Source organism: Canis lupus, chromosome 11 (genome assembly GCF_003254725.2).
Source record: "Canis lupus dingo isolate Sandy chromosome 11, ASM325472v2, whole genome shotgun sequence".
Lineage (NCBI taxonomy): Eukaryota > Metazoa > Chordata > Mammalia > Carnivora > Canidae > Canis > Canis lupus.
This window is the reverse complement of record NC_064253.1, coordinates 66,703,671-66,830,019: the sequence shown is the minus strand read 5'-3', so window position 1 is coordinate 66,830,019 and position 126,349 is coordinate 66,703,671. Positions and strand designations below refer to the sequence as shown.

Genomic DNA, 126,349 nt, shown 5'->3' with positions numbered 1-126,349 from the left:
CTCCTGCTCAGCTTTGTGTCAACCCCAGATGCGAATCGCAGCTTCTTTACCAATTTCCATGAAAAAAATTGCACCCACACAAAACACTCACAAGGAGACTTTTCTAAAGAACTGAGGAGGCAGGAAGCTGTCTCAGGAAGGCTTCACATACGACACAGGGGACAGCGAGCTGCTTTAAACCCTTATTAGACATTTCTATTCTTCTGAAGGTCCTCTGCCCACCCTGACATGGGGGTTGGGTCTTGGCCTGGCCCAGCCCACCACCAATCCCAGTCTCACACCCCCCTTCTCTCCCCCGCCCACTTCTCTCCTGTCCTGAGAGAGAGAGAGAGAGAGAGAGCAGAGCAAGTGTCATACAAGTTCCTCTCCTTGACTTACTCACACAGCTTCCACCCCTCCCTGGAGCCTCCCCCACAGCTGAAACCCAGGTCTAGGGATCTCACCTTCTAACTGACCCAAGGTATTTTCCCCACAAACACTGTTCCTCTCTCAAATGAATTTTGGAGCCATCCGTTAAGAAAATAAAAGTATTTCCTACTTGATTGTAAAGGGCCCAGGATATACACCCGGTAAAGAAACTTCCACCCCCTCCTTTGTTGCTCTCCCCTTGTGTAAGACACTGTTGGTCAACAATAATTACATCGTGATCAGAGCGTCTCCAGGCCTCTCCACATTCCTGTGCTGGTTGAGAGGGCGCCCTCAAAAACACTTCCTGTTGCTGGCATTTTCCCTGTAGCCACAGACTTGCAAAGATCAGTGCCAAATACTGTCCCGCCCCGCTCCCCCCGCTTCCAACTTACTGGCTGTGTAGCTGTGTGGTCTTGTGCAAATCACCTAACCTCTCTGGGCCCAGTTCCTCCAACCATAAAATGGGGTGAGAGACTAGCTGATGGACCTCTTGGGAGGACTGCATACATTCATTCCTGCAAAGCACTCAGGAATGTGAGCTGCTCCTTTTTCTTTTTTAAAGTCCTCTCCTCAAATAGTATGACTTTGTCAATGTAAAAGACAAGTGAGTTTAACTTTTGCACTTTAACAAAGCCAACCTTGAGCTAGAGACTAAAGTGGCAGGGTTGGGGTTCGATTTTGCTTCAAGGACCATCCCCTGCCGGTGGCCAAGGCCAAGAAGCTGACCAGGCACTAACTAGGCTAGAGCCTACAGATTTGGCAGGGGTGGGGGGGGCAGGAACATGAGGAAAATCCATCCAAGGCAGAGTAGGCCCCAAGAATCAGTGGGAGAGATTCCAAGTGCCCTGGGTCTAGTTCATTTCTGGGCCAGAGGATTCGTATCCTAGGCCGGAGGGTCCCAGAGCTGGCTAGTGTCATGATGACCTAGATCCCACTAGACCTGTCCTAGATCTCATGGGAATCTCAGAGAGACTCCTCAAATTTCTCTAGTTTCACAAGAGGATGGGAAGAACTGAGCCCACATGGCCGCTCCCAGGGTGGATAAAGTCACCCCTCTAGTGTCTGCAACTCCAAGAATAAACAGACCCCCTGAATTAAATGGCCCAGATGGTCCATACAGTTCAGGCTGTCATTCTCATGGCCACATCTGATCACCGAATCCCATCTTCCCCCCAGACCTACCCATACCCTGGAGCCTCGGCACCTCACAAGAACAGACTGGTTGAACTGCCTTGTTCCAGCCTCTGAAAAAACAGGGTTAAGAATGGAGTGGGAGAGCCAAGCATGGGCAGAGTGAAACCAATCCCTCCCAAGGTGGGCCTAGGTGAGAGGGAGGAAGAAGGAAGCGGGGGAGTTTGGAGGGGACGACCAGGCCAGTTCCACAGGGCACATCTTAAAGGGAGAAACCAGGTGGGTCTTTCTCTCTGCAGAAGGCAGAGGTGTCTGGGTTGGACCACGGGGCTGAGCAGTGACAGGGAGGGGGACAGAAGATTACAGCTCACCTAAAGGGCACATATCTACACAAAGTCACTGCGAGTTTAGTCCCTCCTCCCATGAACACATTATCTGTTTGGCTTTATAAATTCTCCCGGTGCAGGTGAGTCTCTCTTGTGTGGCTTCAGGGTCCTGCTCATTCATGCTGCCATGGCTATGTTGGGGTCGAGCTGACAAGGAAGAGAGGTGGTGTGTTTTGACTCTCCATCCCTGGGGGCGACCCCGAAAAAAACAGCTTTCTTCTTGGTTCCTGCACCACCCATCAGCCTGGTCCTCTTTGCAGAAGTGTGTACTTAAATGAGGAAGCCAGGCAGCCAGTGTAGCTGAGGGCTCAGGCCAATCCGGGACAGTGAACCCATGAGACGGAAGAACAATCACAAAGAAACAGAAAGGGCCCTGGGGACTTTACTCAGAAGCAAATGACCTGGTGACTGTCTTGTTTCTGGTGGGATCTGCCCCCTGCCAGAGTTTTATCTTCTGGAGGGACACCTAGGGCTGCAGAGCCTCCCTGTCTCCCCCTCGGCCCTGGAGTTTGAGGCTGGACCTCGAAGGCTGGGCCCCCCCTGGGGCTCATACTAGCTCCAGGCCCACCAGGGCAGGTGCTCAAAGCTGGACTCTTCTCCCAGAGGCCTTTGGCTTGGTGAAAGGGTTGAGCCTAGCTTCTCCTGAGGTTTTGTTTGGATTTTTTGTTTGTTAATTGTGGTAAGAACACCTAACATGAGAGTTTTAACAAAGTTTTAAGTATGCAACATATTATTATCATACAAGGTTGTGCAGAAGACCTCTGGAGCTGATTTGTTTGCTTAACTGAAACTTTATGCCATTGATTCCTCAGCCTCTGGCAACCACCATTCCACTCTTGGATTCTATGAACTTGACTATTTTAGATACTTCATATAAGTGAATCACGCAGTATTTGTCTATGACTTGCTTATTTCACTTAGCATAATGTCCTCCAGGTTCGTCCATGTTGTCACCAGTTGTAGGATTTCCTACTTTTAAAAGGCTGAATAGTATTCAACTGTATGTATATATATCATTGTTTGTCCATTCACTTATCAAAGGGCATTTGGGGTATTTCCACATCTTGGCTATTGTGACTAATACTATACTGCAGTGAACATAGGAGCACTGACATGTTGTCAAGATCCTGAGAACAAATAAGTGGGGACTGCATCAAACTATAAAGCTTCTTCATGGCGAAGGAAACAACAGAGTGAAAGAGCAACTTCCAAAATAGGAGAAACTATTGCACACCTTGCATCTGATAAGGGGTTAATCTCCAAAATATAGAAGGAACTCCTACAACTTAATCCTAAGGACAAAAACCACAAACACGCACAAGCCCGATTGGAAAATGGGCTAAAGACGTGAAGAGCTATTTCTCCAAAGACCTACAGGTGGCCCACACGCCTGAAAAGATGCTCAACGTCACCTGTCATCAGAGAAATGCCAAGCCAGAACCACACTGTCACTGACACCTGTCCGGATGGCTGTCCTATGAGTCAAAAAGAAAGAGATAGCAAAGATAACAAGTGTGGGTGTGGGTGCGAGAAATCGGAGCCCCGGGTGCACCGATGGTGGGAATGCAACACGGGGCAGCGTCGGTGGAAAACAGTACAGGACGTTCCTCAAGAAATCCCAACTAGGGGTCCCATCCAGCGACCCCCCTGCTGGGTCGACGTCTAAGGAGCCCTTAGCACTGCTCTCCGAGCCTCTGCCTGTCAGCTCCCCGCAGCAGCGCCTGGCTCCCTGTTCAACGACGGCGGCACCCACCCCAGGCCCCATCCTGGGCTCTGCGCCCTCCCCGCGCCCCCGCCCCGCCCCCCGCGCGGACCTGCCCCCCACGGATAATGGAATTGGGCTCCCTGCGGGGGAGGGACGGGGCGGGGGTGGCCGGGCCAAACCGGCTGGGGGCCCGCGGGCCGTGGTCAGGCGGCCGCGCTAGCCGGAGCAGCGTGACGCGGCGACCGAGGGTGGCGACGCGGGGGCCCGGGGCGGGGCGGGGGCGTGGCCCGAGGCGTGGCGGGGGCGTGGCGGGGGCGTGGCGGGGGCGTGGCGAGGCCCTTTAAGGCCGGAGGAGGGGCCGGGCCGGGGGCCACCCGCGCGCTGCGCCGGCCGCCGCCACGCGCGCCCCGAGCCCCGGGTCGCCCCGTCCCCGCGCGCACCGGGGCGCACGGCGCACACTCGCGCTCCGGGACCGAGTCCCGGCCCGTCACCCCGCATGGGCCCCGAGGCCGCCGGCCCGGGGAGGGGCGCCGCGCCTCGCCTGCAGGTGAGGACCTGGATCGAGCCCGTGGTGGCCGCCACGCAGGTGGCCTCCTCCCTGTACGAGGCGGGGCTGCTCCTCGTGGTGAAGGCGTCCTTCGGGGCCGGGGCCGGGGCCGGGGCCGGCGCGGCCTCCAACCACAGCGCCGGCCCGCCGCGGGGCGCCCCGGAGGACCAGCAGCAGCGGGCCATCTCCAACTTCTACATCGTCTACAACCTGGTGGTGGGCCTGACGCCGCTGCTGTCGGCCTACGCGCTGGGCTGGCTCAGCGACCGGCGCCACCGCAAGGTCGCCATCTGCGTGGCCCTGCTGGGCTTCCTGCTGTCGCGCGTCGGGCTGCTGCTCAAGGTGCTGCTGGACTGGCCCGTGGAGGTGCTGTACGGGGCGGCGGCGCTGAACGGGCTGTGCGGCGGCTTCTCGGCCTTCTGGGCCGGCGTCATGGCCCTGGGCTCCCTGGGCTCGTCCGAGGGCCGCCGCTCCGTGCGCCTGGTCCTCATCGACCTGATCCTGGGCCTGGCGGGCTTCTGCGGGAGCATGGCCTCGGGGCACCTCTTCAAGCAGGTGGCTGGGCACTCGGGCCAGGGCCTGGTGCTCACGGCCTGCAGCGTCAGCTGTGCCACTTTCGCGCTCCTCTACAGCCTCTTGGTCCTGAAGGTCCCCGAGGCGGCGGCCGGCTCCGGCCAGGCACTCTCCGCGGGCGACTCGGTGGCCGGCACGGTTGGCACCTATCGTACCCTGGATCCTGACCACTCAGACAAGCAGAGCGTGCAGGGGCTGCATCCCCCATCTCCCGGGAAAGCCAAGCCCCGGAGAACGATCATCGCCCTGCTCTTTCTGGGTGCCATCGTATATGACCTGGCAGTAGTGGGCACAGTGGACGTGATGCCCCTTTTCGTGCTAAGGGAGCCTCTCAGTTGGAACCAAGTGCAGGTGGGCTATGGCATGGCTGCAGGGTACACCATCTTCATCACCAGCTTCCTGGGCGTCCTGGTCTTCTCCCGCTGCTTCCAGGACACCACCATGATCATGATCGGTATGGTCTCTTTTGGGTCAGGAGCCCTCCTCTTGGCTTTTGTGAAAGAGACATACATGTTCTACATTGGTGAGTCTGGCATCCTTGGGGAGGCAGGATGAGGACACTGCTGGCCCCTAGAGTCATGGGGCTGACATCAGGCATGGTGTGCTCTAGGTGTCCCAGCTCAGCACCAGGGATTGTACCTACTGCCTAGGAAGTACAAGAGAGACGGGATTATGTGCGGCTGAGCTCATCTGGGTTGCACTGTCTATTGTGTAACCTGTGTTGCCCCTGAAATGTTCTTGGAGTGGTGCCCATGGCTCTAGGAGGTCTGGGGAGGGTTGGTCAGTGGTGCCTGCAGTCAGTAGGGAAGGTTTCAGGTTGGCCTTGGGAGAAGAGGTTGGATTTCTTCTCTCCAATTTTAAAGGGATAAAGCATTAAGGTAATCAAGCTGAAAAGGTCCCTTAATTAAAATCATTTCGGGCCATGCATGCGCTATCTAAAAATGCATACAAACCCTCCTTAAATGCCTTCCACAACCAATGTAATACATTCTCCCAAGGACGTAGAATGGAGTTTCCATCTGAGGACACAGGTCGGACAACCACGAGCAGAGAGCTCTAGACCAAGGCTCCAACAGAACTCCTACAATGATAGAAAAGTTCTAAATCTGTGCAGTCCAACACAGTAGCCACTAACCAGGTGTGGCTGTTGAGCACTTGAAAAGTGGCCAGTACACCCAAAGGACAGAATTTCTTTATTTGATTTGATTGTAATTAATTTAAATAGTCACATGTGGCTAATGGCTAACATATCATAAAAAAATATATATCACTGGACAGATGCCAGAGGCTGTCCCTTGACTGAAGTCACACATCTCAGAAAACACCTGACAGAGTGGCAACTTAGGTTTGGCCAATTCCCAGTTAGGCCACGTGCAAAGGCCAAGGTACCCCTCTCCCCTTCCTACCACCTCTGTCGCTACTCTCTCTCTCTCTCTCTCTCTCTCTCCACACACACACACACACACACACACACACGCTTAAACACACCCTACATTGGGATTATGAATAAGGCTTGAGGGAAGGGAGGGTGTGTGTGGCACACATTCCTGGATGCAGTTTGCCAAGGCTCTTGGCACTGCCTCCCGGAGGGGTTCGTGGATGGTGACAGAAGACACCTCTGTCCCAGCAACAAGGAGAAGAGGCTTGAGTCACTTCAGTGACATCAGCTCCACTTCCCTAAATGCCACTTACCTCTGCCAGGGAAGATGCCCTTCAGTTTCCATCACCATGCCAGCTGTGCCCCGCCACCGTGCAGATGGGTCTGTGGCATCTGTGGCACCATCAGAGCTCAGGGACTCAGGCTGCCCCAGGGAGGGCGTTAGGCTGCCCGCAGAGCAACCGCTTTCAGAGCAAGACCATGAGGATTGTGGGGAGAGGGAGGTTCCTGGCGAGGCTTTTGCTTTTTGTCTGCTTTACTCCTTGGCCAGGGCTGGGCACACTGAGGGGTGTCCTTTTGTGATTTCCTTCCAGCTCGAGCCGTCATGCTGTTCGCTCTCATCCCTATCACAACCATCCGGTCAGCAATGTCCAAACTCATAAAGGGCTCCTCTTATGGTAAGTAAAAGAAATCTCTCTGAAGTTCTCTGCCCGGCCCGTTTTAGAGCTGCTTGGCTTGTGGCCTAGGGTTCGGACTTGCAGAAGGCACAGGAGAGAGTTCCAGAAGCAGCTTTGAATATACTGGGAATGCTCTGGTGTCCATCTAGGGCAGAGGGGGTGAAAACAGGAAGGTGGGAAAGACTCAGAAAGTCAGTCCCTGAAAAGCCACAGTCAGGGGAGGATGGTATGCTCCACAGGCCACAGGAAGACCCAGCTGGATAGAGGCAGGAGTCCCCAGTGGAGTGAGCCAAGACCGGGTGGCAGAGAGTGCTGGGAAGGACGCAGAGCCTCCTGAGAGCTCCCTGGAGATTCAGCTAGTGGAAGGGACAGCAGCACATCTTGGTAACCCCTGTCCCTTCTACAGGAAAGGTGTTCGTCATCCTGCAGCTGTCCCTGACTCTGACGGGGGTGGTGACATCCACGGTGTACAACAAGATCTATCAGGTCACCATGGAAAAGTTCATCGGCACCTGTTTTGCTCTCTCCTCCTTCCTCTCCTTCCTGGCAATCATCCCAATTGGGTAAGACAGGAGCAGGGTCTGTGGTTGGGGCTGGGGCCCGGGCCATACGTCAGGGCCTGTTGGACCACCTCCAGCCTGTGAGCATAAAGAATTATTGACTTGCAGCATTTATGCAGTGCCTTCTGAGCAGGCTCTCCCACAAAGAAAAAGTCCTCCTGTTCCCCCCCCCCCACCAAGCTAATAATCTAGCAATACCGGAAACCCCCAAAGTCATAAATAATGAACAGAGGGCCACCACCAGCTGGCATACTTCCTGGCAATTTTGCAATACAATTTGTTTCTAAGAGCGTCATACACTTCCTTATAATCGGAGGCTGGGATGAGAAGCCCTCTGGAGCCACTTCCACCTCTTTTGTTTCGGCCCTTTTAGATGAGAACCATCCTGCCTCGCTTCTGAGTACTCTCGCCAGGGCCTCCAAGGCCTTGACACCTGGCAGCCTCTGCTCGGTGCCCCCCACTCTCACACGCCGTGGGTACCGTGTGAGCTCCCCGGAGGACTTGTTAAGAGGCTGTAGGGCACCCGAAGGAGGTGGGCCGCTCTGGACGTCTCACCCCAGTGCACGGCGTAACATGCGCTTGGATTTGGTCATACGTGTCACGCACAGAGTCTAACTTAGGTCCTTCCGGGTCTTGGTGATCTTCACAGATGCAGGGACAGAATCTTGAATCAATCAAGTAAGGACTTGAGTGCTTATGTGAATGAGGCCCTGCAGCAGTTGATAATTATTTCTGTCTTGTAGCCATTTAGTGGTAAAGAGACACGTGCAAATAAAGCCTCGTTCACTGTATGCTGCAGTCACCTAGAAAGATTTAAGAATCACCAAGGTCTGGATCCCACCCCCAGAGAGTCTGGCTCAATTGACCTGGAGTGCAGCCTGCGCACAGGACTTTAAAGAGCACTCCAGATGATTCGAATATACAACCAAGACTGAGAACTCTGGGATACCGGGAGTGTTTCCATTACCTTTCCCTTCCGGGAAATCACTACATGAACAAGATCTGGAAAAATTCTTACAGCTAGAAGAGGCCAAAGCTGTACCGTCAATCAAGTGAGAGCAACAGGGAAAACCAGTAGAGCTTTCCAACCGCAGAAAGAAAAGCTACATTCCAACAGCATACTAGCCCAGGAAGGCACATCAGGGCAGGGAATGGAAGGGGCAGTGGAGGGCAGGAGGCTGGGAGGAGAGGCCCCTGGGCCAGAGCTGCCAACAGCCTGTTGGCAAGAAGGGACTGTGCCCCCAGCCCTTCCTGGTGCAGAAAGGAGGCCAATTTCATGTTACTGTGAGGACCTGCCCTCTCCTGCTTGCCCTTCTTACCTGCAACTGGGAGAAGCCAAAGGAATAACTGGCCCTGCCCATCTGCAACCTACCTGCCACTCTATTCTCCTCCTCCCTCCCCACCTCTTTAAAAATAATAACAACAAACATGTAAAAAGCCCTTATCACGTGCCAGCTACTACTTAAAATATAGTGTATATATAAATGAATTTAATCTTTCCCAAAAGTCCTCTGACATAATTCCTATTATAATTTTGCAAATAAGGAAACGGAGACTCTACGGTATTATGTAACTTGCCAAAGTTTCCCCAGCCAGTAAGTGGCCAAGACGAGATGTGAATGCAGGCAGTGTCCGACCCACTCCCGTGCTTCTTAGAAGGGCCACCGGGCGTCTGGGTGCCACTTGTCCCATCCCTAGAGAGCTCACTGCACAAGCTCCCAGCTCTCTCCTGAATGCTTACCGAGCTGACACGTGGCCTATCACCTTCTCTCCCCTCAACCTCACATCCCCTTCTACGAAGGCTGGTGTGCACCTGCTGCCTGCGTCCTCACCTTCCACTCACTCCCCTCCCCACCCCTGTCGGAGGTCCCCCCTCGACCTCCAGAGCTCTTCTCACTGAGGCCACTAACCACTCTTCAGGGCTGAATCCAGTGGACTCCCTGCAGTCCTCATCCCACAGGATTTCTTGTCCCCCATGCCAGTGGTCACTCTTCGCCGTCACTATGCTTTCTCAGCACCTCATCGCTTCTTCTCTACAAACCTCCAAATGGAAGATTTGTCTGGGGCTCTGCTCGGGGTTCTTACTTCGCATTCTCTAAGCAACCTAATATACTTTCAAAACTTCAAATTGCCATCTAGGTCTCCAAAATTGGGTGCCCTCCTACGCCTTCCCCCTCTCCAGTCTGTGCCACCTCACTAGATGGCACCACCACTCACTCAGGAGAGAAATCTGAGTCACCAATGTTCTCCTTCTTCTCCATCTCCCCTTATCTCCAGTCCCTCAGGCCTCATTGATTCTATCTGCTAAACCGCCCTTGATTTCATACTTTAAAAAAAAAATTTTTTTAAGATTTTTTTATTCATGAGAGACACCGAGAGAGAGGCAGAGACACGGGCAGAAGGAGAAGCAGGCTCCCCCCAGGGGCAGCCTGATGTGGGACTCGATCCCAGGACCCCAGGATCATGACCTGAGCCAAAGGCAAATGCTCAACCACTGAGCCATCCAGGCGTCCCACATATCTTTCTTTTAATTGCTACTGCTACCACCCCGAGGCCAGAGCACTTGAACGACTGGATTAGCCTCTGAACCATTCCCCTCCTGTCCACCCTTGCTCCCCTCCCATCCTCCTCCCTCCACCAGGTGCCCAGAGCAATCTCCCTCAAGTGCTTAAACAGATCATGTCCTCTCCTGCTCAAAGCTCTGTACTGAGCTTTCAGAGCTCTTAGGATACAACCCGAATGTCTTCCCATGGATCACACGGGCCTGGGTAGTCTGGGCTTCCCAACCTCCCTAGTGCTCATCTCTGCTGTAACCACCCTCCCCGACTCTGTCAACCTCAGGAGTCGCCCTCGTGCTCTTCCCCTTTCCGCACCCATGCCTCCTTCTTAACCAACTAGTTATGGTCTTTTTTTTTTTTTTTAAAGATTTTATTTATTCACAAGAGACACAGAGAGAGAGGCAGAGACACAGGCAGAGGGAGAAGCAGGCTCCCCATTGGGGAGCCTGATTCAGGACCTGATCCCAGGACCCTGGGATCATGGCCTGAGCCAAAGGCAGACGCTCAACCACTGAGGCACCCAGGTGCCCCCTAGTTATGGTCTTAAACATGATTTTCTCAAAAAGGATTTTCCTTCTCTCATGTGCTCCCAGAGTTTCCTATACTTTCCTTCACAACATGACAGTTGATAGTTAGGGATTATTTTTCCATGTGCCTGCCCACCAGACTGTAGGCTCCCCGAGGGCAGGAACCATGGCTTCTTAGCTCAGCACGTATCCTCTGTGTCCAGCAGAGAGCCTGGCATGTAAGAAGTACTCAAAAAGTATTTAATGAACGACCTGTTAGAAAGGCGTGGCACCTACCCACCAGCACTGCTGACCCTCCACAGCCCAGAGCTGCCTGTTGGCTCACCCCGAAGGCCGGGCTGCCCATCACCACCTCGCCTGGCTTTCCTGCCAGCTTTGTAATACAATGAGTTTTCTTTCAAGTACAGTAAATGCTTCTCCCCGTAGAGCCCTGGGGCTAATGGGAGATGGGAAGTCAGGGTTTTTGTAAATTCTCACAAAGCTTTCCCTTAGGTTTGGATTTAAGCTTGGACCCCATCCTCTAGCTCCAAAAATTGGCCATCAGCCAGGAAGAGCTGCACAAGAGCTTAGAAACTGAGGTTCCCAGAGCTCAAGCATGAGAAAACCAAGGACCCTGGAGGTAGAAGCACATGACAGAGGGCACACAGATCCAAGACTTCAGCTCGGAGCTCCTAATTTCTATGCATCCCCTTATCTACAAATATTTGAAACCAATGTGAGGAGGATGTATGGAAGAGATAAAGGAGAAGATGAAGTAGCTAATTCTGCTTGGGATTAGCCAGTCTTGATCTTGAAATGCACATGGGAGGTCATCATCAGGCCGAAGTGAGATGGAGAGCGATTCCGGGGAAAAGGAAAATGTAGACACAAAGGGCTTGAGATGTTATAGGACTGGCCTGGGCTGCAGTGGGAGAAGTTCCCTCGGGCCATCTCTCCACTCAGAACAGAGTTCTGGGCCTAACGGACAGAGCCTCTCAGTCTGCAGGTGGTCCAGAGGGGGCTGCTGGTGAGAAGGGAAAGGCACCCCCTTGCCCCATACCAACTGCCGTCTCGTAATCCTGTATTGTAAATTCTTACAGCATCGTGGCCTACAAACAAGCCTCGTGGTTGCAATATGGAGACGTCAGGGAGACGTGAAGGTTCTGGCCTACAGGAGCTGCGAACACCAGCAACGGTGGAGCCCCTTTGAAGGCAAAGGAAGGGACTGGGTGCTGGCGACCGGAGCCACCCACGGCCCCCCGAAGCCCCAAGTTCCAGCCAGAGTTGGCCTCGGAATGACCTGCTCTGGCTCAGGGCTCCCTGGTGGGTGGGGAACAGCACTTTCTTGGTGATAGAAGAATTTTCTCAGCTTTTGGATGTCCCTGCTAGACAGAGGTTGGGTTCTGGGGACAGTAAAGTATGGCCTTTCAGGGGTTATACACCGGCTGCATACACAGTCATGCCAGACACACAAAGGGCTTCAGACGGCAGCCCCCTTTCTTGCGGGAGTTGTCCCCAGGGCTCCAAGACACGACTAGTCATCTGGGTGCTGCGCTGGGAGCCCCACAATGAAAACTCAAACCAAAGCACACATTTTCAACAGCCTAAGGGGAACCCAGAGGGGGTGTTTTATAAGAACTCCCAATGTTTTGGAAGATTTTGGGGCTCGGGCTCTTGGATTCAGGGTACTTTTATTGCTCTTGTTACTGTTGCTTATAAGAGGCAAATATCAAAAGACTTTCTTCAGTGGAATAGAATATTGAGTATTTTCAGCCAATGATACTTTCAAAGTGGGTGGTGTGAAAGGAGAGAGGAGATATGCCAAGAGCCATTTTATTTGGAGGTCCCTATTTTTATAGCCTATTTTACTTACATCTAGAAAAGCAGACTCACTTCCAAATAAAATCGACATTTATTGTATGTGTGTGAATCATTCTTCACCTGTCAGACTCCCTCTGTCACTACGGGCAGGGCATGGCATTCTTATGTTGGGGTAAAACTTAAAGCTACACATTTTTTTAAAAAGATTTTATTCATTCATTCATGAGATACACACACACACACACACACAGAGAGAGAGAGAGAGAGAGAGAGAGAGAGAGAGAGGCACAGACACAGGCAGAGGGAGAAGCAGGCTCCATGCAGGGAGCCCGACGTGGGACTTGATCCCGGGTCTCCAGGATCAGGCCCTGGGCTGAAGGCGGCGCTAAACCACTGAGCCACCAGGCTGCCCTACAGAATGCATTTAGAGCTCCAAGGATTTGGGCTCAGAGAGTCTGCATCTCCCATCCCTTGATGAACAAAACTTCCTGGCAGGTCTCCAAAGGTCCCAGGTGCTGAGATACGGCAAGAATGTGACTGCTCCTGCCCTGACAGGGTGCACTGTGTAGCAGCTGGAGCCAGCAACCATGTATCCTCTGATAAGGGACCATGCCATCCAGGCTTAGGGGAGAGGGAAGGCTTCTCAGAAGGAGTGGCACAGGGTAAGACTGGAAGGAGCGACGAAGGCCAGAAATTAAGGGACAGTCCAGGCAGAAGGAATAACAAGCTGGAAGGCCCAAAAGTGAAAATATCTCAAGATAGAGGAATTTAACATAAGGGGAGGGAAGGGAGGGGCAGGTATAAAAGGGACAGGATCAAGACACGAGACTGGAAAGGAGGAACAACATACAAATAGAGCCTTAAGAAAAGTTTCTCTTTAAAGTAATGGGGATAGCTGGTGGAAGATTTGGGGCAGGAGCACGGAATGCACTCGCATCCCTGAGAACTGACGGGGGGAGGAAGGCGCAGAGGGAGCAAGCGACACTTGCAGAAAGGAGACAAGAGCAGAGGCTCTTGCAGCCATCCAGGTGACAGATGACGGAGGACTGACATTGGATAAGTAGCTACAAGGCCAGAGAAAAGCAGAGGGACTGACCTAGAGAAATCCCTGGCAGTTGGCGGTCAGTGGGAGTCGGGGACAAGTGAACGGCAGAGGGTGAGGCAGAGAGGGGCAAGAATGCTCAGATTTGGGGTGCAGGCAACTTGGAAGAAGGCACAGCCCCTCACAGAGACAGGCCACGTGGACGGAGTGGGGATGGGAAGAGTTCAAGGCCACGCTCACCGCCCTAGACTCGGCAGGTACGCTCCTTCCTCCTGACTCCTTGCCTGCTGCCCCCGCCCCCGATGAGCTCCCCAACCTGCAGGAATCTTCTCCTTGGCTGCTCCATTCCTGCTCCTTGCAATGTCCAGGAACATTCCCTTCTTGCCCACGCTCACCCTGCCATGAGCTCATGGGTTTTAACCTGAGCTGGGCTCTCAAAGGCCCAGCACTGGCTCCTTTCCGACCCCGTGCCTGTCACCAGGGCAGCAGTCGTGACACTGGCCTCTGCTCCCCAATGCTTCTAACCATGTTCTAACCCCTTTGATGCTCTCAAAGTGTGGTTTCTGGACCAGCAGCAACAGCATCCCTGAGGAACCTGTTAGAGATGCAAAAATCTTCGGGTCTACCCAAGTCAAACTCTAGAGGTGGGGCCGAACAACTGGTGTTTTCACAAGCCCTCAAGCTTAGGAACCCATGTTATCTCTGGGCCTTTTCCTCCTTAAGAGCGATCTCCCCCGTCCCCCTCCTCCTCTCCCCTCTCCTCTCCCTAATTCCTGAGGCCCAGAGAGCCCTGTCCTTGGTACTCTCCCCAAGTAAGCTAGTCTACCCCCAGGGATCCCAGAACGTTCTTGCCAACAATCTGACCGACACCTCCACCAATCGGATTTTCTCAAACAAAACTCCAAACCAAATTCTTCTCCTACTCCACCACCTAAGCCTACTCCAACCTTTATATTTTTCTCCTGATTGTTTTCACACATCAGTGAATGGCGTCATCTCCCAGCTCCCGGGCTGGAAGCTTCCATGTCATCTTTGACCCCCTTCTTCTCACCACAGAAATCCATTAAATCCACCTCCACTCCTATCACCTCTTGCCATGACTTTTATGACCTATCCCCATCTGTTCCTCAGGGCTTCAGTCTGACCAAGTCCTCCAGCATGCTATCTCTGTCACCTTCTTAAAGCAATTACGAGAAACATATCCCCCCCCTTCTAATCTCCGATTGACAAAGCGAGTGGGAAGGATTGTTACGGGAGTACTTGATATTTCAGTTGGCTGTATTTACACAAGTAACAGAAGGGTCTTCGTGTAAGAGCTGTCACATAGTAAGTGCCGGCAGACACTTCAGTGCCTTGAGACTTTATTGCTAGTCCTCTCGGCAGCCCTTCTGGGAAAGCATGTCTTCATTTCAAAGATCAAAATACTGAAGTTCAGAGAGATGGGACCTGCCTAAAGCCACAGAACCAGCAAGCGGGAAAGCTGAGAGATCTGACCCAAATCTCTCTTTATCCCACCTTGCTGCCTCATCTTGTATAACTAACTGTAGGCTTGTATTAGCGATGTCTACTGTCAGTAAGTTCAAGTCCATCTCTGGTGTACTGTGGTCATTAGGTACAAGCTTAACTGGGCATCCTGGTCTCTATTCAAAACACACTCTAACATTAATAAGCCATTAATTAATAAGCCAGGACATTTCTTCTTGCCCTGCAGATTTTTAAAAAACATCATGGCAGGGGCGCCTGGTTCACTCAGATTAAACGTGTGACTTTAATTTTTTTATTTATTTTTTATTTTTAAAAATTTTTTTTATTATTATTTATTTATGATAGGCAGACAGTGAGAGAGAGAGGCAGAGACACAGGCAGAGGGAGAAGCAGGCTCCATGCACCAGGAGCCCGACGTGGGATTCGATCCTGGGTCTCCAGGATCGCGCCCTGGGCCAAAGGCAGGCGCTAAACCACTGCGCCACCCAGGGATCCCACGTGTGACTTTTAAAAAAAAATGTTATTTATTTGTGAGAGAGACACAGAGAGAGGCAGAGACATAGGACATAGCAGAGGGAGAAGCAGGCTCGCTGTGGGGAGCCCAAGGCAGGACTCGATCCCAGGACCTGGGATCATGACCTGAGCTGAAGGCAGATGCTCAACCACTGAGCCACCCAGGTGCCCCTAAACATGTGACTCAGGTCACAGGATTGAGCCAGCCCTGCTGGCCTGCCCGCCAATCACGATGGTTACATACAGACACTAGGTGGTTTCTTCATCTCCCCAAATTGGTGCCGGCCGGTAAGATGTAGGAGAAAGTAAACTGAGGATAAATCTACAGAGAAGTGAAGAAGAATAAAAATAGTTCAATGATATTTTTTTCCTAGTGTACCCTGATTCCTGCAGGCACACTCATACCTCCTCCGAGAAAACACAAAAACACAATACAAGGCACGCACGTTTTCCTGTCATATAAAGTGGTACAAATGACAACAGGACTCGAGGTAAAGAAAGCATCTTTCATAGGTTTATTGGTCCATTACTTTAAGTTAATTGAGGAAAAGAAACCTTTTAAATTTACAAGCTAACAGTTTGTCAAGCAATACAAATTCTTTTGTTTACCTCAAAATGTAATACTAATTTCATAGTAAACAATGGACAGAATTCTTTAATACACAGATATACGAAAAAAAGTGGACAAAAGCCTCGTGCCAGCATCAAAAATGCAACAAAAACTTTTTTTTCTTTTTACAATCTCTGGGTTCCGTAACAAAGACAAAGAAAAAGTGACATTCTTTTTTTTAAAGTTTGGTAGCTTCATGAAACAGAGACTTTGACCTGGAAATAAATCCCTTTTTTTGTCTACACACATTCTTGAGCACATTTTAATTTTTTTTCACAGCTTTTAATTTGGCTTATTGGCAGCATGGATTGAAGAGAACACATCTACACAGAGGACTTTATCAATACCTCAGAGTTGGGGGTGGGGGAAGATTCTTCTGTTAAAATTTTAGATGTAAAGAATGGTTTCTAAAAATAAGAAGTACAGTCCATGCTTTGGACATAACCTAAGCAAAAGTTCTGAATCTCTTTTTCAACAGTTAAAATACAAGTTAGAAAGTTTGCTGGCAGTTTATTTGATAGGAAGAAATCAGAGGTACATCATCTCTCAGTGCATTCCCAACGCACAGACACCAAGGCGTCAGGCACACGGACGTACGACGGACAGGGCGTCTACGGGACCGGACCACAATCTCAGGAGTGTCCAGGTGAATGGTGCTGGCTGTTAGGAGCTGCTGGTTTGTGGTTCCACGAAGGCCCAGCTGACACAGCTGTCATTTTATCACACCGATTCACGTTTTGTTTGCAACCTACTTGCCCCTCCCTGTTTCCACGCTGGGGAAAAAGCCATCTTCCCTTTTCTTCTTCCAGTACCGTTGGGACTGCAGGGCTGGTCTGAGACTACGAACAACCTGTCAAGCAGGCTCACTGGCTTTGATAGGAAAAGCTCTGTCAGAACGGACTGATGGATGTGAGTCAACACAATAGGTTTCAGGTTTTTGGCATTTCGACCTATGGAGAATTTCTATCTGAAACATGCTGCTCTGACGGCCTCCCCCCACCCGCCTGCGCGCCGGTGACCTTTTAAAAAGCTATTCTGCAGAATCAGGGTAAACCATGAATATTGTCATAATCTGGAGTTCTTTGTATCTCTATGATTTGTCGATGCTGATAACCACATATCCTCTACAATCAAGAGTGTGCCGAAAGGCACTAAAGTTAATCTTTTACACTTTAAAACAAACAAACAAACAAATAAACGAACAAAAACGGCTTAGTGGTCCCTGTGTTTCCTTACATTATCAAAAATATCATTTGGCAATAGCAACACTTAGCTTTCTCCTCCCAAAAGGCAGCCCTAGTTATGAACCTCACTTTCCTGTTTCCTTAAGAGGGCCGACGATGGTAGATCTCTAGTATTATTAGGCTGAACAACCAATTACATTTCTAAAAACTCTTTCTATCCAGAATCTAAAACACACTAGTTGAAGAATAAGGCATATGAATAGGTGTTGACAATGCTCAAAAAGCAGAGTTAGGCTTTCAATAGTCTTGTGGCATTTTTAAAAGTCTGGGTTTGTGGATCTTCAAGTGCTAAATACGCAGAGTGTTTCTACATGACACGGATACCTTATTGGTTTTGTTAAAGTTCTTTTTTTTTCCAAAGCACTTATTTACAGGCTACCTAGAGTAGTAAAAACTACCTGGAAAACGTATTTCTGCTGCCGCACAGGAAGGGTTGGACAGCCGTGCCCGGAATGCATTTCAAACACGTGTGATTGAGGAACAGTCGAGCTCCCTGTGACAAAGGCCCCCTCCTCCGCCTTCTCTAATGCAGACAGCCCTGGGCATGCTCTCGTCTGGGCCACTGTGGGGGAGGCCAGCCATCCGTACCAACAGAAAGCTAACCCCCACTTGGATGGACTCCTGAGAAAAACCAGGCTTCTGGTTTATTCGCTAAATCACAAAACCACGAGGAAGCAGAGAACAAGTCCGACACGCCCGGCTCGGCGTGCCAGTTGGGCCCAGGAGATGACAGCTTCCTGAAATTTACTGGTAAATGCCACCTGCCACCTGAACGGAGAAAACCTAAGGGGGCACGTCCAATCTGCCGCATCTTGAGGGCTCCGGAGAGCGAGAAGGCAAACCCAAATTCCCAAAAATGTCTCGTGAACGGGCATCGCCAAAGCAAGCGCTCCTGCAGCCCAACAGCTCGATGGCTCGGTTTCCACCGTGGGCGTCCGGGCGGCGGGGTGCAGGCCTGCTGTGCCCTGCCCGACCCCGGCCGGCGCCTTCCGTGCCGAAGCCTTCTAATGGGGGCAGCCAGAGGGGAAGGGCTTCGGACCCTCCCCGAGACCCAAACACACCTGGGGCTGGTGGCGGATCGCACTCCTGTGCTCTCGGGACGGAGCAGAAGGAACAACTACTTTCGGTCCAACGGATGGCGTCAAACCAAAGCCCGGGATCTTGGGGCCGCGGCTGGCAGGCCAAGGCGTGGGGACCCCGGGTGTGTCCCCGGCTCCCACCCTGTCCCGGGAGAGGACAGTGCCCCTCGGAAGCGGGCCACCCTGTTGGTTCAAAACGAAGGTGGCCCCACAAGGGCATTTAAACCCCCCGTGCGGATGGGGACCCACAGAACACGGAGTTCAGCGACACGCAGGACACGCTCCAGCTGTGGCTGAAATGCGGCCTGAAGACAAACTTACATTCACCACCGTCCCCAGAGTCGTGTTCGTTATTGTTATTTCACCTAAAGGCAGGAGTCTGGGGAGTTCAGCGAGCAGCACAGTGAAACACGAGCCCATCACCTCCATAATTGCACTTATCTGAGGTCACCTGGAGTCAGTATTAAGTCTTATTAAAGGACAAAGGCCAACCCCAAACCTGGCTGCATAACGTGTTCCCTCCTTGTTCAGGAAGGACAGTGGTTCTTCGCTTTGGGCAGAGTAGCCTAGAATCTTCTGGCGGTTCCAGCACATGAGAAGAAAAGCAGTGTCCCTATCGACTACTCTCTTTAGCATCGGCATCTCTAAAACCAACTGGGTTTCTAAGGAATTCTTTCTTCTGCCTCCGCCTGGGTTTTTAACCTGGGGGAATGAACCTTTCACCCCCACCCCTACCCGAGGGACAGTTGACAGGAGATCACTTTCCGTTCCATGGCCATGAGCCCAGGACTCAAAACCCGTCTGAGTCGGTGTGCCTCAGGTCAAGCGTGTCCTCAAGCCAACGCCCCCGGGCTATAAATCCCAGAGAGGAGGCAGCGATCCTGATTTTGTGGGGCCAAGGAGGGTGGGGCGAGGAAGCCCCTACGAGGCCGTCTTTGGCACAGAAGTCTCCGAGTCACTTCTCACAGGGCAATCACCTCTGTGCCCACTGAGGTGAAGGGGCAAATGCCCGGGGACTGGCGGCCCTCGGGGCTGAGGGAGCCGGCCTCACTGTCCGCCTGCCATCCCTTCTTCCTGGGCCGCCAGCCTGAAGAGTTAAAGGGGCAAGGGTCCCTTCTTGGGATACACCATCACTGGCTCTCCCAGCTCCGCTCTCCGTGCTCCAGAAACATCCCAAAATAGACAAACCCCAAGATGCCTGAACCCCCTCTGAGCTTGTCTTCTGCCTCCAATAACATAAAGAATGACTGCATTCCCCCCACACACACTCCCTTTCTGATCATCCCAAAGAGGAACCCCATGGCTTTTTGGAAGGGTTGCCTCTTTCCCAACTAACCTCTACACAGGAACGCTCTCGGGCTTTGGCAACTAGCAGCGGATGAGGTTCTGGTCTTCCCGTAACTCTTTCCATGGTTCTTTCCAAGCACTCATTACACTGGACAATATTTTTAAAGCACACATTCCACAAGGCAAGGCTTCGCACGTTCCTGCAGATGGGCACTTGCTGCGAGGCCAGTCTAGTGCCTTCCACGAAATATCAATAGAGGGCCATCGACCCATTATTAGATACACAACCCTGTTCTACCAGCAAACTGTCAGGCCGGACCCAGACATCCAGACCCGCACCAACGTGATGGTTTAGAGGTAGCATGAAACACTGACTCACCACTCAGGGTACATGGGCCGTCTTTACCCTTCTGCTTCAGTGGATCATTTCTAAGTGTACCAAACTGAAAAATCGCGTGGCAGGAATTTAGAATGGCATGAGTGGGTCTGACGGCGTGGGCCAAGTACCAAATTATAAAAAAAAAAAAAAAAATTTCAAATTTCAATTGTGACTCATTCAAACAAGATGAAACAGAACCCAGTGGCTCTGGGCTGTCCTCCTGCCGTGCCCCTGACATCACAGCAGTGGCTGCCCAAGGTCAACTCTGCAGGTGGAAGTGGGATGGAGCGATTTCGACACGCTGCGTGTTGCCCGGTATCTGCGGGTTGACGTGTGTATGCAGCAGCGTTTTGGCACAGCTGCTTTGCTACAAAAATACTCCCGCCTCTTTGAGGCTCAGATTTATAATTTTAGAGGGATGAGCCATAGATGAAAGAACACATTGTGACATAGGTAGCTTCGTTTCAGGAGGAAACAAAACGAGTTGCAAGATAGATCCTCTTTGTTTCGTGTTGATTTGAAGAGCAAGCTTGGTCAGAGTTTGAAGACTTGGGATGCAGCCAGCAGTCCCCAGGAATCTGGCTGCAGACTGAGGAGATTTTAGCTTATCTAGAAGCAAAGAAGTTCTCTGTTACACCTGTCATCTTCGAGGCCCAGCCAGTTACTGACTTTTCCTGCCTGATCGGGGAATACCGAGGGTTAAAGCACTTCATATAGAACATTCGCGTTGAGTTTACAAAATCTCGACTGTGTCACAACAGCATACCAGCCTCTCACCGAAAGTTTTGCCCAAACATTCGGTGGACATGGTAGGAGACATTAAATTAGGAGTTTGGGGTGAGGTAAAGGCAAGCTGCACAGAGCAAATGTGGAGATGGGGCTTGGTGCATGATGCCCACCGAACCCAGACACTGGAGAGCTACTCTGACTCCGAGACAACACAGATTCTCCACGCCAGGCCTAATCTCTACTCTGACGGCGTTTAACTAGCAAAAGACAAAACACTGAAGAACTTCACAGAGAAAAAAATGCACCTTTTTTTTTTTTCCATTTTACGCAAAAACAGTTTCCAATCTACTGCATTCTAGTGTCAGAAACGAGTCTGGGGAGCACTGCCCCCCTCGGCTTCCCGAGGTATCGCGTGAGGACAAGGACGCTGGTGCTCTCCGTCTAGCACAGATGCCTACAGACGCAGACAGAAATGGTCCTGAACGAACCAGAAGCCACAAAACAGGTGCCACTCATCACAAGCAGGCAGCAGGCCACACTCACGGCTATAGGCCACTGTACATTAAGGACTTTTCACGGAGGTGCTGACGCCTCCTCCTAGGCTGAGATGAGTCAATGCCCACAGAGGTCAATTCCAGAGTTACCATGTGTCCATGGAAAATAAGAGCTGCCCTCGATTCACGCCTTCCTCAAGCCCTTGAAAGGCAAGACCGGGCTCTCTTCCGCCACAGGCAACTCTGCTGTCCCCCAAACAGGAAACTGTAATGAGATGTCAGAATGTCAGCTGAGTTGTCTCGTTCCTCAGCTGCAAATCTCTTTAGTGTTCCATTGAAGAGGTTCCTTCACACCACGGAGGTATGCTTCTTTCGCTGAGAGATGATTATAGCCATATAGACTCCACCAAGGAATAAATACTCATGGAAAACCACTGTCGGACATGGGGTGGGGGTGGAGGGGTGGGAGGGGAAAGAAATACACCAAGGAGAGATGCTTCTGTGGCTGTTTTCTCGGTGCCACCTCTCTGGCACTACAGGGAACGTTCTGGTATGGGGTGCCATGCCCTGTGTCGGTAGAAGAGTCTCTGTCCCAAGAAGGAACTTACTTGGCCTCTTGTTTCTCTTGCAGTAGTGGAATAATCGACTCCCACGCCATGAGGCACTGAAATGACAACACACACACATACACACACACACACACAGGATCAACATCAGGTTTCAGGAGCAGGCTCTTAATTCTTCTCTGATCTACCCTCTCATTGTTAATCCCCAGGTTACTCTGTCTTATTTGCCATCTATGTAATGCACGTACGTCATGTCCAACGTCTACCCGTATTATTTGTTCTTAGACATGGGGGAGGTAACAGGTGTTCTGCTTTGAATACATCATCCCCGTCTCCACGAGAAAGACAGCAGGGTCTCTAAATGCACTGTCCCTAGAGCTCATAGCTGGTGAGTGGAAATGTATTCACTGAAAGAAATTCTTTCTCATCAAAAAGCTGAAAAGAGGGCCATGAGCCCTCAACGGCCCCACCTCCTCAGGCAGGTTGAAGACACTGTTCTAGGTGTGGGTATGATGTGCTAAGGATGCAAATCATATTGGCATTGGCCAGCCACCTGACTCAGAGGGGACGGAAACCCCGTGGACCCCAGATTTGCTTGGATGGGCCACTCTTGGCCCTCCCTAAAGGGTGGGGAGGGAGGGAACTCTATTTATTGAGTGTCGTTGGGCCAACTACCGTCATGTATTTTACATTCACTATTGCTCATCCCTTATAATTCTATGAAGTAGAATTATTACACATACACACACACACATACACACACACACACACACACACTTCATAGATGGAGAAAAATGAGCCCCAGAGAGGTTACCTTGCCCAAGACACGCAGCTAGTAAGCAGCAGAGCTAGTAAACGGCCCAGACAGATATTCTTTATACTACACTAATCTCCTTTCATTCTAGATCCTTGCAAAGGGCCAAGGACTTAGAGGGACACTCTCCTGTAGGAGCACTCGACTTGGTGAAATGATCTTCCCTTTGAGCATCTCTTGCACAGAGGCAAGAACCACACTGTCTTGCCTCTTGGTGAAATGATCTTCCCTTTGAGCATCTCTTGCACAGAGGCAAGAACCTAAGGTCTTCCTTAGGAGCAGCTCGGGGTGAAGGGGGACTTTGTGCTGAATCATCTGGGAAGGAGTTCCAAGCAGGCAGGAGGCCTGCTGTTTCATTTAACAACAACATATCCCCAGTCCCTGGTGCATGACAAGGACATGGCAGGCGTCCGTTAAATGTACGTGGCAGCAGAGGGACGGTGAGGGAATGAGGGAAGGCGGTACCACTTACTGGTATGTTCTAGGCACTGAGGTATGCATTATTTCACCATGTCTTCACAATTGTCCCATTTTACAGGTGAAGAGCCAGGCACAGAGCGGCACCCTGCCTAAGGCACAGCCAGCAGAGGAATGAAGCCCTGACTTGACATGGATCCTTCTAGGCTGGGGTGAGGACATGTTTCCAGAATTGTGCTGGGAATGACCGAGTTAATGCTTGTCCACCTGATTTCAGGGTTACGGGTGCTTGTGGAATTGTGATTGGGCCATTCTTCGTTGCTGATTCTAAGCTTTCAAGGAACATTAGCATTTCTTAGCAGAAATGATCTGGGTTTAGACATGCCAGGAGCAAACTTTGACTGAGGAGACTTTGCTGTAGCTTGATGAGAGCCCTGCGTGTGTGTGTGTGTGTATGTGAGAGAGAGAGAGAGAGAGAGAAGGGTGCAGAGTCCACATCAAGGGGATTCGTGAAAAAGACCGTTCTTAATAGTTTTCCTTTGTAATCCTTTTTTGGAGGATTATTTACAAACAGTATCTTGATAAGGATTCAGGAAACGGCTAAAGGGGTCTATGGCACCGTGAAAGTGAAGAACCCCTGCGTGCAGAACCACGAAGCAGCTCAGACCACCCCCAAAGCCTTCCCTCCCTGGACCAGGCCCGCACTCCAGGCCTTCTGACGCGGGGGTGCAGCTGACCGCCAGGCCCTGGGGCACGGCCTGTGGGTACCCGGATGGGCCCTGCTCCCCATCCCAGCGCCTCATCCCGTGCGGGGCCACCAAGACCAGACACAGAGGAAGGGGGGAGGCGGGGCTGCCAGGGTCTCAGCTCCTGGGTGTCTGGCTGGGCCTCCCAAAAGGCTCTGGCTGTTCCAAGTGCTCCCCTAACGAGAGGGCTGGGGTCTCGCCGGTGCACCCGTTACCTTCTCGTAATATTGGATGTTCTTGTCAGCCATTCCCATGAGCAGCTGCCGGAAGTCCTGCCTCTTATTGCTCTGCCACCTTTCCATGTCGGCTTTCAGATCCGCGTTGAAACACTCCATCCGATCCTGACATTTCTCAACGTCTGCGGGCACCTGGAGGGGGACATATACATGGGTACTCTGCACGCGCAACTGGGGACTCCGTGCCCTGGCTCCCCACCATGAACGCACCCCCTCCTCGGGGGGGGGGGGCATGTATTTGACGGCAGAGCCTTGGGTTTTCAGGTCTAAGAAGGAATTCGGAAAAGCCCACTCCTGACCCCAATCTTCAAACCCAGCCCAGCACCACAGGGACTCTTGGGGGAAATACCCACTCTTTACAAACAGGAAGAAGAAACACCGCAATTCAGAGTCCTAGATCTTTGGCTGTTGCATTTTTTTTTTTTAACATCTTAACGTAAAACTGTGTGCAGGTTTCACAAATATCCAGCAGCATTTGGCGCTGCCCCGCTATTCTCCGCAGTCCTATAAGTGAAACAGGGAGAGGCTTCCCCATAACCACAGGAACTATTCCATTACCTGTGACGTCTGACAACGCCTACCCTCATTCACCACACAATTCACTGCAATCACAAGACTATCAGCTCACTTCTTCCTCCGAGCCCCAAGAAAACTAAAGGCCTGTCTATGCTTCCCCCCATCCCACCCCCAAAATAGCAGATAATCAAAAATGATGAGTTTCGGTTAGGGAATTCTGAAGAAATGGGAGGAAAATCATTTATGTGTGTCAAAAGAATCTGAAACATGAAGAAGAAATGTACAGCAGGCTGGCTCAAGTTTTTCTCAAAGAAGTCTAGAAGGCCTTCTCGAAATGGAACAGTTGGAGAGCCTCGTGGCTACCCAGGTCCCCAGAGCACAAAGCTGGCTCCCCTCCTCACACAAGAGCTCCACGGGGCCCTAGGGTGGCCCAGGCGGCCCACCTGCCAGATGCTCTGCGACAGCAAATGAGGTCCTGTGCGCTGAGTGTCGGGGCCTGTGATCCCCAAAACTCTCCGAGCCACGGGTGGCCATCAGGGGTCAATCTCTACCCCGCAGGGCAGTTTTCTACCCAGGCCCGATGGGCAAGGAGAGGACCCAGAAAAACCAATAAAGGGAGGGCCAAGGCCGAGGGAGCCGGCCACGTTGGGGGCAGGGCTTCCAGAAGTGCCGAGGGCCACCCGGAGCCGGGGCGGCCGGGTTCACACAGGCCGGGCCTGGGAGCCGACGCGGGGCGCGGGAGGAGTCGGAGAGAAGGCAGCGGGAGGCCGCCTGGGCTCCTTGCTCAGCGCAGAGTCTGCTTGAATTTCTCTCTCCCCTCTCCCTCTGCCCCTCCCCATGCTAGTGTGCGCGCTCTGTCTCTCAAATAAATAAATAAATAAGTAAATAAATAAATAAATAAATAAATAAAATAAATAAATAAATAAATAAATAAATAAATAAATAAATATTTTTCATTATTTATTTGAGAGAGAGAGAGTGAGCATGAGTAAGAGAGAGCACAGCCCAGGGGAGAGGCGGAGGGAGAGGGAGAGGGAGAAGCAGACTCCCCGTGGAGCAGGGAGCCTGGGGTAGGGCTCCATCCCAGGATGCTGGGATCGTGACCTGAGCTGAAGGCAGACTGAGCCACCCAAGCACCCTGCTAAATAAATCTTCGAGAAGAAAAGAGAAAAATGACCGAGGCAACAGTAGGAAGAAGGTAGTGACAGGAAATGCAAGTGAGTCGGTAGACTGTATCTGGACCCGCCTCAGGAATCGCTCACAGGCCACGGCACCCACAAATGGGAGAACTCCAGCTGGCAAGACGGTGGAGGGCAGTAAGGAGAGGAGAAGCCTGGGTTCCCGAGTCCAGGTTTTCTCAGTTTCACTTCACATGTACCCCCTTTTTAGAAAACAGCAAAGCCTGTGCTTCCTCTAACTATGCAGAAAGTTCTAGAACCAGACTTCCGGAGTTGGAATAGCATGTCTACCACTTCCTACATGAGTGACGTGGGGCCTCTCCAGACCTCAGCTTCTGTTTCTGGATAATACCAAACCACCCTGTAACGTTCCTAGGAGGTTAAACAAGATAATGTGCATAAAATACTTGGTGCCTGGCATAGATTAAATGCTCCACAAATACTTTGTAGCTCTGATCGGTGTCCGTGTTGTAAAATTGTTCATAAGAAGATAATCTGCCCTGTGCATAGCCCCCCCTCCCGCCGACCGAGAATGGATGTCATATGAAAAGGTTTTTCTGTTTTCCAAAAATAAATATTATTAAATACGTTCTTTCAAACCCTACACCACCCTTCACCTGTACCACCTCACCTCGAGGTTTCGCCAGAGATCAGGGATGAGTCAACACCAAAATACGTTGGCGTGAGATCATCCTGGGTGCCCTGGAACCAGGGTGGTGGCTCTACCACCACAAGGGAGAGGACAAATGAGACCAACTTGGCAGAGACAGAACGACACGTGTGGCAACCAACTGCATGTGAGAAATAAGATACCGGAAGTCAGGAGGGAACCAGCAGCTCGTAGCCTGGGTGGCAAGGGTGGCAGCAGAGCAGCATAGGGCTTGGGATAAAGGGCAGGTACATGGATCACGGAAAGGAGGCAGTGTACCTCCTCCACAGGAGGGGCTGAGACAACTCAACAACAGCAACAACAACAACCTGATTTTAATATGAGCTAAGGACTTAAATAGACATTTATGCAAAGAAGATCTACCAGTGACCAACGGGCATAGGAAAGGGTGCTCCACGGCCCCAGTCAGCAGGGAAATGCAAACCAAAACCTCAGTGAGGACCATCTCACATCCATTAAGATGGCTACTAACAACAACGACAAAATAACAATTGTTGGCCAGGATGGAGAAAACTGGAACCCCCACACATGTGTAAAACAGTATGGCACTTCCTCAAAAAAATAAAGAAAGAAAAGGAAAAAAAGAAGAAAAAGAAAAAGAAAAAAAGAATTGCCCTACAACCCAGCAACTCCATTCTGGGTGTGTGCCCACAGGACTGGAAGCGGAGTCTCACAGAGGTATCTGTGCACTCACACTCACCGCAGCATTATTCCCAACAGACAAAGGTAGAGACACCGAGTGCCTGCCCAGAGATGGATGGATAAACAAAAAGGGGTACGTGTGCATAGAGTGGAGCGTTAGTCAGCCTTAAAGAGAACGGAAATTCTGACGCTTGCTACAACATGGATGAACCCTGAGGACATCATGCTGAGGGAAATAAGTCAGTTGCCAAAAAACAAAGAGTATACGATTCTACTTACAAGAGGTGCTGAGCAGTCAATGTCACAGAGACAGAGACAACAGTGGTGGCCAGGGGGAGGGGAAACAGACGATTTAATGGGGAGAGTTCCAGTTCCCCCAAAATGACAAGAGTTTTGGAGACCCATTACACAACACTGGATTTACTTAACACTGAATTGTACATTTAAAAATGGTTCAGATGGTATTTTTGGTGGTGTGTGTTTTGCCATGATTCAAAAGTTTTTAATATATGGGGAAATCAAAGAGGAGATTGGGGGCAGTGGTTGAAGGATAGAATTCATGGGGAAGCCTAAGAATGTGCAGGGTTAGTAAAGGGGATCAGCCAGGATTACTAGGAAAGATGAGCAGAGAAGCAGGAAGTGAGTCACGGTGGGCAGAGCCATAGAGGCACAAGGATGGAGGGCTGAGGAGGAGGAGGAGAGGGAGGAAGGGCTGAAGAGAAGAGACTATGAGGAAGTGGGAATTGGGATGACCTGTCCAGACCAGCTGAAGGTGCCCAACTTGACGGAGACGAAGGCAGCTGGCGTTCTCCTCACTTTGTCTCTCTCTAGATGGTGTTCTCGTGACAATCAGTTCACTGACCAGGAACATCTCGCATCGCTTATCTCCATGTTTTCATTTTTTGACTGAGGTGCCGTTAGAGTTGTGCTATCCTGTGTCTGAAGGATGTTGAGACAGAACTATTCAATGCTACTGGTTGGCTATCGCTTATCACAAGACACCAACAAGAAGAGAAATTACCAGGTAAGACCTCAAGAGACAACGCTTCTAAATAGAGACAAGGCTCCATTTTTCACAACGGTTCCCTTCTCTCGCAGGAGAATTTCCAGTACAGAATAAGTGTAGGTGGAGCAATGGGAGAAGGGAAATGTGGGATGAGCTTAAGCATTTTTTGTGTGTTGGGGGGGTGGGGGGGGAAGCAAATTCACTCAACACTCATTTAAACAATGAGCTCTCCCAGGTACCAGGCATTTCCAGGCCCTATAATATAAATCTCTAATAAGTTTCCTCCTCGGAATGAGGCTGCAGATGTCAGGTTATCTACTCCCTTGATGACAGTAGGTTAGTAAAGTCCCTAAAGATTATATGAGGCAGACACAATCCCAAGACTTAGGGGAGAGAGTCTAAGTCTCTCTCATGGCTGCTTCAGGACACGTCCCAGGACCAATGATGGAACCAATTCAAGATGGCAGTTTCTCGGCCACACGCTGCCATGTGGGGCGGAGCTTCCTCACTGGTGCTGTGTGAAATTAGCAGTATTGATCCCCCAGTCCCCTGGGAAGCCAGAGTCCCAGGCTGGTCACCTCATTTCAAGCAACCTGGACTGTCTGTCCCAATGCACTATACAAATATTTTCATTTTCTACATGAGTCAGAGATGAAAAAAAGTTGAGAAAACACTGAGATGGGGTAAAGATCGATAAGAGGCTACTACTGAACTGGGCAAAGAGGAAGTCACCGGTGCCCTGAAAGAATGCTTTAAACACACACACACACACACACACACACACACACACACACACACTTCAGAGAGCGGCCAGTAAGGCGGAAGAAGTGAGTGCCCAAGATGGGGTAGAGAGCAGATGCACTGGCAACAGGAGCCCTGAGCTCACCTGCATGAGGACTGGAAGGAACTCCCAGGCCCAGAGGTGAAGACCCAAGAGAAGGTCTACAATCCCTCCTCCAGCCCCGCTACTGTGCACCTACATGTGCAACCTCTACCTCAGGGGACCAAGGCTTGCTGGGAGCCCCCGAGTGGGGTAGAGGCCTCCAGCTCTGGAGCCACGCACATCTGAGGGCCAATTCTAGGCCCGTCCCTCATTAGCTTCGGTGCGTATATGATGTAATTCCCCGAGCCCTGGTTCCTCATCTGTACAATGGGAACAACCGTATTACAGGACGTGTTGTAGGAATCACATGGGAAGGTGACCGAGTCCTGCCTTTCTTTTTGTTTTTTATTTTTTATTTACTCTTGAGAAACACAGAGAGAGGCAGAGGGAGAAGCAGGCTCCCTGTGAGGAGCCTGATGCAGGACTCCATCGCGGGACCCGGGATCACGCCCTGAACTGAAGGCAGGCGCCCAACCACTGAGCCACCCAGGTGTCCCCCATCCTCCCCTTCCTTGGCTGACGGTGCCTCCGGCTTTCTAAGCCAGGCTGGGATCGCAGCCTCTGTGGAGAGGATGGGGAGACACCAGGCATGTCTCTCCTCGCTCATCCGAAGCGTCTGAAGATGACAGATGCTCTTGCAAAACTCTCGGGTCTGTACAAGCTCCACGGGAACAAGTCTCCCTGCCCCCATCTTGCTGTGGAACTAGAGCTCTTGCTCCCTGCCTCGGTGCATAGCCCAGGACGCTCGCCATGCCAGGGGTTCTGAAAGCTCTGAAAGGCTCGTGGTCTTTAAGAGGTTTGGCCAAGTGATCCCGAGCTCCACTTCCCTTCTCTACTTCTGCTCACCCTGAGGAGCAACAGCTCAGTACACTCTCTTCTCTGCTCCTGCTCACCTCCCCATAGCGTTAACCTTCTCATCTCCAAGACCTACCTGTTTCCAGCAGCTTCTTCACCTGCCCCGGGACCCACTACAAGGCCACTTGTGGGGCAGGGCTTACAATAGCATCCTTCTCTGTATCCACCAACCCCTATCTTTTTTTTTTTAATCTTTTGAAGATAACTGTAAGATTTTTATAAAGCATTCTCTCTTGCGTCCCTCCTTTATTCTTTTTGGAATCACATGAATAGATCAGCATTGAAAAGAGTCCATAGCAGAATGGAGTAGAACGCGCATGTCCCTCCATGGTTTACGCCTATTGTTCATGCTAGTATGTGAGCCTCCTGTTCGGTTTCTAAAGCAATTCTCCTTGGCTTCTCTTTGTGTCTAGTAACAGCTCTGATACTCCCTTCTGGCTTCTAGAGAGGATTACAGTTGAAGATGTACGCAAGTCTGCCGTCCTAACAAGTACATCAGAAGGCAGCCCACCAAGTGCCCATAATTTCTCTGGCCTCAAAGTTCAAATGAGGAAGCCAAGTCTACACAATCCAAAGGTCCACTTGCCAGAGAAGAAACCACCTCGGGGTCTGCTGAGTTTTCTCAACCCTAAAAACAAAGCAAGACTCTCAATTCTGTGGTACTAACATTTGCCCTCAGCTCTAGACCTCATCCCTGCACACCGCCAAGCCTCTCCTTCCTCCTCACACAGCTGCTCTAGTGTGAAATTCACAGGGAGGGCCGTGGAGACCCACAAGGCCATTTCTTTCTTCTGGGTTTTGGAGAAGTGGTCAGCTGCTGGTACCACTTCATGGCTTCACAAAAATCAACTTTCCCTCTCTCTTTAGAGAAACTTCAAGATTTCAACCTCAAAACAAGGCTAAGTCCCCAGGCTCGCTGAGTCTCTCAGATGTTGTTAACATACCCAGGCCCCTGTGAAAATTGCCTGTCTTTGGGCAAGAATCCTCTCCTCCTTGGCATCCCCATGACCAACCTGTGAACAATCTTGCTCCCGCTCTAGTCACAGATAGCACAGTCCACAGGGTCCTGGGGGTAAGAGTCTGCCCTGACCCACTTCTTGACATCATGGCTTCCTCTCACCACCAGCAGCTCTGGGAAACCACACAAAACAAGACACAGCAAAACGTTCAGCTACTCAGACGTCTGAGAAGGACGTCTCTCTACCTGTGAAAGGGCTGTTAGGGAGGACAGGCATTTGGGAGGGCTGGGAATGCAGGGGAGACTTTAGGACACAAGGTAACCATGCGCAAAACCGTGCAGTCCAAAAAAATTAATTAATTAAGCAAAATTAAAAAAAAAAAAGCCACAAGGGCAACAAACCAGGAAAACAAAGTTTGCAGTTGACATTCCTCCTGGAGGTGAGTGAAGCTAGCCTTTTTCTTTTTCTTTTTTTTTTTTTTTTATGGGAAGCTAGTCTGTTCCTGCACACACAGTGGTGACCTTCGCAACAATCACATGTATGAAGTCCACAAGGGCTACTGAGCAAACCAATCCAAGGTGGAGAACAGAGCGGGGATTTGAACCCAGAGCCATCAGAGTCTAAATCCTGTGCTCTTTGGACCAAAGCCTATCCGAATGGGGAGGCCACCAACGGAGCCCTCTGCTGTCCACCAAAGGAGCTGCTGCCCCAGATTCAAAACCAGTGGCACAATTTCTGCTGTGAGATCACACTCACTGGTATGTCACCATCACGACAGGGCCTGTTTTGTGAACTACCACAATTTGTTAATTGCTACAATTGTTAAGTAAGGGACAATATTAATTGTCCCTTAAGACCAGGCTGCCTACCCATGTGTGCTCAGAGAAGGCAGCACGTCCAGAGCCTGGCTGGAAAGAAACCCTTCCCTGCCTTCTGCGAACTCCTGCGGGTCAAGAGAATGAGCTGTATGGCGGATGCTCCCAGAAGGGACAGCAGCAGCAAGAAGAAAGTCCTTGGCTCCATCTGCCGCAAGGCAGCGTGACCTTCAGGCAGCCGGCAGGCCAGGGCACAGCCAGCGTTCAATGTGGCGCACTATTCACCACCTTCGGCTCCTGTCTGTACAAAGGAACGGTTCCCTACAGAGCTGAATATGTATCAAATGACAAAGCAGCCTCCGAGAAAGTTCCTAGTCAGTGCTGAGCGGGGACGAATGCTGACAGAAAGTCTTTTAGATACGGGATCTTCGAGCTTCCAAACTAGGGCAGCAGCAGAACTTGCTGCCAGTCTCTCCCTCCCTAGCCAGGAAAAGCGACTTCTAGGTTTATACTGGAAAGCTAAGTTGTTAGAGTGACATTTCGAGGGGCGCCTGGCTGGCTCAGTCGGTTAAGCATCTGACTCTTGATCTCAGCCCTGGTCTTGATCTTAGGGTTGGGAGTTCAAGCCCAGCGTGGAGCCTACCTGAAAAAAAAAAAAAAAGGAAAAGAAAAATAAAAAGAAAGAAAAAAGAAATTTTGAAGCACAGGAACACAATATTTCATGTCACTCCTTTAAATGGCACCATGCTCCAGAATATGGCTAGGAACTAGTCAAGGGAACAAGTAGCTGGAAGCAGAGGGCTCTGTGCACAGAGCTGCATTCCCATCATGGTCCCCCTGGTGACACACAGGACAGAAGCAGGCCTGTGGCCGGAGGAATGGAAGAGAGGTGCCTAGCATCCTGGCCACGTCCCAGCTGCACACACGGGGCCGATGACAAGAGTCCCCAATCCTTATCTCCTGGGTTTCCATCAGATATATGCAACCTTCAGTCTGTATAGATCCCTATGGGTGACACAGGGAGCAAGGCCAAAACGTGTATTGTGCACCTGCTGCGTCCCGCACACTGGGACACCAGGCAGCCGCAGAGCTAGGCAATTCATTGCACTGCTTTGTGGCTCATTCCTCACCCGTGAAACAGGGAAAGAACAATGCCTTCCCCCTGGGCCTCAGATGACTGCTGTGGTGATCATGTGAGGCAATTCATAAAAAGAAAGAAAAAAAAAAGTACCATATGGAGTCAAGGCGTGCCATTTCTGAGGTGTGGGTTTCCAATTTCCAAAGCTGGTTCCTTTCCAGCGGCATCTTGGCTCGGCTGCAGCAGCAGCAAGAACCAAGGCAGAGGGAGACAAACGGTTCCGATGTCAAACGACTTCCCCGAACCTTGGGCCCCTGAGATTTATCTTTTGAATAACATTCCCTACCCCTACCCCTTGTTTTGAAAACAGACCACCCAACTACAGACAAAAAGGAGCACAGGTGCACAGTGGTGACTGGCAAGGTTCTAAAGTCAGAGGCAGTAACATTTGCTAGCTTTCAGATCCTGGGCCTTGGTTTGCTCATCCCTCAAATGGGAACAGTAATGGTACCCAAACTACACGACTGTTGCAGGGACTCCACAAGACATTGTAAAGAGCTTAGCACACTGTTAGCACTTGCACATTGGCTGTTATTAATCTTGTTGTTTTTTTTTTTTTAATCTCGTTTTAGCCTGGGGAGAAAAAGGCAACAAATGGCAGTGGGTAATACAACAGAAGCATGTTTACACTATGATCCTCTGTCTAGACCCAGAGCTCGTAAATAAGCTCAATCAGTGCTTCTCAAACTTTGTGGCAAAGGACCACTATTCGTTGGGTGTTTTCCTCAGGGTGACAAAGTCGCAGACCTACTATGTGTAACTAGTCCGCGGTGTGCTCCATGGGAGCTAGCTGGACAGCAGGCCTGTTGACTGCTCAGCAAATATCAGATTGCTATAAAACTGCTGATTCTCTGCTTCTACACCTTTCTTGTCATGGACTGGCAACAGCTTGTGGATGAGTTAGCAAGCCATACTTTTGAGAACGCTGACCTAGACTGTTCTTCCCGCTTTCCCACTCAATTCCATTTTACAGAGAGAGAAAAACCGCCCTTGAGTGGCAAAGCTGAGAGTTAAAAAAAAAAAAAGAATGCTCAGAAAACAGCAGAAAACTCAACCCCATGAGCATGTTAGGAATTTCCAGAAATAAGATATGGAAAGCAGCAAATAGAGGAAAATAACAGCATGAAGAGTCCAGCTGGGGCTGACCACCACAGCTGTATGGATCTAGGGACAAGACTTCAGTTAGCACAACAGGGCAGCCCCGGCTGCCGCCCTGAGGAGCCCATCCCTCCCGGGGTGGCTTCTCTGACCTTGGGGCGGTCTTCCTTTCTCAGAGCCACAGCTTCCAGTTTGGCTTCGTACTCTGCTTGCACTTGGTCCCTCTTCTTCAGAACGCTCTGTGGGAGGAGAGAGGAGAAGCATGTAACACGGAGTTCACAAAGGAGCCTCCAAGCCCCAGACAGTTGCTTCTTTACCCCATTCCTCCCCAAGTCATGGCACACCCAGGCCCAGCCACATGCTCCCAGGACAGGCTGGCTGTGGTGTGGCACGTGACATGGACTCTGCAGGAAGCAGGGGTGGAAGAGGGCTGGAACCACTCTCAGAGCTGATCCTGAAGGTGACAAGGAGCTCTGGGCAAGGACAAGTAGGGGCAACAGTGCCCATCCTCAGCCACACTGACAAGACGACTCAGCTGTGCTCAAATGTGGAGCATGGTAGGTGACAATGCAGGACGTTCTCTGAACTGTTTCTGGAAAAGTCTAAGTCAGGAGAGTGCTTGACTGAATCCAGTTGATTCCTGGTGGACGGACTTGCTCAAGGATCCATTAGCTGCTCACGTGTCCCCCAGTCTGGACCAGGCATACAAAGAGCAAAGAGATAACAGCCCCTACCTGAGGGGTTCCAGATAGGGAAGAGGTGCAGACATAGTACAAAGCCGCATCTACATACAAGTCCAGAATCCCTACAACCACACAGTGAGGCCACCAGGGTGAGTGGGAAAAGAGCTGGAACAGAGCCAGCCTACAGAGGGCAGAAGCAAGCCAGGTGCCTAGGACTCAACATTTGAGGAGACAATCGCTGGTGGGTCCCTGTAAGTACAAGCTCAGCACCTGAGCATGAGTGCCTCCCTTGCCCTGCCTGGTTCTGGCTCTGCCACAAGGACCCTACTAGGTAGGATGGAAAAGGATGCGAGACACAGTCTAGGTAGGAAAGCATTTGTCTCATCCAAGGGCTTCTTTTCTCTCTCTCTCTCTCTCTTTTTTTTTTTTTTTTTGGTATAAGGGGCCTGGAAGGCAAATCAAGAGCAATAGGAATTTTCTTTTCTTTCCCACTAACTCAGAAGTCACAAAGTGCTGTGAAAGTTTCTAGTCTCATGCTTTTCCCATAAGCACCTTCCAGCAGAGTACAGAGTCGGGCAGGAAGGAGCCTTCCTTGGCTACACAGTGGGCACCGTGGGTCCCTGATAATGTGCTAAAATGTGAGGAGTGCTTGAAGAGTTGAGTGCACTTTGGGGGAAACCTTCTAACGAAATGCATCAACACGGGGAACCTCTTCCCCTGAAGTAAGTATTTCCTTTGAGAGGTGTTTTACCCTGTGGAGAACATAAGGAAAAGATTTGCAATAGCCTATCTTTTGTTGGCCACTCTTCTCTTTCCTGAATGCTCTGAAGTTCCCTCTCTGGGCTCATCGAGCTGTGAGAAGGGACATTTGCTGTTCCACAGAACTCTCTGCCCCAGAGGTAACTTCCCATAATCTGCACTTCGATGCAGCGGCCATGAGCTCCACGTGCTCTTTGAACTCTTGAAATTGGCTGGTGCGACTGAGCAGCTGGATTCAGGATTGTGGTTCACTAATTTCAATTTAAACTTTAATAGCTAACCTGTGGCTAGTGGCTGCCCCATCGGACAGCACGTAGATAGATAAAGTGAAAACAAAAAAGTTAGGGGTCCTTTGTGGATTTCAGAGAACCCAGAAAATATTCCAAATCTCCTAGCCTGGTACTAGTAGATCATGAAATCATCATCTCTACCCAAAACACACAATGCTATCCATGGAGACACAAATGTGGTTTCTCTAGGACACAATGGAACAACGGGGAGGGGCTGACTGGAATCCTCACCACTGCCGTGGAGTCCCACCATGGGACACCTCATATCTTACTGGAAAAAGCACAGACTAGGAGTGGGCTGGGCTGGGCTGTTGCAGTAATACACGCTCAGTCAGTGTGGCAAGAACCCCCAACCAAAGCTAGAAATGCTGTCAAAGCAATGCCTCGGAACCCAGTCAGTACAGTGCGGGCCTTCTGTCCCTCGTTCTGCTTGAGAACTCTCTTTGTTCTGCATCCCTAGGAGGGGAGGGATGGCAGGAGCTCCACACAGCTAGCACAGAGAAAATGCATCCCCTCTAAAGCCAGTGAGGGGGCCCCCAAGATCCAGCCATACTCCCTCCCCTAGTTAGCCAGGGCCCTCTCTGGCCCAGGGGAGGGGAGGTCAGCCTCTGACTCCTCAGCCCCTCCATCACCCCAAGTGACCAGAATGCCGCCTCCTCGTGCACACAGCTGGAGGATTTGCACTAACATCCCCCACGTCACTAGACAGCAGAAAAGACTCACAATGAGCCTGCACAAGCGAAAGGATGTTATCTCCATTTTATAGACAAGAACACCAAGGTAGAGCGAAAGGATCTGGCTGCGGCCATGCTGCTAACAGTACAAGTGGTGACTCAGGGTATTGCTCGTCGCATTCCAGGACAGCGTGTAATTTCCCAGTGTGACCGTGAGCCCAACCACGCTACGGGCTGGGAAATGTGTTTGAATGAGCTAAGCTGAGACTACCGTCCTTGTTGAAAGCATCTTTGCGCACAGCTGGTGGTTATCTGAGAGGACCAGCCTTGGACCCCCAAACACCACAGGCTTTGTTGATAGAGCTGGTCAAACCAGCCCATGGTTGACAGGGCCTGAGCTTGAGACCACAAAGGGGTCCAGACAGCAGCCACGGAGAGGCCCCTCCATCACTAAGAGACAAGCAAAAGCTAGTCATCACCTGAGCTGCTCACAGAACTCTGTCAGGGTCTTTGATGCTGGTGGATAACGTGAATCAAAAGTTGACGTGCATGGGAATACCTTCCTTGCTGCCTTGTGTCCCTCTGCCCCTTCCTCCATCCCGCCCTCCTCACCCGGTCAGCCTCTGACCATCCCACATTCGGCCCTGCCTTTATGTGTCTTCATTCATGATTCAGTTGCTGGGGATACGGCTTGCCTCCATGGAGCTTACATTCTAGAAAGGAGGTAGATCGCACAGTAAAAGATATTAATAGATAGTAGATATGGTAGTGCTGAGTGGAGGAAAAAAAAAGAAAATAGGACAGGAAGATACGAAGTGCCAAGGGTCCGGGGAATGGTGGAGTTGTACACAGAGTAGCCAGCAAGGGCCTCAGTGAGAAGTTGCCTTTTAATTAGACATGAGATATATTTTTCTCATATGCTGTGGTTGCTTTTTTTTTTTTAACGTAGGACATTTCATCATGATTTTGAGATGGCCCTAGTAATCTGGTCCTTCACCACCCTGCTTTTCAAATGTAGAGAGGGAAAATGACTTCTTTTCTTTAACAAATAACAAGTTCCTCTTGGCAAGGAACAAGAGATGGGGAGGGATTTTTTTTTTTTTTTAAATACTTAAGGAACAGATAGAGCAAAGTATGGATTTTATTTGGATCACGATCTCGAAAAACATCTACAGAAACAGCATCTGAGACAACTGAGGAAAGAGATGCTAACTGGAAATTTGAGGAAATCTTAAGAGCAAAACTTCAGGTGTGATAATAATGTGATTCTTTTTTTAAAAAGAACACTTGCATTTTAGAGATAAGTACTAAACATTTTTGTACAAAGCAATCTGATGCCTGGGATTTGCTTTAAAATAATCTGGGGTCCCCAGATTATGCTGAAGGGGGTGGCAGGTGGGAGCAGAGTTAGAACACCGTGGATCATGAATGCGCGGCTGCTTAGCTGGCTGTCGGCTAATGGGTAGGGCTAATGGGTACATGGAGGTTTGTTATCCTTCCCCCCCTTCTACTTTTGGACGCCTCAATTTTTCCATAATAAAAGAGTTAAAACAATGGAAACATACTACCAGTCATCCAAACTGTTAATAACAAGCTAATAATAACCCCTGAACTACAATGACAACAGTGTTTGGAAGTTAAAGCACAGATTCAGTCTGTGGTTTGTTTGGCTTCCAATTTCTGTACTGGATTCTTTTCCAAGAAAATACCACAACGGTCAGCATCAACTGGAAGGTTCAACATTCCCTCTCCACACCCAGAGCTCATGCTCACGTCTTCTGCCAGTGAGACGGTGAGCTCACAAACTTAGAGGATGAGGAAGAGGTAGCACCAAAAGAGCCTCCAGTGCAAAAGGCCAGCAAGCTACCAAAGTCACCTGGAGTCCCAAAGGTTTTTAAGCAATTCAAACTTCATTGTAAGAGTGACATTAGGATTCAGGGTTGGGGAAGCAGATAAAAGCAGCAGGAACAGCTCAGCCACGCACGGAGAACTACAGAACAGAATGGTTCATATTCTGGGATGCCAGGGGCTGAGGAGACCCAAGGGGGATTCATGCAGAATAATGAGTGTTCAGTAATAAAGAAATATGCTCAAATGGGAATAAAAGATCAAATACCCAACATAGTACTGCGGTTTGTGTTGGGGTGTCCCTCTAGGACAGTATTTTCCTGCAGACGGGAACATGAGTCTAACCCTGGTCCTGGTGACAGAACTGATTGGATGAACTTAGGTTGCCCCTTTTGACATGCTCTTTTTACATATTCATTCTATCGCAAATGGACCACCTATGAGTTAAATTTTCTAGGGCAAGGTGGGTAATATTAAAATCACACATTTCCCTCTAGTTTTGAAAGATACTTGTTACAGAAAATTTGGAAAATAAAAACATACAAGAGGGGGGAAATCTCATCTCCTAGGCATAGCCAGTAACACCTCATGTCTTTACTTCTAGTTTTTTCCCTCGAATGACTTCTTTGATGTCTCCCATTTCTGTGTTTTCTCTTCCTGGCAGTCTGTTAATTTTATTGGATACTGAGGCCTGGTCCTCTAATTTACCTATTTTTTTCCCCTCTCAAATTCTCTTTTTGTTTCCCTTTACATGTGATTTTACTTTTTCTCCTAACTCTTCTATTTTTTCCCATTTCTATCATGATTTTAATACTCATTTCTTTGTTCACTAGATACTAAAAAAAAAAAAAAAAAAAAGTCTTGTTTTATGCTTGTGACATCTCTTTTTGAAGATATTAATGAGTTTTTTTTTCCTGGAAATTTTCTTTTCCTTCAATGATGTTTCAGGAAATATATATTTTTTTCTTTCTTTTTATTTCATATACATGTTAGAATCTTCTCTTAAATATTCAGGGACCTTCTCTGCCCACTCATCCAAGGGGGAGACACTATAAAACTGAAAGCTCTCTGCACATAGAGGGCTTGTTGACAATTCTCTACAGGGACTCTGCTGGGTCATTTCATTGTGGATCCTTCCCGATTACCAGTATCTTCAAATCTCTTCTTGCCCTGTTTGGATTTTTATAGAAAAGGCTCTTCTAATCCCTGCAGGGAAGATAGAACGCTAAGAGCCAAGCACAGGAAGAAGACTAAGAGTCAACATTTTGTAATCTTTTACTTTACATCCTGATTTAGGGATTTTAAGCCCCAATCTCAACTGTGCTTGGGATCCCTGGATCCAGAGATTGTTCTGATTGTTCATTTTTATATATTTTTCCATCTTTTTAAAACATTTGAGATCATGTACATTTCTACATCCTGTTCATTTTTTTTTTTCAAGAAATCACGCCTTCGATACATAATTATTTTTGTTTAGGACAAAGGAACTCCCCCACACTGCCCCCCCCCCCCCCAATCTTCCAAAATGTCTGTTTTTTGGTTTCAAAGGCAGTGGAAGTGGCCAACCTGAAGCCTAGTTGCTTGACTCATTAGCTCCACCTTGTGGCTCATACTGGAAAAGGTGAGCAAGCTGAAAAAAACCACAATGAAAAAACCACATTTGGAAAAAGCTATCTATTCGAGAACATTGTTCAAAGTATCTCCAATTCAGATATATTTTTTAAAGGTTTTACTTATTTATTCATGAGACACAGAGAGAGAGAGAGAGAGAGAGAGAGAGAGAGAGAGAGAGGCAGAGACACAAGCAGAGGGAGAAGCAGGCCCCACACAGGGAGCCCAACGTGGGACTTGATCCCAGGACTCCAGGATCACACCCTGGGCCGAAGGCAGCGCTAAACCACTGAGCCACCCAGGGATCCCCAGTATGTCCGATTCAAAGACGAACTATGTCTTTAAAACCAAACGTCTGCATCCACATCTCACATCCCTAACCACAATCGCCAATGACCTCCATATTATTAAATATAATGGTTACTGTGGATCATGCTCCTTCTAAAAACATTTCTCTTGGCTTCCTCTACTTTTTTTCTCCTACTACATTACCAATCCTTCTGAGTCTCCTTTTCTACTTGTTCCTCCTCCTAATTAGGTACTAGGCCACTAAATACTGTCATGCCTCAGAGTCAGGCCCAGACTAGTTACCTGGATCTCATCTCACTAGATGGTCTACTGCCTTCCCATGGAGTTAAATGCCTATATGCAAACAACTCCCAAATTTCTATTTCCACTCTGAACTAAACTCATAATCAATTGCCATGACATCTCTAATGACTATTAGGCATTTTTGAACTCAATTTGATTCCCAACTGCCCAATCTTGCTCTACCCTGAACCTCCCCATCCTAATGAACTGTAACCACAGTCCAAAAGCCCAGGAATCCCCTCCTTTTCTGACTTCACATTAATACAGCAGCAAGTCTGGTTGGCCTTTCATCCAAAACCTACCCAAATCCAGCACTGTAGCCCAAGCTCTACCACCATAGTTACTGGCCGCATGGCTCCCTGTGATAATTTTCCTAAATGTCTCCCTGACTCCACTCTCATTTCCTTCAACCCACTTTCCACATTGTTGTAGCACTAGGTGTCTTCTTAAAGTGAAAACTGTATCCGGTCAATCCCCCACATTAACCCGAATACCTTCCCTTTTGTTCCTAAGACTAAAATCCAGACTCTTACCAACCATGGCCTTTAAGATGCTACTACTATGCATGTCCTGGTCTCTATCTCTTTGAGTTCACCTCTTTCTACTTGCTCCCTTGCTCGTTGGATTCCTCTCACATCTGCCTTTCTAATCTGCAAAGAAACCAAAAAAAGCGCATTTCTGCTTTAGAACCTTTGCACCAGCTATTCATTTTGCCTATAACGCCCAATCCTCTGATCCTTGCACAGACAACTCCTACATGTTATTCGAGTCTCCAGCCAAAGCCACCTCTTCTGTGTGGCTTTTCCTCACCAACCTCTTCTGGCTCTCAATCCACCCTAGTCATTCAGCAAGATAAGCATGCTCCTTGACTTGTAGGTAAACCCATCTCTTAAAAATAACAAGATATAGGTCATGCAGTAGTTACATATCTGTTAATGTTTCTAATTGACCACAATGTCACATTCAATTAAACAGTTGCTAACCACCTTCTATGAATAAGGCAGTATGGGAAATAAGATGGTTCTACTCCAATCTTCTTAAAGCTTCTCCTACTTGTGTCCTGGTCATAAGAATACCAATACTCAAAAGGCACTGCCTAAAATTTGTAAGGACTCTAGGATGTTCTCTCCCAGCCCATCACTATCTTAATAATTATGTTTTCCCCACACATAGTCTATAGGATGTAAGATCCCATTTAAGGGCTTACCTGCACATGTCTTCGGAGTGTTTAACTGGAGTCCCGGGCCTGAGGGTCACTTTGGTACCCCTCCCTCTCACACACTGTTCATTATCTCTCCTTGGCATCCTTGAAATACATGACCTCAGCCATCTTTTTAGGACAAGCTGTCCTCGTTGTTCACTGAACATTGTCCATGTGTTCCACGTGCCTGATAACAATCCTACTTTTTCTGTCCTTTCTTTCTACCTTCAAAGGGAACAGAATGTATCCAGCCACAGGTGCATTTCAACAGACACAATTTGAGTGAGACTCAGCCTCAAAAAACAGGAAATGATCTGGTTTGCTTCTTGGCCAAGAGTAAAGACACAGATACAAGGTGACTTCTCATTAGAACTGTGGCCATGGAATAAAGAAAAGATTTGCCGATGGGGCTCTATCTCCTCATCTAGCAAATGAGAAAGATAGACAAGATGATCTAGATCTAGGACATGAAGTCACTCGAGAGACCTTTTCAAATCCAGAGAGGAACCCCAACCTTAGCCCCTAATGGGAGAGGGCTTCAATGATCTCCAGCATTTTCTCCATGCAGGACTCAGCTTAGACCCACAACTACTTCAAACTCCTATGTCACAGGCCTCTCATTCCAAACGATGAGGATGTATACTCACTTTGGTCCACTCGGGGCCATCATAAGACCTCCCCACCAAAACAAAACTGGAAGGACTGGCTCGGGCCTGAAGACCATATGGTAGTGGATACTGAATGTGACACAACCAGGCCTTCGACAAGCTCTCAACTCTATGTTGAGTTTTCATGCTGAATAGCAAAATCTATCTCACTTATCCCACAAATCAGAAAGCTATTTTTGAAATGAGACTGTATGACTCTCTCAGAGGAGTAAATTTCAGCTAAGAATTCTTAGAGAGGAGCAATATCTACAAGGCAAAGGCAGGGGAGCCACTCAAGACATCTATCCCCCTCTCCCGGTGTCTTTAGACCTGGCCACACAGACCTTGGCAAACATTAGGAATTTGAAATAGTTGAACGTCAGTCTGGTCTTGCATGGAGAAAATGCTGGAGATCATGGACCCACGTAGTCGTGGCTCTGTCATCAAGTCACTCTGTCTTACCCAGACGGCTCTGCAGAGACATTTTCCTGTTGGAAAGCATGGAAGTGGGTAGATGGTATTTCCTTCTAACCAGGCTTAGCTCAGCTCACCAATGAGGCAGAGCAAGGGTTTCAGAGACCACCAGTCAACACTTCCTCCTTCCTATGCCCTTTCCAGAAAACACCTCATACACTCCCATTCTCCCAGCCTAATTAACCTGATTAATGTTTATTGAGGCTTAGTGAATGAGAAACTCTATATGCCTCACACAGGGGGTGAAGAAAGCGAGAAAACAAACAAGTGTTTCTTTGATGTAGAACTTCAATTACTCACATAAGCTTATGTCTCACTGTCTAATAATATTTTAATAAAGATGCCAGATAAACCTGAGCTAAATGACAATTTAAAATCCTGCTCCAAGTACACAAATATATTAAGTACTAATAAACCTGCCACATGCAAGAACAAAGTAATTTGTATTGTAATATCCCAGGACTGTGTATGCATCAGATTTTCTGTCTGGCAAGGTTAAGGGAGCATTTTGGATGAAGGTTGTGTCTATTTAAGAGACAAATTCAAAGACTACCCAGGGATTGTAGAAATTTACTTTTGTTCACAAAAACAGAGGCTATTAACTTTATAAGGAAAGCAAAATATTCTGGCTCATTTTAAGCAAGTCAGGGTGCCTTTTGGTTTTTTGTTTGTTTGTTTCAGTGGAAATAGGCTTTTATTTTTTTTGTAATAAATTTATTTTTTATTGGTGTTCAATTTGCCAACATACAGAATAACACCCAGTGCTCATCCCGTCAAGTGCTCCCCTCAGTGCCCGTCACCCATTCACCCCCACCCCCCGCCCTCCTCCCCTTCCACCACCCCTAGTTCATTTCCCAGAGTTAGGAGTCTTTATGTTCTGTCTCCCTTTCTGATATTTCCCACACATTTCTTCTCCCTTCCCTTATATTCTCTTTCACTATTGTTTATATTCCCCAAATGAATGAGACCATATAATGTTTGTCCTTCCCTGATTGACTTATTTCACTCAGCATAATACCCTCCAGTTCCATCCACGTTGAAGCAAATGGTGGGTATTTGTCATTTCTAATGGCTGAGTAATATTCCATTCAGTATACATAAACTACAAACAGTATATTCCATTGTATACATAAACCACATCTTCTTTATCCATTCATCTTTCGATGGACATCGAGGCTCCTTCCACAGTTTGGCTATTGTGGACATTGCTGCTAGAAACATCGGGGTGCAGGTGTCCTGGCGTTTCATTGCATCTGTATCTTTAGGGTAAATCCCCAACAGTGCAATTGCTGGGTCGTAGGGCAGATCTAGTTTTAACTCTTTGAGGAACCTCCACACAGTCTTCCAGAGCGGCTGCACCATTTCACATTCCCACCAACAGTGCAGGAGGGTTCCCTTTTCTCCGCATCCCCTCCAACATTTGTGGTTTCCTGCCTTGTTAATTTTCCCCATTCTCACTGGTGTGAGGTGGTATCTCATTGTGGTTTTGATTTGTATTTCCCTGATGGCAAGTGATGCGGAGCATTTTCTCGTGTGCGTGTTGGCCATGTCTATGTCTTCCTCTGTGAGATTTCTCTTCATGTCTTTTGCCCATTTCATGATTGGATTGTTTGTTTCTTTGATGTTGAGTTTAATAAGTTCTTTATAGATCTTGGAAACTAGCCCTTTATCTGATACGTCATTTGCAAATATCTTCTCCCATTCTGTAGGTTGTCTTTTAGTTTTGCTGACTGTATCCTTTGCTGTGCAAAAGCTTCTTATCTTGATGAAGTCCCAATAGTTCATTTTTGCTTTTGTTTCTTTTGCCTTCGTGGATGTATCTTGCAAGAAGTTACTGTGGCCAAGTTCAGAAAGGGTGTTGCCTGTGTTCTCCTCTAGGATTTTGATGGAATCTTGTCTCACATTTACATCTTTCATCCATTTTGAGTTTATCTTTGTGTATGGTGCAAGAGAGTGGTCTAGTTTCATTCTTCTGCATGTGGATGTCCAATTTTCCCAGCACCATTTATTGAAGAGACTGTCTTTCTTCCAATGGATAGTCTTTCCTCCTTTATCAAATATTAGTTGACCATAAAGTTCAGGGTCCACTTCTGGGTTCTCTATTCTGTTCCACTGATCTATGTGTCTGTTTTTGTGCCAGTACCACACTGTCTTGATGACCACAGCTTTGTAGTACAACCTGAAATCTGGCATTGTGATGCCCCCAGATATGGTTTCTTTTTTAAAATTCCCCTGGCTATTTGGGGTCTTTTCTGATTCCACACAAATCTTAAAATAATTTGTTCTAACTCTCTGAACAAAGTCCATGGCATTTTGATAGGGATTGCATTAAACGTGTAAATTGCCCTGGGTAACATTGACATTTTCACAATATTAATTCTGCCAATCCATGAGCATGGATTTTAGGGCATAAATCCTTTACCTCTTTGGTTAGGTTTATTCCTAGGTATCTTATGCTTTTGGGGGCAATTGTAAATGGGATTGACTCCTTAATTTCTCTTTCTTCAGTCTCATTGTTAGTGTATAGAAATGCCACTGATTTCTGGGCATTGATTTTGTGTCTTGCTACACTACCGAATTGCTGTATGAGTCCTAGAAATCTTGGAGTGTTTGTTTGTTTTTGAGATATAACCGACATACATTATATTAGTTTCAGGTATACAACACAATGATTTGATATTTGTATATATTGTGACATGATCACCATGGTAAGATTAGTTAACATCCATCACCACACATGGCTATAAATTTTTCTTTGATAAGGACTTTAAACTTATGGATAAAGAAGATGTGGTCTATGTGTACAATGGAATATTCCTCAGCCATTAGATATGACGAATACCCACCATTTGCTTCAACATGGATAGAACTGGAGGGTATTATGCTGAGTGAGGTTAAGTCAATCGGACAAGGACAAACATTATATGGTCTCATTCATTTGGGGAATATAAAAAATAGTGGAAGGGAATAGAAGGGAAGGGAAAGAAAATGAATGGGAAATATGTCTCTGAGGGAGACAGAACATGATAGAATCCTAACTCTGGGAAACAAACAAGGGGTAGTGGAAGGGGAGGTGGGCAGGGGGACAGAGTGACTGGGTGACAGGCACTGAGGGGGGGCGCTTGGCAGGATGAGCACTGGGTGTTATGCTATATGTTGGCAAATCGAACTCCAATAAAAAAAAATACAAAAAATTTTTGAAAATCATATAAATAAAAATTTTTAAAAAAGAACTTAAGCTCTACTCTATTATCAAGTTTCAAATATACAATACAGTATTACCTATAGTCACCACGCTGTGCGTGATATCCCGTGACTTATTACTTATAACTGGACATTTGTACCTTTTGACTATCCTCACCCATTCCACACACCCCCAACGCCAAAATGTCTTTCTACATTTGTTTCAGCCACAGAATTAAATATGCCATGTGTACGTCTCATTAAAAAACAAAACAAAAAAACAATGTAATAGAGGAAAATGAGTGAGAGATTTATGGAATCAGGAACCATGGTTTTCAGCCTCAGTTCCAGTAATTACCAACAAAACTGCCTCAGGCTACTGATCTCACATCTGAGTTTTATCCTTATCTTCACCATCACTACCATCATTTTCACCTTACAGATAAGGAAATTCATACCATCTCCCTGCCTACTGTGAGATCCAGACCCAATCCTGTCTTTGAAAGTGTTTTATTATCAGCTTCATAGAGTACACATCAGACACTGATTCATTCTATCTAGCAGGAACATTTTCCATTGTCCACAAATTAATACGTATCAAGAGCCTTAAAAGGTTCATACCCGGTAAAACAAAATGGAACACAGGTAATGGGTATACGGAAGTTTATCATACTATTCTCTTTGCTTCTATTGTATGCTTGAAGTTTTCCATAAGGGTTTCTTTTTAAGTTTTTATAACTAGTTGATTCATTACTTTTTATTTCCCTTAAGGTGTAGAATATTTTCAAATTGCTATGATTTTTCTGGTTTTCCATGTGTACAATCCAAAGTTATCTGATGAGTTGCTCTCAAGAGGTTCCTGTCAATTCTTACCGAGATCCTTCTTAAAGGGGTGCCCTAGATATGCCCCCAAAAACAGATCAATAAACCAGAGGTCTCCTTTGGGAAGCAGGAAGAGGAGCTACCTTGGAAAGCCTGACTTTTCTCTAGCTGGTATCACATCATAGGAGCCTCTATAGCTGTGCTCTCAAACTAGTCAAAGTGTAGGCTAGGGTAGTTTCTAGTGTGGGCATTAAAGCATCCGACCCCATCCTTATTCTGCATTTAAAATTTGAGGTTGCAAATCATTGGTCCTCACGGCTCTTGTCTTTTCTCGTCCGTTGCTGCTAAACCAAAACCATTCTGATTCTTATCCCATTTGCACATCACCTCCCTCCCCCTCTTTCTTTAAAAGTTTTCAAAATCCTGTAAGTTTTGTTCTAAAATTTTACAGTGATATGCTGTGGGTTGGATCTCTCTTCTTCATTCCTTTGGCAATCAGCATGTCCTTTTAATCTAAAAACTCACATCATCAGCTTTGGAAGATTTTCTTGTATTATTTTTGTAAGTTCCTGCCATCAGTCTTTGTTCTCTCGGTTAGGAACTCTTATCAGACAGATGCTGAACCTTTGAGAGTAATCTTCGCTGTCTCCTATCATTCTTTCACATTCTCAGTATTTTTGCTTTTTTGTTCTACTTTCCAACTACTTGGTTTCCTTCTTTTACTTCCCAAGATTTCCTCAACCCCATCTTTCGATTTTACTCTTCAATTTTCATCTCAGCAAATCGGATTTTAACTCCCAGGAGCTCTAATTAACCAATTGTTCTTCTCCCACAGCATGTTGTTCTTGTTGAGTAGATGTCATATCCGTGAAATCTCAGAGAACATTAAGAGTTTCTTCTACGCTGTTTTCCTTCATTCAATTCACACACCTGATTTGCCATGTGTTCTATTTACATGCCTATGCGTCAGTCCGTCTATGTGATCCTGCCCACCCAGGAAGAAATAGTAAGTTACTTTCTGAAAGTGATTGAAACAAGGAACGTACTCAAGCGTATTGAAGTGAGCCAGCTCACCTTCATAGAGTCGGAGTATAAAATATATTCCCTGAGCACAGGTAGGAAGTCTTCCGTCATGTCATCTGTTAGCTCCTCCAAGGCTGTTGAGCAGTTGCCAATGCAAGCAGACACGCCCTCCAGGGGCTCTGAGAGCTCCCCCTCCAACGCGCTCCACGTGGAGTACACAGGCCCATACTCTCTCAGCTCCACGAGGTACTCTAAAGGGAGAAGGCAACTAATTAAGACTTGGTGGATAATTAAGAACACCAACAGTATTACAGACTCAGTAACAACTGCAGCCAAGAGCTCTCTGCAGTAAGATGTGTTTCCTTGGCCATTCACCCACCAAGGCATGCTCTCTTTTAAACACAACATTGTGTATGATTTTTTTTAAAGCTCTATAAACCCATTTTATAGCTGACATCATAACGTCACCAGACTTCACCCCATAATGGGGATGCCATGCTTCTGGATGATGGGGACCGCCATGCCTCTGGGGGAAGTGGGCGGAGCTACATCCACCAAATATCTTCAGAAATAACCCCTCGCCTACTCATACAGTGAAGCAGTATTTATGCTGAGTGAAATAAGTCAGTCGGAGAAGGACAATCATCATATGGTTTCACTCATACAGGGAATGTAAGAAATAGTAGAAGGGACTATAAGGGAAAGGAGGGGAACTGAGTGGGAAAAATTAGAAGGAGACAAACCATGAGAGACTCCTAACTCTGGGGAACAAAGGGTTGTGGAAGGGGAGGTGGGTGGGGGGATGGGGTAGCTGGGTGACGGGCACTGAGGGGGGCACTTGATGGGATGAGCACTGCGTGTTATACTATAGGTTGGCAAATCGAACTTAAGTAAAAACAAATGGGGAAAAAAGGCAGTATTTTAGCAGCAGCGGGGGGTAGAGTTTCACATAGGTTTAGGGGGATCTTTTTAAGGGAAAGAAAAAATTCAGTTGCAATGGAAAAATAACAGGATTTTAGGAAATATTTTGATATGGATATGGTCTTACGTGGGCAGAATCACTCCCATTCTGAGGTCACCCCCAGCACCTTGGTGTCATCCGAATTTATTCCACATGTTCCTTAGATGTGGATGGTACTGAAAGCTATCTCTAGCACCTGCAGGCCCCATATAATACCATCAGTGGGTAGAGGAGAATGAAAGCACAGGGAACAAGGGCAAGTGTTGATTTATTTCCCTTTGAAAGAAAATCTAGCCCATCATTTGTCACCAGGATTCTTGCTATTACAATAAAATGTTGCCATTTTACCAAAATTTGCTTTTTTAAATTATCATTCCTATGAATGAAGGGAAGTTGAATCAGTGTCTTCACTTTTAAAGCTAACGTTGAGAGAGAGAGAGACAGAGAGAGACAGAGAGAGAGAGAAGTGGCAAAGCATCGGGGGTGAGAAGTGGCTGTTTTTCTGGGGGAAGCAAACAGAAGGGCCAAGGAGCAGGGCAAAAGAAGGAGCACAAAATTATACTTTGGTCACAATGACCTCCTCCCCTCCTTGTATTTATTTATTAGTGTTTTAAGTGTGGTTTCATTCTGTCATGCCCGTATTTCTGCAGTTTGGTTCTCCTGAGCACACACGAATGTCATTTCTGCACACTGCTCCCTGGGCAAGATCAAGATCTTGACAAAGGGCTCACCTATTTCTTCTTTGATGATCCGCTGGGCTATTCGATCAATGGTTCCCAGCTTGAGTGCAAACGTATCTAAGTAGTCACCTATGGCTGCAAACTCAAGAGGTCGACTCCTCAGCTTGTAGCCTCCGGTGACATGCTTGACGGACTCGCCCACTCTGGTCAGCAGCGCCATCCCTTGCTTCTTGTAGGCGTTCAGGTCCTAAAGGGTGACACATGAACAAGCAAACTCAAGGGGTCACTCGCTCCCACAGCCAGGACTCGGTAAGCCAACTCCTTCAGGTGGTTTCCTCTTGCAAGTAGAAGACTCCAAAAACCAGGTGCTGAGTTAGAGGACTGACCACCTACACAACAGTCCCCTCCCCTCGCCATCAGAAACATCTAACACACCCACCTGTGTGTTTATGGCCCAGACCCCTTTCACCAGAGCTGGACTCCTACCTTTCTAATCAAGTTCACTCACCTGAGCACCCTCTCCTTCAAACCCAACACTATTTCTAACATGATTTCTTGATGTCTCTGAGAAAAAAAAAAAAAAAGTCCCTTTCTCTCATACAAAATACCCTAAGTTATCTTTAGGAGCAAAATTCTAGAGTTGAAATTCATTCCATTCATTTATTTATATCCCAACCAAAGCCATATAAAGAAAGGAGGGAGAAGAGGGTGGGAAGCAGGAAACAGTGACAGAAAAAGCAGTGCAAGAAAACCCAAGCCAACGATGTGGTAAACAACAAAACACTTCATCCTGAATTTCTTGGTCAGGGCATACATGGGAAATATTTTGAGCTACAGAATCCATTATACCTAAATTTAAAATGCATATTAGTCTGCCAGTCAAATAAACTTCTTGTCATTAAACTCTAAGAGGAATCTACAGCATCTTCAGGTTGTCTTATATCACCTACTTGAATGGTGCCTTCAAAAGTGGTTCTACAGAAGATCGGGTGTCTGCTCCTTCTATCCACCCTCAATACAAACAGAATACTAACTCCTGGTCCTAGTAGTGCATGTCTACAGAGACATAAGGGTACACGGCACAAGGCCACTGCCTCCTGGTCACCTTGTCTGATTTAGGGATGGAGCAGAGAACAGGACCCATACCTAACACGGAGGTCGACAGCCCCCTCCCATTTGACAACCACAATCACAGGCTCCGTTCTCCACAGTGTCTGAAGTGTAGACTGTTCCTGATTTCACTTTTTTCTTGTTTCTGCATCCAAGGCCTCCACTTTGGCTCTCTCTTTTTTTAAAAAAAGATTTTATTTATTTACTCATGAGAGAGAGAGAAACAGAGAGCGAGAGAGAGGCAGAGACACAGGCAGAGAGAGAGAAGCAGACTCCACGTGGGGAGCCACGATGCAGGGCTCTATCCCAGGACCCCAGGATCACGACCTGAGCTGAAGGCAGATGCTCAACCCCTGAGCCACCCACACGTCCCTTCACTTTGGCTCTTGGTTCCACTCTTTCCTGGCTACACCTCGCTTCCAAGCAAGGCCCCAGCCCCATTAACCATTCCCTCTCCTGTCTGTATCTTCAACTTCTAATCCTTCAGTGTGTAATGCTCGCCCATCTCCAAAAGAGCAGCAATTTCCTCCAGCTCTGCTCCTCTGTTTCTCTACTTCCTTTCAAAATCAGACTACCTGAGAGAATGTTCTGAAGATTCCATCTTCCCCTCTAGCCTCATATACCCTAGATAAAAAACATCCCGGCAGACACCTGGCTTTCACAGGATGGTAACTGGAGCCTTGCCATTCTTGGCATTGCTTCCACAGACATTTTTTGGAGTAGGGCTAGATCCAAATGGGCTCGTTGGACTGCAGGGAATCTATTTCAAGTAGAGGCTCAGAAGACAACCCCCAGTTAACCAAGTCAATGTACCGAATGAGGTTATTTAGTAGTGCTTATCTGACTGCTGCACTGCGTTGCGCCAAAGCTAAAAATATTGATCTGAACACAGGTGATACTGAGCATCCCCCCACCTCTCCCAGCATTACTGGCTTCTTCTAAAAGACACTTCTGGTTGGTGATAAGATCAGACTATCACGAGAAAGAGGAATGCTTCTGCCTTCACTGTGATAGAACACATAAAGGGCTCACTTAAGAACAAAACCAAATTACTCAAGGTGTGTTAAAAGAGGGGGAATGAGGTGGAGGGAGATAGGGAGTTCTTGTGATATCACACAGCACACGAGATGAAAAAGTTCGGGAGATTAGTTGTGAATATACTTGATGCTACTGAAATGTACGTTTTAAAATGGTTAAGATGATAAATTTTCTGTGTATTTTGCCATAATCTAAAGAAAAAGAGAAAAACAGGGTCATTTAGCACATTTAGTTCCGCAAGGAAAAGTGAAGTAGGGCTAGAATTTATTCTGTTTTAGAGTCAACACCCCAGCACTCACTCACGTGAAGTTGGATTGTGGTTAGGACACTGAAGGACTTTTTTTTTTTTTAATTGTTTATCTGGTCCACATATAAATATCCGCCCCCACGCACACACTTCCTTTTTAATGTCTCCATAGATTCCTTTTGTTTCCCTTGCCTTCATAGATGTATCTTGCAAGAAGTTGCTGTGGCCAATCTCCATAGATTCTTTATGACCAAGGGCTCACATGTTCTCTCCCTGTGTCTCTCTGCTCAGTGAGGAGGACCCAGATGGAGCCACACCAGGACAACAACCAGAAAAGTGTGTGAGGCAGTGAGTTGCACAGCTGGAGAATCGGACAGATTTCACTCTGCTTAAGAACTGTATCTGAGGATCTGTTCCCCAGCAAATACTTATTTTGAAACAGAATAGGAGTCTGATGTGTGGGAGGATGGGCCACTGGGAAAAAAAGAAGATGAATGGGAATGTCCTCAAAGGGGCTAAAAAACATGCCAATGGTGGTTAAAAAAAAATACTAAAGGACTTTGCCATGAGATTTCCATTGTGTAGAGAATGGCACCTTTCTAAAATCTTTAACGTCAATTGATGTTATCTGAAATATTTTTCAATTATGCCATTTTGAAAAAGGAAACTGGGAAGTCCCTGAGCCTTACCACCCTTGCCAACATAGAACCAACCACCTGTGGCCTGAGTATGGAAATGTGATTCACAAAGGTAAACAGACATGGCTACAAGGAACTGGCATGAGAGTCTGAGATCCCATTTCTGCATTTAGGAGAGAGTGCCTCAGACTTCCTGCCAGTTCTGCCAAAAGGGAAGTGCACGCAGAAGCCACTGAATGACCAGCCTGGGTGTGAGCACACAGAATCTGGCAAGTGTGTGGGGCCCAAATATTTCCCTAGCAAATGCTTGGAAAATGCCCACCCAATAGGAATGTGGCTGTGGGCAAGTAACACTGAACTAGTCATGGTCAGGCAGTCTGATACAGAGGGGGACGTGTGGCCTCCAGAGCCAGAGACCCAAGCTCAAATCTTAGTGATGCTACTTGAACACATACCAACTCCTTGAACTTCAGTTTCCTCATCTGTAAAATGAGGTTATGAGTAATCCCTCACAGGGCTCTTGCGAAGAGCATCCTTACCAAACACTCACCAGATGTTCCTCTGCTCTGGGCCCATTGTAGGTCAAAATGGCCTCACCTAGTAATAATATGCTATGTCTTCACATTCTACTCCCAGTTCCAGGAAGTAAAAGAACTTGGTGAATGTAGACATAGGTACATTAGTTGCAAGGTACATAGCTGCAAGGGGGTGTTTCTCCTGAATTCTAACATGGAAATCATGCTGATGCAAATGGACACCAAAAAAAATAGAGCAATTTGATGACATCTACTATATCAGGCCATTCATGAAGGTAGTTCGTGAGAGATCAAAGCAGCTTTTTTTTTTTTTAAAGATTTTATTTATTTCTTCATGAGAGACACAGAGAGAGGGAGAGAGAGAGAGAGAGAGAGAGAGAGAGAGAGAGAGAGGCAGAGACACAGGCAGAGGGAGAAGCAGGCTCCATACAGGGAGACCAATGTGGAACTCGATCCCGGGTTTCCAGGATCATACCCTGGGCTGAAGGCAGTGCTAAACCGCTGAGCCACCCGGACTGCCCCAAAGCAGCTTTTAAGAAAGAGCCCAAAGGGGACACCTGGGTGGCTCAGGGGTTGAGTGTCTGCTTTCTGCTCAGGGTGTGATCCGGGGTCCTGGGATCGAGTCCCACATTGGGCTCCCCATGGGGAGCTTGCTTCTCCCTCTTCCTATATCTCTGCCTCTCTTTCTGTTTCTCTCATGAATAAATAGATATTTTTTTAAAAATGAAAGAAAGAGGGACAGCCTGGGTGGCTCAGCGGTTTAGTGCCACTTTCAGCCCAGGGTGTGATCCTGGAGTCCCAGGATCAAGTCCCACATTGAGCTCCCTGCATAGAGCCTGCTTCTCCCTCTGCCTGTGTCTCTGCCTCTCTCTCTCTCTCTCTCTCTCTCTCTGGGTCTCTCATGAATAAAAAATTAAAAATCTTTAAAAAAAAGAAAGAAGAGAAGAGAAAAAAAGAAAAGAAAGAAAAAAGAAAAGAAAAGGAAAGGAAAGGAAAGGAAAGGAAAGGAAAGGAAAGGAAAGGAAAGGAAAGGAAAGGAAAGGAAAAGGAAAAGGAAAAGGAAAAGGAAAGGAAAGGAAAGGAAAGGAAAGGAAAGGAAAGGAAAGGAAAGGAAAGGAAAGAAAAGAAAAGAAAAGAAAAAAAAGAAAAGAGCGAGCCAGCCCAAAGAATGCTAATTTGGGGGAGGGAGAAGAAAAATTCTGTTCTTACCTTAGCAGTAAGGAAAACATTAAAGTGTTCATTGAAAGAGAGCACAGGATGATCTGTAATTCTTTTTAGGAATTTATCCAAAGCTTTTCTTCTGGTCTCCACAAACTCTTCTGAAAACCGATCTACAACACCTTTCACCACAAACTTCTCAGGAAGCGGCTATGAAGACAGGAAGAAAAAATACTCAGAGTAATTGATAAGATAGTGGAAAGAAAAACCACAGATTAGCAAATAATTCCTATGACTCATGTGCCCAAGAACATACTCCTTGCTCAGTTGTGTCTTTACGTAGTCATCAGTATATGCCTTTCAGAAACATATAGATGGATTTACTCCATTTAAATCTGTCTATATGTTTCTTAGTTTTATAATGCAAGAAATAAAATGCTAGAGACTAGCCCCTGGATACAGAAAATAATCAGTCAATATTTATCTAGTAAATCCAACATTGATCCCTTTGGCAGCACATATACTAAAACTGGAACAACAGCATGACCCCTGCATAAAATGATGGTCAATCCAATAGTATATCCAATAGTATAGCTATCTGTACATTGCTTAATGCATAGGTGGTATATCGAGGAAGTCAGGACCAGAAAGACAGTCTAAGGATAGAAGGCAGACAACATCGACCAACAAAAATTTATTTATTCACATTCTACCCCTGGTTCCAGGAGTAAAAGGACCTGGTGAATGTAGACAAAAATACATAGGCAAATCCATGTATCTAAAAAAAAAACCTTTCCAAGCCAACCTTTTGTGTAGGTTTACACTCAAAAGTTCTTTAAAAATGTAATTTCCTTTGCTCCTCTTACTCAAACAAATTTCTCTGTAATATTTGCTTCAAGCCAATATTGTGGGCAATTTAAAACTACCTGGCTGCTAAGGGATCTTTGAGCTTTGATCTATTTCTGTAGTAGCTTGATTAAATGCTTGATTAAAAGGCCTTCCTTGTAACTACCACCACACACAGAGAGAGTATCTGCTATAGAGCATAATTTGAAATGTTTGAGTCATGAAATATTAAAAGAACATTTACATTAAAAATTGGGCAAATGACTGGTAGATGTTTTTCTAAAGAAGATCTACAAGTGGCCAACAAGCATGTGAAAGGAAATACAAATCAAAACCACATGAGATACCACTTCGTGCCCAAGAGGATGGTCATAATAAGGGAGGAAGGAAAAAAAAAAAAAAAGGAAAACAAAGAAAAGAACAAGTAGTGGTGATGATGTGAAAAAAACAGAATAAACATTTAAGTCCACAACTTCCTTCGGCCCCATACTCGGGTAATAATGAGGTTTATTTCCTTTAAATTTTAAACCCTCAAGAGCATGCATGCACACACAAAAACAGACACAAGGACTTCGCCAACCCCAAAAAGTGGAATCCTAAGGTGTCTCGAGTGGGGAAATCAAGAAGCAATCCCAACTTTGAGCCCTTTCAAAGACTTGAAAAGTGGCAATATCAACAGCCCTGGAATGAAGCACTTGGAAGAGCTTTGGAAAGTCGGTATATTTTCCATCTCCAGAATAGAGACCATGGCTCCATGCCTCCAGGGTTTATCTTCCACTTCTTCCAAGCTGTCTACTTTGGTCAAGTTCTAAAATCTCCTGGTGCCACAGTTCCTTCATGTGTAAAAAAAATAGGTAACAATAGTGCCAGCCCCATAGGGTTGTTACGAGGATTAAATTAGCTACTAGGCTGAATGTGCTTCACACGATTCCTGCCACTGAGTAAGAACCAACAAAAGTCTGGGGGGTTCTTTGTTGTAGAAGGGGCAGCAGCTTCAGGGAAAGCCACGTTTGGTTAAATGTTGAAATGGTGGTAGTGTGCAGAGAAGAGGCGAAGAGCTAATGGGTTTTTGTTTTGTTTTCACCAGATCAGGAATTCTAGAGGGCATGGTGGAAAGGCTTGGAAATGCAGAAAGAGAGGGGAGCAGAGTCAGGAATAAAATTACAGAGGCACATGGAGATAAAACGTCCAACTTAGACGCCCAATGGAGCTTATGTCAAGGTGGAATATTGGAAATGCAGGACTGGGTCAGATGCATAGGGCCATCCAGGCCAATGTTCCAGCCCAGTCAAAAGAACCAGGGAATCTATCTTAATAGGGTATGGTTGTTCTTTGGGATAACTTCTTTATTCCGATCAGTTCTTTTCCTGTTCCCTTAGGCAGCCATTCTTCTATAACCCTACACGCAAACAAACCCCCACCTTTCATGCCAAGCAGATTACCATCTCTCTAAAGTAGGAACCAGGTGTTAGGGAATCACATTAGTATTTCCTAACCATTCTGCTCCCTCCACAGAAATCCATCTCCCTTCCACTTCTCAGGCTCCTGTGGGCAACTACCTCCCCAACATACCAGAAAGCTGACTATCCTGTGTCTTTGACCCCTGAGTTCACTATCATGCATGTTTTGCCATCAACGATACCTTCTCTTCTCTGTACCTTCAATATTTCCTCCTCACCTGGTTCTCTGTTCCTGAGTCTGCAAAAATATGGTTGGTTCTCTTTCTACCCTAAAATAATAAACCCAACTGTCCCTTGATCTTATATCTTCTCCACTCTCCTCTGGGGCTCATTCAATCTTTTTGAAAGAATCATTGATCTTAACTTCCATTCCTTCCACTGACTTCTCAACCCCCAACCTTCCTCCACCCCAAAATAAAGTTGTCTTCAGTTCTGCCTTCAGTGCTTCATTTCTCCACCTTATCCATGCCCAGTACAGACCACTCTTTTAAGGATGATCGATGACTTCCTAATGACCAGATCCAGTGGATATTTTCTTGTTCTTATTTCACGAGTCCTGGTGAGCATGCTCTGGTTTGCTTATGCTGAATAGGTCTTGGGAGGAAAGCCTAATGAGCAAATAAGTGACTAGGTATGCCTCATTTAACATAACAGATAATCTCCTGCAATAGTTATGCATTCTTCAGGTTTAGTACATTGAACTTTACGTTTAATGAATCAGGGAAGCTTGCTATTTAAAGGAACCCTGGAGTGAATCTTTCTGCAAACAGAATTTCCTTCTAAGCATTATTATTCCCAAATGTACATGGCTTCGGAAATTTGTTTCTTCCTATTCCAAGCCTTAAAGGGGACACACCTACTGCCAGCATCACCTTTATAATTGCCTTCTGGTTTCTTTATGCAGAGGAATCTGGGTTGCTGATAAAATCAAGTGCCTCTTTGGACTGTAACTGAGCTATTGCAAGTGAAGAGATCAACACAGCTCCAAGCACATGGTGGATGTCACATACGTGCCATTTTTATTACCTTGTAAACACTGGGAACAGAAGGCAACAGAGTAGTGGACCAAAGGCTAGAATTTCCATACATCGTTTAGGCCAAAATGTTTTTTAAAAACCCTCTGGAATAAATACCATTTCACAACCACTAGGACAGCTATAAAAGAAAAAAAAAAAAGGAAGCAAGTATTTGGAGAAATTGGAACCCTTATACACGGCTGCTGAGAATGTAAAATGGTGCGGCCTCTGTGGAAAACAGCTTGGCAGCTCCTCAAAAAATTAAATGTAAAATTAGAATGTGGTCCAGGATTTCATTCCTTGGGATGCAGCCCAAATAATTGAAAGCAAGTGTTCAAACAAAAACTTGTACAATCAATGCTCAAGTAGCATTATTTATAATAGTTGGGTTGGGGAAAAGGGGAATGAGAAGTGACTGCTTAATGGGTATGCGATTCTTCTGTGGAGAATGAAAATATTCTGGAATTACATAGTTGTGGTGATTGTAAAACACTGTGAATCCACTAAAAGCCACTGAGCTGTACACTTCTTAAAATGATGAATTTTTGTGTTATACAAATTTTACATCAATTAAAAAAAAAAGCTGTGGTGATGGAAGCAAATGCCATAGAGGAGAGGAGACGCTGTGTTGCTGGCTTTGAAGATGGCAAAGGGGCCATGAGCCAAGGGATACGGGCAGCCTCTAGAAGCTGTAAAAGTCAAGGAACCAACTCCTCCCTGCAGCTTCTATAAGGAATACAGCCCTGCCACCTTGATATTAATCCACTGATACCAATTCTGGACTTTTCACCTCCAGAACTATAAGGTAAAAGTGTGTTGTTTAAATCACTTTCTAAAAAACAAACAAAAAAACATTCACCTGGCACGGGGGTGAGGGAATGATAAGGATAGAGATGAAATAAGACAGGCCACTGGGGATAAGTGTTGAAACTGGGAGGTGAGTACATGAGGGTTCATTGCACTGAATCACTCTACTTTAGTATATTTGACATTTTCCATGATGAAAACGTTTTTTAAAAACCATACATGCATGTATATGTCGGAACCTACAAAAAAATCCTATTTGCAAAGCATTACAATAACCCATGAAATATTTTAAGGTTTAACCTTATAAAACATTTACTTTTGCATAGCACTTGATACTTTGGTACATACTTTTCATATGTATTCCATTTCACAATTGTTTCTAAGAAAATATCTTATAATCTGTGGAACAAAAGCATACTTCCTGCAGGTTGTCATACAAAGCTATTATTCCGGAGTGCAAAATCTGCACAAAGATTCCAATTGCTCAATCTTGGAATGATCCAACTTCCTCTTGTCCGTATTTAAATTGCTTCAATAAATATTAACCACAAATTACAATTAAACAAATATCCAGCAACACACCCACTACATGACAGAAAACAATTTTTCCTCTCCTTATCAAACAAACAGAAAATGTTGCTCCTACAGAAAAATAACTAAAGAGCATTAAGATTAAAAACCCTCTCTCCGGGGGATCCCTGGGTGGCGCAGCGGTTTGGCGCCTGCCTTTGGCCCAGGGCGCGATCCTGGAGTCCTGGGATCGAGTCCCGCATTGGGCTCCTGGCATGGAGCCTGCTTCTCCCTCCTCCTGTGTCTCTACCTCTGTGTGTGTGTGTGTGTGTGTGTGTGTGTGTGTCTATCATAAATAAATAAATAAATCTAAAAAAAAAAAAAACCCTCTCTCCATAAAACCACCATCAAGCCTGGTTTAATTCAAAGTACTTTGAAAGTTCAACCAATGTTCAACCACTTATTAATTTACCTATGAGGTAAACTTTTTTTTAACAATACAAAAAAAAAAAAGAAGAGGAACCAACTAGAAAGTGAAGTTAGATTTTTTTACTGATTATTTTATATTAGTAAAAACAGCTGTTGCATTACAACTTTCTTATTAATTCCTATGAGTTTACCACTATCCAAAACAAACTGGGTATATAACAATACAAATGCATCCTTCCAACAAAGCTTCCTTCACAAAAATTGAAGCAAACTGTAATTTTCCAAGTGTAATCAAATACTACAAGAATTTAATAAATGTATTTACTTTATCTCCGAAATCTATCTGTGCCCATCAAATCATGAAATATATATATTTTGTAAGTAGGCATGCCCCAGTAAAAGAAGTCATTTTAAAACTGACCTCTGGGCAAAAAAATAAAAAACAAGAACCATGTCATAATGAAGACTTTCTTGTGGCTCCAACTATTAGATGATAAAGTGAGTTGTCACTATGAGATGACAAATAAACACATCCAGCACACTTCTCATTGTAAGATGGCATTTTAAGAATATACGAGTAGTTCTGCTTTTCAAATTACAGAGTAATAGAGCAATATAAAAAGAAAAATATATATGCTGAGCATCAGGGAATATCAAAGTACTATTAACAGGCCAAAATCTGTTAAAGACACAAAGCAGAAAAGACTGAACTGAGAGTAAAGCCAAGCCATATTGACCATCTTGTGATTCTATCCAGGCAAAGGAAAGGTTGGCCTAGGAAGTAAAGGGCTGGGTTTCCCGAATACAGCCCCAGAAGCTGCCAAGTTCAGAGTCACAGGGACTGGAAACAGGCCCCAGGACAGCCAATGGGGAGAGGAAAATGAGAGAATCTTGGTCCCTTCCCGGAACCACAGGCTGGCTGGCTGTTCACCTACAATTTCACAGGGTTGCAAAGCAGCCCAGGTCAACGGAGCACTTAATCCCCACGTTCCTAACACAAGCAGCAGAATCTGAAAGCTCAGGAATGCTCACACATTTTTAACCACACCTGACTTAAGTTGGCAACGAACAAACAAAACAAAATAGGAACTCATTCTTCCAAACTTCCCAACAAATTCAGAAGACTCTAAAGTTCATTTTGAAAAATGAAACATGTGCCAACAGCTAGAGAAGCTGTGAAAACAGAGCATATTGACAGGTGGAGACAGAGATGGGAACCTGTGTGACCAGATGTTAAAATGTTCTGTAAAGTTACAGTAATTCAAATAGTGAAGGAGGGGCACCAGACCACAAAGAGTGATGAGCCAAAGGTTCGGAAGCAGTCCACAAATACTCAAGTCTAATGCATGATTTTTTCAGTCTGATGCACAAATGATGATTAAGATGATTGATGACTTTTAAGTGATTCTGGAACATCAACAGTTTACCACCTGAAAAAAGTATGGTCCTCCCATCTCACATCAAAACAAACGCTAGATTTAAATATGAAAGATAGAGACACCTGGGTGGCTCAGTGGTTGAACATCTGCCTTCGGCTCAGGTGGTGATCCCACGGTCCTGGGATGGAATCCCACATCAGTCTCCCCACAGAGAGCCTGCTTATCCCTCTGCCTGTGTTTCTGCCTCTCTGTGTCTCTCATGAATAAATAAATAAAATCTTAAATAAATTAATAAATATAAAAGATAGAAGTCAACTTCTTTTACAGATACGGAGTTTTACAAACAAAAAAACATAAACAAGAGAAAATAAAGAGGTAAGTCATAAAAGAATTGCCAATGTTCAATAAGGTCAGGGGAAGGTATTCAGCCTCACGGGTTAAGGAAAGGAAAATTCACTGTACAAATATGAACTCAAAATGGATGAAAGACCAGAATGTGTGGGCTAAAACCGTATAAGAATTTTAGAAGAGGGGCACCTAGCTGGCTCAGTAAGTGAAGCAAGCAACTCTTGATCTTGAGGTTGTGAGTTTAAGCCTCACATCAGGTGCAGAAATTATTTGAAAATAAAATCTTTTTTAAAAAAGTTTTTTTCAGAAGAAAACACAGGTGTAAATCTTCATGACAGGTGATGATTTCTTAGATAAGACATCCTTAAGAACAAGCAGTGAAAGAAAAAAACAGTTTATGGACTTCATCAAAACTGAAAACCTTTGTACTTCCAAGAGCTGCCATCAAGAGAGACAACTCATTAACTAGGAGCGCATTTTTTGCAAGTCGTATCTCTAACAAGGGATTTGCGTTTAGATTATATAAGGGACTAATAACAAAAAGGCAACCCAGGGGAAAGGATGTGAAGAGATATTTCTCCAAGGAAGATGACAGATGGCCAACAAGCACATAAAAAAAAAATGTTCAATATCATTAGCTGTCAGGGAAATGCAAATCGCAACCACGATGAGATACCCACTCCACACCCACAAGGATGGTTATAATCAAAGAGGCGGATAATAACAGTGTTGATGAGGACGTGGAGAGACTGGAATCCTCACACACTGCTAATGAGAATGTAAAATGATGCAGCCACTTTGGAAAACAGCCTGGCACTTTCTCACAAGGTTAAATATACAGAATGTGTGTGTATTCATACACATAAATCATATATATATGATTATAAATATATATATACATGATTATATATCATAAATATATCATAAATATATATATATATGATTTGTCAGTGATGCTCCTAGGTATACACCCAAGAAAAATGAGAACATAGGACCACACAAAAATTTGCACATGGATGTTTACAGTCACATTGCTCGTAACAGCCAATAGGTGAAAACAACTCAAATGTCCATTAAATGTGAGCAGATACACCTAAAGGTGGTACACCCATACGATGTAATATTACTTGACAAGAAAAAGAAATGAAAGTGCTGACACATGCTACAACACGGATTAACCCTGAAAACATTATGCCAAGCGAAAAAAATCCAGACACAAAAGACCAAATAGGCAAATTTTATAAAGACAGAAAGGTTAGTGGTTGCCAGGGGCTGGAAAAGATAGAAGGTTTGGAAGTGACAAACAGGGAGTGGGAGCTTTCTTTTGGGGATGAGAAAAGATTCTAAGATTGATTGTGCTGATGGCTGCACAACTCTATCTACTAAATAAAATATTTATATACTAAATATCCATACTGAATCATATATACTAATATACTAAATATTGATACTAAATTACTAAAAACCCCTTGACTTGTATATCTTAAATAGGTAAATGGTATGGTGAAAGAATCATATCTTTAACAAAGCTGTTTTTTAAATAAAGAAATGCAAATGTAAACAATAATTATGTTGCACGTCTACTAGATCTCCATCTGACAATAAACTTCCCAGGCAGGGGTCCCTTGTCCATCCTATAACCCCTGACCTCCCTGACAATATTCACCAGTCCTAATAAAAAGACTAACACAAAGTCAATGCTTAATAACAGAGAGACACTGCCCAGCCAAGCTGCCATAGAATAACTTCTGAAAGGGAAAAAAGAGTTTGTTTCCAGTATGACTTTCATGCTTGAGTTAGAGATGTTCTCCTATATTGTCTCTCTCCACCCCAGACATGTAGCAAGAATTTATCGAATAAAGTTACATCTCCACTTGCCTGTAGAGCACCTTTCTACTCACTGCTTCTACCCTGACCAGAGGAAACCATAGTTAGAGATACTCTGGGTCATTCCCCAATGTTCTGAAGACGTCCTATCCAGCCTCGTTCGGGTCTCGCCTCAGTGTCCATGCGTGAGTACAACCAGCAGGTGTCGCTGTCTAACCAAACTTCAAATATGCTAGCTGCCAGCAAGTGGAGCATAGCTCCCCCTTTATGCACAGTGTGGGCTAAAAGCATAAAGAACTTCCTTCCGAGCAGTACAACATGGAACAGGAGAGAAAAAAGAGTAATTGTAGAGTGGAAAAACCCGACCAGCACTATGTCAAATAAGGTGATCAAGGTTAACATCAACAGTGATAAATACTGTTGATAAGGAATGTCTTTCATATGATGTGATAAGAATGGCACCTTTCCTCCCAAAACATATTACCCCAGTTTAATCATGAGGAAAAACGTCAGAACTGAAAAAAAAAAAAAAATCTCAACTGAGGGGTATAAAATGCCTGAACGAGTACTCCTCAGGACAGCCAACAGTCATCGAAAACAAGGAATCGCAATCAAGAAGAGCCTAAGGAGACATGGGTGGTGGCGTCCAGGATGGGACTCTGGAACAGAAAAAGGACCTTAGGCAAAACTGAGGAAATCTGAGTAAGGGACTTTCAGTCAATAATAATGAATCATTAAGTGTGACAAGTGGGCCACTCCCATGTAAAACGTTAGGCAAAACCAAGTGTGGGGTAGATGAGAATTCACTGCACTACCTTCACAGTAACTCTAGAAATCTAAAACTGTTCTCAAGTAAAAAGTCTATTTAAAAAATAATAATAATTCATTAGCTGCCAATTTCACCAAACTGGGATTCTAAACAGTTCCAACTGTTTAAAGATTAATTTCTTCCCCCAGGAAAGAGTGTAGTCCCAGGCAAGTCCCATCATTTCTGCCACAGCATATTCAGCTTCTTCTAACGAAGAGAAGCACTGGAAGATGTATTCTTAACATGAAGACTGGCAGTGCTAAGAAGTTATTCAACCAAGGTTTTTACTGAAAGATAAAGCCCTTCGAAAATGTTTTATGATCCAAACTACACCAATGCCCCCAAAGCTCAAAGAAACATCTGGGGTCTTAAATATTTATTATTTCCACCGGGGGGAAAAAAAAGTAGTCAGAAAAGCACTCAATATATACACTGGTTTAAGGAGTCTTTTAAATTTTATTTTTAAAACACACAGGAGCAATAGAGAAATATTATGCTGCTTCAATAAATGGAGGTAGGTGGCTTTTGGTTTTTTAAATGAAAAACGGGTTGAGGGGCACCTGGGTGGCTCAGTGGTTGAGCGTCTGCCTGGGGCTCAGGGCATTATCCGGGGGTCCTGTGATCAAGTCCCACATCGGGCTCCCTGTGAGGAGCCTGCTTCTCCCCCTGCCTGTGTCTCTACCTCTGTCTCTGTGTGTCTCATGAATAAATAAATAAAAATTTTTTAAAAAAAAAGAAAAAGAAAAACTGGGATTGAGTGGCTCATGTGCTAGATTCCTGCTCCCCAAATTACTCATGTCTAAAGAAAGCCCACCCAGCTATAATCCAAGGTGTCGTTCTTCACCTGCTGGCAGCCACCCAAACCTCAAGAACAGTGTCTAGAAGGGTGAAACAGTCTTTAAAGAGGCAGCAAATAAGAATTAGGACTCTCCATACCTCATAAAAACGGTTATAATGAAAGTGAAAATCTACCCCACGTCACTCAAGAAACCAGCAGGATAACAGCAAACCAGAAACCCAAACCCCAAGGGTGAAATACATTGGACAGTACCCATGAGAATGTTTTACATCTGATGGGAAAATGTGGCATAAAACAATCGCAGAATTTGCCCCCAACGTAAGGGGTTAGAGCTGAGCAAACACCCCCAGGAAACACAATGCAGGATGGAGAGAAACAAGCTGTAAGGACTTAGTACCTACGGGAATGAGATGAGTGGGCTGGGACTCTTCCAGCTTGTTCCTCAGCCAGTCAAAATCCTGGTACCTCCGACGGACCGAATACTCCGGCAGGTCAAACTCCACCCGTGTACTCTGCAAAGGAGAAGAACAGAACAAAATACACGTGAGGGAACAGTAGCACATCTTGGCAGAAAGGAGGGGAAAAGCTCTCTTTGAGTAACCAAGCTGAGCACGAACACACTTTCCACGGAAGGATCAGCCAAAAGGTGACGAGTCCAGGCCCCCGGGACCCAGCTCTTTTGTCAAGGATCTAAAATGGAAATGTTGAGGTTTTGTTTGGTTTTGTTTTCTCTAGCCTTAGGAAATGGAACTCAACTGTCCCGCAGAATGTGTTTAGAAACATTTGATTCATTTCCTCCAGGCTTAACTTGGAGGATTTCTTTTAGCAGAATAATTCCACAGAGGATATTGCTACTGATCCTTTAAAAGAAATTAAGTCTCCACCTCCTGCTACATATGCTGACAGGTTTTACCTAAGGCAGGTGAGAGACAAATGAAAAGACCTAATAGAGCACTTGCTCATTTAGGAGCTGGACTGGATGAAAACAGAAAAAGTTTTGCCTCATCTTCCATTTTCCTCCAGAAGCATAACCTTGGAACCAGACTGTATTTTCGGTGATTAAAAAAAAAAATCTAGAAGGAAATAACAAAATGTCATTGTACTGGAGAAAAACCTAAATCTCATCCCTTTTCTTTTCTCCCCCCCATTTTTCAGGCGTTTAATGTTTTACATCAGCCATCGCTTTTCTTGAAGTCTTCTGAAATGTGATTGCAGCACTTTGATATGAAAACCAGTACTAAACAAAAAATTAATTCATGGCAAAGCAAGATTTTTACACATTAATTTGCCCAAACTAAAACTGTGTCTCAGCTAACCCATTTTTTTTCCCTATAAGGGCACAGACTATATGAAAATTATAGCTCTTGGAAATGAAAGATCAAAATTTTAAAAATGGTCCAAGTTACATTTTATGAATTTACTCTTTCAGGCCAGAAGTCTGTTTTAATCCAAGACACCAAGAAAATCTTAAAAACATATGAACAAGAATCATCCAACAAAGAAAAAGCTGTGAACAGCTTTGGCATTGAGAATTACGATTTCATCCTCCCCAGAACCTGTGCTCACACACAGTCTAAGCAGAATTTTGAAGTCAAAGGACTTGGTCTTGGACTGAACCTCAATTAACTCTTTCTGCATCTCTTTTCCTTTTCAAAGTCCCATGCACAGCCTTTCCCTGTGATGGAGGGTAATCAGTGGGAAGAGGTGAGGAGATTCACTCAACCTAAGTATTTGTGGTTTATTAGAAGACTCCTAATAAACAAGACCCTATTAGAATTAGCATTATAGAATAGGGAGTGGGGGGGGGGGGAAGAATGCCTAAATTCAAAGAACAAATCACTGCTGATGAATTTTCATGCATAAGGGCGATGGAAATTCAAAGGGCAGGGAGCCTGACACTCCTCCAGAGGCTGGGCGAGGAGAAGCCTGTGCATGAGCAGTCCTAGCATCTGCTTTGTTTCTGCTGTAAACAATTTTAGTTTTGGCAGAATTGATTTTTTTTTTTCCCCTTCTACATATTCAGGCTAGACATACTTATTTTAAAACTTCAGGAAAGGGGGACCTGGGGGGGCTCAGTCAGTTAAATGTCTGACTCTTGGTTTCAGCTCAGGTCATGATCTCAAGGTCATGCTCTCAGGGTCATGGGATCAAGCCCTGCATGGGGCTCCATGTGTAGTGCAGAGTCGGCTTGGGATTCTCCCTCTCCCCCTCCCTATTCCCCTCCCTCCCACCAGTGCATGCATGTGTGTGAGCGCTCTTTCTCTCTCTCAAATAAATAAATAAATAAATAAAATCTTTTTTTAAAACACAGCTTCAGGGGGTATGCCGGGTGGCTCAGCGGTTCAGGGTGTGATCCCGGGTCTGGGGATGGAGTCCCGCATTGGGCTCCCTGCATGGAGCCTGCTTCTCCCTCTGCCTGTGTCTCTGCCTCTCTCTCTCTCTATCTCAATCTCTCTGTGTGTGTCTCTCATGGATAAATAAATAAAATCTTTAAAAAAAATAAATTGAAAGCTTCAGGAAAAATAATGGATTAAAAAAAATAAAGATCAGTTCATAATACCTCTAAATAGAGAAAAACACTATTATGGTTTATATCTTTCTGTATTTTTTCTAGGCATATCCATTCATTCACTCATATTTTCCAAATCTCTAACAGCTCTTAAGTATCCTTCTGTCAGTTCAAATCTACATGATCATTTTTAACACATATATAGCACTCCACTGGACAGATATACCACAACAAAACCAAATCCTCACTTAAGTTGTTGCCGATCTTTCAATCAATAAACAATGCTGTAGTAAACATCATCGGGCATCTGTTTGTTAAGGCTTAAATTCCTTAAGATAGAATTACTGGATAGGAGAGAGTGTTTGTATATGTATTTTATAAAATGCCCAATCTTTCTTTTTTAATTTCAAATATTTATTTATTTGAGAGACAGCAGAGCAAGCAAGAAGAGAAGTAGGGAGGAGGGGCAAAGGGAGAGGGAGAAGCAGGCTCTCCACTGAACAGGGTGCCCAATGGGGGCTCGATTCCAAGACTCTGGGATCATGACCTGAGCCAAAGGCAGGTGCTTAATTGACTGAACCATTTAAGTGCCCTGCAAAATGCCCAATCTTTAAAATTTATTAGTGGCTTTCTTTTTTTCTGAGAGAGAAAGTACATGTACATGAGTGTGGATTGGGAGGAGGGTTGTAGGGGAGGGGACGAGGGAGAGAGAGAGAGAATCCCAAGAAAGCTCCATGCCCAGCATAGAACTCAACAGGTTGGGGCTCCAACCCATGACTCTGAGATCATAACCCTCGCTAAAATCAAAAGTTGGATGCTTGGGCAGCCCGGGTGGCTCAGCGGTTTAGCACCGCCTTCAGCCCAGGGCCTGACCCTAGGGTCCCGGGATCAGGTCCCACGTGGGGCTCCCTGTATGGAGCCTGCTTCTCCCTCTGCCTCTGTCTCTGCCTGCCTCTCTCTCATGAACAAATAAATAAAATCTTTTTTTAAAAAAAAGCAAAAAAAGGTTGGATGTTTAACCGACTGAGCCACCCAGGTGTATTTTTAATTACATTAAAATTTAACTTAATTTGCTTCAAGAAATATAACAACTTATAGTCTTACCACATTTTCTCATCACCAGTGGTTATCTTTGATGGACTTATAACTGAAAAATAATATGTCATCTTTGTTTTGTTTCTTTAATGACTACTGGAGTTGAACATCCATTGAAATATTTGTTGGCTATAGATTTTTCTTTTGTGAGGGATCTCTTTTATAAATTGTCATTTCAATGTCTTTAAGTCTTTTTCATTTGTGGAAGTTCTTCATAGCCATTTATCATAATTTCCAAAGGATTTTTCTAATACAGAATTTCTTTTTTTTAAATATTTATTTATTTATTTATGATACACAGAGAGAGAGAGAGGCAGAGACACAGGCAGAGGGAGAAGCAGGCTCCATGCCGGGAGCCTGACATGGGACTCGATCCTGGGACTCCAGAATTGCGCCCCGGGCCAAAGGCAGGCACCAAACCGCTGAGCCACCCAGGGATCCCCCCTAATACAGAATTTCTAATTCAGTCATTTTTTCCCTTTATGGTTGCTATTTTTTTTTAAAAATATCTTATTTATTTATTCATGAGACACAGAGAGAGGTAGAGACATAAGCAGAGGAAGAAATGGGCTCCCTGTGGGGAGCCCAATGCGGGACTCAATCCCAGGACCCTGGGATCACAACCTGAGCCAAAGGCAGACGCTCAACTGCTGAGCCACCCAGGCATCCCTCATTGCAAACTTTTTAAAAATTCACCTGTATTCTCTCTTTTATTTATCATTTGTTTGTTTCTATCTTTAATTACTGCTATTCTACTTCTAGGGATCAGCCATTAGAAAATACTTTTTAAACTAGCAAAGATATTTGTATAATGATGTTCACTGCAATACTATTTAAAATAGCAAAGGAATCAAAGCAATCTAAATGCTTAACAATAAATACAGTTAAATTATGGCATATTTATTCTATGGTTATCAGTAACCATGTTATAAGACATCTTTAGTAACAAATACGCTTCAATATGCTTTTATGAGAAAACAGCAAGATTCAAAATTAATTGTACATACGTTATGATTTCATTAGTGTTAAAAATGTGGATATAAAAGGTTAGAAAAAAATCTAGAATTCATAATGACAGCTGTCCTCTTTATACTCATCCTTATTTTCAAATTCTCTACCATTCTCATATAATTCTTTGATAGTCACACCAAAATAATTGTTTATTTTTAAAAGCTTCTTTATGAACATATGGATTAAATAAAAATTTGTTTGATGCTTTGGAAAGCAATAAGGTTTAAAAAAAATCATCCTGAAGCAGAAGGATGCTCACACTCTCTGACTGAATATTTGTTTTACTTACTTTTACCACAATTTGTTCTAGAAAAGACACGGAGATACATACGAAATATGATTAAATGACATTAATTAGAAGTAGGAGAAAGATCAAGAAAGAACAAGGACAGAGAGAAAAAGTAGAGCCAGGAATGAGGCTAGTAAAATACACTCACTATGGAATTCTGCTCACTTGCTAGAACTGGGCCAGAGACAGTACTATGAATTTCTGAAGAGAAACCCAGTCAGCTGTAAGACTCACAGTACTCATAAAAATATGCAGGCCTATAAAATCCCAACTATGAGTCTGTAGTAAATTTTTCCTCTGTGAAATTCAAGGTCTAACTTAGTAAGGAAAATAAAGTAAAAAGAGTTTGGTTCTATTTTTCTAGTAACAACAAAAAGAGAAAAGTGCACACCTACAGTTCCATAATTAGAGACAACCACTACACTGTTTTGTTCTGGGTCCTTCCACACCATGATCCATAATCTAGAATGTCCCATGAGGTCACACAGTCATGGGTACACACCTAAAGTCAGATTCACAAACAGGTAACTGAGCACAAGGGTTGTAACGAAGAATATTCATTTTTGCCATCACTCCATATGAGTATCTCCAGACACATCACAGAATTTAAATTTTTTATTTTATTTTATTGATCGATTGAAAATTCAATTCTTTAGAAGACCTCACACAAAGCCACAGGGCAATCAATCACCTGGCAGGGCACCTGTGCGTTGAGCCTCACCTTAACCACAGAAGAACTCTTATTCCCCAGGAGCTGATGTGCCTAACTACTGTGGCTTGGAGCCCTTCCAAAGAATTTCCATTCAATCTAAAATTTACAACCAGTTCACTCTAGAGAGATTTGGTCTTCATCAGAAATGCCATTTGTTCAGGCCACAACTGAAACCTGTGAAGTCTGAGTGACCGTCCCCTTTCCCACAAAGGGACCTATTCCCTTGTCAAATATTAGCCAGCTAATCTCATTCTGCTTCAAAACACTGCTACCCTAACAGAACACCTGAGAATGATGACCAGACAGGCTTCTGGTCTCCTCATGCTCCACGGAGCTTCATTTCTCAGAGCTTTATACCAAGCCTTCTAGAACACCCCTTCCATAATAAACAAATTTCTGTGGTTCTTCCACCTATTTAGATTTGGAAAGCTAGCTCTCCCTGGAGACCACAGCCTCCCTGCTGTCCCAGCAGGTGGAAAGTCGCTTGTTTTCTCACATCTCACAAACTCTGCCCTCACCCCCAACACCAACAGTTGCTATTGATAACCCCCTCATTCCACACTGCTCCTCACCTCCACTGCTCCACGGCCCCGTGAAAATCCTCTTGAGGCTCATGCCATCAAGATATCTACATCTCTGTCCCCCTCACACCTGTCTTCTACTGACACTCTATCAATTCTCCTGATTCCCAGAGAATTCTAGTGCCAAAGGGGCTTCCTCTCCAAAGCCCCTACACAACCGGGGGTGCCCTGGAGATCCAGGTGTTTTGCACACACAACACCCACCTTTGAGCAAATGATATCTCCTCCTTCCACTCCCCCGCTTCCCCACAGACTTTGTCATCTGGCATAAATTCAGACCCCCCCTCTCTCTAACCAGCACCTCCTGGATTTCAGACTTCGTTTCCCAAGACCCCTGGTGTTTCAGCCTCTTGGGACCTACAGTCCCTTGGCATTCTGTCCAATTCTATCTTGACTTCCTTATTCAGCATCAACTCCATAACCTGTCACTTCTCTTATTTGCCACCATCCTAAATGTCCCTTCCCCTACTGTCCATTCACACAACTCTGGCCAAAATGCAACCACGCCCTTCCTGCTCTGCGACACCCGGGGTGTGAGCACGCTCCTGGAGGAAAGACCACAGCAGGCCGACACGCGAACGGACACGATAAAATCTACCACCGGACCCTCGACGCTGCCAGGTGGCCCTTTCACACTTCCGAGGTCAACTCTCCCTCGTTCTCCACGTTGGTTTATGCAAAGCCCGCAGTTTTGAAAACTTCCCAGCCTTCCCTCCCGCTGGCTCTTAGCAGAAGATCATCACTATTCCTAACGAAAACTGCAGCTAGAAGCACAGAACCCTCAACTTCCTGCCACAAAACAAAACAAAGCAAAACAGAAACTTCCCTTCTTCCTCTAGAAACAAGGGAAAGAGTAGACCTCCCCCATCGGATCCCCCATCGGAGGCCACATGCTCCCTCCACGTCGGCTCAGGCTTCTGTCCATCCCCACTCGGCAGCTTCCACCTTCCCCTCCCGGCTCACCTTAATGCTCCCTTCTCCCGCCACGCTGGCCCCTGGCACTCACACAAGTCCTGTCCATCCTTAGACAGAAGAAGTGACCCCGTCCACCCAAACCCACACTCCTTCCAGCCCCTGTTCTCACTTCACTGCCAAACCACCAACACTCTCTCTTCTCGCTCACTCAAACCCAGGGCACGCGTGCTGGCCGCTTCTGGCCCACCTCCCCCCCAGGGGCAGTGTGGCCCCCAGAGTCATCAGGAACCCTCTTGCCACCAGATCTAACTTGGCTTTGTAATCCTTGTGTCCTTGACCTCTGAGTGCTATTTAGATGCCTCTGTGGACCACGGAGGCTTCTAAAACAAGCAGCTAGTTGGGTGCAAGACTTAGGATTACTAAGGAGATGGGTGAGAGACAGAGGAGGATGGCTCCCAGAGGAGGGCAGCTGGCCGCGCACAGTGCTGGGAGGGGGGCAGAGCTGTCCCTCTCTTGAAAATCGTGCCTGTGGAAGCACAGCACAGACCGATCTAGATTCCAGCCCAAGCTCCACCACGTATCAGTTGCAGGTCTTCGAGTAACTTTCTTAATATGTCTGTGTCTCAGTTTCCTCATCCACAAAGGAAAAATACCACCAGTACCTGCCTCATTGAGTGTGAGGATTAGCTGACAATATATTTAGGGCAGGTAGCACAAAATAAACGATGGCTCCTCCAGATAGCGGAACACACACAGTCTTAGAAATGATTGAATAGTCAGGCTTTGCCCTCAGTGGGGTGTCTGTTTGAGGTTCTCTCTTTCCCCTTGCCTCTCCCCACCCTCCCCCCAACTCCCTCTCAAATAAATCGATGGATGGATGGATGGATGGATGGAAGGAAGGAAGGAAGGAAGGAAGGAAGGAAGGAAGGAAGGAAGGAAGGAAATGATAGCATAAGGTGTGCTAACTGGCATTTACTAGCACAGAAAGATACCCAACACATGAAATGAATGGGCAGCATGCAAAATACTCATTTTTGTCAATGGCTAGAGACAAACAGTTCAGAAATTTATAAATGATTATTTCTGGCTGGTGAGCTTATAGGTGTTCTTTCATTGTTTCAGCTTCCTTGAGTTTTCTAGTTTCTCTACGATAAGCACACTTCTATAAAATAAAAGGTTTCTATGACCAAAAAGTACAGCACACAGTAAGTGCTCAGTAATTGGCTATTATGATGATGATACTTTCTAGGAGCTTGCAGAGAAAAGACCCAGGATCCGCCTGCTCTCAGAAGGCCGGGCTGGCTCCCCAGAAAAGAAAGGCACCCATCACTTAGATTTGGGTGCTTAGATTAGACACTGCTTTGCCTAGGCTGGCTCTCAGCCCTAGGCTTGTTTTAGCTCAGGCAAAAGCAGCTCTTTGTCCGGCTTTGGTCATTAGGAATCTGAATCAGGGCAGGAGAGTCAAAGCTCAAAGTAATGAAGTAAGTAATTGTACAACTTCGTCCTGTGATCATTAACTCTGCTAGCGAACCACAGAAGAGTGGGGGTCCCAGGGCAAGATCAGTGTGTGAGGCCCTGTGCTCCTGCTTGTCCTCTTCCCCTCAGCCCTGCACACCACAGGGTGTGGGGCTACGTCGGGGTGTGTAGACATGCTTTAATGCGATGTTTGGCAAGAAGGTTCCATGTGCACCACCAAGATATTAAACCTGGTGTCACCACCTGCACAGGGAAGAGCAAAGGACTCAGCTTTGAGATAGAATGGAGAGTAAGAAATGAGACGTAATCCCGCAACGGGGTTCACCAATCCTGAGGCATCACAGCCAGGTGAAAATGTGGAATGGGGGGCACCTGGGTGGCTGAGTGGTCTAGCATCTGCCTTCGGCTCAGGGTGTAATCCTGGGGTCCCTGGATCAAGTCCCACATCAGGCTCCCTACATGGAACCTGCTTCTCCCTCTGCCTGTGTCTCTGCCTCTCTCTCTCTCTCTGTCTCTCATGAATAAATAAAATCAAGAAAGAAAGAAGAGAAAAGAGAAAATATGGAAAGGGAATGAGAAAAATTCTGACTTCTAGGATATCAACCCCAGGGAGAAGACAGAGAGATAAGAACACCAAGGAAAAAGAGGAAGGAAGGAAAGAGAAGGGGCACGGGAGTGCGAGGTGGCTTATGACTTGGGTAACGGATGTCCTGTAGGTTTAAAACTGCGGGAGGTCTTTAGAGAGGGAGACAAAACATGAGAGACTCCTAACTCTGGGAAATGAACAAGGGGTAGTATAAGGGGATGCAGGCGGGGGCACGGGGTGACTGGGTGAGGGGCACTGAGGGGGGCACTTGACAGGATGAGCACTGGGTGTTACACTCTATGTTGGCAAATCGAATTTCAATAAAAAAAATATTTAAAATAAATAAATAAATAAAACTGCAGGAGGTCGACAGTGTGGCAGAGGAACCAAGCAGGGTGGCCAAATGTGAAGGTAGGCAAGCACTGCTGTGCCAGCAAGGCAGTCACCTTGTCCTTCTGCTGTTTAGAGCATAAATTCAAGAAAAACAGGTTTTGCATTTTGCTGACTACAGGGTAAAAAATAAGTTGACCCTGGGGGTGGGAGGGGGCAGAGGTGGAAATAAGTCATGGGAATACGTTTATCAACCTAGAACCTCTAAGGATTGGGGAAGATTGTGTGCATGCATGTAGGTGTGCACATATTCACAGACAAGTTCTCAAATGTGAACCAGGTACAGAAACGACAGAGCAAGAAAACCAGAGAAATATCTGAGAAGGACTTAAATGTCCATAGAGAAAAGATACTGTATAATCATTGCATAAAAATTTAGGCAGAGATTGAAAAACTAAACTCTCTGTTTGAATATACAAACACAGAAAGGTCTTCAAAAATACTATGGGGGGGATACCTGGGGGACTCAGTGGTTGAGCATCTACCTTCAGCTCAGTTCATGATCCCGGGGTCCTGGGATCGAGTCCTGCATCAGGCTCCTTACGAGGAGCCTGCTTCTCCCTCTGCCTATGTCTCTGCCTTTCTCTTTGTGTCTGTCTCTCATGAATAAATAAAATCGTTAAAAAAAAATACTGTAGAGGAGAAGGTTAGAAAACTATTACAGTGAAATCTGAATTATATATATTTTAACTCTATCTGTGCATGTGTAAACACACACACAAAAAAGAATGGGGGATGCCTAGGTGGCTCAGTGGTTGAGCACCTACCTTCAGCCCACGGCGTGATCCTAGAGTCCTGGGATCGAGTCCCACATTAGGCTCCCTGCAGGGAGCCTGCTTCTCCCTCTGCCTATGTCTCTGCATCTTTCTCTGTGTCTCTTTTGAATAAATAAAATCTTAAAAAAAAAAAAGAGAGAGTGGAAATGATATATACCAAATTTTAGCAATGGTTGCTTTTGGCAAGTAAGTGTGTAGCGCTAAGGAAGATTTGTATTTGGTCTTTATAATCATTTCCTCATTCACAATAAAGTATTTATAATACTTGCATAATTTTTCAAATATAGCATTGTCATCCAACAAAAGATGAAGAAACAAAATTTGAGTGTATTTTATTCTCTGCCCATCTCCCTCAAAGACTTTAGACAAGTATAGAACCCACTAAACTTTGACAGTAAAAAATTAATTTATCTTCTACAATGGAAAAGAGAAAAGGCACAGTAGAAGAGAGAGATGTTCATAAATGCTTCTCTTAATACCATCCACAAAGGTGCCCTCAATCTAGTAAAACTTCTAAAAATATGTAAATCCTTCTTTATCATGTGGCCTGTGATGGAGGGGGGAATGCCAACAAACAGGATGGTTTCCTGAATAAAACACTTTCTCTATTCAAAAATATGAAGTGATGACTCCTAGGATAGGTTGAAAGTATAATTCAGTTGTGGCTTGCTATAGTGGGAGGCAAATGACTCCATTTTGGGCCTCTTTTTTAACATGTCTTTTTATAATAAATTCAGAATCAAGTAATACAAGTTAGAAGTATACATATGTGTACATATATGTGTGTGTATATATATATGTGTATATATATACATATATATACATATATATATATACATATATATATATATATATATATATAAAGTGATCATGTGTATTTTCTCCTAAGAGTGTAAATATTGTTACTCTTCTTCTGAATCAGTGATTCTCAACCAGGAATAATGTCCCCCAGGAAATATTTGGCAATTTCTGGAGACATTTTTGGTTGTCTCCATTGACGGTTGGGGAAAGGTACTACTGGCATCTAATGGGTAGAGACCAAAGGTGCTGGGAAACATCCTACAATGCATAGGACCACTCCCCCTATAAAAGAATTATTCAGTCCAAAAAGTCAATCCTGCCATAGATGAGAAACCCTGCTTAAAACTGTAGTGCTATTTAAAATATTGAAAAAATAATTTTCAAAAGTAAAAAATAACACATTATTCTTTTATAAGTAGAATTAGGTTAAAGAATATGGGTTTGAAAATTAAAATGTGAGGTTAACAGTCCTAAACATTCAAGTTAGATTCGTGATTACCAACTTTGTAACCATGAGTGAGTTACTTAAAGTTTCTGTTTCAGTTTTCTTATCACTAACATTTTAACTAGAAGATCTACCTTTGAGGGTCACTGTGAACATGAAACCAGTCAATCCCAGCACCCTGCCCACTACCCTCGTGGCACATAGCAAGCAGAAAGGCAATAAATCTTCATTCCCAGCCTCCTCTTACTCCCCTCCGCTATGATCTGTTCCAATTATGCCAAATTATAACCATGGTCTTACCAGAGCTCATCCAGAGCTTCAGGATGATACAATGATTCATAAATTTCAAGAGTAAGGTGATATTAACATGCCAAACAGTATCATGACCCAAAATAAGTGAAAATAGAGGGATTAAAGGTTTCATTTCAAAGACTATAGTTATAATTTCTCCTTCATTTTAAAGTCAAACAAATTCACAGAGAATCCTTTTGCTGTGAATACATTTACTCTCTCAAAAAGCCACACACGCCTTTCAGATGAAGGTGAGGAGTCCTACCAAAAGGTTGGGAGAAAGCAAGGTGGGAATCATGATGGCAGGTCTCTAATTCATCAAGACCCTTCTACAGGGACAGAAAACAATGAAGGGACCTACTTTGGTGGTGATCCTATAGGTAATGTAGGTCTCCATCGTACACACATGCTTCTTGGGATCATCAACTGTGACGAAGAGATCTCTGGTCTCCCCGTCAATGTCATCATCAAGCTGGAGTCTGTTGAGAAGGGAAGATGAAGAAGCTGGACTCGAAGTACCCGCTGGAGTGCCACCGTTGGGCAAAATGAGATCCTGAAAGAAGAAAAGAGTCACCTTACAAATTGGATGAAAACATATTATCTGGAAACATCCGCAGAAATTGCTCATGTAGCCAAACCAAGAAATACTGCTGAATACAAAGGTACCATTCAAAGGAACCGAGCCTCTCCCTACTAAGTGCTGCTTAAGTGAACAGGTCTCCTGAGACCAAAAGACACAAACTATGGCAAGTGCTCTACACCAAATTCGTGCCGACTCCTCTTGCAGCAAGCATGGGAGAAATGCCCAGAAGCAAACGGTTCAGGGACAGAGAACCTAACAGCCCCCACCACCGTCAGACTTGGACAAAGAATGCCATGAGCACACTACAAGAGCATTCTCCCTCTCTCTCTCTCTCTCTCTCTGTCTCTTTCTCTCTCTCTCGGCCTTTCTAAGACCACCACCTGGGCCCAGGTAAACATTAACAGACTGAACCCTCTTAAATACTTGGTATATTTAGAAACCCAATCAACCATCACAAAGAGACAAGTAAACATTACTTGTGCCTCCTGAAAGAAGTTCACACTAGCCGCCTAGAAAATATGTTTGCCAAAAAAACTGGATCTGAATCCTGAACAAATCTCTAGACACGACACCAATTTATAGGAAATACAGAGGCGTGAGGGAGATGCTCAACCATGCTCTAAGGAAGCAATTGACAGAACCCACAGCGTGAAATTAAAGAGAACCAAAGACCCAGTTTCATCAATAAATAAACTGCGAGGAAAAAAAAAAAAAAAGATGGAAGGAGAGTCCAGAGATGCAAAGCTAACTGATAAACCTATCAACAACTGCAGCGGATCCTTGATTAAAACAAAGTGTTAACAGATTTTGTGATATTCAGAGAAATGTGAATATTGATCAGTTATTTGACGATATTAAGGCATTATTAGGCAAGATAATAGAAGTATTATGATTTTACAGTCTTCATCTCTTAGGAATATACGCTAGAACATTCATGGATGAAATGATAGGATGTGTGGTATCTGCTTCAAAATAATTAAGGATGGGTAGACGGGGATATAGACGAGACAAGATATGCCCCAAAGTTGATAACTGTTGAAGCCGGTACTTGCAGGTTCATTATACAGTTCCCTTTTTGGTGTGTGTATCTGTAAATCTGTCCATAATATACAAATTATAAAAGTGAGGGAGGGGTGCAAATGCCAGAAAAGGAAGAGAAGGGAAACTTTTAAAATGATGGACCCCTTCCTCTTTAGGCCTTAAGAGGAAGTCAGTTGATTATGTTCCTACAATATCCTGCAATATCCAATGCAGTCTTAACTTTTTTGTTTTTTTTTTAGGCATAGTAACAGGCAAAGCCCTTGCCTTGCAGAAGATGTGAAGGCATCTGAATATCACCCTGGAGTCATCAGGAGGCAAACACGGGGGAACGGCAAGAAAGCGACAGGGCACCGTGGGAAAGGCCCTGGAAACATTCTCAACCCATGGGTCATCGGATCACAGGCCGGGAGCGCGGAGATGCTTTCCCTGAATCCTCTCTTCTTGTGTATGGGCTGGATTTGACTTAGCCCCCGGAGAAGAGAACGCGGAGGAAGCGAGGGGTCAACCTAGCAGTCGCATCTGTGAGCTGGGAAGTCGCATCCCGGGACATCTGGGAAGAGGGCTGCGACCAGGCAGAGGCGAGTATGACCTGCAGTCAAGGGCCGTGTCACCTCGGGATGATGGAAAATAAACAGGGCACCTTCCTTCGTCTTTTCTACTGACTGCAGATAATTTAATCCCATAGCATGTTCATGCAATGTCAAAAATATTTTTGTAATTACTGAACAAATGCCGTTTTTGCAGAAGATACTCGTGGGCACAGACCCCCCCGCCCCCAACTTCTCCTCAGCCCAGGGCTCAGCTGGGAGGCAAACCCCACGGCAGCTCCTCGTGTGGACACGCCGGCAGGGGCCCACCCGCCTGCTCTGTCAGCACGCAGACACCACAGGCGGTGCAGTGTCCTAGCCCGGTGGCTGCGCAGCTGAAAGGACATCTCTGGAGCTCTGTGACAACCATTGTGTCTCCCTCATTTCGGTGACTGTTTAAACACTGACCTCAGGCAAGACACCGCGCTAGGCATTGCAGGGACCCACCCTCACTGACATTTCAGCAACACTGGCACACTGGGCCTCAGAGGGGCTCAACCGATGGCTAAACACTGCACAAGAAAGAACGAACTCAGAATCCTTAGGCAGATAAGCCAACACGGGCTCTGACAGCAGCTTTCCACCATCTGGCCTAGAAGGATCTTACCAGCCCTGTTTCTCATGGCATCAGTTCCAGAACCCACCATGCTGGTTTGTAATCCCTCACCTTTGCTTGTAAAGCCACCTCTCCAAGCATCTTACTGGAATTTGCTCAAATGCTCCCTCCTCTGTGAATCCTTCCTTGATCGGCCCCTTGACAGAATTAGTCCATCTTTTCTCCATACTTTGAAGATACTTCCACGAAAAAAAAAAAAAATGAAGATACTTCCACGGAAGCAGTTTTCACAGTTTTAATCATTGATTTATATATGTAACATCTACAAACACTGCAAGTCCCTGACAACTATGACTGTGCCTTGTTCACCTGTGTGTATCTGTGTATGTGTGTGTGCGCGCGCGTGTGTGTTTGCAGGTCTCCCAATAACTCCAAGCCAACTCACCTGACCTTTGCTCTGAGGATCTCTGCCAACAACCCTCCAAAAACAGCCCACACAGAGGTCTGAGATGTCCTGGCCAGACAGGAGGAAGTTAACTTGTTCTCATGTCAGTTCATGGCAGCAGGAGAGGGGAGGGGAGAGTCAGTCAATCAGATCTTATCTCCCCAAAGATTCTTTCCTCCTGGACTTTGTAGCCAGGAAAACACTCGCACCCTTACTATCAGGTGTTTCACGGGGTGTTCTGTAAGCACAAATAGCCAATGATCTGCAAATGTCTATAATTTCCTAAATCTGGGCCCCGCCAGCTCGGCTTTCCACGGCACGTGGGTACGCAATGCTTCCACATTCTTACTTCATCGCAGCTCAGGGCAGCCTTGTGAGGTCAGCAGGACAGATGCTGTCTCTACCGAGCAGGAGGCAGACTCCAAAAGGTCAGGTGTCAGGTGCAAATGAAGCTAATCATTGCAATGCTAAGCGCTCAATCCAGGTTTCAAATTCGGAGTTCAAGGTTCTTATCGAGTGCCTTTTGTGTGACTTTTCCCAACCCAACAAAGACCTGTATCTCCATTATCTGGCCAAAAATCAAAGGATGCCACTCTTGCTCAAAACTCTCAAAGACCTCCAATAGCATTCACAATGAAATCCCATAACCCATAAGGGTCAGGGTGACTTCATCATTCTCCCTGACCTCATCCTTGACATTTGCCCGCTAGCTCATCCTGCTCCAGATGCACAGGTCTTGGCTCACTTAGACCTTAGGGCTTCCATACTTGCTGTCCACTCCACCTGGGTCACTCCTCGCCCCTCACATGCCCATGTGGCTGGCTCCTCTCTTCAAATGGGCTTCTGTTCAAATGACTCCTACTCAGAAAGGCCTCCTCAGCCCACAAAATCTAAAAATATCCCTGCACCCCTCTATCACTTTCCCGACCCTTCCCTGGCTTTATTTTAGTCACAGACTGTCACTATCTGAAAATGTATTATATATTGACTGATTGTCTGGCAAGAGCAGAGACTGTGTCTTATTCACTCCTCTATCCTCTGGCACATAGTAGGTATTCAATAAGTATATGATAAATGAATGAGTCTTAGAAAATGATCCAACTCAACCCCTTGCCAATAGAAGTTACTCAATAAATGTCTGTTGAATGACAAGGAAACTGAGCCTAGCAATGACTGGGCAGTTCTAAAGCCCAGTTTCACTATTTACAAGCAGTGTGACTTCAGCAAGTTTCTTAATCTCTCCACACCTAGTTTATTTATAAAATGGGTATAATGGGATTGAATTAGTATATGGAAGCAATTGGAACAGTGCCTGGAATAGAGTGGGTGCTACACCACTATTAACAGACTCAAAAAAAAAAAAAAAAAAAGGTGAAATCAACTCATCTGCAACTATTCTTGCATCCCCCTAGAGACTATGATGGGGCTGGGTTCACAGCAGATACTTAATATATGCTGCTGAAGATAAAAACTGTAATAAGAGTCATAGTCTGGTGCTTCAAATACACTTGCCTTAACAATTTTACTGTGGCTACAGTGCCCCTTGGGAAAATCACAACTACACAGTTAATAAATAAATGAAAACTCCTCATTGTTTCAAAATATCAATTCTCACTTATGCAGGCTTCAGTTATAAGTGAATTTCTTCTCTATCCTCACCCCCACGCCTTTCTACTTAGGAATAGAAACACATACATAAGCTGCTTCAGAAACCCCTCTGGTTCAAAGAATTTCAGTTATAAGACCTACCATTGTAGTCAACCAGCCACGAGATAGATTATTAAATTAACATAAGTCACTGGTGAAACTCTGTATTACATTATACATAAGGTTTATGAAAAGAAAGTGGTATACATTAGGAGGCAATATGGATTTAATTTTTTAAGTCATGCTTAGGGAAAAAAAAAGACAAATCAAGAAACAGACTCTCGACTATAGAGAACAAACTGATGCTCACCAGAGGGGAGGGGAGTGGGGGGATGGGTGAAATAGATGATGAGGATTAAGGAAGGCACTTATGATGAGCACTGGGTGACTAAAATAAAAACTTAAAAAAAAAAAAGGTCATGCTTAAATACCCTAACTTCTCTTTTCGATACTATTAGAGGAATATAGGGGCAGCCCGGGTGGCTTAGCGGTTTAGCATCGCCTTCAGCCCAGGTCATGGTCCTGGAGACCCGGGATCGGGTCCCACGTCAGGCACCCTGCATGGAGCCTACTTCTCCCTCTGCCTGTGTCTCTACCTCTCTCTCTCTCTCTCTCTCTCTCTCTCTCTCTCTCTGTGTGTGTCTCTCATGAATAAATAAATGAAATTTAAAAAAAAAGAAAGAAGAGGAATATGGGCAACATGATCTAGTTTCAAAAGAGCTTGACATAAGGCATCCTTATACTGAAGGGGAGGAGGCGCATACTGTACCTGACTTGCGTCCATTTACCTCCCTCCTGCCAAGCACACAGGAGATGCATGAAGAATGACTATGTCCTACACAAACTGAACAGAACACTCTTGATTGCTGACTTTGTTGTAAGGTTGAATTTAAGCCTACTTTAGAGAACACATTCAAAGGGAAAATCCCAAAAATGTTCTGTTCAAAGATGCTTCATAACAGAGCAAAGAACGCAGAGTGAACCCTGGAAAAATCCCAAGGGCTCAATAACCAGGAAATGATCATGTTTACAGTAATAGGTATGTTACACACTCATTTAAACATTACAAATCTAGACTCCTAGATAAACTCCATGAACTGGGCACACACACCTTTGCTTTCTCCTTCTTTCCATTCTCAAATACTAACTTAACAACCTAGAGAATGGAAAAGAAAGAGCAATGGGGAAAAAAAGAAAAAGCCAAGCAGTGACCGGAATCGGACCAGATTGGAAATCAGGCAAGAATGCCATCCAAATGCCAACACCCAACACTTCCAAAAGTTTTCTACTGGATATAATTGGGACACAAGTGAGGAAAGAACTAGGAGGTACCTTTAACCCATGTCCCTGAGGTCACTTAAGGTTATCAAGGTTACCAAAGAAGTAGGAAAGGCCCTGAAGCCCTCATATGTATACTCTAATATAAGAGTGAAATCTTCTGGGAAGATGAGGGAGTGAAGGACAAAGAAGGACCATTAGAGTGGCTGGGTGCTGTGGGCAAAGGGAGGCCATGCACAGACATATAGGCCATGTGAAGATCACCAGTAGAGGGGGGGTCTGCCCACATGGCCTCCTCTCGCTATGAGGGGTAGAGATGCAAAAGCAAGACGTAGGTCAAAGGAACCTGAAGGCAACTGGTCAGCTACCCTGGGAAGGTCCACTGAGCACAAGGCAGGCAAGACAGCAAACTGAAGGAGCTAGGCTCTACTGAGATGGGGAGAAAACCCAAAACAAGAAGGAAGCCAGGCTATGCTGAGAGAAAGCCAACTACCAGAGAGAAATAAAGCCAAGTTTTCCTGAGCAACTAACCAGGACCCTGGATTTCTTCCTTCTGACTCTTTTTCCCACTGACAGATCACTCAACTCATCTATCAACTGATTATTCAATTCAATTAAGATCCAAGAAGACAATTCTAACATCATGGAGAAACAGAGGGGATCCAATAATTCACTTGTTCTGATCGGAGGCAAATGGTAGGCCTGCATTACGTCATCAGACACAAGAACACCTAAAATATACGTAACCTATGTTAGCATCTTCATTCAGATTCAAGAAGACCAAAACATGAAGAAAGTAGCACAGTCCTCAAGAGCAGATAAATATATTTGAAAAAGATTTATTCCATGAAATAGAACACTTTAGGCCACATCTACTTTGTGCTCCGTTTTAAAAAGAAAATGTCAAAACTGCAAGAGGGAATACAAAAGTTAAAGTATAAACTGAAAATGGAAAAGAGTAAAAATTACAAGCCAAACCAGAATATATTTCTTCTAAAAGATGTATCAGATAAAGCAAAACTTAGGAAACCTGATCAATACAGAAGGGGATGGAGGGAGAGGAGAGTAGGTAATAACTATTTAAATCTTACTTCTATACATGATTATGAAATAAGGATATGCTATGAATATGCCATTAAATTTGTAAGTAAGTCTGTATGAGATGAATGCCTTTCTAGGAAAATACACAGCCAAAATGAAATTTAGTTGGGGTGGAAAATCTAAATAAATAACCACAGAACTGTTGTCAGAGAACTTTTACTGAAAGGTAAGCTAAGCCCCATGGTTGTACAGCTGAGTTCCACTGAATCTCAAGGATGAAGTTCTGTTTTATTCAAATACTCTAAGACATATACTTTTAAAAAACGGAGAAACCTTTTAAGCCAAGTATAGGTATTAACTATATCTGATATCAAAATATTAGGACAGAAAAGGAAATTAGATATAAGCATAAACACTGTCAATAAATTAACATCAAGTGGTACGTTAAACGAATTTTTAAAAAGAAGAATATACCAGGATCAAGTCAAATATGTTCAAGGAAATCAAGAATAATTTAATGTTAGGAAATGTATTAACACAATTCATTACATTAACTGACTATATAATTATTGTTGGATATAATCATGTCATGTACAATACCAAAATGCTTTTTGGTATTCATTGGTAATGAATTATTATCAGCCATTCCATTAAAATCTCTAAGTAAAATTAAGAAATAAAAGTGAAGTTCCTAAGGGGCGCCTAGGTGGCTCAATTGGTTGAGCATCCGACTCTTGGTTTTGACTCAGGTTATGATCTCAGGGTCATGAGATTGAGCCCTGTGTCAGGCTCCACTCCCAGCACAGCATCTGCCTGAGATTCTCTCCCTCTTCCCCTGCCTCTCCTCCTCCTTTTTTCAAATAAATTAATTTTTTTAAATCTTAAAAAAAGAGTAAAGTTCCTAAGAAGTAAAACTTCTTTGCAGTTGCATTTCTATACACTGATAATGCAGTAGCAGAAAGAAAAACTAAGGAAACAATCCCATTTACAATTGCACCAAAAATAATAAAATAACCTAGGAATAAACTTAATCAAGGAGGTAAAAAAGATTTGTACTCTGAAAACTATAAAACATTGATGAAAGAAATTGAAGATGACACAAATGGAAAAATATTCCATGCTCACGGATCGGGAGAACAAATATTGTCAAAATGCTCATACTATCCAAAGCAACCTACAGATTTAATACAATTCCTATCAAAATACCAGCAGTATTTTCGGACAACTAGAATGAATAATCCTGAAATTTGCATGGAACCACAAAGACCCCAAATAGTCAAATCATTCTCGAAGAAGAACAAAACTGGAGGTATAATAATCCCAAATTTCAAGATGTATAACAAAGCCATAGTCATCAAAACAGTATGGTACTGGTAACAAAAATATACACATCAATGGATCAGAATAAAGAACCCAGAAATAAACCCACAATTATATAGTCAATTTATCTACAACAAAGGAGGCAAGAATATGCAATGGGGAAAAAGTCTCTTCAACAAATGGTGTTGGAAAAACTGGACAGCTACATGCAAAAAGAACAAAACTGGACCACTTTCTTACACCATACATGAAAATAAACTCAAAGTGGTTTAATTTGAGACCCCAAACCATAAATTTCCTAGAAGAAAACAGACAGTATTCTCTTTGACATCAGTCATAGAACCATTTTTCTAGATATGTCTCCTTTGTCAAGGGAACCAAAAGTGAAATTAAACTATTGGGACTACACCAAAATAAAAAACTTTTGCACAGCAAAAGACACCAAGAAAAGAAAAAGACAACCCACCAAATGGGAGAAGATATTTGGAAATGATATATCGGATAAGGTGTTAATATCCAAAATATACAACAAACCTATACAAATCAACACCAAAAATAATAATGACAGCAATAATCCAACTTAAAAATAGGCAGAAGACATGAACAGACATAGCTCCAGAGAAGACATCCAGATGGCCAAAAGACACCTGAAAAGATGTTCAACATCACTCATCATCAGGGAAATGAAATATTTTAGAGTTTATATCAGAAAACATCAACCATGAACCTTGAAAACATTATGTGTAAGAAGCCAGACATCAAAGGCCACATGTATCACTCCAATCATAGGAAATGTCCAGAACAGGCAAATTTATAGAGACAGAAAACAGATTTTTGGTTGCCAGGGGCTTGAGGGGAGGGAGAACAGGGAGTGAATGCTTATGGAATGTGGGGCTTCTTTTGGGGAGTGACAAAAACATTCTGGAATTGGACAGTAATGATATGTGCACAGTGCTGTGAACATACTAAAAACCACTCAACTGTCTCCTTTCAAATGGTAATTTTAGGATTTGTGATTAGATCTTAATTTTTTTTTTTTAAAGCAGCAAACAATGTGAAACATTAAAGGCCTGTCTACCAAACTCAGAAACAAGATCCTGATACCTAATATCACTCCCTTATCCAAATTGTTCCGGAAGATTCTAGCTAATGCAATGATGTACTTACAGTAGAGCTCCATGCACTGGGGAGTCAAGAATAATACTGGAAGCCATGCAGTGACCCACATCACTCCCTGGCAAGAGGTCCATCCCCACCCCCCCCCCAAGATTATCTCAAACTGTAATAATACACATCATAGGGAGAAAACATATTTAAAACATTTTAAAATGGTCAATCCAATCTGAATTGATGTAAAGTACTTAACTAAATAATGTTCAGTGACAAAGGACACAAACTACACGGAGGACGGCATTGTCATCTGCAGTTATTGACTTCCTTCAAGAGGATTATACATTCTCATCACTGTCAAGTGACTCCCCACTGAAGGGCACATTCCCCTCACATCCCCTGCCTTTTGGCTTGGCCATGTGACTTGCCCTGGCCAGTGGCACATGAGCGAATGTGACACACACACCAGATGGAGCAGACAGTGTTAGAACCACTGCAGGTTTTCACCAGCTCTCTTGTTCTCTCGCTCCTCTGCCTGGAAACTGGCACGTCCCAACGGGGGCTGCTCCTTCAGAATGGAGTACTTGTGGACAGGAGCCATAGGGACTGACTCATAGCCGCTGACACACACCATGACCTAGAAATTAATGTTTGCTTCAAACCTTTGAATTTTTTGGAGTTCTTACCACAGCAAGGCTGGCTAATACATATAATTATTAAAATACCTATATAATTTTTTAAATTTAGATAGGAAACAGTGATATAAACAATACGAAACTTTAAGCTAGAGAAATTTATCTTTTTTTTTTTTCTGGTAGAGTTATTCAAATGCATCTTAACTATATTTCCTAGGTTCAGGACTCTACCTGCTTATTAGTAGGAAGCTCAATCCTCCTTCTTTCCTACTTCTGCCCTGGAAACCCTATCACAAATATTCTCCAAAGCCTCCAAGGTTGCTTGCACGAGTATCTCCATGTCCCCAAGACCCACCAGCCTGTGGTTTCTAGGTTAGTATCTTCCCTGAACATCTTACCTTCTCGTACTTTGGATTCTGGACTATTTCTTATGAGGTAGACTCTTCTTTGACATGAGTTAAGAACCCACTTGTTTCAAAGTTTTAGTTGTAGTCTAATAAAGTTGTTTAGAAACTGAAACTATTTCCCTATTTTCTCTTGGAAAACCTGTCATTCGAGTAAAATCCACCTACTGGCTTGATGCAAAAGAAGACCTCACAAGAGCACAAACCAAGTCAAAATGAAGGGGCCTAAGTCTACATTCTTTGGCTAAGATTCCAATGTCTGTTACTGGCTTTTCCTAAGAATCTCCAGACTAGCAGCCCCTTCACCAGACATTCTTGTGATTCTTGGGAGCAAAGATTTTTCCTCCTGTTCTCAGATGAATTTAAACATGATCTCTTTTCCTTCCTTCTAAAGGAGGCTATTCTGTTTCAGCCACATACTGAGCACCTAATACACATTAGCCCAGATGCTACTGGGAGCTACCAAACAGAAACAAAAGAGCTACCAAACCAAAGTGCTACCAATTGCTTTAAAACAGTGTTCAGGGATCCCTGGGTGGCGCAGTGGTTTAGCACCTGCCTTTGGCCCAGGGCGCGATCCTGGAGACCCGGGATCGAATCCCACGTCGGGCTCCCGGTGCTTGGAGCCTGCTTCTCCCTCTGCCTCTCTCTCTCGCTCTCTCTCTCTCTCTCTCTCTGTGACTATCATAAATAAATAAAAAATTAAAAAAAATAAAACAGTGTTCAAGGAAGGCAACCTCGCTGGGCACATGGGCATAAAAACCTCTACAATGCAATGCAATATGGGTTGTGATGGAGCTCCACGCAAAGTGAAGGAAGGGAGCAAAGGATGCTGGAGCAAAGGATGCTGGGACAACTTGGGAACAACGACTGAATCTGCCAATGGGAAAAACAAGGCTGTGGGAGAGCTTGGCATGGACGCTCCAGGCTGAGAAATTATAAGGAGAGGTACTTACAGAAGCTCGTCCCTAACTAATGATCATTAAGACTCATGGCACAGAGACTCTGCCCCAAGACTGGTCAGGTGTGTGCAGGCCATCTGGAGGACTCAGAAGCCCAGGCAGACAGCTTTCCAAAAACACAGATTAAACCTCCCTCAAAGAGTGCATATTCAAAGAAAATGTGACTCTACCTTAAAAACAAAAACAAAAACAAAAAAAACTGTTTCCCCCCACCTGTCAATGGAAAGCTAAGTGATGGCATGCCTCCACTGACATTTTTACACGAAAATCACACAAGGGTCCGGGGCATTAAAGCCCCTCAGAGACCACCCAAGTGGTTCTGTGTCAGAAAGAAGGCTTAGAAGTGACATGCATAAGTCGAGCAGAAATGTGAGGAATTCAGGTCTTTGGTCGCTATTCTAAAGCTGAGCTACATTACTTCGATGCTCCTCCGCAGAGGTGAGTGATGTAGAAGATAAGCAGAAAACAGACCAATTGAGAAAATCTTACATCATGATTGGTAATCAACAGAGGGTAAGTGAAGTTTCATAAAGATCAGAAAGTTAACCTAGTGTGGAAACTCCATCTAAGGTCCTCCGCTCTATGCTCTTCCTACCCTAACCCACTCCATCCACTCTGATCTGTAACAAAAGAAGCAAAGAAGGGAGATGCAGGCTTAAGAGTCCAAGTGCCTGGGCTTGAAGTCTGGCTTTGCCCCTCGCCGGGCCTAGGGTAGGGCACCCAATCTCTCTGAGCCCCCATTTTTCCATCGAGGACATGGAGGGTATACGGATTAATTAAAACACATAATGTGCCTATTAGAATCTCTTAATAAATGTTAGTTCTTTCCCACCCTTCACCTAATACCTCGTAACTGTACCATTCATTCATCTTACAAAGCCTGGTTCTGGGGCACCCGGCTGGCTCAGTCAGTGGAGCATTGGGACTCTTGATTCTCAAGGTCTTGGGTTCAAGTCCCACACTGTATGTAGAGATTACTTAAAAATAAAATCTTAAAAAAAATAGGTTCTAAATTTCATGTTTTTGTGCTATCATCTGACACAGTACTAAGTATATGGAATGTACCTCCATATTCAATAAAAACAAGTTTAAAGAAGGGGCATTTCTGGTTTTCAGAACAAGGACCTGGATGAAACAGTATACTATACAAAGTGGAATATGTACTAAGTGACTTGTTGATTAATCATCATCTCAGACCAAATATTTTCAAGGGCAACAATCATTCAAATGAGAACAGAATAAGGCAGGACTCAACTACCAATAGCAAGTGCCAAGGGGCTACTGTGGAGTCCAGGCCTAAGGCCTACATCACTTGTCTATGCTTAGAAAACCTTGCACCTTGGGGCACCTGGCTGGCTCAGTTGATGGAACATGTAACTCTTGATCTTGGGGTTGTGGGTTCAAGCTCCACGTCGGGTGTAGAGATTACTTAAAAAATACAATCCTTAGGGGTACCTCGTCAGTTAAGCATCCAACTCTTGATTTTGGCTCGGGTCATAACCTCATGGGTTGTGAGATCAAGCCCCATACTGGGCTCCACCCTGAGCATGGAGCCTGCTTAAGAGTCTCTTGCTTCCCTCTCCCTTCCTCCACCCCACTCCCTCTCTCCCTCCCTAAAAAATAAACAATTAAAATAAAATCTTTTAAAAAAACGCCTTACACATTTAGTAAGACTATAAGTGTCCTTGCCTTAAAAATTAAAGTTCACCATTCCTCTATAGCAGGGACTCTTTTGCAGGAATCCAGAAGCCCCTCATGCCAAAAATTATGTGCAAATTTCGTGTGTGCATGTGAGGATTTGAATCTTCCTTCAGAGAGAAACTACCATTTTTAGAGTCCCCAAAATACCCATGGGGAAATAAGTGAAGCACTGTAGGTTCTAAACTCTCTAAATTAAAAAGAGGAAATAGAAGTACATTTCCACTTCTATGAGCTCCCGGAGTTCAAACTGTCCTTTTACAGGGTCCTGTGACATATACACCCTACCTGTGAAGGGAAGAATGTTCTTAAACCCTGAACCCAAACCTAAAACCAACCGGAGATGAGAATTTGTTGAATTAGGAAGAAATATGTGACTATATTCAAATAGGTCACACTTGGTCAAAAAAAGTTTTTACATTTTTTTTCCTCCTTGTACAGGATGCATACACAGTGTTCTCCCAATAACACTCTTGCTGGCATTAAGCACTGTTGTGTTGATTCAAGAATCTGCATCTTACCACAAAGGAGCTAAAAAATGTTTTTCCTCCTCCCTGCCCCCCAAAAAGAAAATTTTCTGTGGAACTCTTCAAAGCCCGAGACAAAGCTTCCCCCACAGCGTCCTTGTGAGAAGCCTGAAGTGTGCCCGGCTCTCTCCCCAAAGTGCAAATGCATTTCCAGGCTTGAGATCCGCCTGGCTACCTGGTTGCTCCAGATCTAATTCCCACATTCCTACAGACGTGACTCAGACTGGATGTGGGGGATTTCTTTTTATTCTCAAGGCTAACTGATTCACCGGCAAAGACAAAGGCAGCTGACGACCAAGAGTCTGACCATAGTCCAAACAGTAAAAGAAGCAGCAGGAATAGGACATTCTAAAGCAAAACAGCCCAAACAAGTTTTTGCAACTAAGTAGCCAGACGAGGAAAGTAGAAAAAAAGACCAGAAGGAGGGACACACAAGAAAGGGGCTCTAACCCTGGTCAGTCTGGCCCTCGGGACATTCTGAGCGCAGAGGCAGAAATAAGCCCTGCGAACGCAGGCAAGTGGAAGGATTTCAGATCAGACCCAGGCAGCAGAGGGACAGAAACAAAGGAAGGGAAAAAAGTCAAGGAATGAAAAAAAAAATCTTACAACCTTATCTGCCTATAAACTAGGAGGTGGCTCCCCCGTGGCAGCGTGGCAGTGGCTATGGGATACCCACCTGTGGGAAGGATCCGAGGCTTGTCATGAAGCCTACATACGAGAGATCGATAAACAGCAAGGATTTCTCAAGATGTCTTTATTTACCCTTCACAGATGCTAGAGAAGAACATCAACTGTCCAAAGTGAAGATTATTATGTTGTTGTTGTTGTTGTTGTTGTTGTTGTTAAGACTGCTGGCCGGGGAAGCGGCTGGGGTAAGGGAGAGCTATCTTCGAAGTAGGTAGAGCTGCTGTTTGACAAAACCTACCTAAAGACTATATTCCTCTCACATACATAATTAAATGTTTTAAGCATCTTCAAGTGGTAAAAAACAAAAACAAAAAAGTGATTGTCTCTATGAGACAGACGGTGGAGGGAATGGGACAAAATAATTATTACTTTCTATTTATTCTATCGACCAAAAGAGAGATGTTTTCCAACACAGGGCCGAGTGAAGTAGCCTAATTACCAGGGTGCTCGACTCCTCCAAACCGCGAATTAGAGGCGCGGGAAGAAAAGCCGCTCATTCGTGCATCTGGCCCAACACACTCGGGGCCTCGCGGGCGCCAGGGGCTCTTCTGGGGGCGGGGGGGGCGGCAAGGGATTCACACGCGGAGTCGGGGTGCACAGGGACCAGGACGGTCGGCCCCAGGGGACGAGGTGGTGGACGCGGGGGCCAGGGGCGAGGGCACAGCGGCGAGGGGCACAGCGGCGAGGGGACAATGGCGAGGGGCACAGGGCAAGGGGGCCAGGGGCGAGGGGACAGCGGCGAGGGGCACAGGGGCGAGGGGCACAGGGGCGAGGGGGACAGGGGCGAGGGGGTCAGGGGCGAGGGGGTCAGGGGCGAGGGGACAGCGGCTAGGGGGACGGGGCGAGGGGGCCAGGGGCGAGGGCACAGCGATGAGGGGGACAGGGGCGAGGGGACAGCGGCGAGGGGACAGCGGCGAGGGGCACAGCGGTGAGGGGCACAGGGGCGAGGGGGACAGGGGCGAGGGGCACAGGGGCAAGGGGACAGCAGCGAGGGGCACAGGGCAAGGGGGCCAGGGGTGAGGGGCACAGGGGCGAGGGGCACAGGGGGGAGGGGCACAGGGGGGTGGGGGCCAGCAGCGAGGGGCACAGGGGCAAGGGACAGCGGCGAGGGGCACAGGGGTGATGGGGCCAGGGGCAAGGGGGCCAGGGGCGAGGGGCCAGGGGCGAGGGGGCCGGGGTGAGGGGCACAGGGGCAAGGGGGCCAGAGGCGAGGGGCACAGGGGCGATGGGGCCAGGGACAAGGAGGACAGGGGCGAGGGGGACAGAGGCGAGGGGAACAGCGGCGAGGGGACAGCAGTGAGGGGCACAGGGGCGAGGGGGAGAGGGGCACAGCAGCGAGGGGCACAGGAGCGAGGGGAACAGGGGCAAGGGGCACAGGGGCGAGGGGACAGCGGCAAGGGGGCCAGGGGCACAGGGGCGAGGGGCACAGAGGCGAGGGCACAGCAGCGAGGGGGGGCAGGGGCGAGGGGCACAGGGGCGAGGGGGTCAGGGGCGAGGGGCAAGGGGTACAGGGGTGAGGGGGACAGAGGCGAGGGGCACAGCGGGGAGGGGACAGCGGCAAGGGGCACAGGGGCTAGGGCCACAGGGGCAAAGGGGACAGCGGCGAGGGGACAGCGGCAAGGGGCACAGGGGCTAGGGCCACAGGGGCGAGGGGGACAGCGGCGAGGGGGCCAGGGGCGAGGGGCACAGGGGCGAGGGGCACAGTGGCTGCAGCGCCTGGAGAGCGTGGGCGACGCGGCCGCTCAGGAGGGCCTGGGAGGGGACAGTTGCCACCCCAACCCCCGCTCTCCCAAGGGCTCTGCGGCCGCAGAAAACCGCTCTACTTCAGCCACACTCGGCCAAGTGGGACGACGCCCCGTGCAGGTGGGACCGTGTGTGCTCGGGCAGCTGCAGGGGGAGCCCCTTGGTGGGAGAGCAGCTGCCCTGGCAGGGAGCACTGCACGGGCGACACTGCGCGGGTGGCTGCACAGACACACAGCTGGGGCCACCGCCCGGAGGGGTGGGGACGATGGGAGCCGTGGGGGGGGGGGGGCGGACGGCAGGAAATGGGGCCTGCAAGGCAGGGGGGTCCGGACTCTGAGGGCTCTTAAGTAACAGGCTTAAGCACTTGTGTGTGCTGTAGGCTGAGGCCCAGCTCTTCAGCAGGAAAGTGGGCCACGGAGTGTTTTTAAAAAAAAAAAAAAAAAAAAAAAACCTCAGAAAAAGCACACAGGGCAGACAAGAAGGGAAAGAATTAACAGGTCAGGAGTTCAGGGGCTACACTCATTGTCCAGACACACTCCCTTCTGAATAGCACCTGAAGCAGGCGGCAGATGCCAAGGAAAGGGAAGGGAAGGACAGGGGAGGAGTGTCACCAACACCAAGGTCAGATGGCCTGAGACACTCTGAGGGATGTGTTTCCCAGGCAGAAGAAACAATGTTGCCACACCGGGTCATGTTTCAAACACAGCGAAATTACAGAAGATCAGAAATTGCTGCAGTTCTAGCAAAATCAAGTAAACCCAAGTTCAACAGCCCCATGCGCTGCCCGTAAGTCCACGGAGCCCATCCTTAGGACAAGAAGGCGGGTCCCATCCAAACGACTGTGTTCAGCAAAGACTTCGACCAAGGTCACCAGGTACCTGACATTCTTACCCATGTGGGAGCTGCTTCCCTGGGTGGATTCCCACCCAGGTCACCTTCAGTCACTTGCTTCGGTGATACCAGACCCAAGGCCGTTTGCCTCTGTCACAAGCCAGCACCTCTCACTGCAGGGACTCCCCTGGGGAACCTTATACCACAGTCCATTTAAGGAGGCCAGAAGGACAAACAGCCCACAAGCTGTCTTGCCTGGCTCAGACACCTGGCCAGAGGGTGCTTCTTGGGTCACCTGAACCCACTCTAGGCAAAGAGCAAAAGATGGCCAGTTGAGCACCCTGCAAGCCTGGGCTAGGAGGTGACTGAGAAACATAACACAACCCCCAAACAGAAACCCAGTTCTTAGGGCTAAGAAAGATTCCAGGACTTGGAGACAAAATCCATACTCTTCTCAGCCATCCTCACATACACCTATAAGTCAAGGGGAGGGAAGGTAAAGAAATGAAATGTCTTAAGCTCATACTCTCCACCAGGCACTCTGCAAGCTTTAGACATTATATCTTATTTAGCCCCTAAAATAACTCAGGGATGAGGCGGAAGGAGAGGGAGGTGAGCTTTACTAACCCTGTTTTCCTACTAAGAGAACAGGCCCAGGGAGGTTAGAGGGTGGGCCCAAGGTCACTCAGCCAGGAACAAGCAGAGGTACAGCCCCCGCAAGAGTCCAGAGCAGAGGCTAACAGCCCTCCACTACCTGTCCCCTCGTCACAGATTTCATTCAACAGGCACCTCCGGGACCAGAGACCCCCACTACCACCACACACATCTCTGCATCTGTACCAGCACCGGGCGGTAAGCTATCCTTCAGAAGTGTTTCTTAAAAATATAATTCCTGATCCACCAGCGTCAGAGAAATAAATGAAGCCACTTCTCTCAAAGGATTTTAAGAGCCAGCCAGCTCCAGAGAGATCCAACATAAAGGACCAAAGCCCATTAACAAACAGCTCCATCTGGCTGTCAGCAATCCCCACGGGCTCCAGAAAAATAAAACAGGACCCTACCATAGTGTCTGCACTTAGAACTAGACCTGGGCGATTAGATACCATTGTGCACGGACACGTCTGGCTTGAACACCGAGTGCTAATGCAGAGAGAAAGGGCTTCTCATCCCCAGAGAACTCCCGGGGAACATATATCCTGCCCAAAGGGCTTGATGATTCACCGTCATTCCTGAAACTGACCGAACAGATCTGACTTAACACACGGCAGCTACAGAACACAGGTTGTTCAATTAATGCTGGTGGAGAAGTTAGTTAACCATGTAGAAAACAATTAAGTTATGTCCTTCGCTCATACCACCTGCAAAAATAAATATCAAGAATAAACATCAAAAAAGCAATAATACAGGACGATTTATATCAGCCTCAGAAAATATTTTTTTATAAAGGACAAGAGAGTAAATATTTCCAGCTTTGCAAGCCATAGTCTCTGTTGCTGTCTCTCGAGTCTGCTATTGCAGTGCAAAAGCAGCCATAGGCAGGAGCTACATTCTGGTAAAATTTTATTTGGATGTGGAAATTTGAATTTCAGTTTTCAGGTCTCATGAAATATATAAATCTTCTCTTTCCCCCCAGCCATTTAAAAATGTAAAAACAGGGGTGCCTGGGTGGCTTAGTCGGTTAAGCATCTTCTTTTGGCTCAGGTCATGATCCCAGGGATCAAGCCCCACACTGGGCTCCCTGCTCAGCAGGTGTCTGCTTCTTGCTCTCCTTCTGCCCCTCCCCCCTCAAATAAATAAGTAAAATCTTTATTTAAAATGTAAAAACAGGGATCCCTGGGTGGCGCAGCGGTTTGGCGCCTGCCTTTGGCCCAGGGCGCAATCCTGGAGACCGGGGATCGAATCCCACGTCGGGCTCCAGGTACATGGAGCCTGCTTCTCCCTCTGCCTGTGTCTCTGCCTCTCTCTCTTTGTGACTATCATAAATTAAAAAAATAATTTAAAAAATTTAAAAAAATGTAAAAACAACTTTTAAGACCACTGGTGTCAGGGGTGAGAGTTGGGGGGGAGGGGGAGGGTGGGCGTGGCTATAAAAGGAGAGCAGGGCGGAGCCTCCTAGTAATGAACCAGTCTGTATCCTGACTGTGGCCGTGCTGAAACTCCGGGACACCTGCACCCCGATGTTGATAGCAGCAATGTCCACAATAGCCAAACTGTGGAAGGAGCCTCAGTGTCCATCAAAAGATGGATAAAGAAGCTGTGGTCTATGTATACAGTGGGATATTACTCAGCCATTAGAGACGAAAAATATCCACCATTTGCTTCGATGGAACTGGAGGGTATCATGCTGAGTGAAATAAGTCAATCAGAGAAGGACAAACATTATATGGTCTCATTCAATTGGGGAATATAAAAAATAGTGAAAGGGAATAAAGGGGAAAGGAGAGAAAATGAGTGGGAAATATCAGAGAGGGAGACAGAACAGGAGAGACTCTTAACTCTGGGAAATGAACAAGGGATGGTGGAAAGGGAGGTGGGCGGGGGGTGGGGGTGACTGGGTGACAGGCACTGAGGGGGGCACTCGATGGGATGAGCACTGGGTGTTATGCTGTATGTTGGCAAACTGAACGCCAGTAAAAAAAAAAAAAATCTACACATGTGACAGAAGTGCACAGAACTAAATGCCCACAGGCACCCACACACGAACGAGTGCATGTAAAAGTGATGAAATCTGAATGAGTTCTGTGGGTTACATCAATTTCAATTTCCTGGTATTTCTAAGATATTATACCATTGGAGGAAACTGGGTAAAGGGCACCTGGGACCTCCTTACGCATTTTTAGTAATTTTCCATGAGTCTATAATTACTTCAAAATAAAAAGTAAAAAAAAAATCTTAGTTCATGGACTGTACAAAAACAGATGGCTGGTCAGATTTTACCTCTTGGCCTTAGTTTGAGGATTCCTGATTTACATGAAGAGTACATATAATCCTGCACTTGGGAAGAGCTTTCTAAACCCAAAACCAAAGCAGAATCCATAAAGGAAAAGACTAAAAGATTTCACATTTTTTTTCTATATGCCAAAAACACACAATTAGTAAAAGTGAAAACATAACAGCAAACTGGAAAAAGATTTTGAACATAAATGACCACAAGTTGTTTGCTTTAGTATATTAAGGGTTTTAAGAATCAACTTTTTAAAACATTAAAACAGCCTGATACAAAAATGGACAAAGGATATAAATATACCCAGTAACAGTAATTGTTCCATATCAACAGCAAACAAAATGAAAATGAAAACAAGGTATTCTTCCCATCAGATTGGCAAAGATTAAAAAATGTTTACCTCTGGAAAAAAAAACAAGTAATCTGATTAAAAAATGGACAGAAGATCTAAATTGACATTTTTCCAAAGAAGACATACAGATGGCCCACAGACACATGAAAAGATGCTCAACGTCACTCATCATCAGGAAAATTAAAATCAAAGCCACAATGAGATATCATCTTACAGATGTCAGAATGGCTAGAAACAAAAAGACAGTAACAAGTGCTGGCAGGGATGTAGCAAAAAAGGAACCCTTAGGTATTGTGGGAGGGAATGTGAACTGGTGCAGCCTCTGTACAAAACACTGTGGAGGTTCCTTGAACAATTGAAAATAGAAATACCATATGATCCAGTAATTTCATGACTGGGTATTTACCCAAAGAATACGAAAACACTAATTCAAAAAGATACATGCACCCCTATGTTTATTGCAACATCATTTACAATAGCCGAGATATAAAAGCAACCCAAATGCCCATCCATAGATGAATGGATAAAGAAGATGTGGTACGTACACACACACACACACACACACACACACACACACAGAGGAATATTACTCAGCCATAGAAAAGGATGAGATCTTGTTGTTTGTGACAACGTGGGTGGACCTAGAGATTATTATGCTAAGTGTGACAAGTCAGACAAAGACAAATACCATCTGATTTCTCTTACATGTGGTATCTGAAAAGCAAAACTAAACAAAAAGCAGAAACAGATCCAGAAATACAGAGAACAAATTGATAGTTACCAGAGGGGAGGGGTGGGAGACAGGCAAAATGAGTGAAGGGGATTGGGAGGTACAGGCTTCCAGTTAAGGGATGAGTAAGTCAGGGGGAGGAAGGGTACAGTGTAGGAAATATAGTCAATGGTACTGTAATGGTGTTGTGTGGTGACACATGGTAGCTACTACGCTTGTGGTGAGCAGAGCATAATGTATAAACTTTCAGTAAAACACGTGTGTGTGTGTGTGTGTGTGTGTGTGTGTACAATAGCATATATATATACATATATATCCTCTAAAGCCACACTGTTTCTCCTGTACTACACTAAAAATTACTTAGGCCAACTACAAAATAAAATGTCTTTTCAAAGCTCTGTTCAGAGTCAAAAGAGCAAGGAAGGACTTTGTAAATAAGAAGAGAGAATATGGGCTGGATGACAATCCTCTGTTTAGAGGGTTTTGTGACCAGCTGAACTACCTCAGCTGAAGAGAAAATGTTGACAACAGAACCGATGTCTCCTCCTTTAATCTTCAGCCATCCCTAAGTGTCACTGATGCCCGTGCCAGGAATAAAAATGCAGGAGACACCACCCACGTCCATTTACCTTCAGTGACCCAAGTGCTTTTCCTCCGGCAGTTGTGAGCCTGGGCAGATGGTAATCTTTATAGCCAGTGAATTTCAGCTCACTATGAAATTCAAGCCCGAGGAAAGCAGTCCTCAAAATCACCCAAGGAAGCAAAGGACACAAACAGCAGTCAGCCAAATGCCATGCTGAAAAGTGTAAAAAATAGTTTTAATTCTGTGCACATCTCAGACAGAGACATGGTGTAGACACACCCTGGGATGCCTTCCTCCTTCTTGTTCATCTAGCCAATGCCCGCGTGTGCCTCGAGACTCAGATCCAAAAATACCCCTGGTAAGATGCCTTCTTTCTCAACCAACCTCTCCATCCCCAGCCCAGCAGCACACGCCCAGGATGGGTTAGATTCCCCCACAATGCTGTCATCAGGGCCCTGTATGTGGCCCTTTCATGACACTTATCGTTTGCATTATCACTGCCTACTTACCTATCTGCTTCTGCCCCTGCTCCGTAAGGGGTAAGGAACTATGGTATCGGCTATCTTTGTACCTCAGCACTGGGCCTGGGGCAATCATATCCCACAGGCTTATCTGCAACGTAACTTGGCTACTTCCTCATCAAGAGCTGGAGTCTATCAATCCACCCTGTTGAATCAAGGTGGTTCTCTGTTGCTTCTCTGACCAAAAGAACAATGCAGAAGTGATGCGACATTTCCTGTCTCAGAATATCTGTTCTTGGGAACGTGTCCTTCAGGAACCCATCAACCGTGCTTTGAGCAGCCCAAGCCACAGAGAGGTACCACTCTAGCCAACTGCCAGCCGCAAATGTGTTATCTTAGGAGCCCAGCCTGGTTGAACCCTCAGATGACCACATGAGAGACTTCAAGCAAGAACCACATAGCTGAGGACAGGCAACTCACAGAACAGCAAGAGCTAGGAATAAATTTGTGTTTTGACCTACTTCATTTTGGGGTGGTTTGTTAAGCAGCAGTGCATAACCAGAATGATACCTGCCTGGTACACAGGAGGTACAAAAACAAAAACAAAACCACAATTAAATCCACTCTGATGCAATACATGGCACCCAGCAAACAATCTAGTAGCTGCTGCTATTATTAAAATTTTGTGGATGGAGAACAAACAAGGAGAGAAACTCGTTAAAGAGGCTATTAGATCCCTGCCAGGGAAAAGTAATGAGGAGCACTAAGTCCACAATGGTGGAGAGCCAAGCCCCCGTATTTGATGCCCTTGCCACTCAAATCACATGAAAATGACAAAAGAAACATAAACATGAGAATGAACCCATTTAACAAGCCATAAAACAGGGATGGATGCCATCGGTCAAACAAATTTTGAGAAATTTCTGGAAGAGGTACAGCAGACAGGATCAAGTCTACATAAAAAAATCAAATTTAGCCAGAGTTGAGAAACTAAAACCAAAGTGGGCCACAGTGGGCAACGGTGGATGTGGTAGGAGATGGGACAAGCTACATTGGCCTGGGGAGGAAAACCCAATCCAGAAATGACAGTACTGAGAGCAGAAGCAGGCCCTGAGACGGTTATGATGATTAACTGCAACTTGAATAAAGAAATGAGGAAGCGTATTTCGGGATCAGCTGTGAAATTCTCCATCTGTAGGGCAACTCTCTTCCCACTTCCTCAATTAAGAACAGTCCATCCAGCCTATTGTCCTATATCAGCCACACACCCTGACAGGAAGCCCACAAGAATAATTCCAAGCATCTCTTCTCCATTCTGTCCCGACTCCACTCCATCTCTTTGTCCCAGTGGGGACAAACAACGGAGTCTCTGTGCACTGCCTGGGCACGCATATGTACGTATTTATACATACACACACAGACACACCTGTATGATCACACACACACACACACACACACCCCGGTGGTGGCACAAGTACGAGTCTCCTTGTTTGAGCAACAGCATGTGCCTCTCCCAGATGGTAGAAGCAACAGGGCCCCACCTGTGCAGACTAGAAACTCAGCACACAGCACACTCGAGTCCACAGGAGGCCAGTTCCCGCCCTCAGTCAGCATCATCATCGTAGACACCACGTTCTCAGGGCAGGTCCAGAAACCAGTACTAGCACAAACAGAAGCGAGATTAAATGTACATTAAATAGACAAGTAGAAATACTGGAATGGAATGAAAGAAAAAAATAAATCCATCATTCAGAAGATTCAATCAGAGAATTCTCCCATCAGAGTGAAAATACTAATGTGATAGAATGAGCCCAGAAAAAGTGAAGCCTCAAAGAGTCCTTTCCCCTAAAAGGGGGAATGAAGAAAGAAAAGCATACAGACAAAGCAATAAAATTGCAAGGCCTTGGAGGGGCAACAGCTAAGAAAAATACACCTCTAAACTCCAGCAGACTGTTGAAATTTCTGAATTGAAGAAGAAAAATCTAGAAACATGTAGAAGATTAGGTAGAGAAAAAAAAGAATCACCAGCACAGACCTCTTGTCTGAGAGTATAAGTGCTAAACTCACTGAAACATGGAACACTATACAATCATTAAAAGAGGAGCGAGAAGGGGAGAAAGAAATTTATGTCCCAAAATGGAACAACCTCCAAGATCTATGGATAAGTGTAAAGCAAAGTACAAAGCACTGGTAAGGTACACTACCATGTGAGTTTTCAAAAACGATGAGGTAGGGGATCCCTGGGTGGCTCAGCGGTTTAGCGCCTGCCTTTGGCCCAGGGTGCGATCCTGGAGTCCCAGGATTGAGTCCCACGTCAGGCTCCCGGCATGGAGCCTGCTTCTCCCTCCTCCTGTGTCTCTGCCTCTCTCTCTCTATGTCTATCATAGATAGATAGATGATAGATAGATAGATAGATAGATAGATAGATCGATCTATCTTTAAAAAAAAAGATGAGGTATATGCATTTTCATATTTATGCATAATACGGACCTCCAGAAAGTTCACCAGAAACTGGTAACATCAGTTGCCTCTAGGGAGGGAAACCTGCTGTCAGAGGGAGGAAAATGATGGGCAAAAGACTTTATCATCAGATATATTTTGTATCTTCTGAATTTTCTGCCATTTGAATACACTGCCTACACACACACAGAAAAATCTCAACTTCAATCTCTCTCTCTTGCTCTCTCTCTCACACACACACACATAAATTTAAAGTAAAAAAAACAAGCCACAGGATGGAAGAAAATGTAATAATGTTATCTAACAAGGACTTGTATCCAGAAATATATCAAGAGCTCAGTAAGAATATATATGCTGTATGTGTGTATATACATATGCTTTAAAAATGGAAATCCTGCCATGTGCAACAACATGAATAAACATGGAGGACATTATTCTAAGTGAATTAAGCCTAACACAGAAGGACAAATACTACATGATCCCACTTATATGATAAATCTAAAATAGTCCATCTCATAGAAGCAAAGAGTGAAATGGAGACTACCAGGGGATGGGAGAAGGGATTATCAGGAGGTATGAGCCAAAGGGTAAAAATCTACAATTATGCAGGGTAAATACATTCTAGAGATCTGGGGGGCTGGGTAGCTCAGTCAGTTATGCCTCCAACTCTTGATTTTGACTCAGGTCATGATCTCAGAGTCTTGAGATCGAGCCCCACCAACAGGCTCTGCACTCAGCAGAGTCTGCTTGTCCCTCTCCCTCTGCTTCTCTCCCCTACCCACTCCCAGCCCACATGCTCTCTTCTCTCCCTCATAAATAAAATCTAAAAAAAAAAAAAAAAAGATAAAGTACAGCATAGTTACCTACAGTTAACAATACTATATAGTATACTTAAAAATTTGCTAAGAGGGTAGATCTTATGTTAAGTGTTCTTATCACTAATAATAATAGTAACAGTAATAAAAAGGGGGTGGGAGGAAACTTGGAGGTAATGGATAGGCCTATGGCACAGATTGTGATGATGGTTTCACAGGTGTATATTTAACTCTAAACTCAACAGGTTGTATATATTCAATATGTCCAGCTTTTTGTATGCGAATCATACCTCTACAAAGTGATTTTTAAGACTATGTCAATAATTCTCTGTGCATGTGTATAATCTCCATAATAAAGAAAATAGCCCTGTAAAAATAGGCATAAAATTTGGAGATACTTCGCAAAAGATATGTAAGTGGCCAATTAAGCATGGGAAAAGAGGCTCGACATTATTAGTAATTGTGTTGAAACAGATTAGAACCACAGTGAGACACTCTACACATTGACTGGAAATGATCTGAGTAAAAAGCTGACAATACTAACTCTTGACAAAGATGTGGAGCTCCTGAACACCATAACTCCGCTATTTGGTATCTATCCAACAGAAATGAAAACATGCCACCAACCAAAGACTTGTACATGAATGTTCACAGCCACTTTATTTGTGTCTTGCGTCCACTCCATCTAAGTTATATAATTTATCGGCACAGAATCATTCACAGCATTCCTTTGTAATCCTTCTTTATTTGTCAGTTCAGTAGTAATATCTACTCTTTCATTTCTGATTTTAGTAATTTGAATCTTCTCTTTTTCTTGGTCGACCCAGCTGAAGGTCTATCAGTTTTTTATTTTTTTCCCTAAAGAACCAATATTTTGGTTCCCTTAGTTTTCCCTATTGTTTTTCCATCCTCTAGTCACTCCATCGATTTCTACTCTAATCTTTGTTATTCCCTTCCTCTGCTTACTTCAGGTTTAGTTTGCTCTTCTTTTTCCAGTGTAGCAGGCTTAATTTGTTAAGGGCTCCAAACTAGAAACAACCGACACATCTGCTGATGAAGGAAGAAACAAATTGTGGTATTTTCATTCAGTGGAATACTAACCAGTAATGAAAAAAAAAAAGCTACAGATACAATACCATGAAGATCACTATGTTGAGTGAAAGAAGCCAGACACAAAAGAGCATGTATTTTACGCTTCCAATTATACAAAATTCTAGAAAATGAAAACTAATATATTGACAGAAAACATATCAATGGTCACCTAGGTCCAAGAGTGGAGGAAGGGATGACCTGTAAGGGGGCAGAACAAAGCCTGTGTAGATGATGTTCTGTATCTTGAGTGTGACAGTGGCTTCAAAGGGGCATACAACTGCCAAATCCAGTGAATCACACACTTAAATGACAGTTATCTTATATAAATTACACCCCAGAAGTTAATCTACCTTTGTTTAAAAGATTTTATTCACTTATTTGAGGGAGAGAGAGAGAACACGAACACACACACACACACACACACACACACACACACACACATGAGCAGAGTGGGGAGGGGAGGGGCAGAGGGAGAGGCTGACTCCCCACTGAGCAGGGAGCCCTACAGATCCCAGGACCCTGAGATCATGACCTGAGCCGAAGGCAGCCATTTAACCCACTGAGTCACTGAGGCACCCCAAAAAATGCCTTAATTTTTTTTTTGCCTTAACCTTTTTAAATGTTTTTATAGTAAAAAGAAGGCAATGGAACAACTTCTATATAGGTATAAAGGGGAAAAACTCAGGCAAATTGCCAATCAGAAAAGAATAATGTATACCACTTAGGTGTTTTTATATGTAATTTACACCATCCAGGGTTTCCTTTTTAAATGAAGTTACTCACAGACATAATGCAGAACACTGAAAAATAAATCAGAATAAAGCTTTGTTCAAGAAAGAAGACGTGTTTAATGGAAAGCTGATGTTACTGTGAGGTTCAGTGCCATTAAGAAAAGAATTTATAAGATAGAAGAGGCGTTAATTTTTAAAAAATGATCATAATCAAGAACTCAAATTCAGGATAATTTCAATAAAACCTAGAAGGGGAGATAAAAGCAAGCCCAAAGTGTTTCCTTGTTCTGGAGAAAATTACAGTTACTAATGAAATCTTGCCTATGGTACAAAAATATAATTATAAACATTAGTCAAATAGAAACAGGAAAGAGAACTTGGGAGGAAAATAAAATTGAACAAAGCACTCTTGATCAATCTAACCAAGTCAAGAAATGGAGGAGGAGAAAAAGGATATAATAAACAGAAAATAATAAATCTAAAATTCTATATAAAACATTAGCAAACTAAATCCCAAACCAAGTAGAATTTATCCTAAATATAAACATAAATATGGTTCAACATTAAGAATCAACTAATTATATTAATGAATGCAGAAAAATCAAATGATCGTTTCCATAAATGCTAAGAAAGCATATTATTAAGTTCAAATTCCATTCCTGATTTTTTAAGTAGTAAGCTATTACTTTAAAATTTTTTCTTAATTTGATAAACCAACAGCAAACACTATATCTAGTAAGAAAATAGTCAATACATTCCCCTCAACAAGTAACAACATAAGCATGCCCTCACTATTTAAGAATATCCGTTGGTCCTGACCAATGCAATAAAATGAAAAAAAAAAAAAACTTTTTTGAAAGGAAGCACTGAATTGAAAAATATATTAATCCCTTGTTTTTTCCTAAGGAGACAATGAACTGAAAAATAATTTGAGGGATGCCTGAGTGGCTCAGTGGTTGAGCGACTGCCTTTGGCTCAGGGCATGACCCCGGAGTTTCAGGATCAAGTCCCACATCGGGCTCCCCGCAGGGAGCTGCTTCTCCCTCTGCCTAAGTCTCTACCTTTCTCCTTCTGTCTCTCATGAATAAATAAATAAAATATTAAAAAAAACCTGAAATGTGTTAGGAATTCAGTAAGGTGGCTAGATGCAAGATAAAATTACAAAAATTAATAGCTTTCCTATATGCTATAAATAAGCTATAAGATAACGGCAATAATTTTTATTTCAGACCTTAATCTTTTAATCTTGGGGTAGGGGAAGAGAAACAGGAACCTGAAAAGCCCCGAAATGCATTAGGCTGTCCGAGGAGGATTTGGCTACAGGCACCAAGAATGGTGCCAAGCACTAGATAAATATTTGATGAATAAGTGAATGGAATATGAACTTCCTGATTAAGTCTGGTTCCTCTCATCTATTTCCTTTGGGAGGGAATTCTGTTTTCTTACCAGCTGAAATAAACCTTTCTTCTCAAGGTATATAGCACACATATCAAAAAGATTCCTCTTGTGCTTCATGTTGAATGAGCCAAGAGTAATTCACTTAGGTCAAACAAAATGAAAATCAAATAAAAAGATGAAACGAAAATGTCTGCCATAGTCAGTTCATGGTAATAATCAGATCAATGGTAATGTAAATATAACATAATTGTGAATGTTTGAATGTTTACTGTGGGTTATTTGTTAAAGGTATATGATTTGACCTTGAAGTCAGACTTACAGGAAATAATACTAGAGAGGACTCAAGATTTTCTTTAGCACAATAATATACTCTTCTGAAGAACTGGGTCGATTTTCTCTTCCATTTTTTCTGTCGTTTTATAAAAATCCTTCATCATACAACCTTGCTGTTTTAGAAACCAGCATTTTTCTTCTCTTCCATCTTTTACTTTCTGAATATTTATACCACAAGATGCACCTTTCCTTACTGTATCTAACAATTATAGATTGTTCTAACAATCTATAACAATCTATAACAATCTATCTAACAATTATAGAATATTCTTTGCAGTCATCTAAAACATGTTGCCCATCTCATTTATAAAAATCAGCTATGAGAATAGCTTTTGAAGCCTACTATGCATAATCTCATTAAGTTATCAGAACAACCTTACAAAATTGGTACTATTATTACTCCCATTTATTGATAGGGTTTTTTTTTAATTTTTATTTATTTATGATAGTCACAGAGAGAGAGAGAGAGAGAGAGAGGCAGAGACATAGGCAGAGGGAGAAGCAGGCTCCATGCACCGGGAGCCCGACATGGGATTCGATCCCGGGTCTCCAGGATCGCGCCCTGGGCCAAAGGCAGGCGCCAAACCGCTGCGCCACCCAGGGATCCCTATTGATAGGGTTAACAGAGGTTCAAGGCAGATAAATAATTTTCCAGCAGTAAGCGACTATTAGGATTCCCTTGATGGACTCCAAAGGCTCCATTCTTTCTACTCAGCTGCTTTGAGCCTATATTACTCTAACCACTCCAATGGAAATTCTAAATTTCTTTATGTAGTGTACCTCCTTGCTATGGAAGCAGAGGTAGCAAATAAATTTTATTCACTCAGCTGCTGGTAACACTGTTTCTCACGATTAACAGATCCTCTTTACCCATTTACTACAAAATCATAAACTGACATATAGATGTTTCCTTGATTCATGTATATAAATCAACAGCAAGACTTTTCTGTCAACCTCATCGTAAAAAAGTTGTAAAATGTAAACATTACTTCTATAATTTATAATCTTGGAACACCCTAATACGTCTTTAATAAATGTGACCCTTTCCACTCACACTCAGCATTGGACACCGCAAAGTCCTAGAGAATAAAAATTATTTAAGAAAAACAAAACAACAATAATACCATAGAACAGTGTCTACTTTTGTCCTTCAGAATCAGTTTAAAGTAGAGATGTGACCATTTTGCTCAAACTGTGGCACCTGAGACATGCTTAGAAATCTGCAGATATCCATGTTAGCCTCGAATTTGGGTCTTATTCTATCTAAAAATACACAGTCTATCACACTAAACAAGATACTTTCTAGGTTGCTCAAAGATACCTAAAGTAATATGCCAAGCCTCCCGAAGACAATCTGTTACACCAAGAGAATCAAGTCAACTCAACTGCACCGTCTTACCAAGAGGGGTCAGTGTCATCACTAACAGAACCACCTCCCAGTACCATTTCTTCCATTTCCATTTGTTTCAGAGTTGGCCATCCCCATCTCTAAGAAGCTACAAGGAAGCTAACCATTCACCAGGATAAAGGCTGTGATCATGGAAACTGGGAAGGAAAAGAGCAAATGTCACTGGACTGAAAGCATTCCCTCCTCTTTTACCATGATAGGCACTGTCCAGGGCAGCCCATTTGCCAGGAAGGACAAAAGCAGAAGCATGAAATGGGAGTCCCGGAAAGTCTGGACAATCAGTGAAACAACAGTTGACTTGGACCAGGAAAGAGAAGACTTCTTTAACCCAGAAAAAAAAAAAGATAGTTCCAAAAAATTTGACACCAGGAGAAAAGGTTAAAAGATCACTCTGAGCCAATATTCACCTGTATTTGATCACAACAGATTAAAAACTACCAGAAGAGGGGATCCCTGGGTGGCTCAGCAGTTTGGTGCCTGCCTTTGGCCCAGGGCATGATCCTGGAGTCCCAGGATCAAGTCCCACATCAGGCTCCTTGCATGGAACCTGCTTCTCTCTCTGCCTGTGTCTCTGACTCTCTCTCTCTCTCTCTCTCTCTCATGAATAAATAAAATCTTTAATAATAATAAAAAAAAAACTACCAGAAGAGCATCATCTCTCTTATCCTCTCAGTTAACAGCCTGGCCTTGTCCCTTTTAGGTTGTGAGCAGTTATGATTCAGTTTTCAAGCAGAGGACAACATACCCATCTACTCCATAGAACTATGAGTGAGAGGCTCATTTTTTATGTTTGTTTTAAATACAATCAGGGGTAGTCGGGAGCTGGTTAGGCAAATGTTTCCTTTTTAATCAGTATCAACTATTATTAACCAAATTAGGAAGAGAGTTGGAGGGTTCTTTCTAATTTGGTCAAATAACCTCCAGGGGTGGAAGATTACATTCTGAAAGGGTCAGAAAGTGACCCTCCTGAGGGGTAAAGGTGCATCCTTCCAAGGCTAGTGTACACATTTACACCTATACTCTTAAAAACACAAAATGATAGGCTACACAGTTGGTATATACCTTTTTTTACTTTTTCCTTAAAACAGTGTGCTATGTTGCATATCAGGGTATATAAGGCTGCCTATCCCTTGAACATGCATTTTATAAATTACCATAGTTTACAACAAGCTCCCTATTGATGAATATTTGGGCTCTTTCTCACCTATTGCTATTAGAAACAATATTACAATAAATACTCATAAATACTCATATATACTCCTCATTTAGCACATGCCCATTTATTGAGTCAACAAATATCTGAGTACCCACCCCATCCTAAGCTATGTTCATGACTGAAATTATAGCAGTAAGCAAACCAGACGGAGCCTCTGCTCTCGAGGAGCTTACAGCACAGTCTAGGAGACAGACGTGTGACAGCAAAATCCCACTGGGTCAGTCAGAGAATTCTTCTAAGGCAAGTGATTTCAACCTTGGCTGCACGTCAGAACTAGCTACAGAATCCTTTTTTTTTTTTTTTTTTTTAAGCACTAGTCTCCAGGCCATCCTAGAATCATTAGATCCAAATTTCCTGAGGTGGGCCCCTGGCATCAGTATCATTTGACAAGTCCCCCGATGACGTGAATGCTTAGCTGAGCCTGATAAACTTTTTTTGAAGACAGAGTTCCTCGATTTTTAATATGCATGCAAAAAATTTAGGAATAATGTCAAAATGCAGATTCTGATTCAGTAGGCCCAGAACTCTGCCTGAGGGTCTGCATTTGCAACGAGCTCCCAGGTGATGTCAATGCCACTGGTCCAGGGAACACACTGAGTAGCAAGGTTCCAAAGCCCTAGTGGGAGGCAGCTGGAAACACAAACACAGAAAAGGTGGGCAAGCGAAAATTCACATGACATGCCAGGCAGCTCTGGAGTAAAATCATTTGGCAGGGATATCCCTAACTCCCTAGGAGAGGATCAGAGAGGCAAATAGGGACCTGAACACAGAAGGCAGAGGCTTGCACGGCCACGGCGAAAGCTTTGGGAGGCCGCTGCAGGTCTCCCACGGCGGAAATGACACACACAGGGCAGTGTTCTTAGGGAGGTAAGCATTGGCTGACCGTGGCAGAAAAGAGCAGACTGAGTGAAAGCAGGAACACAGGACAGGTAACCATACATCTTAATTAGGATGTTGACTAGGACCACGGAAATGAAGAGATTGAAACAGTGATGCTGCTTGCAGGAGGAATGAGATACTTGAGAGGCCAAGAGAGGTATGATTTTAAACACCCTCACCAGGGCAGCCCCGGTGGCGCAGTGCTGCCTGCAGCCCAGGGCGTGATCCTGGAGACCCTGGATCGAGTCCCATGTCAGGCTCTTTGTATGATGCCTGCTTCTCCCTCTGCCTGTGTCTCTGCCTCTCTGTGTATCTATCATGAATAAATAAATAAAATCTTTAAAAAAATAAAAAATAATAAACGCCCTCACCAGAGAGCGACCTTAAGGACGCTGAAGACAAGGATCAGAGATGCATTTGAAGCGAGACCCCGCAGGTCGCAGGTCGGGGCATCCTAAACCTTGATGCAGCTGTGTAAAGTCCGTCCAGAGGTGGGATGTAAGGAACCGGCCAAGGGCGGGGGCCGTGGCTGGCCGGACCCACAGTTAGGGCCTGAAGGAAACAGAAGCCGATCGGAGAGGCAGGGGCAGCCCAGGGCATGACCAACAGAGGACAGAATCCATTCATTCAGCACGTGTTTATTAAGCCTCTGCTATGCACCAAGCACTGGGCTGGGGAAACAGAGCAGTGGACAGAATGAGATGGTGGGCGGGGGGGGGGGGGGTGTTGAGGGGAGGCCAGTTAACATCATGAATCACAGAAAACGGGCACTGAATGCTGCAGTCTGGAACTCGGGTCCTAAGCTCAGGTCTGCCAGGAGCTAAGGGGGTGACCTGGTCTGACAAGTTGCTGCTTCTCTCACAGAGCCACAGCTTCAAGCCGGGGTGGGGCAGGGTGGGGGGGTGTCTGGGGATGGATGCCCTCTGAGGCCTCTGCTGGGCTGTGCGGGGGGTGAGCGGTGGGTGCAGACCCAGACCGGACTCTACCGCCCAGGCAAGGGGAGCAGATGGCCAGGCAGATGGAAGCACTGCACAAAGCCACTCATCCGGGAGCCTGGCGGTGATGGGGAGAGAAGCTGCCCCAACAAGGCAGGTGCTGAGTGAAATAAGTCAATCAGAGAAGGACAAACATTATATGGTCCCATTCATTTGGGGAATATAAAAAATAGTGAAAGGGAATAAAGGGGAAAGGAGAAAAAAATGAGTGGGAAATATCAGAAAGGGAGACAGAACATGAGAGACTCCTAACTCTGGGAAACGAACTAGGGGTGGTAGAAAGGGAGTGGGCGGGGGGTGGGGGTGACTGGGTGACCAGCACTGAGAGGGGCACTTGATTGGATGAGCACTGGGTGTTAGGCTATATGTTGGCAAATTGAACTCCAATAAAAAATTTAAAAATTAAAAATTAAAAAAAAAAAAAAAACAAGGGAGGTGTGGATGGTGAGGACAAAGGCTGAGAGGAGCTAGAAAGTGACCCAGGAGAAGAGCCATGAGCTGAGACACAGGAGAGATTGCTTTCATTCCCCTTCTGTGCACAGACTGTCCTAGAGGGAACGCAACCTACTTATGGTGACTAATGTGTGCAGGTGCTCAGAAATAGGGGAGGGGGCTTGGGGCAGGCTGCCAATCCCACAGCAGTGGTGGTGGGTAGGAAGAGGGGCTCTGAAGCCAGGTAGACCCAAGTTCACATCAGCCCCATTCTCTAGCTTTCTGCCTTGGAACAAGTTACTGCTCCCAGAGCCTACTTCCCTCCCCCCACTCCCCTGCACACCCTCCCCCCCATCTCCACTATCAGAGGGGAACAAGACAGCAACTACATCATAGGGGAGTGCACGGAAGATGATCCAGCAAGGCTCCCGACCAAAGTTAGAGCCCTGTAAATGCTAGCAGTGATTATAAGCATAGCCTGCCATGATCTCTGCGTGAAGGCAAGGATAAGTGAGGGAGCATTTATGCTGGGCACCCTCTCTGGGGAAGAGACCAGAACAAAGGGGAAAGAAAACAGAAGCAACTGGTTGGGGGAATGAAATGTAGTCCCAAGCACACATAAACATGAAAGGCTGGTCATGAGGGGAGATTACATTAAGTACTTCTAGAAAGAGGATATGCTAGAATGTTGACAGGTGATGGAGGAGCAAGTGCCACAGTCAATCCAGATGAGAGAAGCCTGGACTCATTATAAACACACCCAAGGAATCCAACAGTCCTGACCTAGAACAGCAAGATGGCTACAAGGTGACTGTAACAGGACCTGGCAACCAGTACCTGTAAAGGATATACTGGGGGCCAGCTCCATGGGTGTGGGCTCACACGGGATTCTGTGCTCACAAGGGTTCCCCACTGGGTTTAATGCTCTGTCATCATCTTGAGATTCTCGATAAAATTTTAACAAGGGGACAAGCATTTTAATTTCGCACTGGGTCCTGCAAATTACATAGCCAATCTTGGATACACTGCTAAAGAACATTCACTGGATTAACATATGCGTAATAAAACCTAAGGGCTGGAAGACAGTCAAAAATTCCCCATTATTGTCAGACCAGAAAACAATTATTCAAATTCTCACTGAAATCCCAACACCGAGCATTAATTTAAAGGACAAAACCTGTAATAGGTAACCCAATGCCTCCTCCAAACATGCTTTACACTCAAGAATTTCTTTAACTCAAAGAAATCACTGACTACCCTCATGGCATTCTCCTTTCATCATCTTTAGTTGCAATACTTCACTTGAACCTCCTCTGTCTCCTTTCCCAGCCTTGACTCCCTAAAAGTAAGGTCATCTTGTTCATCTAAGGTATCTGCAAGGTATGGCACACAATAGGCCAAAGCTTTGTATAAATCTTTGAGAAAAATGAACAAAAAGTCCAAGTGCCCTTCACAACTGCTGATGCAAGTCATGAAATAAACAAGATTTGCCTGACTGGACAGCACAGAGAAAGGCTGCTATATTGCATTTTTGCAGCATAAATGCTGATGCCAGCACGATGACAACAAGCCCAGTTCCTTTAGAGCACACCTCTGCCCTAATTAAATAGCCCTGAAGAAGGTCTGGGCTTCCATTTTTGCAACAGAACAGCTCTTCTACAAGCACGTCTATTCTAATTATGGACCTGTCCCAGGCTACTGTCATTTCCAGAATTTAGATATCTTGACTCCCAGGAACATGCCTTATGCAGCACATAGTACAGAGAAGTCACTCAAACATTTGTAGAATATATTCATCTTAGCACTTCAACTACTAATATGATTTATTGATTTTAGTAAGAAATTAGCTTTAAGAGTATGTGTATACATATATATATAAATATATACACATATATATACATATATATGTATATATATATACACACACACACATATATATCCTCAATGGGGAAAGGACATCTTTTCAACAAATGGTATGCTGGGAAAAACTAGAAATCCACATGTAAAAGAATGAAGTGGGACGCTTGTCTTAGGCCATGTGCAAAAATCAAAATGGATTAAAGACCCAAACCTAAGACCCCAAACTATAAAACTCCTGAAGAAACACAGGAGAAAATGTTCATGACATTGGACTTAGCTATGATTTCTTGGATAGGACACTAAAAACACAGGCAACAACAGACAAATGGGACTAGAGCAAACTTTTAAAAATTGTGCAAAAGACACAAAGGCAACCTATGGAAAAAAAAAAGGCAATCTATGGAATGGGAGAGAATATCTATAAATCATATATCTGATCAGGGTTAATATCTAGAATATAAAAAGAGCTCCTACAACTCAACAATAAAAAAATCAAATAATCTGATATAAAAATGATGAATGGACTTGAACACATATTTCTCTAAAGAAGATATACAAATGGCCAGAAAGTGTATGAAAAGACACTCAACAGCACTAATCATCAGAGAAATACAAATCAAACTTCACATCCATTAGGATGGCCACTTTTGTCAAAAGAATAGAAAATATCAGGGCACCTGGGTAGCTCAGTTGGTTAAGTGTCTGACTCTTGATTTTGGCTCAGGTCATGATCATAGAGCTGTGAGATTGAGCCCTGCCTTGGACTCCAAGCTGGGCATAGAGCCTGCTTAAGATTCTCTCTCTCCTTCTGCCCCACCACCCCTACTCCCTCTCTAAAAAAAATAATAATAATAAAAAGCTTTTAAAAAATAAAAAGCTTTTAAAAAAAGAACAGAAAATATCAAGTGTTAGTGTGACTGAAGAAACTGAAACCCTTGTGTACTTTTGGTAGGACTGTAAAATGGTACATTCACTCAGCAGGGAGTCTGCTTCCTCCTCGTCCCCACTCATGCTGTCACTATCTCTGTCTTCTCTCAAATGGATAAATAAAATCTTAAAAAAATAAATTAAATAAAAAGAAGAAAATCCTGTCATATGCTGTAACATGGATGAACCTTGAGGATATTATTCTAAGGAAATGAACCAGTCACAAAATGATAAATACTGCATGATTCTATTTATATAAGGTATCTAAAGGAAAAGCATCATATTTACAAAGACAGAAAATAGAAAAGTGGTTACCAGGAGCTGGGAGGGAGGGGAATGGGAGTGTCTGCTAATGGGTAGGATGAGGTATCCTTGGGGTAATGAACATACTGAAATTGGACACTGGAGAGAGTTGTGCAACCTGTGAATATACTAAAACCCACCACACTATACACTTTTAAAAAGTGGATTTTATGCTATGTGCTTTATATCTCAATTTTTATTTTAAGAAGTATCTATACCTGGGGCACCAGACTGGGCACAGTGAGCTAAGTGACAAACTCTCGGTTTCAGCTCAGGTCGTGATCTCAGGGTCGTGAGATCAGGCCCTGTGTCCACTCCACGCTCAGTGGGGAGTCTGCTTGAGATTCTCTCTCTCTCTCTCTCTCTCTCTCTCCCTCTGCCCCTCCTTCTGCTTGTGTGCCTGTGCTCTCTCTCTAAAATAAATTAATTTTTAAAGTAACAATAAAATAATAAAAAGCATCTATGTCTTAGAAAATCTATAGTTTAATTTTTGACCTGTTTCTCCCAAAATTTATTTTATTCTTGCCATGATGACTCAGCCAGTCACTAAAACTTGTGACTCAAGAATCTCCCCTGGAAGTAATCTTTTTACTGTCTGCCTGGCACACACATCTCACAGCTGCTCTGGAACCCACAGCTGGAATGGGGGCTGACTTACTCTTTCAGCTCCGGCCCCAGCCATGGTTGCACCTCTGGTCTCAGGCAAGGTATAAGACCCGACCTGTGTCTCCCAGAGATTTTCCCCATGTAAGAGATTCACTCCCTCTCAGGAGGCACGGCTAGAAAATATGAGGGATGGAAGCTATCAGTTGCCCCATTTCCCTCCCTCACGGATAAAGCTGGTCTGGGAGCAGGAGACTGGCTCTTGAGAACATTCAGACCCCGATTCCTGCTCACTCCTGTGCTTCGAGTGAGCCTGACAATAGGTTTGCCTTTTGCTTAGATTAGAGGCTGGTGTGCAAACAAAACTGAGCAATAAGCTCCCTGGAATCAGTGAGTTAAAACTCCACTGAGACTGCTCCCCCCACCAGGCTTCTGCTCCAACAATCCCCTCCCTGGACCCCCCACCTCTTGACTCGCCCCAACCCACCCCAGCCACTGTGACCTACCAAGCACGGCCCTGCGCCTTCCCCGCTTAGAGTACTGGCCTCCCGATCACCCAGGGTAAGGCCCTCACTGTCTGCCGTTAGAGACACAGTCTGCCCCCTGCCCACTCTCCAGCGGCGACCCAGAGGCCGTCTCTCGGCCAGTCAGGCGACCGCACGCTGCCGCGCTTGGGCACCTGCGGGCTTTCTGCGCCGGTCACTGCTCCTTGCTCCGGCCGCTGCTTAGACACCTACGGCTCCACTCGCCACCTCCAACGTCATCTCCTCTGGGAGAGCCACCGTTTTCCGCAGCACCCTCACTCCCTCTTTCCAGCCTGTACCTTACTCCCACCATGACCATAGCGGGGACTGTCGGTGGGGCGCACAGGTGGTTCAGTTACGTGTCTGCCTTTAACTCAGATCATGATCTCAGGGTCCTGGGATCGAGCCCCGGGCCGGGCTCCCTGCTCAGCGGGGCGGCCGCTTCTCCCTCTGCCTCGCCCCTTCTCCTCTGCCCCTTCCCCTCCCCTGCTTGTGCTCTCCTAGATAGATAGATAGATAGATAGATAGATAGATAGATAGATAGATGGATAGATAGATAGATAGATAGATAGATAGATAGATGATAGATAGATAGATAGATAGATGATAGATAGATAGATAGATAAAATCTTAAAAAAAAAAAAAAAAAACCAAGCCTGTCGGTGCCCACATCCCCCCACCCTGACCAGCTCAGCTGCCAGCACCTGCACTCCTGGGCCCGCCTGCTTCCCCTACCCTGCCCACCCCCGGGGCAGACCGCCACGTGCCTGGGGGTGAAGCGCCCACACACGCCCCCCGGGGAGCAGCGGCCAGTGCCTGGGAACCAGCCTCCCCCGGGCGTGGGGGGCCGAGGTGCGAGCTCTGGGCAGGTTGGGGCGTGGGGGACACCCGGGGAACCTACCACTTCTGGCGCCTGCCCCCGCTCAGTCGGCCACCTGTCCACCAAACTGCTGGCGGCTCCGCTCCCCCGGGGTCCGCTTCCCAAGGCCGTGCAGACACCTGGCGTTTGCACGTATCTGCTCGGGCCGGACACTATCCCAAACACGCACCCCCGTAAAATACCCCAACATTCGGACGGGGGGACACCGAGGCCCACGAGGTTGAGCAACTCGCCCGAGGCCGCAGAGCCGGTATCTTCGGCGCCTTCAATCCTATGCCAGCTCCTGTGCCCGGGACCGAGAGCCCTGGAGGGGGGTCCTGTTCGTTCTCTCTCGCACGCAGAGCCGGGCGGAGGCCCCAGCTCAAAACCTAAAGGTTTCTGCTTGGGTTAGTGCCCGCCCTCTGCTACCCCGACACGGGCTGGTCTCAGCCGCGAGCCTGCACCCCGGGAGCCTGCACCCTGACCACCCCCTCCCACCCGGCCACGGGGCAGCCGGCGACCCCTGGCACATCTCCCCAGCGAATCCGACGCCCCCACGCCACTTCGGGCCCCTTGCCCAAGCCGTCGTTCCTGCGTCTTGATACAAAACCTCTGACTTCGCCCCGAACCTTTAGCAAGAGCCCCCGTCTCTCCTGCCCTCAGCGTCTCCCCTCCACCCGCGTTTACCCCAAGCCACCACCCTTCTTACCCCCAACGCGCCACAGCCCCCCCCTTCCGAAAGACTCATTGTCCACCTCAACTTCTGCATCTTCCATGGCCATTTTTTAAAAGATGTTACTTATTTATTCTTGAGAGACACAGAGAGACAGAGACAGAGACACAGGCAGGGGGAGAAGCGGGCCCCGACGGGGGACTCGATCCCGGGACCCCGGGATCGCGCCCTGAGCCGAAGGCAGATGCTCAACCGCTGAGCCACCCTCGTGCCCCCTCCACAGCCATTTTTATTTGGATTTTTAGGGGTTACGCATCTATATGATACGGAGGAGCTTCCCGGAAGCAGCATCTGCGCTTAGCCCTGAACTCCGAGTAGGCTTCCAAGGGTGGGGTTCAGACAACCTCTGTCCTGATCCTGCCTCAAACTGCACCCCGATCACCTTTACACTTCCTGCTCGCACTTGCCTCCCAGTCTGCACCCCCTCTCTGGGAGGGCGCCTGTCATGCCCACTATACCAACACGAGTGGTCTTTGCATTTTCTAATCTGTCTTCTTGAAGGAACAGCTCCCACCAAAACCCCGTTAATGCCTCCCTACTCCCTCTTTCACTGCCAGCCACTCCCCGTCCCAAGCACCCATCACACAGTCCTCTGCTCAAAAACCCTCTAGGGTTGCCTCCTGCCCACAGGATAAAAGCTCAGCTCCGCAGCACAGCATGCAATGCAGTCCTGGGTCTGCTGACCTGTGTCCCCACCTCCTCACTCACCACCCCCCACCTCTGGACCCTCAAAACCCATCCCGACACATCCCTCGACTCCATCCAGTTGCAGCGGCCACAGGTCTTTCCCATCTCAGGAGCTTTGCTCAGGCAACTCCCTCAGCCCATGATGCTCTCCCCACCCCATACCCAAAGGGCTCCCCAAACTTCAAGGGCCCAGAGAAAACACCACCTCTGCCACCGTAGCTGACTTGCAGACATACACCCCGACAATGGGGCTGGCCAATAGGAACTAAGCTCCCCTTCCCAATACTCCCAAAGGAAAATTCAATTTTTATTTCACATTTTAAGGTCAATGTATCTAACAATGTTTTTTCGTGTCAAGTGACAAACTCAACTGAAGACAGTGTCAATAAAAGGGAACTCACGACATCCTGTAAGCAAGCAGCAGCGCTAGCTTCAGGCATAGCTGGCCCAGGTGGATCCAGGATCCAAGTGACCTCCGGGCCCGTCCCCCGCTTCCCTCCCAGCCCTACGCTCTGGCCTCAGTAGCCTCTCTCCACATGGCAGCAAACAAGGGTTCATAATCATAACCCTGGCATCCACCTGAACAAATCTCAAGAAAGACTGCCTGGCTCTCCGAAAGGCACGTGTTCACCACGGAAGATATTTTGGCCAACGGAAGATACTGATCAAAGACCCAAAAGGTCTTTCAGGGTGTTCCTCCCCAAGCCCAGAGCCTTCCACCCTGCTTCACACAGCATCCCTCCCAGCAGCTGCTTCCTCTCTAGGCCTCCCTCCTCAGTGGCCCCTACTCTTGTTGAGCACCCCCCCACCCCCCACCACAGTTCTAGTTCCTACGGAAACTCCTGGATTTTAACATCACCTCCTCCCACTGACCCTCTAGCCCTGGGGGTGATAGCACTTTCCTGCTGTTGCCACTCTACTCATCTCACCGTCTTCTGCTGGACCTCTCATGTCTCCCATCACCTACGTAACTAACTCCCTGTGTTAGAGCCTCTCAGTCTGAGATACCTAGAGCGGTTTTTCACCCTGACTGGGCCACAGCTGATGCAGACACTGATGAACACCAGGCAGGAATGCAAAAGAAAATACGGAGAGTACGCCACCTAGCAAGAACTACCCTCACCACCTCACGTTTATTGAAGGCCCACTATGTAGCAGACACAACTCTAAGGATGAACTCCCCAGATCCATCAGCCCTGGGACATAGGTGTTTCTGTTAGCCCCTCCTTAACAATGAGGAAACTGAGGCTCAGAGAGGTTAAATAATTTGCTCTTACAAAGACTGTGGGTAGGCAGAGCAGGGGTTCAAACATCCAGCCAGGCTCTGGAGTGCCAAGTAGAGAGTGTTTCCAGTCGGAGGGTACTCAACAGCATCAAGTGCTACGTGGAAGGCAAGGGTCAGGATAGACAAGGACGGTGAAGGGGCTCCTGGATTTTGCAAGAAGGAAGTCATGAGTAAAGTCAGAAACCTGACAGCAGGGACGCCTGGGTGGCTCAGTGGGTTAAGTATCTGCTTTCAGCTCAGGCCTCGATGCCAGGGTCCTGGGATCAAGTCCCACATCGGGATCCCTGCTCAGTGGGGAGTCTGCTCCTCCCTCTCCCTCGGCCCCTCCCCAACTGTGCTCTCTTCTCACCCACTCTAATAAATAAAATCTTAAAAAAAAAAAAGTAGACAGAGTAGGCTAAGGAGTTAGCAAATAAGACAACAGGGGCAGGCTGTAAAGAGTCACTGAATAGGTCATGAGATGGGGAAGAAGCAGGCATCACAGCAGGGTTTTCTTGACTCCTGGTCTGTTTTCAAGGCGAGGGTGACTGGGCATGTTTAAGTACTGATGGAATGAGCCAGCCGAGAGGGAGTGTGAAGACACAGGCACGAATGAGGAATAATGAACAGAGCAAGGTCTCTGAGAGGCCAGATGGGCAGGCCACATAGTCCAGGAGCGGATCAGAAGCCCCTCTCTGGTACCTGGGGGCAACCAAGAAATGATGGCTACGGATTCAGGTCATTTCATAGTCTGGAAAAAGAAGTTCCTTTATGGTGGCTTCCGTCTTCCCATCAGCAAAACAGGAGGGAGGAGCAGAGGGACAGAAGGCGTGAGAACAGAGAGAAGCTTCAGATGGGCCAGGGCGCACCCTGGGAGCCTCTGTGTAAAGAAAGGAGCGCCCAGCACTACTGAGGCCCCGGCTGTGGTTGGTACCCATGAACCTACACTGGCAGCAATTCTCTGGGTGCATTTGCATCCTAGGCGTAGGCAAAGGACCTGAGCCAATGGAATGATCCAGGTGGGGTGTAAAAGGAGAGCAAGGGAATAGAGGAAAGGAATTAACGGGAGAACTGATGAGACTAGTGGTGCAACCTGAAGGAGGGGGGTGAGTAAAAGCGGTTAGGGAACAGGTGCAGTCAGTCCTGACTGACTGGGAAGAGGGGAAGGTGAGAGACGATGCTATCCCATGGAATTATGTCAAAGCTGGAACCTTTCTGAGTACGGGTGTGGCCAGGGAGAGGGCGGCTGAATTGAAAAAGAGGTCAAGGTGTGTGGAGATAAAGTCAAGAAGCTGATAGTTTTGAAGGTTTTAACAGAGTCCCTGAAGGAGAGGGCATAATTTGAGAAGACAGTGAGTTAGGGCCTCGAGATTTTAATGAATGAGAAGCAGAGGACTTAGAAATGACAGGGAACAGAAAGTCATGGAAGTCCTGTGATGGATGTTTGTGCCCGCTCCACATTCCTTCGTTCCTCCTTCTATTAGCAGCATCCTGATCCGGCTGCAGGAACCCTCTGTCCTCCCCAGGCACACAGGGGGCTTCTGAAATACTAGTAATATTCTCTTAACCTGGGGAGTAGGAACATGAGTGTTTATTGTTCTTTAGTCTTTAAACGTTTTATATGCTTTATACGTACATTTCACAGTTCAAACAAACAGACCTGCGAAAACTTCCTTTCTCCACTCTCCGAAGATAAGGACCTGGTGCAGGTCCGGGCAGTCAGAGTTAACAAAGCTTGATTTCGGTGCCTGACCCAGTTCAGGCCCATGAGACACCAGCCCAGGGCTTTGGCTGGAGCTATTAGGAAAGAGGTGCTCTCTTTCTGCTGAAGTTGTGAGGCTTATTTGTAGAACATATCCCCTCGCTAGCTTGAGAATAAAACTAACACAGAAGAAAGCAGAGCCTAGAGACAGAGAGTGACAGATTTCCAATATGATTTGAATACCTAGTTCCAGCCCCTCCTGAAGTCGAATTACCTAGGGCTTTTTTTCTTTTTAAGATTTTATTTATTTATTTGACAGAGATTGAGAGAGAAAAAAACACAAGCAAGGGGAGCTGCAGGCAGAAGGGGAGGGAGAATGGGCTCCCCCCGGAGCTGGGAGCCCAACGCAGGGCTCGAGCCCCAGGCCCCGAGGATCGTGACCTGAGCTGAAGGCAGATGCCCAACCAACTGGGCCTCTCAGGTGCCCCTACCTGGGGCTTTTCAAAGCATAAACCACTAGATTTTGTTTTTCTTTGCCAGTTTGCATTTGGTTTATGTCCTTTTAACTAGAAATTCCATAATTCAGTGGAATAGCCAAATAAAGGATTCTCAATTCAACAGCCCGTGTGATCCTTTTCAACACATAAGTCAAATCGTGCTCTCCTGCTGAAGACCCTGCAGTGGCACTCAGAGTAAAGGCCACCATTCTCAGGTGGCCTATGAGGCCCTACAGAATCTGGATCCTTGCTCTCAGCTATTAGTCAACAACTCTATTGTTCACTCTGCCCCAGGCACAGTGGCCTCGAGGCTATTCCATACTACACCAGCCAGATGCTTCAAGCCTCTGCTTTAGCTGTTCCTTCCACCTGGACACGCCTCCAGACATCCGCTCACTGACTCCCCCCCTCACCTCCTCCAAATCTCAAATTCTCGGAAGGCCTATCCAAATCCTCCTCCCACAGCCGGTGATCCTGAACCTCCCCCCACCAACCTAGTCTTTCTCCCTTCCATAGCATATATTATATAATATAGTATGTGCTCACTAAAACGTACCCAATGAGGGCAGGAGTCTTCCACTGGTTGACTCATCTCAAGTTCCTGGAACGGTGCCTATCCTGTAGTAGGCCCTCAAATATGTGAAGGAACAAATAAAATGACATGGGCTTCCAGGGAGAAGAGCTTAGTTCGTAAAAAGGCAGTGGAGAGAAAGGACACTGAGCTCCATCTCTTGATCCTGATATAAGTGGAGTGTAGGAAGAAAAGACACCTCATTTCGAAGACTTTTGGAGAAGCTGTAACCTAAGAGGGCAGGAAGTAGGGGGAAGAGTTCAGTGAAGAGGCTGAGGATATGGGAAGGGGTGTTAACCAGTTGGGGCTTGAGTGGGCTTGGTGTGTAAGTTTGGGGAGACATATAAAAGCTGGAGGCTGAGTCAGGGGAGAAGCAGCTTAGAGTGGTTTGCAGATGAAAGTAAGAACGAGGCAGGCCAAGTGGTTTATTTACATTAGGTGGAGATGAAGGAGGTAGTAATGGAAGGCCTGTGAGTTCATCTGGCATGAAAAGAATTAGTACAAGCAATCCTTCGAAGATAGGAAGGATTCTTAGAAGTTGGTGGATGAAAAAGCCCTCGTATTTGGTTGTCATTTGCTTCTTGAGCAAGCATCCCAGACGCCGCTCAGAAGCATCCGCGGGACCAAGACACAAGGCTTGCCTGTTCTTGGCGACATCCTGGGTCCACAGAAAGTAACCCCCCTCTGCATAATATAATAACCCTGTACCATGAGCAGCCTGTCAAACCCTCATTCTCCAAGCCCAGAACTGATTCTGAACCAACATCCAAGATCACAACTCCATTGTCCAAAAAAGGCGAGAAAACAAGTTTCTTTTCAAAGACGGATCAGAGGACTCAGCTTTCCTACCTGTCCTCCCGTGACCCCCAGGCTGCCTGGGCAAGAGAAAGAGGGTAAAGAGAAGGCTTCCTTCCACCGATCCTGACTCACCTCTGTTGCACGCTAGCTTCTCTCTACAAAAATTTCTTCACAGTTGCTAGAACACACGTGCATGCCAAGATTCAAGGAAAATGTTACTTCCAGTCAAGGAGAAGAATTGGTTACTTAACCTCTAAGGAAAAGTGGCTTACTATAAATCAGGCCCTTGGGAGTGATGTCATTTTGATGCTTCTTACAGCTGTAAGGAGACTTATTAAATATTCAATAATTAATAAGAACAGCTTCAAAATTGTCTTTCTCACAGAACTGCCCCTGTAAAAGAAGCCAGCGGGAAGGAGACTTGGGCCTGACTTCCCGCCGACCAACAAGACCTTAGTGGTACAGGGCGTCTGTCCTCCCAGTATTTACTAAAATGCCCATATTTCTGAGGCAGGTATCCTCCGGAGAGGATCATTAAGCAATTGTTTAAACCCGTGGGAGCACCTGGCTGACTCAGTCAGAAGAACATGCGACTCTGGATTGCAGGGCCATGAGTTTAAGCCCCACACTGGGTGGGTAACGATTACTAAAAATTATAACAGTAATAATAATAAATACAAACATTTTAAAAATAAATAAAATAGCCACCAGTGGCCGCAGCATTCAAGACGGTTCCAATAATCCCTACCTCCCGGTATTTATTCCCTCTTCCCACTTTGTACAAGCACTGGTTTGTGTGACAAACAGAATATGGCAGGATTATGTCACTTCCAAGACCAGATTTTACAGGAGTGTAGCTTGAGTCCTGGGATCTCTTGCTCTCTTAGAACACTTGTTCTGGGGGGAAACCAGCTGCCAGGTCAAGGAGCCCTATGAGGAGGATCTAAGGCCTGCCAACAGCCCAGTGAGTGAGCTTGGGAGCTGATCCTCCGCAACCGAGCCTTCAGATGACCCAGCCCTGGTCAATACCTTGACCGCTACCTCAAAAGAGACCTGAGGTCAGAACCACCTGGCTAAGCTGCTTCTAGCTGACACCACTGACCCACACACACTATTTTCAGGTGCTAAATTTCAGAGTAATCTGTTACACAGAAATCGATAATTCACTACCCTGAGAAGGAAAATCAGAAGGTTTAACTTGGGTCTCTATCCTACATAGGTGTAGTGTAGGAACAATGTCTCCGTTTGTAAGAAAGCCACAAATTATTCATTCAGTCACTCAACAACTGCTTACTGAATGTCAAATATGCACCGGGTATTTCCAAGCAACATCACCCTTCCGTATATAGTTTATCATCTATAAAATAAAGAGAAAAAAATCACCAACAGCCCTCTCCGTCCCCCTCCCCCCCACACACACCTGCCTCAAGCTGCTCAATCCATTGGTTTCATTAGCTTTTTAAATCTTTTTGTTCCTAATGCTCTACTCCTCACTCCCGGCTTTCATAAACTCTTTCACGAAGGCACATCAAGTTCCCCTCCATGGCTATTTTGAGTGCTCCAGTGCACTGATACTCATTTTTCTCCTACCACACGCCCTCCCATCTACGGGGGAAAGAATTAGGTCCTCTGATTCCATGTAGCACTGGGCCAAGGAAGAATTCACTAGGAGGAGGGGATCCGGATCACAGGTGTTAAGAACAATTCTAATGTCTGCAATGAGAGGGCAGGTGGCCACGGCAGCCGAGGTGGAGGGGCAGGGGGGTGCCGGCCCCCCCCCCCCCCCCCGGACCCTGGACTCCTGTTGTCTCTCCAAGCCGCACCAGGATCAGGCTCCTCTAAGGAACTCAGGAGCCTCCTTCTGCACAAAGAAGGTCAAAGGGCGGCTTTCTTTCCATCCACCACAAACCGGGCCTCTGGCAAAGCTGACCAGTGGGGAAGGCCCCAGACAGAAGCCACAGCCAGACCGTGCCCTCGGCTGGGGTCCGCCGGGGTCCGAGTCAGGGGACTCCTCGGGGCGCACAGCAAACCTCAACAAGGCTCACCCCACATGCCGAGCGTGGGGAAGGCCACGCCCGCCGGTCCTGCCCGGCACCCAAAGCCCTGAACTCTTGCCGCCCCGCAGTCCCAGGAAAGTGGGGGAAGCCACAAGTGCGCGGGCGGCCGGCCTTCGGGGACGCACCGGCGGGACACACGCGCCCCCCGGCCCCGCCGTCACCGGCGCTCGCCACCCGCCCCGGCCCGGCCCGGCCCGCCCCGCCCCGCAGCGAGCGCGCCCTCCGCGAAGGCTCGGGGCCGCGGGCACGGCCGCCCGGGCAGGGGCGCAGCGGGGGCGCGGCCCGGGGTCCGGAGGGAGCCCCGCCCGCCCCCGCCCCGCCCCCGCTCCCCGGCGCGCGCCCCACCTTGTCGCCGAAGCTGCGAGCCGTCAGCAGGTCCGGGCTGGGCGTGCTGTCGCCGCCCACGGCCTCCTCGCTGCTGGAGCCGGCCAGCGGGTGCGGCATGTCGAGCAGGGAGTGCGGCCCGGTGGACGGCAGGCCCCTGGGGGGCCCGCCCGACATGGCGCGCGCCGCCGCCGCTTCCTCCCGTGCCCGCCGCGCCCCGGCTCCCGGCGCCCCGCTCCCGGCGCCCCGCTCGGCCGCGCAAGGTCCGAGGCCCTGCGCCCGCCCGGCCGGGAGCCGCCGCCGCCGCCGCCGGCTCGTCTCTGCCCGCGCGGGCCCGGCTGGGCTGGGCTGGGCTGGGCTGGGCTGGGCTGCTCCGCTCCGCACCGCGCGCCCCCGCTGCGCGCCCGAGGCCCCGCTCCGCGCCCGAGCCCGAGCCTGAGCCCGAGCCCGAGCCCGAGCCCGCCGCCGCTCGCTCGCACCTTGGCCGGGGGCGCCCAGCCCGCCCCGCCACGCCGCCCACAGCCCGCCTGCGGCCCCGCCCCCGCCGCGCCTCGGCTGCCAGAGGAGGGAGGGGGAGGAGGGGGAGGGGGAGGAGGAGGGGGAGGAGGGAGAGGGAGGAGGGAGGAGAGGAGGAGGGAGGAGGGAGGGAGGAGGGAAGAGGGGGAGGAGGGAAGAGGGAGAAGAGGGAGGAGGGGAGGGAGGAGGGGAGGAGGGAGAGGGAGGAGAAGGAGGAGGGAGGAAGGGGAGGGAGGAGAAGGAGGGGGAGGAGGAAGAGGGGGAAGAGGGAGGAAGAGGGAGGACGGAGGGGAGGAGGGAGGCAGGGGAGGGGGCCGAGGAGGCGCGCCCGGAGCCCCGCCCCCGCCCGCCCGCAGGAAGCGCGCCCCGAGCCCGGCCGCAGCCCTCCGCGTGGCCACCCTGGCCTCCGAGAGGCCGCCGGGGGGAGGCTGCGCGCCGTCCGCGGACGAAGGTTTAACGGAAATCAGCGGTGGAGAAAGACGTTGGAGCCTCCCGACCCGCTGCACCCGCGCGGACCGGGGCGCCCGCGGCAGCCGCCGGGGGGCGGGAGTCGGGGTGTTCTGGCCTCGAAGACGCCCCGAAATGGAAGGAATCACGCCGCGTAATCGCAGAACCGCACCAAAGGCCCCGAGGCGCGGAGGAGCGGGAGCACCGCGTGGGGCACGGAGACGGGAGCGCGGGAGGCGGTGGGAGCCTCCCCCAGGCCTGTAGCCCACCCGGGCCAGGCCGCACCTCGCAGGAGGGAGCGTGGGAAAGGCAGGGCTGCCTCAATGAGGCACGGTTCAAACTTACACCTTGACCCAACCGGCTTTTTTCATGCGCTCCTGCCTCCTTTCCAGGCCTTTGGCTGAGCTGCTGTTAGCAAAGTAGAGTCACGGAGGTCGGAGGTCGAAGCTCACCTCTTACCCCACCTTACCTGTCTCTGCAGCTTCTTTTCTCAGGACCAGGTCAGTAGAAGGCACCAGTCTGCACAGGAACAGGTGGCTTCTAGGGACGCCTGGGTGGCTCAGTCCCTTAAGCATCTGCCTTGCTCAGGTCCTGACCCCGGGTCCTGGGCTCCAGCCCCATGTGGGGCTCCCTGCCCAGGGGGAGCCTGCTTCTACCTCCCCCTCTACTGCTCCCCCCCCCCCCCCGTTTGTGCGCTCACATTCTCTCAAATAATAAAATCTTAAAAAAAAAAAAAAAAAGAACAGATGGCTTCTAGCAAAGTATTGGGTAAAGTGGCTCATGGGGAAGGAAGATAGTACTTTTTCCTGAAGATTTCAACCTCTTTAGGTTTCCAGTTTCACCTGACAAACTTTGCAGTTGGAATTCACTGTGTTCTCCACACCTTTGAGAAACAAGTAATGCTTCAGCAGGAGAACCCGGCACAAAAGATCACCCAGAGACTTCAAAGACCTTCCTGTATCTTTCCTGGTGTCATTCGCTGGGCCTCAGCCCTCAAGTTATCAACTTTTCCCTCCCGCACACGGGTCTGCCTCGGTTGGTGAAGACAGGATTCAGAGGGCATTGTGAACAATTTTATTTTTTTTTAAGATTTTATTCAGAGAAATGCAGAGAGAGAGAAGCAGAGACACAGGCAGAGGGAGAAGCAGGCTCCATTCAGAGAGCCTGATGTGGGACTCGATCCTGGGTCTCCAGGGTCACACCCTGGGCTGCAAGCAGCGCTAAACCGCTGCGCCACCGGGGCTGCCCTGTGAACAATTTTAAATGCTGCACCTGTGTACCTCCCTCACAAGAAGGCCAATGCCCGGTGGTCCTAGAGGTGGGGTCAAATGAATAATTTTACATTCAAGGGCTGCTTACAACTGCTACAGACTCTATTAACTGTTCTTATTAGTATCAAAGTAAATAGCATGGATAGAGCTAGAAATGAGTGTTTGGTAGATGGATAACATAGATGTTTCTTACCGAATAGCGTTAATTTATTTTAACAACCAAGCCATCTTAACGTAATAGAGATCTTATTTTATGAAGACTGGACTCAGCTTTCTCCTTAGGTCACCAGGGAAGAGTGAAAAGATTGCCACATTTGGATTCCTGTTTAGTCACTACAAGTGGGTGACCATGAGCAAGTTACCTAACCTAGAAAGAAGGAGGGAGCAGGTAATAATACTCACCTTGGTGGTAGTTGTAGAATAGCATATTTGAGATGTACCATTCCCAGCAGAATGCTGGTGTGGAAGAGACATTCCCTTCCTCTCCATCAGGTTTTCTTTACTACTGTTACAAACACTGATCATAGAGTTTTCATGACAACATGCTGCAT

General features: G+C 46.2%; 2 protein-coding genes across 5 annotated transcripts; one reads left to right on the top strand and one right to left on the bottom strand.

Annotated features, from left to right (window-relative positions):
* The first annotated feature begins 4,111 nt into the window (after window positions 1-4,111).
* SLC46A2 (solute carrier family 46 member 2) lies at window positions 4,112-12,349 on the top strand. The gene is made up of 4 exons (XM_025432844.2): window positions 4,112-5,273; window positions 6,722-6,805; window positions 7,212-7,368; window positions 11,530-12,349. Exons 1-4 carry the CDS (start codon window positions 4,127-4,129, stop codon window positions 11,585-11,587), a joined length of 1,446 nt encoding a protein of 481 aa, XP_025288629.1. The 5' UTR covers window positions 4,112-4,126; the 3' UTR covers window positions 11,588-12,349.
* Window positions 12,350-15,782: 3,433 nt separating this feature from the next.
* SNX30 (sorting nexin family member 30) lies at window positions 15,783-123,835 on the bottom strand. Of its 4 annotated transcripts, none has more exons than XM_025431999.3 (10): window positions 123,586-123,829; window positions 76,293-76,484; window positions 64,456-64,566; window positions 53,877-54,035; window positions 49,150-49,345; window positions 47,509-47,708; window positions 33,804-33,890; window positions 23,871-24,023; window positions 21,721-21,776; window positions 15,783-21,377 (listed from the first exon to the last, which is right to left on the bottom strand). In XM_025431999.3, exons 1-10 carry the CDS (start codon window positions 123,739-123,741, stop codon window positions 21,308-21,310), a joined length of 1,380 nt encoding a protein of 459 aa, XP_025287784.3. In that variant the 5' UTR covers window positions 123,742-123,829; the 3' UTR covers window positions 15,783-21,307. The 4 variants fall into 4 exon arrangements, with proteins under 4 accessions (XP_025287784.3, XP_048947874.1, XP_048947873.1 ...); XM_049091917.1 differs by lacking the exon at window positions 123,586-123,829 and adding an exon at window positions 74,386-74,513; XM_049091916.1 differs by having other exon boundaries at window positions 15,783-21,776; window positions 123,586-123,823.
* Window positions 123,836-126,349: the final 2,514 nt, after the last annotated feature.

Bases quoted from the DNA above. Each gene is read 5' to 3' on its own strand.
- SLC46A2 (XM_025432844.2), top strand. From the start codon at position 4,127: ATGGGCCCCGAGGCCGCCGGCCCGGGGAGGGGCGCCGCGCCTCGCCTG. The intron at 6,806-7,211 runs GTAAGTAAAAGA...TCCCTTCTACAG, and splicing joins CATAAAGGGCTCCTCTTATG to GAAAGGTGTTCGTCATCCTG. The intron at 7,369-11,529 runs GTAAGACAGGAG...AAATTCTTACAG, and splicing joins CTGGCAATCATCCCAATTGG to CATCGTGGCCTACAAACAAG.
- SNX30 (XM_025431999.3), bottom strand. From the start codon at position 123,741: ATGTCGGGCGGGCCCCCCAGGGGCCTGCCGTCCACCGGGCCGCACTCC. The intron at 47,709-49,149 runs GTGAGCCCTTTG...TTCTCCCTTTAG, and splicing joins GATCATCAAAGAAGAAATAG to AGTACCTCGTGGAGCTGAGA. The intron at 24,024-33,803 runs GTCAGAGAAGCC...GTCCCCCTCCAG, and splicing joins GAAAGGAAGACCGCCCCAAG to GTGCCCGCAGACGTTGAGAA.